The 121,896-nt window shown below is 38.9% G+C and overlaps 3 protein-coding genes and 1 long non-coding RNA gene across 5 annotated transcripts; 1 reads left to right on the top strand and 3 right to left on the bottom strand.

The window, feature by feature from the left end:
* Positions 1–15,797: 15,797 nt before the first annotated feature.
* Positions 15,798–59,465, bottom strand: BTAF1 (B-TFIID TATA-box binding protein associated factor 1). Its single transcript, XM_066323804.1, has 38 exons — positions 59,241–59,465; positions 50,209–50,332; positions 49,073–49,187; positions 46,508–46,654; positions 44,553–44,716; positions 44,128–44,264; positions 43,366–43,477; positions 41,679–41,747; positions 39,245–39,334; positions 37,192–37,287; positions 36,780–36,956; positions 36,119–36,259; positions 35,884–36,008; positions 35,116–35,236; positions 34,935–35,039; positions 34,566–34,715; positions 33,842–33,984; positions 33,502–33,676; positions 32,832–33,035; positions 31,511–31,937; positions 30,274–30,464; positions 29,200–29,353; positions 29,000–29,109; positions 26,922–27,123; positions 26,389–26,537; positions 23,826–23,978; positions 23,219–23,340; positions 22,842–23,009; positions 22,586–22,663; positions 22,347–22,476; positions 21,545–21,686; positions 21,246–21,376; positions 20,697–20,822; positions 19,795–19,947; positions 19,010–19,221; positions 18,695–18,854; positions 17,952–18,122; positions 15,798–17,712 (listed from the first exon to the last, which is right to left on the bottom strand). The coding sequence occupies exons 1-38, from the start codon at positions 59,252–59,254 to the stop codon at positions 17,566–17,568; spliced, it is 5,535 nt and encodes a 1,844-aa protein (XP_066179901.1). The 5' UTR covers positions 59,255–59,465; the 3' UTR covers positions 15,798–17,565.
* A 7,003-nt stretch (positions 59,466–66,468) lies between these two features.
* Positions 66,469–67,410, top strand: LOC136364149 (uncharacterized). The gene is made up of 2 exons (XR_010744105.1): positions 66,469–66,592; positions 67,224–67,410. It is a non-coding gene; the product is annotated as an uncharacterized lncRNA (long non-coding RNA).
* Positions 67,411–69,973: 2,563 nt separating this feature from the next.
* Positions 69,974–92,411, bottom strand: LOC136364474 (uncharacterized). The gene is made up of 14 exons (XM_066324447.1): positions 92,335–92,411; positions 90,873–91,149; positions 89,080–89,331; positions 88,184–88,260; positions 82,527–82,602; positions 79,051–79,182; positions 78,088–78,211; positions 75,765–75,825; positions 75,616–75,662; positions 75,103–75,178; positions 74,130–74,231; positions 72,638–73,555; positions 71,722–71,832; positions 69,974–70,562 (listed from the first exon to the last, which is right to left on the bottom strand). The coding sequence occupies exons 1-14, from the start codon at positions 92,409–92,411 to the stop codon at positions 70,250–70,252; spliced, it is 2,643 nt and encodes an 880-aa protein (XP_066180544.1). The 3' UTR covers positions 69,974–70,249.
* Positions 92,412–104,227: 11,816 nt separating this feature from the next.
* On the bottom strand, positions 104,228–113,859 carry CCNJ (cyclin J). Of its 2 annotated transcripts, none has more exons than XM_066323802.1 (5): positions 113,464–113,859; positions 111,487–111,697; positions 108,867–109,166; positions 108,616–108,775; positions 104,228–107,393 (listed from the first exon to the last, which is right to left on the bottom strand). In XM_066323802.1, the coding sequence occupies exons 1-5, from the start codon at positions 113,530–113,532 to the stop codon at positions 106,982–106,984; spliced, it is 1,152 nt and encodes a 383-aa protein (XP_066179899.1). In that variant the 5' UTR covers positions 113,533–113,859; the 3' UTR covers positions 104,228–106,981. The 2 variants fall into 2 exon arrangements, with proteins under 2 accessions (XP_066179899.1, XP_066179900.1); XM_066323803.1 differs by having other exon boundaries at positions 108,616–108,742.
* Between the last annotated feature and the right edge of the window lie 8,037 nt (positions 113,860–121,896).

Below are 121,896 nucleotides of genomic sequence, written 5' to 3'. Positions count from 1 at the left end.
GATATCCTCTGCATTTATAAGACTATTCTTACACAATATATTAGAAGAAACCCTTAAATTTTAGGGCAACACTACATGACATTCTCCTTTTACTCTTTTAAATACTACTCAAGCTTATGCTCTCCTAACCTAGTTTGAGTAGAATTTAGAACTATATTTATAGCTGGTCTTCCACTCTGGAAACTGCCTTCCCTTGCAGAAAGGATGTTCTCTAGTAATTAAGTTGTGTATTATAAGCTGCAGTATTGCCCCTGAGCAAAACAGTTTGGGCTAAGCCTGCCTGCTTTTGATCCCAATTTCCTAATTATTATGGATCACCCTCTTCACCTGTGTTTCTGTCAAGTGTGAAGAGTTCATGGGGATTGGTTGTATCAGTTATTTTCACAGGGGAATTAAGCTGCATTCAAAATGCTGCAGGAGGTAACACAGTCAGCAAGTCACAGTGGCCTTCTCTCAGACAGTCCTCTTAAATCATCCTCTGAAGGAGGGATGTAACAGAAATAGCATTAGCCAGAAGTGGACACTTCATATCAAATACTCAAGCTGAATCTTTGCCCAATTTCCACACCAATTCCAAATGTGCTATCAGATTAGAAGTTGCAGGGGGAGGGTGTTGTCATCCATTTTGTGACTCTTGCAGAAACAGGACTGTGAGAACTCACTGGCCCCAGGAAATGGAGTCAGCGGAGTCACTCAGCTGCAATATGCAAATTCTGAAAACTTGTTCTCTCAACTTCCTAAAGCTCAGGCTGTACAGCTGAGCCAGAGCCCATGTGACTGTGAGTCTGCCCAGCTCTTGCTAAAATGGGTTCTCTCTGGCTATCTCCAGCACACATACTGTTCCCACAGACTGAGCCTGTCATCACCAGCTGTACCACCTGCCTGGGCTCCTGGGGCCCTTCTGCAGCTCCTCCTATTACTGAGCCATTTACTTGTAATAGCCTCAGCCTGGCAGTGGGACAAGACAATCAGGGAAGATGCTGGTTCTCTCCAGATCTAAAGAACGTGATATCCCTTCTGAGGCTTTAGAAGGTGCTGATATCACCCCTCTGTCAGTTCCACCTCTCCCCAAGAGCACAGTCCCAGACATGCTGTAGACCCTTACACCTCTCCTCAGATCATCCTTGCTCTGTAGTATGAACAGAAACCCCAGGTGCAGAGCTGAGGAACCTCACTGGGCTTTCTGATGCAACCCACTGAGCTGCATGCTCCCATTTATTATTCTACAGTAGCCAGGAAAACGTGTCAGAAACTGAACCCCACTTCTTGCTGCTTTGCTTGGAGATATTTGGGGTGCACCTGGGAACAGCTGTAGATTCGCTGGTTGTAGTTCTGTCAGTACAGCTGTCAGAAGCCTCCAGCTACCTGTGGCTTTTCCAGCTGGAGGAAGAGCTGAAGATGAGGATGTAGTGGGGAGGGTGGTGTCCAAGGTGCTCATTTAGCCAGACCAACTCTGATGTGAAGTTACACACTTAGTTGTACATGGGAAAAAAAGCTTCCCAGGAAAATCTGCTTTTGCCATTCTCCCATTTTGACCTGGGCCAGCCTGGACAGTCTCTGGTCTTCAAGGGAGAGATGTGGTTAAAAAGGAAGAGAAAGGACTACACTGTAGGGCAGTACTGTCTTCCTATTATAGGCTCATTCTTCCACAGCCAAGGGGGAAATGGCTGATGGCCTGCAGACATTTCTTAGTACAAATGAATAAACAAAAAAAAAGGTATAAAAAAATCACTGCCCAGAGGAAAGAAGAAACTCCTTCACTTGTACAGGTTGTGGTACAATACAGTGAAGGATTGTATTCAAAGCAGCTACACATTTCTCTCCCAATCCTGGTGCAAAAGCAATTCCATTTCCAATATGCCTCCTGGCTCTTGTTCTGAACTTTGTGGAACAAGCACCCAGCTTCGTAAAAGTGTGTGTAACATTTTTGCCAGTTGTCTGGGTTACACTTTCAAGCAACCTAAATAAGGAGTCTCAGCTTCTGCAATCCACATTGCATGGCCTCTCATGAAAACCATCCCATTTATTCCCATCAAGGTATCTGTCCAATGCATAAATGACAGTCTCACAGGATGGAAGCTAAAGCAGATTTGCTGCCTGTGCTGACAGAGCAAAGCAGGCTACCAGTTTTCTACCAGGAGGGAGTAAAGCAGAAACATTGTTAAATTTGGAGGAAGACTCCTGAGAGCCAAGATTTGAACAGCTATAGAAGTCAGAAATTCCCCAGTCAGCAATGCACTTTTAAACACAAGCCTGACTGACTGGAATTACTTATGTGCTTGAAATTACATGGACACTGAAGTAATTGCCAAACTGGGGCCAACAGCTATATCTGACATGGTGAGCCAAAACATTTCCTACCCCAGTATGTATCAGTGTTCCTGCTCTTGAACCTGCACAAAGACCTGTGCCATTAATATGTAACTGAAGCCCTTCACTGAAAGGCTATGAAGGACTTATTGCTAAACATTAAACTAGACATTTGTCCACCTGGACAAAGATCATATCCATGTATGTGCAGCTCATCAAAGCCAGATGTAACCTGTAAAGACAAATGAGCTGGCCAGCAATCCTCTCAGATCTTTTGGACAGCTGTGTGTGTGCTTTCAAAATGTACTCTGATGACACCCAGGACAAGCAGAATCCAAATCCAGCCTCTGAATGAGGACACGGACCTCAGACTGAAGGAAGTTCCTCTGGTTTATCTGCTGAGCCCTTCATCTACATTTGCTCTGGCTGATGTAACGACACCTCATCAAAATGGTTTCTAAGAATATCATATGCATTGCTCAGTGCCTGCCACATAATTCAGAGCTGAGCACCACAGCACAGGGAATTAGCCCTTCATTTCCATTTGTGGCCCTCAGAAGAGAGAGTTGTTAATTCAGCAGTTCGTTTCAGAGAGAAACTAATATCTGCCCCCTTTCAAATCAGGTAGGCAGCTGAAAATTCAGGGTTGGCAGATCAAGCAAACAGACTGCAGGCAGAGATTGCACACAGAATCAGGATGTTCTCTGGCATGATCCTATTTATGAACAGTGAACATGAATTCCTTCTTCAGTCAGTAGAGGAGAAATACATGGAACAGTGACAATATCTGAGGTCAGAGCTGCAAATGCCTTTGAAGACTTGGTGTGGAAAAACCTTTAGTACTGTCTTAATCAAATTTCACTATAGGGCCAAATTGAAAAAATAGAATAGGATGTAATTAAAAATTTAAGTCCAAAACCATTCCTGAAAATTCCTACTGCATAACCTTGAAACTGTCTGAACTCTCTGGCTAAATTGCCTGAAGGTGCCTCTGCACAGACGCAGAACTGCCTGCCCTGGCAAAGCAGAGTAGGTCACTATATATTAGCTGCCTGAAGAGTACCAAAATCCAAAGAGCTAGTGTTTTTTGTAGACCTGCATTGCATATTTTCATTTCCTACCACCAAGCCTCCATCTTTTCTCACAACTTATAAAAAGAGCTTCAGTTGCAATGACATATTAAAGAAAGAAAAACAAAAACAAAAACAACCCAGATGACTGCAAGGACACACAGGTGTGAATTCCACACGACATTCCCACATGCTAAAGGATAAGATCTCGGGTGTGCTGCTGTCCACACCACTTCCTCTTAGCCAGTCCTGGTGAGGTTGCATTGCCAAGTATGAAAGCATTAACTGCCCTCGACAGTGGGCAGGCTCAGAATTCCCCAACCAGCCAACAGGCATCCAACAGCCTAGAAAGATGTACCTGACCTACTGGGTTTATGAGATATTATTAGCTACCCCTATATGCACTCTAGGTAAGTGAATTATGAGCCTGCCTTGAGGATCAGCAGGTCTGGTGACCTGGTGTTACTCATCAAAACCTTGCAGTTACCAGGAATGCTTGTTAGTGAACTAGAAGGCAAATTAGAATAGTCCACCATGATGATACCAACAGAGCATCTAAACCTGGACCACTCCCATGAAAGAAATACTTTTTCTGATTACAAAGGACATCCTGGCAGTCACAAATCTTCTGAGGGAAAACACACAGACCACAATTTTTATGTTGCATCTGTGGACTAATTAGGGACACTTCTATGTTTAAAGCACATTGTACAGGAGAAGAGTGAAGCAAACTGTATATATTCTATCCATACTTACATGATTACATCAGTCAGTTATTAAAATATTTTGGAGGGGGGACTTCCTTTGGCTTTTAAAACAAAGAAATTAAAGGCCAGAGTAATTGCAATAGTAACTGTCTTTGCCGGTGCTCTTCATTACAGCCTAGCACTTAGTGAGAAGGAATTTCTGACTGCACTTATTTCCCACACCTGTGCCACCAGGGCTGACTTAATCTAATTAGTGCATGTTCATTTGCTGTGTCTTTTGCTGCTAATCATGGTTGAGAAGTTCCCACTCCCTGGACAATCCTATGTCTCTGACAGAGTTCCAGCTATCTCAGCTCTTATCTATCGTATTACTACAGGATGCAATCTCACCTTACAAAAAACTCAAGCTGGAAAAAAGAATTAATAAAGTAGATCAGCTGGTGGAACTGACATGACAAGAACTTCTGGAGAAGAAAAGGTCATAAAATGTAGTCAGACCAAGCATCTCTTAAGCAACCTAATTTGCCCCTCTCACTGTGCCCTAAGACCAACTGTGCTTCAGAGGAAGAGCAGAATTTTATAGCAGGGTTTGTATGTTGCCTTGCTCTTTATGCTGACTGGACTCTCAGGTGCTGTTGTGATAAAAATAATAGGAAAAAAAAAGAATTAATGGAAAATTTATATAACTCTTCAAAGGAAAGCCTATTTTGATTTGATTTTTTTGTTTCACAGCCTAATATTACCACACTCAAGCCTGTGCCCTGCAAGGCACTCGGTGGTTAAATTTTGTAAGCAATCACAATTGTCTGCTTAGGACAAGAAGTTCTTTAATTTTTACTAAATCTCTTCTAGGTGCTAGTGAGACATGCAGGTATCAAGCTCATTTGATTTTCAGCCAAACACGACCTAACCACTTACATCCCAGCTCCTTCAGAGTCAGCCAAAACTCTGAAAGCATCTTGAACATTTAGAATGTTTGCAAAACTTTCCAGTCTCCTCCTTTCCAAGAGAATACTCATCAGCAGACAGGGTAGAGCAGTAAATATTCCTCTTTCTCAAGCCAGACTATAACTTTCTATTCAAAGTCAATGCAGTTAATTATCTTTGAAAGTATTTATGTTTCATCAGTGTCTAAAGGCCCCAAAGCAAAGCAGAGCTTTGTTGGGCCTGGCATTACATAAGGCAGAGAGAGTGAGACTCTGTCCTGAAGTGCTTTCAGTCTAAGTATGAAAACCAAAACGAGCACATAAAAGTAACAGAAGGACCAAAGAGAAATGACTTGTCTGAGATCTTACAGCCAGTCAGGAATGCACTGGTCTCACTTATAATACTCAATAAAGACAGTCATTTTTCCCAAAAGAAAAAACTAATTAATGTGATGATCTTTTTCTGCCTCCATCTCCATCGTAGAGAACACATATTGATATAATTTAATTTCTATACTTAACAAACACGAGGCTATAAGGAGCTTTAATTGCTGGTTCTTTCTTCCTGTGTAAAGAACTGAGGTTGAAAGTCTGACCCCTGTTTGAGAGGACTGTGCTGCCTAGAGAGGTTATGAACATTTCACATTTCACTGGCTCTCTATCCCCAGCACTGGGCATAGGTCACTGTTTCAAAGACATGGCTGTGATGTCCAACAAAGACTATGGCAGCATTCAAACAGAACTTGTACTCAGAAGAGCACAATACAAGGAGCTGCTTCTCAGCAATATCCCATTACCTGCACACCCAGTTCCAACTGATATTGAATTAGTCAAAACCTATTCAATGCACTTAGGTTAACTGTACAAACCCCTTTGGCTTGCAAATCAGATCAGCAGAAACTGGAAGAAAAGGTTTGCTCAGACATTAGGAACAACCCAGGCATCCAAGTTCAAAACAGTTCTGACTCAGTCTGGCTCAGTTTCTGTCAGGCAGGTTAAAATGCACTGTTTGTACCAAATAAAGTATGAATAACAGCTCTGCCTTTGTCTGCCTCTTGCATCTCACTGCTGCTGGAGCTGTAGGAGACAATGTCCCTCCACCCATGACACTCACAGAAAGTTCAGCTTCCTGCTTGTAGATTTTCTGCTGGGGCAAGGCTGGGCTCAGTGATGCAGGGGACTCTCCAGACAGCTCTGAGTCTCTTTATCTTACCAAGTCCTAGAGTCAATATGCTGAGACTGTTTCTACTTTTCGAGTTGTTCTGATCCAATCATTCTTTTTTAGAAATGATAACAAAGTGGTGTTCTCATTAACCCATTTGATTAATTACTCTAAAGGATTCAACCCTGCATTAACCTTTTTGCTCTGCTTTATTCTTGGAAGAAGAGGTAACAAGGCTGATTTCCTCATGCTCTAAGAGTGCATTATCATTCCTTTGGCCTACTAGCTGCGTGCTGTCATCTTTTTGAAACAACAGGCATATTCTTTACACTGAAAAGAAGATTAATAAAAAATTGTATGATGTGATGTAATTTGGGGAAAACAAAATCCCTTCTCTGGTTTTTGTGGTTGTTTTTTTTTATTTTTTTTTCTTCTGTATCCCCTAGAGGGTCAAGAGGATGTTTTTCAAGTATCTGTAGGTAAGTAGCAATTACATTACCAGGACTTTTTTTGCACTTTAGCCAAAGGAAGTTTTGCTTTAACATGCATAAAATGAACAGTCTGTGATGCAGAGACACAACCAGTGTCTCTCTTCCACAGGGAAGCACATAAAACCCAGACTAGACATGGAGCAGCCTGACATCCATACACATTTGCTCTCACATTTTTTACTCCCCATGATACTTCAGATTGTGTTGCATTGTAGAAAAGTTTCAGGGTGGAAGGAATCCCACACAAATTCACTCATATCCTAGTGGATTGTAGGCCTTTACCCTAACATCTCTGAACAATCACTCCAGTCCATAAAAATGGAAATAGGACTGGGACTGCCATTTCCCCCTGGTGTTCCAGCTGTGCTCTAAAAGAAAAGGACAGCAGCTGGTATTTGTGCTCCGTTATGCAACCAGGATGAGGAACATTATTCCTGAATCCAAATCCTTTGGTTCAGGCGTGACAAAAATACCAAACTGCTCAGAGAGGACGTTACAGGCATATGAGAAAGCTGCAACTAAATGCATTGAGACACCAAACCTGTAGTAGTGAGGGACCTCCGCTGGCATTTCCTCAGGTTACTCAGGGTCTGGACCTTTGGCCTGGTCTTGCCAAAGGGCAAGAAACAGACCTGGGAGTCTTGAATGTCCCTGCTCCTGAGCATGTGTTCTCACTACCACAGTTAATTGAGAAGTATCTTGAATTAGACCTAACTTAGTTACCCAATTCAACTCCCAATGAACTCAAGTTTTTTACTGTGGTTCCTTTCACTTCAAGAAGCTGTAGACTGCAGGTAGTGAGGTGCTCCTGCAGCACAGGGTGTGTCCCACTGCCTGTGACTGTTCCTGGGCTAGAGGAGGTTCCTGGAGTGCTGCTGCACCACTGCAGAGCCCTGCCCTCCACTCCCCAGCAGTACAGCAGGGTGGCTCTTGGACCATCTAACACTGCACAAAGCTGCATCAGCTGCACCTCACCACACCTCCTCCTGGGATGTAAAGCCTCAAACTTTCCAGATTCCAAAGTTTTGCTTTAACAGTATTCACCTACTTCATCTTTACACCACCACCACCACCCCCCCCACCCCAGCCCCCCCACTTATGTTTCAGAAACTCAGGTGGCAAGAACACGCCACTTACCAGTGCAGGATGTCTCCAGCAGTAACAAATAGATTACTTTGGAAAACATGATTGCTGGGTTGGGGTTTTCAACAAATCTCTGAAAACATAATCTCTTATAATTTGAGTCCTGACTATGCTACCACCTACTAACACACAGAAAGACTCACTGAAGTGGAACTGCTCTTTAGTCTCACCATGATTAACACCTGCCACAGGAGATGTAAATTCCCTAGCAGCTGTGAGCTAGGATTAGAACAAGGTTGAGTTTTTGGTGGGTTTGAGTTGTGTTTTTCCTTTCAATGATGAAGAAAATTAGAGCTTTAAGAGACATGGAAGGCAACTTTTTTTTTTTTTTCAGTTTTCTTTTTCTCTTTTCCTATTTCTCAAACAAAAGAGATATTTTTTTCCACTTTCAGAATTTGCTTTGGAAACTTTAAATGCTGATGGGGAAATTGGTTGCAATAATTTTTAGATCAACCTCCCTTCCTATACTTCAAGTCCCCTACCAAATTTATTCTATCTTACCTACCTAGGTACTTCCTAAAATACAATTTACATGAAACATTTTCTGCACATCTGCAGAGAACTGGCTGATTACACGGTCCCAACAGCTTTTTGCAATTTAGCAACTGACCTGGATTAAAGATCTTCTCTCTTGACATCATATTTCTCACCAGCCAATGGTAATTCCACAACAATTACCAGTCATCCATGGGAAGTGAAGAGATAGGACTCGGCATTGCCAACTCCCAAATATTTAGGGGAATGTTCCTTGCTCCTCTCACCCCCCTCTGTGAAGTAGAATCAACATGTTTATAAAAGAGCATTGAATTTCCAGCTGTAATTCTAGTTCTCATAAGGTCAGATAAAAGTTTGAAATAGTGATGCCTAACATTTTTGCTATTTTTTTAAATGCTTTACTTGAAAACTAATGTCTGAATCTGGTTGGGATATGTGGAAATAGCAAAATTTTATGTCTGCTGTAAAGAAAACTTGTATCTAGAATACAAAACATTATTCTAGTGGAAATCTTAAGGTATTGAGTTGTTGCAGACAGCTCTTGATGCTTTTCCATTACTTTAAATTCCTCTGAGTGCTGATATACAAAAGTTAATGATCTACAAAGCAAGAATGCATCTGAAGTCTCACAGTATGCAAGAGATCTACTTTTGTCTCTGTGTCCTTAGCTTAAAAAAATCCTAATTAGCAGCTTGTCCTATCTTTTAATGAGTCTGTAACATCCTTTAACTCTGCAGCCACATGCTGTTCAGATTGCCTTTCCTATTTTAATGTGAGTTAAATTAAGGTTTAACTTTTACTCATCTCCTAACTTTCTCAGCTGTGAATAATCCTTACAGCTCAGTGATTTGGCTGGCATTTGTTACCTGGGACATGCTGCTAAATTGCTGCTACCTGTCCTAACAAGGCCTCTAACTGAGACAGATGACAAACGTCTAAAAACAAAATGAAAGGGGAAAACAGCAACAAATTCTCCTCGTCTTAACTGCGCGGTGTGAAAAGGGGGGTTACCTCATCATCCTTTGTAATTTTCAGGGATTAATTAAAGGATAATGTTTGCTGCAGAGGAGTTTATGAGGCAATAAATAGCTTTTGCAGCTGATTAAGTGCCAAAGCAAAGCTGATAAAGGCATCTAATAATTGCAAAAGCCCTTTAGTGCCTTGAATACATCTCTGCCACAGATGAAAGTCTTACTCTGTGGCAGATCAGCATCAGGCTAACAAAAGAGAGAGAAGCGCTCCTCGCCTTTAGAGACGTGGATAACTAGAAGAATCCCCGCGGCGCACAGCTCGGCCGCACAGCGGGGCTGGCCCTCACCCGGCGGGGACCCAAATGCCGCGGCTGAAGCCGTGGGTTTTGCTGCGGTGCGGCGCTGCCCCTGCCGCGGCCTCGGCCGCCCTGCCCCGGGCTCTGAGCGCAGGGCTGGACTCTGGGGCTCACAGCAGCAAAGCCGGGACGGGGGAGAGAAGGGAAGATGGGGGATTTGGGGCCGGGCAGCGGCGATCAGCGGGAGCTCTGAGGGCGGGCCCGCGGGTCCCACGCCGGGCCTGCCCCGCGGCCACACGGCCCCTCCGCCCCCTTCCCCCGGAGCGCCATCAGCAGCCCGAGCGGCGGCGGCACACTCCTGATTCTGAGGCCTTTCCTTCTGTTATGCCGTTTGCAGAGTGAGGGCGTGAGGGCAGGGAAGGGTTAGGTTGGAAATTAGGACAAGGTTCTTCGCCAGGCTGTGTGTTGGGCACTGGAACAGCTCCCCGGGGAAGTGGTCACAGCACCAACCCTGACCGAGCTCAAAAGCTGTTCGGACAATGCTTTCAGGAACATGATGTGACTCCCGGAGTGTCCTGTGCAGGGCCAGGAGTTGATGAGCCTTGCGGGTCCCTTTCAGCTGAGGATATTCTGTGGTTTCATGACTCTACCAAGGCAGCGCTGCCTGCTGCATCCTCACGGCCGCTCTTGGGCCTCGGCTGCTGCGGAAGGTTTGTAGTTTCTTTGTTTCTGTGATAAATGTAATAGATCAATTCGTGTATATAATATCGTATCAAAGGTTTGGTCTATTAAAAAGCTACTCAAAGGCGTATCCGAGATTCCAAGGCCTATTGAGCAAGCTGTGAAACCACAACATTTGCAACAGAAATGACATAGCCGGACTGGAGGTGGTCCATTCATCAATGATGGGCCTCCACTTCACAGCTGCTCAACATCTGATATTAATCTTGATAGGGGATCCGGAGGATGATCAAATCAACACCCCAAAGGAGAAATCCGGGAAGACTATCAAATCATCTTTTCATACTTACTCAAAACCCCACTTGAAAATAAAGAGATACACGAATATTTGGACTTTCAATGGACTTAGCCTCAGGATAAATAAACTGTATAAAAACCATACGCCGAGACCCAGTGTGTGTGGTTGAGGTTGGATGGTACCGTTGTTACTGTCACTCTGCCCACCCAGCATTTGATCGATGTTGTCCAATTTTATTGTGGCTTTTTAATTGGATCTTGGAAAATTGCTAAATAAATTCTGTTATTTTGAATTGGCTTCTGTTAATTTATAACAGTTTCTGCGCAGGTGCAAGAAGCTGTGGGGTGTCTGTAGCCATCTGCCACTGAAACTTCTCTGAACTTTGAGTCTGGCTGGTTTGTTTTCTCATTTGGGGTGGCACAGCAGGCTCCTCTGGTGGTGGTTGGAGCTACTTTTCCTGCTTAAGTGGGAAGGGGACGAAGCAGCACACGCCAGGCTCCCAGGGGTAAGGCATTCTAATCTCTTCCACAGCAGTATTGTGGCGGCTTTGCCAGCTGTGACCACATCTACATCGGAGGCAAAAATACTGCACAGTGGGGAAACTGGGAGAAATAAACCAAACAGAGCCAGGGAAAATAGGCTGATGGCAAGTGCATCCCATGTCCCTTCCTCCTCCTTTGCTTTCCCTGCCCGTTCACAGCCCATATAAACTGCCATGAGTTTTGGTGTTTTTTCACTCTCCTTGCTTTGTTTGCTGCCTTGCTCTTCAGCTGATAAATAATAGGCACAGCCAAAGAGTGATGCAACTTCTAACTGTGAGAACACAGAGTTCTGCATTTTATAAACAATAATTAACTACTGCTGACTGTGCTGGCCGTGAGAAGCCTGAAATGCTGATCACATCTTGCCGCTCTCACCAGGGCAGCAAAGAAAGCAGAAGTACCAACTTTGAATTCTGCCACGTTGCCCTTTCCAACTTCCAAATGAACTGATAATTTAACTGATATGATGCCTAAGTGGATGAGCTTTAAATTTGTCATAAATGAAGACAGACACTGGGGAGCTGGCACTTACTGCTGGTTTTGTTATTCTGCATGGTTCCTTCCTCTGCCATCTCTTGAAAATACGTTCTCCTGAATATGAGCATGGGCTGAATTTTGACTTTATGCCCAGCAGTGAGCTTTGCTTATGTTTATATAGGTATCTAAATGTGTCCAAATGAACATGAAATAGCACCTGAGTACCCGAAGTTTAGTTGACAAAATTGTTGTGGTTTGTGAGTGATGATACTTGCAAAAGAGAATGAACAGTTGCAAGTGTCCCAGAAGTGTTTTATAATTGGACTGTGTGGAGGCAAGGGCAGCATGGAGAAATAGATCAGAATACAGTGCAGCATTTTCCTAAAGGCACACTTGTTTTGGTAATGCAAAGGCAAAAGTCAGTTTTGCTGTTAAGTGAGGCAGCTCTGATTCAGGAGAAAGGCAGGAATTGGAATGCGTCATTTTCTGGGAGTTGATGTATTTTTAATGTCTTCCTTCTCTGGCTATAGCAGAGATCATGACAAATTCAACTGACTTTTTTCAAGCTCTGTTTCTTGCAAAAGCAGATTTTAACATCTGCGTTAGCTCTTCCCTTGGCTTACCATTACAGATTTCTGCTTGAAGGCTTTATTTCTCAGATGCTGGGCTGTGATTGATAATTAAATCTCTGTAAGTGCAGCATGAGTCACAAGAAACAGGGTCAGAATACATAAATGTGTATCTGGAGAGCACCGTATTTACTCAGAGAGAGCTAACATTGAAACAGCAGCAAAAAGCACACGAGTTAACCACATGATCCGCTTGGGCTGCTACACTGAGCAGTATTCCCATTTTCTCAATGGAGTATCTAAGCACCCAGCCTGCATAAACTGTGAAATGTAATTACCCTGATGTATGGGAAATCTCTGGCAGGCACAGCCTTGGCACAGAGAGCACAGCATAGCCCTGCAAAGGCCCCTGGAACTGCAGTGTATTGGAGACATGGCCAGCATGTTCTGATAGCTCAGCTATTTCTGAGCCTCTCACTGAACTGCAGAGTAGTTCACTTTGCTGCATCCCTGGAACAGCCATTTGGCAGGATGCAGTGTATCCTTCCTTTCTCCCCATTCCTGAGCTTTTGCACCTGAGGCTGAACTTATAGGTTTGAAGTTTCTGCTCTCTGGATCATCTTCCTTCCCTCATCTGAAAAAGAAAATTGAGCAGTAAACATTTTCCTTTAGCTTGTAGAATTCCTCTTACAACTTAGCAAATCCTGGTCTGAATTTTACTTTAAAAGAAAATACTGAACGTCATCATCTGTAAGAGTTTGTGATTGTTGATTACTTCATAAATTGTCAGACACCCAACTCCAAGTTAGCTATCCACATAGGACTTTTTAAAGGTTTGATAGCCTTAAGGAAGGATAGCCTAACAAATTTCCTAAACCTACATGTGCTGGTTTGTGCAGATGCAAGGCTGGTGGGTACAACCTGAGATGTAAAGTTGCAAGCTTGGATCCCAGTGTCTACAAGGACAACTTTCCCTCTTCTTCTTGCCTATCTACTGCAGCATATGCACAGTGCAAGCATAGTGTATTTAGCTGTTGTTCAATAAAAAAAGATACATAGAAGCTTGGCACAGACCTTCTACTCTTTATGTTAAATTAAAGGTACCTGTTAGAAGAAAATTAAGATTTTGTTGTTATTGCATAAAGCTTATGAATGGAAAGGACGTGACATTATGAGTACCGTGCTTGTTCCAACCAACAGAGCTCATCTCAGGGCTCATACCAGCAGGGCTCTCCCTGTGCACTCACAGAGCAGATGAAGAGCATCTCCTTTCGAGTGACATCCAAGATGACACTGACAGAATTGTCAGTGTGAAGTTAGAGCTCTGTTACCCTGCTGCTATATGGTCCTCCCAGGAGGGGAGTGACATTCCTGTACCAGAGAGGGTAGTGCTGCCAGTCCCACACCAAAAGAAGCTTTCCTTTGCTGGGCAGAATCCCTGAGTCTGGTCTGGCTACCAGAGAATCAACTAAATCCTGATTCCTTAACAGGGAGTTTGCCCTAAAAAACAGACAGCGGAACTGAACAGATACTTCCAAATCTGCTGTAGAGGAGAATACTGGAGGACTAGTGAAGCTACTAGGAGCCAACTGAAAGGGTTTCTGACACAAATTCAAAGGTCATGTCTTTTTATAGACCACTGAAAGAATTTACATGTATTATCACCTCTATAAAATCCTTATATTCAGAGAATTGTCCTTGGAAGCAATTCACTTAAATGTGATTTAAAAAATAATTTTTACTCTAAAGCATCTCTCTGCGTGTTTTAAAGAAAGAAGTCCATCATCTAAGCTTTTGATTACAAAGCAACTTAGCACAAGTCAGTTACTGCGGTGATCATTAAAATCTTTAAAGCTTGCCCTATGCCAAAGCTCTATTAACACTGCACACCAAGATAAATTTAACACTACATTATTTACCATTTGTAAGCAAGCTAATAAAAGCTTTGGTATGTGAATATGTTTTCATCTTAGAAGTTTTCCACAGTTCCTAACATGGCTTAAAAGTTGCTGTACTTCTGCTTGAACTAAGGCTTAATTAGACATGTGTGCTCTTGACCATACAACCTGCAGAACCACCAGACAGGAGGAAAGTTGGGGATACCACTAATGGTAAATGTAGGCATTTGTCTTTGAATCTGGTAATCTTAAAGGTAAAATATAAGATTTTTAAAGATAATGGACTAAAATAAAAGACTCTACTTGAATTAAGTTTAGTTAAATTTAATCACTATGTATACCTTGGATGTGTAATTTTGCTTTCAGCAAGCTTGGAAAAAAACCAACTTCCAAAAGCATTAGGGAGAATTCTAGAAATCTGCAATTTGCAGAAAGCAAGTAGCTTCCTACCTAAGTGAATTCCAAAGACAACATGTATGGAGAAAGACAGACTTGTTACAACAAATTCTTAGTTAAACTAAGTACAACAGGCACAGCAGAAGGTGTGTTCAAGCAGAACTGGTGCATGTTTGCAGAAGGTAGTTCTCCATTTAGTTTTAAGCAGAATTTCAAGCAGTCCTTAAGTTTGGTTGAAAAGCAGCCTTATGTGTACAGTTGTTTCCAAGTGATTCCTTTCAGCCCAGAATGTGGTCACCAGTCAGAGGCACATTAGCAAGCTCTGAGTCAAGGAACTACATTAATTTAGAGGTCTGGCTTTGGTGACTATTAAGTGGTTTTTGTATGCTATTAAATGATGAGAGAGACTAGTTTAATTCAGTACAAATCACACACAATGCATCAAGCCTTGAGTATGAGGCAATGGAGCAGGGTCCCCAGAGAAGTTATGGATGCCCAATCCCTGGAAGTGTTCAAGGCCAGGTTCGACAGATCTTGGAGCACTGTGGTATAGTGGAAGGTGTCCCTGCCCATGGAAGGGCTTTGGAACTGGATGATTTTTAGGGTCACTGCCAACCCAAAGGAAACCATGCATGGTTCTATTCAGTTCATGCTTCTTTGTGCCGCCACCTGCAGTCAATCAAGGCTTAGGCTGTATCCTCGTTAGGAAGTAACAACCTGTACTAGGGGCAGAGCTGGAGAGCAAAATGGTTGGTGCTGAGAATCTGACATATTTGAAGGTTTCATTTCAACCTAGAAATAAAGAAACTTTCCTATTCCTGCCCAGACCCTGGTCTGGGTCCAGCTGAATACCCATAAAAGAAATCAAATGCAGTTAGATCAAATGCATTCTAAGAGCTATTTCTTGCTGGAGTTTTGCTGTAAGCGAATCCAGTTTGTGCACTGAGGACACTGCACAAACAAGCCAGATCTCGGCAAATGCTCTGCTAGTTTGAAAAGCATAGAAAGGCTCTTTGTTAGATATTAAGGTAATGAAACCAAATTTTTTATATAGCTGGTGCAGTGCTCCTGTCAGGTTATGCTTGAAAGCATTAATTCACAGAACATTTGAAATCAGTCAGTACATATAGTAATCTTGAAATAATTATTCTAGGTTCTGCCTTCCCCTGTTTTTCAGGTGCAGGAGTCTTCTTGACGTGATATCCAAGAGAGCCATCGCTAAAATTATTATGGTTGCATAGCAACCTCAATGTGATAAATAACTGGCTTAAAACAGTCCTATGCTGCCTATTTCTTTCACAACAGGACCCAAACAGTTTTTTTAGTATTGCACCTAATAAAACTCTTGAAGAAAAACATATGCAATTTTTACCACTAAAGAAGTTTCTTTATTCAAATATCTCATTATTTCTAGGCACTATCACCAAATTACTGCACCAAGTTATCTTCAAGTACGCATTATTCCAGCACTGTAACTTCTCTGCAAACACCACCAAGCCCCATCTTGTCTCCTCTGCTTGGATCATCAGCTGAAAGCACAACAGAAATACTCTGATGGTGGAAATCAACAACTGTAATACTCATAATCCAGCTGTAATTTCCAAAAGCGTAAGGTTTCTTATGCAGCCAGATAAGTATTCCCTACAGAAACAAAACTAAACACAGACAAACTCAACATACAACTTATACATTCCCAGTTTGTTTTATTTTCATGGAATGCTAATTTAGGTACAATCTGGCAGTTCATAACTACTGAAATGTGACATTAATTTGTCTCCAATGCTGTAGAACTGTCTTGATTTATATAGTTTTAAAACAATCTTATTTTACAATAGTTGAGGTCTCTGGTGGTTTTTAAGCTCTGATGCTTAAGCACACAGCAAGCTACAAACCTTAGGTTTTATATTTATACATATATTCTAAGTATTCAGACAACTGCTGTAAGTTATCTATAATTTAATATTTATAAAAAGTGCATATACTGGTACATATGCACATCTAGAAACACTTTTACTACTGCCTCCCTTTTTTTATAAAAAGCTGCATAACATACAGCCATATTATTCTCACTCACTGCTATTAAAGTCTCTTACTATCTTTGTTACACAATTTTAACTATTCAATTACCTCAAACTGAATGTAGGTATTCCTATGTATATTTTCTCCTAAAGAAAAAAAGTCCTCCCTATTCCTTTAAGAAGCTTTAATCATGCATCAGTTCAGTACACAGTCACTTTTAGCATGGATTTTAGAATCCTAGACAGTGTAAAATCTACTTCTGGAAAACGTCTGTCTGTATATTTAATTTCTTCTTTTAGTTACAAAAAATATATAGGATTGAAACATATGGAATACATGCATCTCTCAAAGTGGCTATATTCTAGCCTTATAGATAAATTAAAAAAGTACACCCCTGCTAACAGGATGCAAACATGGCCTCAAATAGGCCATTACCTGTATTTAATAGAGCTCATTACATTAAAAAGTTCAAGTCAGCTGTTCTCACAAGATGATGTCAAAAGACTGAAGAGCGTGATGTATTTATAGTCAATATACAAAGGTGGGTGCACAGACCTAGTGCCCACTTCATTATTCAATACTTTCAAGGCTTCTAGGCTTTGCCTCTGGTGATATAAGTCCTGAAATAATCTGAATGAAAGCTTAAGTTGAAAATTGCTTTTTTAGTACACCATAAAAGCAAGTTGTGTTTTAAAGAAAATTGTACACTGAACAACCTGAAGTACTCACTGAAACAACTGTACAAAACTATTACAGATATAGAAAGAAATAATGGTGGACTTAAATGCAAACACAAGTAACATTTGTTAACGAATGAAAAACCTGCTTTGTTTTCTTTTACCAAGTAAGAATTTGCAGCTGTTCAGAACAAGTAGAATTAAAATCACCTCACAATGTTTACATTTAAAGTTTTTATACAGTGCAAACGTTTAAGACAGAATAACTTCCCAGTGAAACAGCTGACACTGCTTCGTGCCAGTCTTTCGAAGATTCTTCTTTCGGTAAGTCTATTTACACATTAAGCTAAAGGTTCACTCTATATGCTTTGAAGTTTGCTGAATATCAGCAGAAAAATACGTGAACTAGCAGCAGTTGTATTACAAATATGTGATGGTTACTTTAATGAATGCATAAAGTTTTCAAGACTGTATTCAGTGTCATACTGCTCTTGATCCCATAGTTCTCCAAGGTTTTCGAGTACTGATTTCATTGATGCTTTCCCAGAAGAGGTAGAGGTATCTGCTTTTTCAGTTTTGCCATCCTTCACAAAAGAAAAAAATTCCTGTTAATATACAGAACAATATTTTCAAGAATCTAACATATTCTTTAAGTCTGATAATTCCTCTGGGGAAATATCTCTTCCTCCTGTTGTTCAGAGAGCTGTCTACTCTTCATCCGTCCAACTTAAGCGTTTGTGTAATTAAATTTTACATTTCAAAGCAAAGCTTTTCTCTAAGCTGATTCTATTTTTGGTGGGTATATGTAAAAATATTTCTTTACCTTGTCAAGAGTGAACAGATCAAGAAGCTGCTCTGTTCCCATGCTTTGCAGGCTTGCATTTTCCTGGCTGATCACTGTATTTGCAATATTCATTTTGAACTTTTGAAGGCCCATGATCTTCTCTTCCAGAGTTCCCCTGGTTATCAGGCGATACACATTAACAACACGTTTCTGAAAGAAAAGAAGCACACTTAGCTAGAAAGTATCATCTTAGGTATAATATGATATAAAAACAAAGCATAATCTTTTAGTGTATATCATGGACAGTCTAGAAGCAGTTTGGCTTGGAGCTACCCTTCAGTAACTGTACTCAGTTTGACAGACATCAGATGGAAAGCATGAGACTATGCTGCTATACAGTACAGGCATCTTCAGATGCCTCTACTCTGGAAGAATTCACTGGTTTTTACAGCTCTTGGGGAAGACTACCAACAGTCACTCCTGCCCTGTCCAAGCACCAGAGAAGGACAATCCTGTGGACTGTCCCCTCATCATCCCTTACTCCCCCAAAGGGTGATTGTTCTCTGGCCTTCCCCCAGGAGCTCTGGGAGTACAGAAGAGAAGATTTATGAAGTTGGGGGTGGAATAGGGAGGTACACAATTCAGCAGCTGGCTTATTTGCAAGAAACGAATTGAAGCTTGGTAGAAACCTAGAGATGTCACTTTATTATACATTACAAACTCTCTCAAGCAAGTTTAGCAGAGAAAAGCCACTCCTTTATGGGAATTGAAGAGATTTTCACCTGCCCAATGCGATGTGCCCGATCCATGGCTTGCAGGTCTCTCATAGGGTTCCAGTCGTGTTCCACAAATACAACTGTGTCAGCCCCTGTCAAGTTCAGTCCCAGCCCACCAACATGAGTGGTGAGCAAAAGAACATCTATAGATGGGTCATTATTAAACCTGCATACAAAAAGAAGTATGATAAGTCTCATTTAAATCAAGAATTTATGAACTTCCTCTGCTTTGAGGAGGACAAAACCCCCAGTTTTGTACCATATAAATAATACAGTTCATTAAAGTTGGCCTCATACTGGTTATGAGGGGATAAGGCATACCGGGAAACAATGGAATGTCTCTGCCCAGCAGGAATGCTGCCATCGAGTCGTAAGTAAGTAACTGAAGGTAACTGAGGTCTGAGAAGGTCGTGCTCCACTATATCCAACATACTCTTCAGCTGACAGAAGATAAGCACTCTGTGCTGGGCCACAACAGCTTCTGTACCACTTTCTGAAGATCCACCATTCCCCAAACCACAGTCTAGCAGCAGCTTTAAGTAAAAGAATATTAAAGTGTGTCATTAAAATGGCTGTAGATCTCATGTAAGCATTGACATTCGTTGATTATCAAAAGTAGGAATGAGAGAAAACTACAGAAGGAAGTATCTAAATGACAGTCACTTAAATGACAAGAAGGCAAAGTTTGGCTTCCCTGTCAAACTATGAAAAGCTTGAGACATTAAAAAAAACCCACCAGATTTTCTTCACTTAAGTTCTATTGTAAGTGAAGCTATGCAATGCAAACTAACTTTATCAAGAAAGTAGTCTCCTGTGTAATAAAAATGAAAAAAATTCTGCAACAAGAGAGACGAAAATGTAACAGAAAGTTTTCCATTTGCCAACAAGTTACATAAACATTGTCGCCATGAAGATTGTGTTCTCCCTCCCTCTTGAATTATCAAGGAAAATTTGGCATATCCCTGAAACACCCTTGCCTTTTTTTTTTTCCACTGGCTACTTAATTTTTATTAAGAAGAGTTTCCATATTGATGAAATCTTAAACATAACATCCTCAACTGTAACAGCAGTATTTGGGGAATTTAAGACAACACATGTCCACTTACTTGTTTTAAAGCAGACAGTTTAGGTGCATGTTGGATATCCCGAAGGGATGAATTCTGAGCTGCAAGCTGCTCTGTAATTCTCTTGTATTCTGGATGTTGGGTTGTGAGCACTAAAGCTGGATGGTTGCAGAGCTTCCGTAAGTACTGCAGTGCCTTTCATTATTTAAGAAATGAAATTCAGAGAAATAATTAGCAAGAACACAGTTACAGAAAAAGGATTAACAGAACTGATTATAAGTACAGGGGTCACTTGGCCACATTCCACAATCTGGACTTTATGGTGTGTTTTTATCAAAGTTGCACATTTAAAACCTTAATTTCAAATTGTATCCCAACACTGTTATACTCATTGTGATCTTAGGACCTTCTTTCAGGAAAAATGCAAGAATTACCATTTCCCACACTTTCATCTGAGTCTGCAGTAGAGGAAATGGGTTTGGGAGCAGTTTGAGAATAATTGTTTCAAATTCACCAAGAGTTAATCTGCAATTCTGTAAGATTGTGAACCTTCATAAATTCGTATCTACCCTAAGGAAACATATTGTCCATGTTTTAGAATCTTAATGTTAAAGTGTAACAGCTGATGCAATCAGAATTACTTTCCTCATTCTTAGGTTTTGCTTTCTCAGTGCTCAGTTTTTACAAGATCCACAGAACAGTTCTACACCAACTGAGCAGATCACATTAAGAATATGAGGCAGCATTATGCTTCATAAGACACAAAGCTGTAATTTAAACATAACATCTATACATCACATTCCAGCCATAAATACTCTACTTAGATCATATGACCACAAATGTCTAAGTTTACTATCTGGATTTTCATTTTTTTCTAAACCTATAAATACAGTCACCAAAAAACGTACGTACTAGGTAATTAAAATTACTGAATAAAACTGTACCTGAAATACATGACCTGTAGATTTAAGCTTTGGTTTTTCAGTTTCTTCACTCAGTGAAATTGAAGAAACAGTTTCATCAATATCACATTTGGCACGAGACTTGGCAAAATCTTCATAAAGCTGAACCTGTAGACCAGACAAGAGAATGAGAGTGTTTTTTCCTGGCAGAAGAGAGACAGTCCTATTCAGAGTTCAGTTTCAAGTTAAAATTCTGAATCATACATCAAGAAAGCTATTTCATATGTAACACAAGATAAACATTAACAACAGAATTCTCTTGCCATTTGTTTTCTTTCCACTTGGAAATTATTATTGAAAAACAATCTGCAGATCCCTACACGTTCCTGAAAAATAGCCAAAATTAAGCTCAAGAAATGCTCTATTACTGCAGGACCAGAATTGGTGAGTTGAACACATATTACAACATTATTTTAGTACATCCAGAGAAATGTCTCAGCTGGAATCAGACAGACACAGGAATATAGAATTCATGCCTTGGTGGTCTTAACTGTGCTGAAAAATAAACTTTCAGCCACTTTTTAAGCATACCTGTAGAGGGCTGAGAATACAGTAATAATCTTGAATAATTTTGGGTGGGAGATCTTGCAGCACATCCTCTTTCATTCTCCTCAGCAGGAACGGCAGGACTTGGCGGTGCAGAGCTTCCATTGCGAGTACCCCTAGTGAGGGCAACAGCACCAGTGTTTTAGAAGAAAAACATTTTCTTCAAAACATTCAGCTCCCCTTCAATCTCTGATGTTAGAACTAACCAAACTTTTTCTTTTCAATAGCAGTTCTCATTTAAAAGGCTAAAACAAAACCCCAAAGATTAAACATTTGATCCTCACCAGCCTCTTGCTCTCGACTGGAGCTTCGGGCATCTCTGCTTGCCAGGATTGGTTTGCCGTAACGAGCTGCAAACTGGCGTTCAGTGCCCAAGAATCCTGGCATTAGGAAGTCAAACAATGACCACAACTCCAAGACATTGTTCTGAACACAAAAGAAACATTCGATAGATTATTTACAGAAATAAGTTGTTGCAAGTTATCAGAAAAAAACTTCCATACATATTTAAAACCCTCCAAACTTCACACTACAACCCAGTCCCAAGCTTCTGCAGCTTGGTGGCTCTTTCGTCCGAGTTACAGAAATACCTCTACATGCACTTGAATGCACAAATGGACTTCCCACTGTGTCCAGTGCCTTAAGCCACACCCAGAGTTCTTATGGTTAACAAAACCCAGGACACACCAGGGGTCTTGGTCCTGAGTGAGGCAGATACTGCACATGCAAGTCATTAGGACAAAGCTCAAAATCTGGAGATCTCAGAATTGAGCTTCCTGCTAATTTTACTTGAGGCATAGGTAAATAGTCTCTTCCCTGCCTGACACCTAAAGAGGAAGTGGTAGAAAAAGTCTTGCTACCAACTTTTGAACCCCATTAATGCCACAAAACCTATATTCACTCCCCTATACACAGGTATACCAGGAAAGGGAAAAGATGTCATTTTTGAGCATTTACAAGTGAAATGCTGTTTTGCAATACATACTTTGAACAAGATGGTTGTTAAAAGGTACAATAAAACTGAGTCCAAGATAGACCTATCCTGTTTGTTTTCTACTATTCATCCAGAATAGAAAAATCAGTTACCTGGATTGGTGTCCCAGAAAGAATTACTCTGTAATTAGCAGTCAGCTGTTTCACTGCTTTTGACAGCTTTGTTTTTCCATTTTTTATTACATGTCCTTCATCAAGAATGCAGTAATTAAACTTAATATTTCTAGAAAAGAAGAACACAGACTTAGGTAGCATTTAAAATTCTAAGCTATTAGAATTCTAATTTAAAATTCTAAGCTATTAAAAACCTCAGAAAATAAGCCAATTCTTACCTGAAGAAGTCAATGTCATTTCTTACAACATCATATGAAGCCACTATGAGATTGTGTCTTTTCACCTGGTGTTGCAATCTTAAGGAAACAAAATGAGGAGTTAATTAAAGTGTTCCTTACACGTTTTTATTTCAGCCTTTAGATACCATCACAAGTGCTCCCATGCCCACAAACTACTCTACTAGTAGTAAACTGAAAAATTCAATGTGGGATATTTTACTCTAAACCAGTTATAAATGCAGTATGGGTTGGTTACCTTGCTCTCTCAGTAGGAGGTCCTGTATAGTGCAACGGATTAAGATACTCTTTTGAACAAAATTTGCCCACTTCATCCACCCAGTGTCCTGTGAGAGTAGGAGGACACACCACCAAGGAAGGAAGAGGAACACTGTCCACCAGTTTTGTTCTTGCATATTCCTGAGCCCTTTAAGAGTATAAAATAAAGTTTAAAAAAGATTGTTTTTCACAGAAGAGTTGAGGTGGGAAGGGGCCTGTGGAGGCCACCTGGGTCCAAACCCCCCCATCCGAGCACAACCACCTACAGTCACAGTTGCCCAGGACTATGCCCAAATTCATTACCACACAAGACTGACCGTCAAAGTCTAAGACAGAATGTTATTTGCTTAAGCTTACCTGAGGCAATGATCACCTGCAAGAATGCAAATGGATTGTAAAGTTTTTCCTAAGCCCATGTCATCACAAAGAATTCCATGAAGTTTGTATTTATTGAGAAATGCAAGCCAGTTTACTCCATCCTGAAATTAGAAAAGGAGAGTGCCATAAGGAAAAGCTGGCTTTTTGCTAGTTGAGTTTCAGTTCAAACATCCATATTTTCAATGATCCAGCACTGCTAAACTAGGTGCTAGTTTCCCACCACAGGTGCATCTACAACAACTCATTCACTAGAAGTGGGGGAAATAAAGGGAAAACCAAACCCAAATGGTACAGTGAGGCTTGGCTTTGCAGTGGTGGGCTGCCAGTCAGTGTTAGCAAGGCACAGCCCACTGGCCATTCCCATACAAAAAAAGCAAAATCCCGAAAGGGGAAAAAATATCATTAGAACAGTAAAAGAAGCATGCATTATTTCATCTGTTCTTCCTTATCCAGACTCTAAGATACACACTGCGCAACTGAAACCAAAACACTCAAAAATCCACAAGAGAAGTGCCAGTACCTACACCTACTATTCCATGAAATCATCTCAGACTGGAACTTTTAAAATAAAAGGACAAGCTGTTACCTGCTGGTATTTTCTGAGCTCCGCTTTGATTGGTACTGGAATTTCATAGTTTTCCAGTTTTTTCCCATCCAGTAGTTGTTCCAGAAAGTGACGTTCTTTAGCCTTCATTCTGATTAATTCTTCAGACATGTTTGGTGGGTCTGGTATACCAGCCTAGGGCAACATTTTTAGAGCAGTCATGTGAGGACTACAGGACTTAAAATGCCACACAGAGGAGAAGAAGAAATTAAACCTCATGCTCACTCAGACATTTCAAACATACAGTGAAAATCTGCAATCTTCTCAACTGTATGAATCTAAACTCAGGACTTAAATACTATATTTAGTTACACTTGTTTGATTACTTGCAGGTCAACATATGCAGTGTTGTAAGATGCAAGAGACAAATCCTGCCCCAAATGGACATGTTGAAAAGACTGATAGAAAATTCTGGTCATGCTGCTGAGATTCTACAAAGACTGAGCTACTCTACCTCTAATCAGAGAGCTTATCTGGCTGGCTAGAGAATCCTATGACACCTGCTTCTCTCGAGCCACAAGCTACCATCCAAAGTTTGATGGATTTTTCTCCTACACAGTAGAATTAAATCTTAAGTGACACCGAAATCCACAGGACAAATTCAAGCAGTTGGGAACTGCTGGGAGAAAAGAAAAAAAACCCCTGAACCTCTGCTTGTAACAGCAGACCTTTACTTCCTAAGTACTCCCCATACAGGCCAGAAGCCCAAAGAAGGCATTTGGGATCCAAATATGCTCATTCTTGCTTGCTAATAACACACAGTAGCAGCAGAGGCACTGCTATTTTCCCACCATCACATCTGTCCCCATTTTTCTGGGCCTGCTCCATCTTTAGTCAGCTTTGCTTCAAAACCCAACTTAATAATCACTTACAGAGGGCTCTTGGCTAAAAAAACCAAACCCATGATCCAATAATTCAACGCTGTATGTGGTTAGTAAGGAAGGGGGACGTTAGTAGTGCCCCATATGATATTTAAGTACATAGAAAGACAGCAGCCTCCTTGTTCAATGCTCTGCCTACCTCTCCCTTTTAGACGAACTCATCTGCAGTATGAACACTAGGCCAGGTAATTTGGTTCAAGTAGGTTGTAAACTTGCAGCAGGATTGCTTATCAATACAAGTTTGATTAAGTTGAACCATTCATCTTACAATCCTTCTCTCAGTCATACTTTCATTTCTTTATAGTTGCAGGAATAATCAATTTGAGCATAAAGATGCAGGAAACAGACCATAGTTAAGCAGCCCCAACTCACGCAATACTGTTTATTTATTAAACAAAATACTGTTCCATGACAATACAAGTATTTTCTCCCATTATTAATCTGCTTCACTCTATCCTTACATATTTAATATATAAATATATATTTATATATATTAAATATATATTACATATTTAATATATAAATATATAAATAACTGATACCGAACTTTCTTAACCAGAAAGGGAAATTTTAAGCCACTTCTTCCATAACTATGGAAAAGAAACATGATGTGATCATGCATATGCATGCAATTAATAAAACAAGTACAGTATATTTTTTTAAGAGATTCTCACTAAATTTTATTAAAATGTCTTTAACCCCCTCAAGCCCTAAGCTATGAGTATTCCACAGGACTGTGTTTAAGATGTGTACGAAGAAGGGCCCTGGTGCAAATGGCACTGCAATGAACGTGCCAGAAATTAAGTTCTTTGCCCACTTTCAACTTGTGCAACATCTCAGCCTAAGTACACAAAGTAAGTGCTCCTGTTAAAGCAGATTGCTAGTTATCAAATTCTAAGGTTCTATTACACTGAATTGAAAAGTGAAATAATAAAAACCCATTAAGCTGACAATTCTTTTTCATTTTTGCTGTGGAAATTCTAAACTGTCTTCTATTACCATCTGGTGGTCACATTAAGTTACTTAGAAGCACTGTAGTCCTCGATGCACAACATTAGAAGTTGTCTGAGGCATGCAAATTGTAGCAGGAGTGAAAGACTGAAGCAGATCTCTAGACACTAGTTAGACATTACTGCATCATAATACACAATATTTTGTCTAAATATGTAGGGTGGTGCTTTTTGATTTTAACTAGTAATAAGTGATCCTATTTATCTCCACACTATTTCTATGCTGCTATTTTTGATTTTTCTTTTAAACCAGTATTGCTTTTGTACATTTCTCTTGACAACATACTCAGCAACATCCATACCTAAGGAGAGTGCACATAGAACTCCTAAAACTTTAAAATCCAAACTAAGAAAAGCAGCATTACCCACAAAATTAATAAATCTGCCATTTAATTTTGTGTATACAGCTGAAATGAGCTTCTTGTAAAGAGAAATTTTATTTTAACATTAAATGAGAAAATTGCTAACACAGGGTCCAATTTTGCTCATTTTACTTATAAAGGGTGCACCTTTCATTATCTGCTATGGACTTGACACCTATAAAACCAGTTACTTATTCAGTATTTCATATGCCAGAAGCCTGGACTGTGCAGCTGGTGAAAGAGAGGATCCAGGACAGTTCACATACTGCATATACTTTCAGCTTGAGCTTACCTCAAGAGGCATCAGTCTAATCAGCGTGGCAAAGCACTGAGTAGCCATAAAGCGTACACTGTTTGTCTGATCACTCATTCTACCCAGAACTGGAACCACTAGAAGAACAATGTATGGAACAATACCAACATCCAGCTGCTCCATTACACCTGGAGTGTCTATTAAGGAAATAGTTTTTAACAGTTCAGGTTTGTCTGACAGGTATATACCCAGGAGATTTCACTCGGTATCATTAATTGTTACACTCGGGTGAATGAGATTTCTACTGACAAAACAATGAAGAAGCAGGGAAATCTGAGCTACCCAATTACATTTGGCCAGCAAAATGTGGGGTTTGAGAGACTGAATTACTTCCACCAAAACGTCAAAGGACAACAGAAATGAAAGCTTCCCCTGTTTCTTTCCACAGGAGAAAAAACAGCTTAGTATTTTATTTCATTCCTCCTCTCATTTTTTTTCAGGCAACCATTTTTGTTCACCCAAATGAAACAACAGTAAAGTGTCTACATTTTTGAATACACACGCAAGGATACATGCCAGTGCTTCAATTGCACCTTCTTGTTTGGTGTTGTCATCTATTGCTCCCAGCCAGGGTAGGACTTTCTCTAGAAAGATATTCATTGTTTCCATGGTTGCTATTTTGCTCATAACACCCACACACCGGGATGCCATGTGTCTCACAGCAGTGCTGGGATGTTGAAGGCACATGTAAAGATGAGGCAAATGCTGTATTAACTGAATAAAAGAAAAAGGTGTGGGGAGTAAAGATTAATACAAAATATAAACAAATTGGTGATTTTTTTGGAACCACAGAGTCTTTTAAATGCTTAAAATAGCTCCTTTCCAAGATACAATTGCTTAGAACTAAGAAATTATTTCAGAAGAAAAAGGCAATTTAAACTTTGAATGCATGTTACTCTCAAATACAGATAAAATTCAGAGCAACAAAATATTTAGCATTTCAGTCAAAATCAAAATTAATGAAGCCCTTAGTTAGCAAGGAAGTGTTTCACACTGAAAATTCAGTACCCAGAACTTCTTATTAAAAAAAAAAAAAAGTTATTTCTTAAACACAGTTACAAAGACTTAAGAACTCCTTCCAGCTAGCAAATTGTCCTAGACTCTTTTCCTTTGTGTTTAGCAGATTAATTACTTATGTTGGGTATCTCAATAATTCTGTGTGACAAGGAGGACATCTAGAAGGAAATCTCCATCTCCCCAGCAGGGTAATGCACCTGTGTCTTTGGTATATGTATGTGTCTTTTTAATCAGTGCAGATACGCTTTTTGTACGGGATACCTAAACAGACAGTCAGGCTTTTCCTAGTGTGGAAGTCCCTAACTACTAGCTTGATGAAACAAGTTCAGCCTCTGAGAATTTCTACAATGTTTTTTAAACTGCATACAGTATTAGCAATACCAAAACCAATCTACACAATAACTACATATCACATTTATGTGTATATATATAAAATGCACATATTAGAAGTCTTTCCATGGCATATGCTAAATGCACTCAAAATCACTTCAGTATTTTATTAAAATAAACAAAAAAATGCCACATGATTCTTCTCCATCTGCTCAGAATTCTGTAGCCCTTCATTACAGCCATCCTTTCCAGACTTCTGGCCTACTTACTCCTTGCATGGAGCCTTCTCATATATTTCTGTCATCCTGTTGCCCTTCTCTGCGTCTCTTCCAAAACTACTAATTCTGAAATAGAGTACTGCAGACAGGCTAGTACTGAAAATTTTGTTAGATGCAGACATAAGGATGACTTTTTTGTTCTGTTTCTTCCTTAACTTTTTAAACCAGTACTTTACTGATACTTTCACAGAATTATCCTAACTCCAGGATTCTCTCCCAAGTTCAGAGAAAGAAACCATTTTTTAAATGATCAAATCTAGTCTAGTTGTGGGTAAACTGAGGTCTCCATAATTCTTGCATTCCCTGCACAGGCAGCCTTTCTGACAACCTTCAGTCTGGTACAGAGTAGCCAGGCACTAAATTGACTTTAGTACTACCATTTTGCCCCTGCTCTGGCCACACGAACTGCATGTCAGTTTGTGCATTATAAGTCAAATCATTTCAGTCAGCCACACAATGCTGCATAACCACATTTTTATCTGTACTTTCATAACAAACAGGAGGCATCATGTTACCACTTTGTTCCTCAGGTTTAGGAAATACAGAATTAGAATAAAGCATAGCAGAAATACCGATTCCAGTGTAACACAACAGTATAAATATAATCATAACTCAAACACTGGACACCATGTTGTTTGGAATCTCATCCAAAAAAGGCAAAGGCTAAATTTTTGGTAGCTGTTTGCTTTTATGGTTTGTTTTACAACCTCCATAAACGACAGAATTTAACATCCTATAGAATACAGGGGGAAAAGCAGCTTTAAAACAGAACATCTTGACTGCTGGTGGGTATGCCTTCAGTTCATCAAGACTAGGACAGAGGACTTAGCGAACAGACAGGCTAATGAGTGACTAAAACACCATTTGAGCAAAATCAGAAAAACATCTAAGCAAAAAAAATAGACTTAAACCACTAGCAATAAAGAAGAAACTGAACTGTTTCATGCAAACTGTTTCATGATTACCAGAGGATGTAGCTGAGTATCCATTGAAGCTGCTGTTGTTTCAAAAACCTGCAAGGAATTCACCAGCTCCTGGGCTGGAGCATCTCCTTTTTCCAGTAACGACTTTCGGTCTGGTAAAAACATTGAAAGTGCTCAGTTTAAGACTGACATACTGGCTCCAGCCTGCCACCCATCCCAGATTAAATCAGAAGTATAATTACCAAAATTATTTATGTGAATGTTGTTCCTTAACGAACCAACCATAGCATCCCAGAGATGTGGCAATCCTGTTGCCATTTCAGCGCCAAAATGTTTAGCTATAGTAGATAAGGCAAATTCAGCTCCTCTTCTCTGTACAACATAAGGTTTCTGAGCCTAGAATTAAACAATTCAACAAAAGAGCAAGGTTAGATATAATAAGTAACAATTATTTTCAAGGATGACCTCTCATTACACGGGCATTGAATTTTGATTGTGTTTATACATACCTACAACACATTCACCGACAGGTTTTTCCCAAGTTAATTACTTTATTCTTTATGCATATGAAAAAAATAAATATTTTATAGTCAATTATTTAAAGCCTATAAATTTGAGATTTGGCCTTTGCTGATACTGGTCTATTTCAACAAGATGTTTCCAAGTGGTTCTGGTTCCAGACCCTCAAATATTGCCAATACAGTGACACCAAGAACAGTACTATACTACAAAACTTACAATACTTGATTTGTTATTTACCCTCCTCTCTTGTTCCCACCCTCTTTGGCAAAGCAAAATTAATAAACACTAAGAATTAAGAACAAAATTTACAACTCTTAGGACTTTAGGAGTTCACAGCAGTCCTGCCTAAAATCTTATTGAAACATGTGGAAGCTGGAAATTAGTCAAAGGGAAGAGTTTAGGACATCACGTGTGGAAGTCACACAAACATGCTACTTTCACAGTCATATATCAATTGCTGGTTTTAATGCTTCAGAGGCATACAGCAGGAATTGAGATGGACCAACACTAATACAGGCAGGACACAGTTTGTGTCCTCTTGTGTTTGTTCCACACTATGTGGAAATCCATCTGCGTAAACTTATATTGATATTCATATTCTATAGTAATTATAACATTTCAGGAGTTATTGATGTTCTTAATGACGAACATTTAAAACACCAAACATAAGCTCTGTTTTGTGATGCAAAACCCCTGCCATCCAATACAATACAATGGTATCAACTCCAGTGAATTCAAAGTAATGGAAAGGAGGGGTGGATGTCAAGTTGCAAATTCAAGCTTTTGAAATGTACCTCATCGAGTTCTGTAGGAATGCTTCCACTGCTGCCTGTGGGGAGATCTGCAATAGGGGCTTTTGGAGCCTTTGGAGTAGGACCTCGCCGACTTGTGATGGCAAAAGCAGCTTTCTGATGTCTGTACAGTGTAATTATTCCCCTGTGCTTCGTAACTGTGTGCTGCATACCATCTTTATCAGAGTTGGGCCCTAAAAGAAAAGGGAGAACAGCTGACAACAATTTAAGCTGCAGTTTAAGACACAGGGGGAAGTGAGAGCTACCTACAAGTCATCTGCTGATTCTGCTTTAAAAAAACCCATAATTTTTTCCGCCCTTGAGGACGATGACTCTTCAGCACAGAGAAAAGTTACTGTGCTAGGAGCACATTACTTACTTGGAATGAAAAGTTAAGTGTGCACACTGCCAGAAATTGTAATCCAGCAAGAAGCACAGGTAACACATCGATTAAACATAAAACATTCACACAATTTTATTTCATAAAAAGCACATTAGGTTCTAAAGTCTCAACCAATTTATGTTCTGTGTCCTTTAAAAGAGTTCAATACTTCTGTCACAATACAGTGAAAGATGTCATTAGTATCTTTGGATTTGTTGATATTTCTATGTATACTAAAGAGCATTATTTTCAATCAGATATGAATGTTATTCTACTCTGAGATAAACGAGGACACATTCATTAAGAAAGAGTAAAACACAATAGTCAAACCTTAAAGCAGATTAGAATCTTTGAGGCTATTAAGATCTTAATTGGGTTAATCTGGGCTGTTCATTCAAAACATACATTTTCAATAATGGACAGCCATTTAAAGAATCCATGACCACTGCATGCATGGGATGATTTTATTAATTTTGAACACTGTCCTCAGCTTTTTATCTTATGATTAGCCTATGGAATATAACACAAGTCACACATCTTTAACAGGCTACTTTAATTTTTGTTTTTACTCAATAACATCTGTAAGTGAAATGTGATCATAACTGGATAGTAACCGAACAAGACTCAATATCTGGAAATTGGAATTGAAGTATTTTATAGATACATATATAGCTATAAACAAATACACAGCTTGTGCTGTGCACATAGTTTAAGATAGCTAAATGAAATCATTACTAATAAATACTCCGATGCTGGCATTTTAAAAATCAATGAAAACAAGTCTCATTCAAATACTCATTTCAACAGTTCAGAAATAAGCACAGACATTAAGAATCCTGGCAGTCTTAGGGATGATACCTTTTGAGTTTTCATGGCTACCCTGAGGCTGTGCAGGACATGCTGCCAGTGGGGTAAGATGTGGATCCACACACAGAGAATTGCAGAGATTTTTTATAATCTTTGAGTTGGGACAAGGAGATCTTGTTGTACACTGCTGAAGTAACTTTGCTATACATGAAGCCACGTAGTTTTGTACTAGTGTATTCTCTTCTTTTTTGATAGCTTCCATTAAGGGTTTTATAACAGGATTTAGTTTTTCTGGAAGTTGCTGCAAGTTCACAACTGCACACGCTGCAAAGGTATGGACTCGCATATGCAACACTTGCCATTCTTGATTTGTTTCTGTAACAGTCATTTGAACTTGTTGCCTTTTACTGTCCAACTGTTGCAGAACTTTAGGATTCAAAGTAAAGGATGATGTCACCTCATTGAAAACAGAAGTAACCTAAGAGAAAGGAAAAAACAATTACAAATCTGTTTCACTGAGTATAAAAGAGGATATCCTCAAGGCACAACTTGAGTCACTTGACCACATATCACTATCCCTATTTTCCCAGTAAATAATAGGAAATGCTCCAAAATGTAGTTTCTGGGGATCCTGAACTGCAAAGAGATCAGAGAAAATCAGGTATACCATAGACATTTAAAGTCTAGATTCCCAAAGCTACAAGAGCAGTTTATGTACTCCTGCAAATTTAGATTGTCCCATATCTGTCAGTTCTACCCAGATATTCTTGAAATAAGTAAGCATGTGACAGATTAGCAAAGCAGAATGTGAATACAAGAATCCAGGAAGGATGTGCAAGCTCCTGTGCATGAACAAGTTGTTTCTCAGCTGATTTTCTTTTGAGGAAAGAGACTGGGATAAAAATCTAAGAAAAAGGCACAACAAAGTAGTTTCAGAATCTTCCATACCCTTTCCCACTCACAACTGGTTGACTATTGTTGCTTAAATCTTTCACTGGAAAAAGATTAAAAGCAGATTAAAAGGTCAGGGGCAACGGGCGGAGGTCTAGAATTGACATAGTCTATTTACAAGTCTTCTGACAATGGTTTTGAAGCCCGCTTTGTTTTTCTGTGTGTACATTTCAATAGTGAATCCACACCCAGGATGAGAACACTCCGTTTTATTCTCCCATTAAGTATGTACCTTGCACTTGATTTTTGTCAGACTGTAAACACACCTCAGGGGAAACCGTAAGAATGTGTAAAGATTCTTTTTCATGAGATATGCAAAGGTCACCACGTTATTTCTGCAAGTTACTGTCTATGTAGTAATTATCCAGAAGGTATTTCAAGACAACAGATTTGGAGGAAAGGCAGGCATGCCTCTACTTACCAGCTCATTAGCTTGATCTATTGTAAATACACTGCAGTTTACTCTGTTTCCAATGTCAATGTGTGCATCAGCTAGCAATGAGATGAGTTGTTTACATTCATTTTGCATTCGTGTAAAAGGAACAGCAATTTCATCATAATAGAGATGTTCAGAAAGGACACCAAGTAAACGAGGTTGAACACAAATAGCCACAGTTGTACACTCCTGTAATAGAAAAACACAATTTGCATTTCTGAATAATCACAATTCCTTTTGTTCAGTCTTGGGTAGCTCAATCTAGCGACAAAAACCCAGTTTCCAGAAGGACTATCAACATTTATAATCCAGAATATAAAGGATTAGGAACAAAAAGTCAGCCACTAGAAATGACAGAGAGTAGAGAAAAGACAGTCACCTTAAAAGGAACCACTGACCTTAGATAGAAGGCATCTTGAGAATAGATTTGAGGAAAAAATGTGAGCATATTTACTGATTCATAGTTCTGACAGCTGGCATTTATCTACTGAGTCCTGTATTCCTCCACTTGTCTAATGATCAAGATTTTGGTATTTAGATGTATAAACACAATTTTAGCTTAGCTTGAAATAAGATTTCAGGAGGTAAGTATCACACAACAAGCAGTGGATTGAGATAGTAAGTAAAACTTATTTTTGCTGCAGAAACAACCTACCTTTTGCAAGGCTGCCCACTCACAGATTACTAACGCAACACTAATCCTCTGCAAGGCAGATTTAGAATTCAAGTGGAAGAGCAGTAGCTGAGCTAATGATTCAGCTGGCTTGATTTCTTGAGTAACAGTATTTACACCTGGGTCACAAATGCAGCAACAAAGTGCTCCCAGCAACCTGACAAAACAAACAAGAACAGTCACTTCAATGTTATAATTACTCTGCAATCAATGATTTAAAATGAAGATGCCAAAATAGTAGTTAGATTTTGGCAAAACCACTACATATTATAAAAAAATACATTGCTTTTAAGTATTTTTTTCATATTTCCTGTAAACTGACTTTGCTGCCATCATCCGAGCACGCATGACAACGTAATCCCTGGTTGCTGGATCTTCTGCAATGCTGTCTGCCCCAGCAATGTACTCCTGAATCACTTCCTTATTCTGGGTTTGACCTTGACGCAGTTTAGCACCTGCTTTTTCCTATGGAATAAGGGAAAGGTTGAAAGCGTGTTTGCAATGAAGAGATGAATTCATATTCCATAACAATACAAATAACCACCACACCACGAAAAAGTTGGACTAAAAACACTTCTTAGGTAACAGATTTCTTAAAGTAGTAATCTTGTAAATCATCTCTACATTAACAGCATTCTGTAGTCCAATAAAATGCATTCAACATTCCTTCACTATAATATTATGGTTAATACTTGACATACAGCTGATAAACACAGAGGAAAAAGGAAATCTCTCTCCGCGTGTTCACACAAATAACACAGTGCTTTTGGATTTAACTCAGTCCCGCAAACAGATAGCTTTAGAGCCATGTATATAAAGACTTCATCAAGTACCCATGTGGAGAACACAGCAGAACTTTAACTTTCATGAATAACCTGACAAGAACCCTTTTGCTCTACACAGACTTGAGGCCTGTAAGACAGTTTACATTTAGAACTGTAGAAAGGCACCACTACCCCCTCCTACATCCTTAGACTGTGTTTGACATACAGCTAAACAATTTCCTACTTTCCTCAGAACAGTCAGTGAGGCCACATTTCACTTACTTTGGACCTGGTTTTTACTTCTAGTAACATGTTTAAGTCGATGGGCAAATGAGATGGCTGCATCATTAAGCAGAGCCAGGCTCCCATCCATGGACAAGCAGCTGCAACAACATACTGTACAGATGCCTTGTTTAACAGTTCCAGCCACACCTTGGGAAAGAACCACAGTAGAAAACATGACAAATTTGTACATAAGATCATACACATGCTGAGAAACTGCAGGAACACTCATTTGCTCTACATTAAAGCATCACACAGGGCAATAGCAAAGTATTTAACATGAGCACACTTCATCTGCACAAAAGTACAGAGGATTTAAAAGAACAGGATACACAAGCACTATATCTAGGTGGTAAGTCATGCAAATACCTTGTGAATAAGATCCAGAATTTCTTGGTTGCTTTCTAAGATACAAAACTGAAATATGTGCCTCAACATGTCTTGCAGAATTGGAGTCAGCCATGTTGAAGAACTCTGAAACAAGGATATCATATGACCATGATCATATTCCAATATGCATCACAGTAAGACACTAATAACTAATTCTTACCTGGTCTTGGGTAGACAACAGTGTGAATAACGTTTCCAGTGCTGCTTTTCGCACAGACGATATTGTGTGATGCAAGAATGGCCACACACGTGGGACCAAAACTGTCAGGGATTGCTGAATACTACAGGACAGGAAGATGTAGAGGCAGGTGTCAGGGATAAAAACACACATCGAGCTAAGCTGAATTTGTTTAGTCTTTTAAACCAAAAGAAAGCTTTATGAAAGGAAAGTATTGCATATACTTGGAGATTTTAGGTGAAGGATCAAGTTACTACAGCTTATATGTTTAAAATAGTTTGAGTTGATATCTTTTTTCAGGAAAATACTGGTTTGGGTTTTTTTAACTGGAATAGAGAACTAGTCCATTTAAGCATGTATTTTTCCCAGATGTTTTACCATGTTTTCTTCCCAGATTATACTTTAGGCTTTGTTCAACTGTTTAGAAAAAAGGAGGGGCTGTTTCTGTTCTGAAGTTGCTATTAGGCAGTTATGACTTTACAAATAATTAAAAACAAGCTTGCATCTTTTTAGCATGAACTGGCATATCAGCTGATGCAAGTAGTGCACACTGAATTAAAGACAACATTAGTAACAAAACTTCATTCTTTACTCTGGATTTGGGCAACCACCAGCCACCAGCTTCAGCAGTGCCAATAATACAGGATGAGCAAAATCAAATGTGTACATCATCTACCTTTAGTGAAGATACTGTGAGTTTACCGCACATATTATGAAAAATTTAACATACTTAGATGCAGTTCCTGTTACCTGCATTTGCGGACCTGAGGGTAAGTCAGAAGAGATGAAAGAAGGATCATGATACTGTTTGTGGATGCTGTCAAGTCATCCAACTCCAGAAGTGCATCCCACAAGGTATTAAGAATAAAAGGCACCTACACAAATAAGCAGAGGTGGTTTATTATTAAAAAAACAAAACCAGTGATGCCTCTAAGCATTATTTTCTTCACTTAGACCAAAAGTGAACTTAAAACAGTTCAGTCACCTTCTGAGATTGAAGCTGGACCAAGCTTTCTACTACTGGTACTAAAGATGCTGCAGCAACAGCTCTGACATCATCATCCAGATCTTGCAGACCATCAATTATTGCAGGCAACACTTTAGGCAATAAAGTGTTGATCATGTCCTGCCAAAAAGAGCAAAAGCATTTTTAAACAAAAAAAAACCTTAAAAAGGTACAACCAACCAAGATGTAGCCCGTGTGTGTGAATGAACCGGATAGCTTCAAAGGGATGGTACAGGTCCAAGATGGTAATCCAAATATTTTAAGTTACCATTCATGAAATTAAATATAGGTTATAAATTTAATGAACTGTAACACAGCTTAGTTTTGGTACAAACAAAGCTCAGTGTCTGCAGAATACCACCTAAATACTTCTTGTAACGCTCTGCTCTGTTACCTCACATACTAGAGTATCACCAGGACCAGGCAGGCATACCCTCTATTTTTAATGTTTTCTGCAAGAACAGCTTGCACTATATACTTGCAGCATGGATATAAAAGTGCAGTCACACATCTCAACCCACAGGACTGCAGTGCAAGCAAGTTTGCTTTATCACACCCATCTACTGTTCAGCCACATCCTCTACCTTGAGCAGAGATTTCTGATCCAAAGTTCTCTACGATTTGTCACAAGGGTTATTACCTGACGCACTGCCAAAGCATACTTTATTCCTAGGAGACCACCATGTCTCACTTCCCACTGTTCCTGTGTAAGCAGCTTCAGGAGAACATCCACCGTTTTATGAACACCAGTTTCATTCATGTGTTTCAGTACTACTCCCAAAGTCTGAGCACAAGTCTCACGCACTGGTGCCACTACCTAGGAAAAAGTAAATGATAGAATAGGTACTTCTGTAGGAAATTTGACTTAAGAGTCAAATGACCAAACTGCTACACAAACAAGGTGAAGCCTATGTATCAGTTACATTTAATAAGCATCTGTGAGGAGTTATAACAGGCATATGCAGTAGCACTACACAAGGCACAGCCAAGTTGCTGCAGTGTTATCTCCTGCAGAAACCCGATCTGTTCATGCAAAGGTAACTTAAACTTACTTCATCTGAAACAAAGTCTCCAAATCTGTCTAGTGCAAACACACAAAGAAGTCTAATAACCAAGTCTTCTAGCCACTCCTGATGCTGCTGAATCATCTGTAAGAAAATTTGAACACCTTGACTATGTTTTGTGATATTCTTACTTTAGCTAAAATTGGTAAAAGACATGACAACAAACATTCACACTGATTCAATATAATTCTCCTGCAGATACAGTCCAAGCCAAGTAGTCAGCACTAATTCAACTCTCCTGGATTACTATAAACATCATAACCTGGTTGTTTTCTTCTCTAAAAACACAGTACCTTTATCAAAAGGCTAGTGTCCTGCTTGCAGCTGGGACAGAGTTGGGTTTTTTTCTCAGTGGCTGGTACAGTGCTGTGTTCTGGAGTCAGTATAAGAATAATGGTGATACTACACCAATGTTCTGGTTGCTGCTACATCATGCTAACCTTAAGCCAAAGACTTCAGATGTCTCATGCTTTGCCAGTGAGGAGGTACACAAAAAGTAGAGAGGAAGCATGGCTGGGATACGTGACAAAGGGACATTCCACACCAGAAGGGGCTGAGTGGTGGTTGGGGCCAGGCTGAGCTTTGGTCAGAGGGTGGTATGCAATTACATCATGCAGTCCTTGGTTGTCTTGGGTTTTAATTCTCTCTCTCCTTTTCATTACTGTTACTACAATTAGTACTGTTGTTACAATGTTTTACTTTGTTTCAATTTTGAAACTGCTGTTTTCTCAACCTATTAACTTTACTTCTTTCCTGATAGGCCCTGAACCCTCCCCATACCACTAGAGAGGGGAGTGAGAAAGAGGCTGTGTGATGCTTTGTTGCCTGCTGAAGCTAAAACACAACAGCTTGATAGCATCTTGTAAGGTGGACAATTTATTCCTACACAGCACACAGAGTAAAGTAATTCAGAAAAATCTATACTGACTAACAGCAACACATCCTAGGCAATTAATATGCTGAAAGCATATTTACAAGTAAACAAGCTCTAAAGCAGTACCTCGCTGTGGGAGACCCAGTGAAAGGAACTTTCTTTTCAGTTTCATCTCCTCCAGATTTATCCAAGCTCATCTTGAAGCTGTGGCCTCTGCTAGATACCAGTAACTCTAGTTTTTTTCTCAGGGCATAAGACCCATTAAAAACAACTGCTCAGGCATCATCCTTCTCATCTCCACTATGTGCCTACTAGGTCACCACTTCCCTTGAGAACTACCCTTTTAATGAACAACACTTAAAGCATATCCTGGATTTCATATTCCCACACATGCCAAAGAATCATACCCAGCATAGGGCACACACAGCAGGCTTTGAAGCTAGCTAGAGTACACATTTTTTCAATAAATAGTTAAGAAATGGTTTAAAGCATTTTATCATTACAGATTGTGTTATTACTACCCAGCCATATCCATGGAACAAATACTACTCCACAGGGAAGCAAGGAAAGAGAAGTTTTTCCTTTTTCTATTTACAAAGTATGCTGAGGTACACTGATGTATCTCTCATTCTTCAACTCTGTAAGCCACAGGCTCTTCCTGCTGCTCCTACAGCAGGGGAGTCAGTAGGAATCTGGATTAAATTCGCTATTAGTAAACAAGTTATTACTCTCAGGATATTTTTAAAATATTGTTCTCCTTTTAAAAAGACTATTTTAATTCCTTTTCTCATTATAAAGAGAGCAGGTCGATAGAGTCCTCTTATTATTTAAGCAAGTAGAGTTAGATGGTCAGAGACACAACAAGAGCATTTTGTTTCAGCACAGGCTTACCAGGACTTGAGAACAGCATATTCTAACACAGAAGGTAATGGTTTAAAAACTTTATACACAACCAACATATTAATGGCTAATTATACAGTAGTATTGGGTTCTGCATAGGCCTTCTAAAACCAATATTTTGTCAGTGATGCGGTGATGTCATCCAGGTGACTGAGCAGAAAAGTCTTTATACTCCCCCACATCACACACTTGTTGCAGTGTTTTAAGAAGTCTCTTTTCTAAACTTCATTTAAATAAAATATTAAGTCTACATAACCGCAAACTTACCTCCTCTAAAGAGCTATCTCCCATTTTACCACCACTTTTACCATGAGCTTTAAGTATCTCTCTCAGTCCAGTACCTGCACCATGTCGAACCTAAGAAAGTGAAATAAAAAGTCACTTTTAAAATACTAAGGAACAGAAGACAAAACCCATGTTGGAAAATGGAAATAATACTACTGTATTCTTAACAGAGATATTTCAAGAGCTGCAGAATTAGCACTACTTAGACTTGTGGGTATTATTAGATCAAATCGCATATTAAAATAATCACCTGTCCAAAAATCAACCTCCTTTTTCCCAAGTATTTGCCAGCTTATGAACAGAAGCAATTAAGAACTGCTTCTATTCATTAATATGTTATAATACTTGCAGAAATGCAGCTAACATTCATTTACTTTCACTTTACTATGCTATATAGCACTAGTTGTCAAAGAGAAGTTTGAAGATATTACTGTTTTTATTACGTTTATGAACTAAAGCAAATCAATATTATTATAGTATCATGCACTTCAAATTTAAAATTTTTCTACAACTCTCTATTTCTGGAACAGAGTCTGGATAATCACTGAATATTCTGGAGTCAGCAAAACAAATTTCTGGGAATTACTATTCTGTGTAACTTACAAAACTGCCTTGCTTGACTGGATTTTAGAAACAAGTGAACAAGTGATATGGGAATGCAAATTATAGGCACGTGCATGTTCTCACCAAACATGAACAGTTGAACACACTAAGGAAGAGTTTTGAAAATAACAAAAGACCAGTAGAAAGATGTGCTTAAGACACACCTGTTTCTGGTATTTTTGATACCTAACTCGACTAGTAAATGGCTTCTCAAGGAAAGCTCACTCAACAGATATGCAAAGTTGCAAAAGCAGAGTTTTGAACCAGGTTCTCATTGAGAGGCCTTTACATAAGTTAGTAGGGAATTAACTCTCTTGTTGCTAGCAGAAAAGTGTTGCATTTCATTTCATGGCAGTAACAACTAGAACTGAGTACTTGGTAGCTCCTCCTTCACAGGAATATATTCTATGAAATGCAAACATACATGTCCCCTGTGTACAGCTCAGTGGTTGCTCGTTACAGCTATAAGCAAGCCAATAAAAACCAGCCAGAGTCCAGTCTTAAAATCCTAATTGTTCATACACAACAATTTATTTGGTCTAAGACAGCTGATGAGCTAGGTTTCACTAATCAAAAGGAGACTTTGCTAGATAATGTCTCAGTTTCTGCAAAGACAAAGCAGCAAGACACATACGTATATGGGAAACACCAGTAGTAGGATTCATCCTGCCTGACTTCAGCTGCCTGTAAGCAGGGCAAGCAGGTATGAAGTAGGTGACCCAGGTGACCTCTTGACATTGCAAGATACTGCCAGAGTGCCACTTTAAACATACATTTTGAGACAGGTTAAGCTGTTTTTCACCCAGAACATACTGTAATAATGATTCTGTATTGATCTACTTCCCTTATTAAGATGTACTCAGAAAGCTGTAAGAATGTCTACATACTAGAAGACAAAGGGATCTGGCCTTCAACTGCAAACAGTCTGCTTTTAATTAAAGAAAGGCATTTTAGCTCAGATGCAGTGATGTGCCACACAAATATAATTATTCTTTTTCTGGGACAAAAATAATTATGCTGACTTCTCTGAGTTTTCAAGTTAGAGAGCAAGCTGCCTCTGCCCATACTAAGACTGTGCTACAGATACACATAAGGGTGTCAGAGTTGCTGTTAATATTTAACCCTTCAAAAGACCAACTTAAGAAAACTGTTGTCAACTAATTTATTTATTTTCACCTTCTGCACAAGGAAGTTAGGTCTTCATATTTCAAAAATACTTCATATTTTTTACCTAAAATTTCTACCAAAGTTTGTGAAAAATTGTATAGGGACTGAATAAAAAAGTGAGTAGAACCATTTTTCATCTTGAAAATAAGTGGTCCAAGCAACCAAACATACAGCTTTTGTAGTTACCAAAGGATTGATTCCTCTTCATTTTTAACTAGCTTTGCATTAGACAAACATGCCACTGTTGTCAGCAACATATTCACATACTAATCCTCAAAATCTTGATGAATCCAAGTTTGCTTTAATTGCTTAATCTTTTTAACCATAGATTGATGTGATTTTATTTTGCTTGAATTTCAATACTCCCACAGTTCTCAGTTCTATAATGACTGCTTTTCATATCTTTCCCACTCTCCACAAGTATAGATTACCCATCTGTTTTCCATTCCCCTTTAAACGAGTCTTAAAAAACATTTAAGTTGGCTAAAAACAAATTTGTCTTGCCTACGTAATCTGTATGCACAAGTGATTTAAGTTTTGATATCGGGCAAAATTCTCTTAAGTTCTACACATACAGTGTTTGCATTTCTGTTGAAGCCCTTTTTAGAACCTTATAGTTCCACCTTAAATAGTGCATGTGTCTTACCTCCCATGAAGGGTTAAACAGATCATTGCACACCTCTTCACAAAAGCTCTCCAGAGGCCATTCATTTGCCTAAATCCATAAAAAAAAATTTTTAAGTATCAGATTTAAGAAAAAAAGGAATCATGAACACATCTTATATAGTAGTCTTTGCACACTTAAATGGCACAAAAAACCCTCCAAAAGCTTAAGTACTTTTCTTCATTACTGGACAGAATTGAAAAAACAATCTTCCCCAGCCAGAAACTTCGCTGATTAGCACTGGATCTTTTAAGTTTATGAAGTTTCTGTTAACAGTGTAACCTCTTCTCTCTGGGAATTAATTTTGATGTCCTGGAATTCACCTTTCCTTTAGAAACCATGCTAAGGAAGAAAATGAAGCAAAGTTTCTTATTCTGCCCAGTGATCCTTTAAATTTATGAACTTTGCCTTTAAAGCACATAATAGACAAGTCTCAGTTTGAAAACACACTACATAACAAAACTGGGTCAATGAATCCAGCAATAAATAGCACCCTTTTCTAAACACATTCCACTTTTTGAAAACCAAAGCATATCCACTATCCCAAATTTCCTACATGAAAACTGACATGGCTGTGGAAAGGAATTTTTACTACCACTAGTAAGTTCACATCACATACACAGAGCAACTGAAAGACCGCTAGCAACCAGCAGCTATTTAGCCTGTAGTTATAATTAATATTTCAGATTCATTTTCCAATCATTTTTATGCAAATAAAAAATTAAGTACTGAACTTGTAGAGGAATGGCTAGCTAAGAGAGGTCATGTAAACACTGTGCAGCTGGACAGCATCAAGATACATAATCAGCCCTTATTTTTATTGTCGGGGGCACAGTGTCCATGGGTGTAACTTCTAGACAATTTCAAAATGTATAGCAGGAGCCATAAGAATGCAGAGGTGAAGGTTAGTTAACGCTTTTTTCATGTAACCAATAGTGAGCTTGCTTTAGGACTACGCATGAGCCTTATTAGGTGTGCTATAAATTGTGTAAACTCTTCTAAATAAACCGAGTCTTGCTGATCAGTCGTATCGATTGCGGCATTTCTCCCGCCAACCACGACATGAACTATGTCTGGAAAACGATTTTTGTAGAATACAGACTTATCTAGACAAAGTCTTCTTAAATAAACTTCTATGCACCATTTATATTCTGGTTTACCATTTCTTAAGTTTTAGCTTTTCAGTCTATTAAAGCTAATGAAGTTTTTTTTCCAAGACTAAGGCAATTATTTTAATCTTCAACTATTAAAGATAGAACTTAATTCTAAATTAAGCCTAATTAAAGTACAGCAAAGATTAAATAAAGATTAAATAAGCATTTAGATCAAATTATTTGTGGCTCACTGTAATCCTACCATGTAAGTGTTTAGCACAGTTTTCCAGTTTAATACCCAGGTCTGATACCTGTAGCCACCTACTCGTGTTAATTTGGGTCACAAACTGCTACCAAAGGATTAAATGTGTTTTCCTCCTCAATGCTGTAACACAGTTAGACCCTCACTTGCTTCATTATGTATAAAAGTAAGCTGGCCATTAAATTCTTCGTTCCATTTCCCTGAATGCTAAAATGACTACAGAATTTGGTCATATGAAGGAATTTTGTTTCAAATTACTCTGCTAAAAAACTGAACAATCATTCCTGCTAACAGCAGACCAATACCATCATACCTCTTCCTGAGCATTTTCTACCAACGCTTTTGAGTCTGTGGCAGGCTGATTGATGACAACACTTGCAACTTTTCTTCTTTTTTCTTCTGGTTCCACATCAGTGCTATCATTGCTGAGAAGGAGCAAGTATATGTTTATGAACTGGAAATATGCTTCAAGAGAAGTAATCAAATCTACAATTGAGGTCTTCAGATACAATAAAGTATGGCAAGAATACAAAACAGATTTTATACTGTGAAATATGCAAGATAGGTAAATTTACATGTAAAACCAAAAAATGCAGTGAGGAGACAGCAGAATGCTGTTCCAAATTCACAATCTGTCTCAGATTTTTCCAAGAACCCCAGCAACTCCTAAATAAGATCAAGAATTTTGTTCACCACTTATTATGAACACAGTAGATACAATAATATGCCACTATAAACTATGCTGAAGAACACAGCACGTATCAGAAAACTGTATCCTAAATTTTTAGTTGTCCATCTTCTTAAAATCCCATTTTCATGCATTATCCTCAAGCCATACTTAATAACAGGAACAAACCACACCAGCTGTAGCACCCCATTATGTCAAGATGCCTCTGAAGCTGGGTCCTCAACAAAGCTCTCCTGGGAACAAGCACTGCATGCAAACTTTCCACCATCAGCACAATTAGCACATAAGAGATTTAAGATGCACAGACTGCAGGAAGTTTCTCAACAGATAAATCAAATCACAATCCCAGCTTAACTGAAATAAAAGGAAATCAGTTCACTATTATACCTCTTCTCATTAGCTTCCACTGCATCTCTGGATCTTTGCTTTGCAAATAGCTTAGCCATTCTTTTGGCTTTATTCTTTTGTCTACTGCTCATACCAGCTCGAAATTCTGAGTCAATTAACTCAGCAGCCTGAAGAGTCTGAAAGAAAAGTTATTCATTGTCAATTCTTCTTATGATGGAAGTCCTGAAAAATTCTCAAACCCACAATGCTCTCAAACTTCCCCAACCCTCCATTTCAAACATTTCAGCAGCTTGACATCAATACTAACAAGCAACCATGGGATGTAAGAACTCAGGAGGCCAAAGCATACTACATTACATACCAAGCATCTTATTTAAAATACAAATATTATAACCACAGAATCTCAAATAATGCAAACCCACTGTATTATTCCTTGCAGTCAAATAGCCCAAGGTTTTACCTACAGGTTGTTTGTTTACTAGTAAAACTGAAGAAGGAGAATAGTCCAAATCTTCATCATTGAACAGATCCTCAGTATTCATTCCAATTGCAGCACCCATATCTAAGCCAAGTTTCTTTTGCAGCAGTTTCCTCTGTCGTGCTATCCTCTCTTTAGGATCAATTTCACCTTAAAAACGGGGTTTTAAAAGATGTGTCAGATTTCCAACCAGGTATTTCACTGACGACTTGCTCAATGTACATAACGAAGCTGAAATTTACAGGACTAAATTGCATTTGGCTAATACAATCTTCTAAAACAAATCACACAAACTCAGGAAGACCTTTTTTGCTACTGTACCTACACAAGTACTTCAACAGTGATCAAGCAAGGTTCATTTTGGAAATTAGCAGATGCCACCTTAAGAATGTGGGAAGTTTCAACACTATGGAATACCTAGACTTTTGGGAGCATCTACACTTACATAAAAATATAGAAAACTTTAGCACCTAAGTAGCACCAAACAACCCAATACTTGTAGCTAGTAGGGCTGTCAGACTTCACTCTTTTCATACACAATACAGAAACCAGTCAGGAGTAGTTGGTTTGTTGGTGTTGTGGTGGGTTTGGTTTTGGTTTTTTTTCAATTATCAGCACAAACTTTTAAGTAGATGACCAACACAGGCATGATTTTGGGGTGTAGACCATGTTACGTACTAACTAGTAGTTAATATTATCTATACCAGTAAGTTTTTTTTAAAAACTGCCATTGAACTGACAAGCAAATACAAGCAACTTCCATTCTTTATAAAATATCTTCCCTTTCTAACATCATCTTTGGAATAACTGTCAAAGACTGCTAATTCTAAAGATTATTTAAGTCACATTATGTCCATTCATATTGTCTACTTACTTGAAAAGGGAAGCTGCTATAAAACACAGAAGAGAAAGCACACTGTACATTTTCCCACAAGTTAAAAAAAGCAGCAACTAAAGCTTTTTGTTTCATTTTCTTATTTTTTGATACTTTATTTACTTATTTTCATTCTTGGAGTTTTTTATGTCAAATCATGTGATTTGACACTGGGATAAATATCAGGCTTCTATGAACTGAAGTGTTGGGTTTCATTAGACGAGGTGAAACTTGTACACCACTTTATAAATCAAGCTTAAAAAATGGCAAGCAATAAATTAGCAACCAGGCTGAAGAAACAGGACACTGCTCAAGTTTCAGCAGTCACAGGTTCTGCTTGCTGAGCTACTGATCTTCTGTGTATCCTGCACAGAACCCATCACACATAAGTAGCCAAGGAATCAGAGCTGCACAGTCAGATTCTTATCAATAGCATCACTTAATTTGGTGCAGAAACTGGTAGATAGCCTGGAATTCAGAGCAGGGAAGTACAGTAATAGCAAAAATACAGCTTAAATTAAAGTAAATCAGTGCCATTACATTGACAAACCAACTCTCAACGAAAAAAATTACAGAAAAATATTAGACAAGTCAGTTGAAACAAAAAACATTACACAGGCACTGGTATTTGATCTTCCAACTTTGGCAGTCTTATCACAGTATTTTTCATACTATCTTTCTATACCTGAAACCTTCAAGCTCTTAAATAAGCCACATCCTACCTCTGTATGTGGCAGCACTGTTTAGGTGAAGAACAAGCAGTGATAGTGCCTGCGCCTTTTAAAAAAGTCTACAGAAATCTTTGATGCTTTTTCAGGTTTCCACCCCTTCTTCCCCACTGTTCACACAGTAATACTGTTATGGCAAAACCCCAAACAAACAGTTACAGTCTCCCTAAAAAACTGTGTTACTTGAAGAAGAAAATACAAACCACTTATGTTGGGGAATATTTTCTGTCATTATTTCCTGACATTCTGAGAATCCATGGATGGCTAGATTCATAACACTGCCACAACAAACCTTTTCAAATCACTAAGTTTTCCTGTCTGTAAGTAAAATATAGATACCTGATTTATCATCTTGGACTTCAAATTCTGCACCAGCAGAGCCAAGAAGAGATGCACCATGTTTTAACAACCGACATATATCAAATCTGTCAAAGCGCAACCGATCTGTTGAAGGTGAATCTTCATTAGGACTTTCTGAGCCTGGTTCTAGGTAGGAAATAAAAATAATATTAAGGACAATGTGATGAAATTTTTTGTTCAAAATTCTGGAAGAAGATTAAGGAAAAGCAAGAAATAATATCTCCAAAGAATCATCAGACATGCAGCATTTTGATTCACAAAGTATAAAGGCTCCATTTTCACACAGACAGACTGAAATAGGTCGCTAAATGTACCTGAATAGATTAAAAAAATACATAATGTTTTCCCTTTGATTAATTTAGCTTTTAAAAATCTTGGACACTGACCTACCACCAGGCCTTCTCTGTAATACAGGGCCAGCTTACAGTTTTGAACTGCCTATTGTTCACAAATAGTATCACAAGTAGCACACCAACACTGCTGTGTGTCCCCACCAGCCAAGCACCCAAAGTAGGGAAGCTGGAGTGGTCTAAACTGGTGTGGGTGTAAGGGCTGCTGACACCCAGCTGTAAGCTCTTCTCAAACAGCACCTTTTTCTCAAACAAGCAATTATCTTTTTAATTTCATTAACAATCTGATAGGCAGATGTGCAAGAACTGGACAAGGCATTTAAAAGGGTGCTGTACTCTAAGATTAACAGGTTACCCAATTTCCATGTACAAAAGGTATGCTAAAAGTAAACCTTGAACTAGCCAAGTGAAATGAACTTCTCTCCTTGGTAAGATAGGGTATACAATAGCAGAGTCCCCACCTGTGGTAGAAGGGGCTGAAACTAGGTGATCTTTAAGGTTCCTCCCAATCCAAACTATTCTATGATTCTATAACTAAATTAAGTATATGGATAAATATGATTTTCTGGGAAAGATAATTACTCTGGAAAAAAAATCACCTTTCAATAACCTGATTATCAATGTGCTTAAAGAGTTGAACAAATGGATGGAGGGCATCCAGTGAACATAACACATTTAAAAGCTTTTGGCAAGGATTCACATGAAAGAATAAACCAAAAGAACCAGGTTAGCACGGAGCTGGGGAGAACATCCTTTTACAAACTGAAAGGTAGAAAAGTTAGTTCTGGAGACCTTTGGGGATCCGTGTTGGTATCAATTCTTTAATTAATGGAAAAGACATTCACCAATGCATTCCTCTCCAAGCATGCAGGTGACACTGAACTCTTTTAGGTAGCCCAAAGTCACAATGGCAACAAGGAATCCAAGGAGGACTCTCAGAACAGACTAATGGACAAGTAAGTACAGAAGGTACTTACTTGAATATGAATAACCTAACAAATAACCTAATGAAATGAATAATCTAAACCTTGCCTACACAACACTGCATTCAGTAAAAATCTTGGAGGCATTTCTGACAGTTTTCTGTATTCATCTGTTTACTGAGCAGTGAAAGCCAGAGCAGACAACAAAGTACTGGGTCTCACCAGGAAGGACACTGATGACAGGACAAAGCACATCATTTTGACACTATGTGTACACTTCAGCACTCTAGAGATGTAGGTAGACTGTGGAGTTCTGTGCATCTCAAGGAGGACACAAGAGAAAGCACAGAGAAAAACAAAGTTATTTAAAAGACAAAGCAGCTATCTTGTGAGGAAAGACTGAAGAGACTGCAAATCCTCAATATGAAGAGCAGTTGTTGGAGAGCAAATATGACCGTTTAGAAAAATACAGACAATAGACAAGGAAAATGCAGAACTTGCTTGTCAAATTCAAAGCCAACAGAACTGGGAGGCACCAAATGAAACAAACATGAGATCATCTCAAACAGATGTAAGTTTCATTGTTGATGTTTTAGGGGATGTGTGTACATGTCTGTTTTTAACAAGTCAGTAAATTTCTAGAACCTGTGCCACAAAACTGTGAACATAGACAGTACCAAAAATCACTTAGTCAAAAATCACTCAGTCCATAACTCAACAATTAAGGAAACTAACATCCCTAACATGATGACTTCAGATCAAAAGAAACAGAACAGACTTGAGCAAGCTGCCATTGCACCTCCCTCAGAAAGGTGCTTGGATTAAGGTAAAAGTGAAGAAAAGAGTTTCTGCAAACTACCACGACAAAGTTGACTGGATAAACATTTTACTAGTTATTCCTTTTCTTTATAAAAGCTTTATGTGGGTACAAAGCACAAGCACAGGAACTCTGGAACAAATAAAGGTCAGGTACAACTGAGCAGGAACATCTAAAGCCAAAGAGGTTTACTTACAGTCCTACTTCACAGAATCATAGAATAGTCTGAGTTGGAAGTGACCCAGAAGGATCATCAAGTGCAGCTCTTAAGTGAGTGGCCCATACAGGGACTGAACCAATAACCGTGGCATTATCAGCACTCTGCTTCAAACAACTTACATGCAAATAAAGGTCTACACTCAAAGAGCCAAATGACACAGATGCCTTGAAAAGTCTCACAGCACAGACAGTTTGCAGAAGACAAACAATGAGTTATACACAATTTAAGGAGTACCTTGTTTTGATCTAGGAGTTGGATTCCACTCAGGTACATTTTTCACGATAGCTTCGACAGCCTGGCCAGCCGCAATACGAGTATCCCAATTCGTACTTCTTAAATACACTAACACCTTGAAGGAGAGATTAACAGGTAAATAAGTATTTGCTTAAAAAGTAGTTCCAAAAACATCCATCAGCTGTTATGCTCCATTTAAACACAATTACTTTAATGCTATGGATTAATACAACACTCAAAATAAAAAGCAAAGGACAAGGAAACAAACCAAGAAATGCCTTCTCTATATGGCTCACTGCTTAGCATAACACTTGCCAGAGCCAGACCTTAAGACTTTATAAGATATATTTAGTCCAATCAATTTAAACTGAAGCTTAATTTCCTCCAGGTACTGAACGAGGCTTGAGACACATTTTTATTTTTTTGGTTGGTTGGTTTGTTGCTGGCTTTTTTTCTACAAGGAAGTGTTCAAAATTAATTAACAGACCTCAAAACCTTGAAGTAATTTAATCCAAGAAGAGATACAACATGGGTCACTTGAAGCAATATATGATCTTCTAAACTAATTTATCACTATGTCACATCTGGAAAAACTATTTCTTTCTCTGAAAGCAGTTTTATATTCATGACTCCTTGGCCACTCTGTTGATATCATCAATTGTGGGGAGAGCACCTGATCAGTAAGAACAGAACTGAGGTCACTGAGCCATCTCCACCTGTCAGATACAGACTATTTTTGGTGGTTTTACTAGACTTGGTCAGATTGAAGTCTCAAACTAACGGAAAGCTCTTCCCAATTTCCAGCCCTTTTAAAGATATTTTTGTGCTTTATCACACAAATAATCTTTAAAGGCAAGAGCAGAAATCTTTATAAGGTAGTAGAGGTTCTTTACAGAAGAAAGTCTGAACTTCCAACAAATGCTGAATACCAATACTGAATGCTAAGTGAAACTTATGTAATCATTTCAGAAGCTGACAGAACAGCACCTTTCACAGAAGCAGCCCCTAATTTTCTTCATTCTCTTACTTTTGAAAAACACAAGACCACAATGCATTTTCCTCTTCCCACAGAAGCACACTCCATTAAACTAGTTTTATTCTTACCATTAAAGTACTAGGGAAAAAATTATGCTTACTTTAGATAAGAGATTATTCAGTTCATGAGGATGCAGTTTCACTACTTCTCCAAGTTGCTGTGCAGCTGCTTTTCTTGTAACTGGTGTTGTACCGGTGTCCAGTAAAATAAAGAGACGATCAAGCCTAAATATGATTGACAAAAACCGAAAAGTTATGCTATTCATAGTTCAGTTGCCCATTTCTATTAATATTCCCCCACATTTTTGTAGTTTATATAACTCAAAGAGATGTCTGCCTGAAGACTGTCAGTTAGCAGGGTGAATAATGTACTATTTTTCTAATAGTAAGCATAGCTGTTCTGAAAGCACAGTTAATTTGGTAACGACAAAAAAAGTAATTGTAAGAAATGCTATTTAAGACTCTACAGCTACAAGAAAAAAAATAATCATTCCTGTCTTTGTTCTGTGACAGAACATTTTCAAACTTAAAGCATAAATATGTTGTAAGTGATCATCAAATTCTATTTTATAGAAAAAGCAGAGGGCTCAGCTGCTCCTATTGTGCATTACCACTGCTATTGAAAACACAGCCTGTTATCTATAACACCAAACTCTGCTTCTCCAGGATAACAAATTTTTACTTTTCACACCTTTTCCCTCTAATTACTTGGAATACATGAAACCAAACCTCTTGTTGTATTTACAGTTTGGAAATCATCTGATGCTTCTGCCCTTCCCACAAAATACAGAGATTTAACCAGCAGATCTGTTTCCACAGTAACTCCATTTTTAGTAAAAGACTCCAATCATCTATTTGTAGAACAATTCATTTTTCTTGTTTAGTTACTGAATGAGAAATAAAGTCTGTCTCTATGTATATATTCACATAACTATCTAGATACTCAAACCTATGACTGAAGTTACAAGTGTACATTATTCCCTCCACTATCAGTGGGAATCAGTTGATCAGAGCTCCCTAATGAGTGCCAAGTTTATGTATTAGTTATTGGGCAGTATGAGGTTATTACTAAATATGAATCTAGAACCTGTTCACACAGAGCAATCAAAATTGTTCCTTCCAGCCTTATAATAAAAATACTCCAAGAACTGCAACAGTACAAACCCAGACCTTACTCAGGGGCAAAGCTCACCTAGAACTGCATGGCAGAATAAAGATACAGGTATCCTGAACAACCTGTCTTCATAAACACATATCCTTGGTTTGAGCACACACAGGAAAGCACAAATGCCTTGCCCCTGTTAGTCTGTTGCTACTAATTACATTTCATGTAAATTGCCTTTGACATTAGTTCCAATAATTTAAAAAGAAATAAAAAACCAACATCAAAACCTCTTTCCAACATCACTGGATTTTGTGTTTTCTTTGGCATGCTTAAACTGCACTCAATCCTGACTATACCTTAGTATGTCACAACACGAGAGGAACCGCAGTGCAGGACCAAGGGAATACCAAATCCCAAATACTCTCATAACTGGAGGTATTAGGTTAATTATTCACTAGATTAAAAAACTTCTAGCTCAAAGTATTTAAAATAATTTTAACTTTTCAGACACAGTTCTTCTGCCACCCTAGAAATAATGGTCTTCCTACTACTGATAAGTGAGTTTGTTTCAATTTCTGTAGATAATACTAGAGTGTCAATTGCTATGATTTACCAGTTAGTAAATTGTTTTAAAGTCACAAAAATTAAACCTCAGATCTATCTAATCCAGCAGTTTTGTGTGATTAGACAGTCAAGGAGAAAAAAAGCTTTACAGACTCAACACTTCTGAATCCCTGATAGCGGACTAGTCATGAGAAACATACCAGGTATCTCATCAGTTGCCAGTATTTTTCCTTCAGTACTTTTGACAGTAATAACCCAACCTGATTTGCAGCACTCACTATTATGCAATACAAAACATGGTGGCTTTCAGAAGAATCACTGCTCCAAATTGCTTGCTCTGACCGCTTTCACTCTTCAGCTCTCTGTGAAGCTTCAGTGTTCCATACTCAAGTTTGCCATCTAGTACCACACACTCCTTTAACTATCAAATTATCTTTTTTCATCTCAAAGTCAAGCCCAATGTGTAACTTTGACCACTTCCTCAGCTAGAGCTCTTCATGTGTCAAAACAGGAGGAAACCACTAAGTCAGCCTACCCGCAAAAACTCAACTTGAATTCCAGACTTAGTTAAAACATTACATCTTCACTCCTAAAACCCACAACTCTCTAAAGCTGTGTTACCTACAAAACACAGTTTGTTCTGTTCGGTTTTTTTAACCTACAGTGTGCTTGGTTTGGAATTTGTTATTTTAAATTGTAAGCTGCTTAGTTTACACACAAATGCAAACAAAACAACAAAAAAAACCCTTACACTTGTCTGACATCACTACAGGAAGGTTTCAGCTTTCAGCTCCAGCAAAATACATGGAAACATGATTAGCAAATACAGCCAACAACATCTGACTAACAGTAGTCCTAGTCACACTAATCATTCTCTTTTCCTCCTGCAGGAGGATGTAAAATTCCCAAACTGATAATACTTTGGAGCTATAAAGGTTTTCACATTAAGTGTCGGCGTTGCTGCAGCAGAGTATGGCAGAGCCTGAATTCTGCATGAATTGGAAAGGTAGCACTGAAAAAGTTGTCTATGATCAGCAGTGCTAGTTGATTTGTTTTTTAAATTAAAGCTTTCAGTCTGAGTTTCATTAAGATTTATAAAAACCCCACTAAAAATTTCAAACAAATTAGTTTTGAGTACCTGCAGTTTAAAAAGAAGTTTCCTAAATTCTGATAAGGTTTTCATTTTCAGAATAAACTAGCAGTCACTAAACAAGTTATTAAAGCCAAAGAGAACTAGGTTTTCTAGTGGCATGTGGTTCTCTGCCTCTCATGCGAGACAGTGCTATAGGCAGGACACCAAGCGCCTCACATCATTCCCAGAAGTGTGAAACAATGTGGCAGAGTGAGATGCACTACAATGCAGATACAATTTTTAATTATTTTATTAAATACTTCAACTCTGTCAAAAAAAAAATTCTAAGCCTATAGCAGACACAAGCAAACAACAGAAATACAAGGAATACGTCACAGAAGAAAAATACTAAAACCAGAAAGGTTTATAAATTATGTAAAATAATTGTAAATTATTATGAAAATTTAAATAACAATGCATGCTAAAAACTAAATACATCTCTAAAACTACTTCTTCCACACTTAACTGCTGCATCAGAACCACAAAATACAAAGTTCTTCACTTTTAATTCATAAACAATGGTTTAGATCATTCTGTCATCTTCCAATCCCATGTCAACTACATCTCACCAACAGGACAGCAAGCATACACGACTTCGATGTGAACTCATGCAGTATGAGCTCAGCACAAAGAGGTAAATCATTTCTTCCTCTCACCTCAGAAATCTGAGTCCCTGTCGAACTGCATCAGAAAGACACAACTGAGAGCAACAATTCAAAGTTTTTACAATCAGCACTCCACTCAACTATTTTTTCTTCTAAGAAACGCCTTTTACACTGACACAAAATCCATTAGAAATGTTTCTGACACAGGCATCAATGCAGGTGCTTAAGAACAGTAGCATCCAGTAGCATTTGAGATGCTTCACCTACAGAGGAGCCAGCACAACTAAGTGGTGGCAATCTCCAGGTACCACAGTGATTCCATCTTCTGGTCACCAGCTTTGCACACTCGGCATTAAACCAAGTTAGACATGACCCTCACCCAGGCACAGGAGGCAAATGCTGCAGCAAATTACCTGTCCTGTTCTTCATAATCTGCAGTGCTTCGCTGCTGCCCCCAAACAGAGGGCTGATCTCCATTTGAAAGGACAGTTGTCATACTATCTAAAGAGAACTTTATGGCACTCCTGTGAAAACAGGAGGACCTGGATTTGAAAGCCTTTCAGCTCCAGAGGCATTAGAAAGCTGGTGGCTGGATAATTAATGTCAAGATACAGGTGTAAGCACCAGTCTCTTCAAATGTTTACAAAAGAACACATGTGCAGCTGCGCTGTGTAAAGATCCCAAGTGTGCCAGTGTAAGTGTTCCCACTGCGCTGGGTCCCCACAGGACTTCAGATGATGAAACTTCCAATTTGTTGCTTCCAGTGAATGGAGGCTTAAAAGGCACAGTGAACTGATCACTGCTGCCCATAAAACGGTCTGTTTGGACTTTACATCTCTGTGCCCCAACATGTTAAACTGTCCCATGAGCAATCTCTACTAGTAAATAGTAAAGGCCATCTGGTATGAACACCTTCTAACTACCTTAGCATATTCTTCAACCCATTAAAATTGTGACTGCACAAAAAATCCTTAATGGCACAGTCCTTGGAACACTAATGTCAAGCTCTGCCTAGAGCTCTTTGAAAAGCTGCTAGCTAGCACCCATCAGAAGGCAAGGGAATCCTCTTAGGAGTTGATATTTTCAACATCCAGAAAACTTCCTCCCAGGCACTATTTCTTAATACAGAAATAGCCCAGACACCTTGAAAGCATCCCTAAATTAAACTTTAGACTTGACAAGGGTGAAATTCAACCCTAAGTTCTAATGGAGTCTGAGCTTTTCTTGTTGACCTGACAGTCCTCTGCTGTCACTTCATCATTTGGTCAAATCCCAGCTTGGTCAGCTCTAAACACTCAGTCACATGAATGGTTAAGTAATCAAATAAGCAACTTTCAAATACACAATCAGCCAGTAAGAGAAAAAAACCCACTCAACAGAATTCAGAACAAAACCCAGAAGTGCATTGATACACAAAGAATGGATTGTGATTTTACTTCTCCTAGGTGTGTAAACAGTTATGAAGGTGGGACTGTGGACAAGGAAGAAATCTAGTTTCCTACACAGCAGCTGAAGGAGTATCTGGAATGAAACAACAGCTCCATGACTACACCAGGTCACAGTATTATACACTGCATAAGGAAGCCAACCAAATGCTAAAATTAGTATAATTAATTCCATATGGATTGCCTATTTAACCTGTGATCTACAACTTGATGCTGTACAAGTTTTACTTGTAAACTATTACATATGTATCTACAGCTAACAATGCACCCCAAAAGGTGACCAATTACATTACAAAACCTGTGAGAAAGAATTACAAGTTGAAGCAGCTGTCAGGATAGACTAATACAACACATGTATTGGTAAGTAACAAAGTGAGCACCTTGGTGACTAATCAAATTCCATCTGCTGGAGCAGCTTGGCACTCAATCAGCATGCAATCCCGACTTTCAATTTTCACTTCAGTCCATTAGAAAAGCGTGGCTGAGAAACTGAGGACTCTACCTCGTTTGGGCAGCAGTGCAAGTGCTGGCTCTGCTTCCTCCCTTCCCATGACTCTATCCGCCCTCTCACAAAGAGCAGCACAGAGGACAGTCAGTCCGCTGTTCTGGTCTTCAAGATAATCTCCACCAACAACAAGGGAAAAGTTACATTATTCTTCCCCCCCTGTTGAGTCTGAACTCCCATAAGCATCTTGGTTATAGAACATCTATTCTTATGCTTTGGGCATAGGCCTTTAAACAGTAATGAACACATACTTGCTCAGGTTAACTCCTGCTTTTTATGCAAGAGCAGCCGTGAAGTAATAGTTTCCACAGAAGCTAAAAGCTGAATTCTTTATAGAGAAAGTCTGTGATAACATAAAAAAAATTCTAAAAGATACATATAGTGCACATAAGAGATTTTTGATGCAGTATTCATTTTGAAATATTATATAAGTATTGATGCCAGGCAGTGCAGCCACTTGGGAAGTCAGAGCCCTACAATTCAAAAGCTGAGATCAAGACATGAGGCATGCTTAGTTCACAGGAACTGTAGTATCACAGCCTTTTGACATTCTTCATTTTAAAATAAAAACTAGGTTCCTAACCTTCATATTACCAGTCATACACAAATTCAAGCCAACAAGCCCACTGAAAACTCTAGAAAACAGTATTAATCTTACGCAAATCAAATCAAGAATGGGTTGCAAGAGCAGCAAATTACGCCTTCTATATTTCTGTAAGGAACTGTCTTGAACATACCCTGAAGAGGTTGCCTTTAAGATATTTCAGGGAGAACTTAAAGGATAGACCAACTAAACTGAAATTGTTTACTCTTAATGCATCTTACCAGCTTCCTAGTTTTGTTTACATTTTAAAAGTACATTGATTCTCCTTCATACTGCAAAGGCACTCAAAAACAGGACAAAGGCATTAACACCTTAGTATAGAATAACACAAAGTGCCTTTGAACACATTAACACATTTGATCTCAGAAGATCACCAGTGAGCTACTCCAATTGTTCACTCGGATCATGCACTTTGTAGGAATGAAGCTGAAGCAAAAACTTTTCACTTCCCTTTTTCCTTCTCAGTTCCACTATCAAAACCATTGGTATTTTTTATTAGCTATGCAAGCATTATACTACTTCATTTATACTGCTAAGATTGGTGACAGAAGCTAGGGCCTACCAAATCAGTTTGCAGATTCACAGAAGGAATATTACCCAACTATGCCTACTTCTGGAGGATGGCATTCATTAGTCTCTTTAGCATAAAACTACCAGAGAGATTAATATATATACAGTGCAAATATTTTCCAACACCTTTTGCTGTGAGGTAACTACTGTTTTGCTTTATGTCTGTTTTCTAGACCATCAACGCAGAAATGTCTTATAGAAGGTTTTCAATCCATGTAACATAAAATTCAAGATTAAATATCAGACTTTTTATTAATAGGTTACAACTAGCTCCAATTACTTTTAAGATGACCTAGCTAATAACAAAGCTGCAAATTCTGAATCTAATTTGGAGGTATTTCAAAGCATTCCCTATGTTTGTTTGGATCTCCCTGAACAGATTAGGATTTTGAGAAAGGTTTTCAACTGGCCAAAGAACAGAAACTAAACTTTGCTGAGAAAACCCCCACCTGATAATTTACTGAGAATGTAAAACTACTCCAACCCTCACTTTCAAAAAGTTATTGTTAAAAGAATTGTTCCCATATAGAACTACCCCTAATGAAATTATTGTTAACATTTATGCTTGGTATGCACTCCACAAGGACTGTGGGCTTTGGAGAAAGATTAATTGAAGTCAGCTTCTTCCTCACTCTCCGAACTTGTAAGAGGCATTCAACAACGAAATATTATGCTAGTCCATAAAAAAGTAACCATAACTAGAGGAAAAGTGGAATTAGAACAAAAGCTGAACTAAGCCTTTACAAAAAATAGTTATGTGGTTATATACTCAACTACACCATTACTTGTAATATGTCTGAAAGAAAAGGACCTTTGAAGTTCAGTGTTGTGAAGTAAAAGGTGAAGAAAGGTATCTTTATTTATAAAAGCAGCACTGACACTGTATCAATGTTCCTATGGTCCAGCAGCAGAAAGGAAACTCCATTTATCAGGAGCTACCGTCTAACTTCAAAGGGACATAGACAGGCTTTGCTCTATTAAAGATAAGCACAACGCCAGACTTATACATTATCACTTCTTACAATTATAGAAACACTGTTGTTCACTAGGAATAGCGAAGATGTTACAGCACTCCAGAATGTGTATTCTTTTACCTAAGTTACAAGTGAAGCTGAAACAATTCTGCACCATCTCACCAGCATTACAGCACCGAAGTTCTATACCTTGTGTTCAGTTGTGTAACATTTGGATACTAAAACTATAATCCCAAACAGTATATAACACTATTATTAACACATCAACTTATAATGCTTCACATTGAATCTTAGAATGAGCCATTATCTAGTTTTCCTTTCAGTTCACAAAAGGTGTTAACTACATCTTTGTACTGCCACTTTCCACTAAAGCAACCTTGGCAACTGAAAGAGAAACCAGCCTTTAGAGCAGACACAGCCTCAGCATACAGCTGAAAAGCTCTATCTTGATATTCCAGTTAGCCCCCATATCACATGTACATTAGCAAAGTTGGTTAAGCAGACTGACCAGACCAAATGTAATTAGACGACTCCTCGACTTTACATGATGACTTATTTTAATGTACAAAGTAATCCTGTTACAGCAATCCTTACAACTTCCATGTTCTTCTGGACAGATTTGGGAGATGAGAAAAAGCCACAACAAACATATAACAAGTTGATAAAAAATAAGAGTGGACTAAAACAAAGGGCTACTTTGTAGAAACTACCAAGCTTAAAATAAAACACCTGCTACTAGAATTCTTAAAAGGTGCACTGTTCCCATTAATTTTGATGAAGAATGGATTTCCACTATAAATTTGCACACATTTACTTCGCTCTATAGAATTGTAAACTTATTTACACACAGCTACTGCAACAGAATTTACTTTTGTGACAGCACTTTGAAGTGGAGATACTACCAACACGTGACTTGGAGCTAATCTATCACAAGCTTAATTTGGATTTATGGTTTCCTTTCAAGTATCCTGTTAGGAAGCTTAACCTGCCCATTTCACACACCCCCCCTCCCCCCCCCCAAAAAAAAAAAAAAAAGCGCAGAAATTTGTGCTCAGCACTTTTTATAAAACAGCTGTGTAAGACACACCTCTGTATCTGTGAATGCTTTAAACGCTGGCACACCCCAGAGCACATGTGTGCAAGCAGATACTGCCCAACATTTTGAGGCAGAGCCAGAATACACTGATCACTTTTCTCCATGAAAACCCGTTTTATTTTCATTACTTTACAAATAAGAGCTCTGAAACGCAAAAAAGGTTTATCGCCAGTTTTGGGGACTCAATACCATAATTTCCTATTCCCTAGCAGTTTAACCACCCTAGCAAAGACAAGCCAACAAAACGAAGGTGTGGAATTCAAGAAGCCCGAGACGCCCCAGGCAGAGCCCCTGCGGCCCGAGGGAGGGAGGGGGCACGGGAGTCACCGCAGGTCAGGAAGCAAAGCCAGAACACCCCAGACCCCAGCGGGGCGGCCGCGGCGAGCTTTCCGCAGGCTCCCGAAGTAAAAGGAGATGGAAAGCGGGCACCCCTCCTCCCCGCCCCCCCCCGCACCCAGGCCACACGGAGAGCCGGGAGCGCCGGGTCGCCGCTGTCGGCCCTACTTCCCCCATTCTTCCCAGCTCCTACCGACCTGGAGACGGCCATGGCCGCCCGGAGCCGGGCCTAGCTGACGGCGGGCGGCGGGACGGGGGGGGGCCGGGGTGCCGCCCGGGCGGAGGGCGCTGGGCCTCGCTCGGGCCTGGGGCGCCGCACCCGGCCTCGGCCCCACCGGCGATCCGCGGGCAGCGGCTGAGCGCGGCAGAGGCCGGCGGCGGTCGGAGTGTCGCTCCCCCAGGCGAGGCGGCGGTGGCGTGGGTGGGAGTGGCGAAGGACCCTCGAAGCGCGGGTTAAAGCCTCGATTCCCCCATCACCGGGGCGAAGCCCAATGCCTGGTTTTATATGAGCAGCCATCTTGTATTTATTCCCTTCCTCCATGAGAGCCGCTTCCTGATTGGCAAGAGCGCCCAGCCGCAGCCAATGGCGGGAGTGCTTCTAAGAGCAAGGAGGGCGGGAGCGCGCAGCGCCCGCACTGAGCAGGATCGGCCATGGAGCCCACCGCGCCGGCTGGGGGGCGCCGGCCTCTGCCGGGTGTTCCATCTGCAAGGGATGGTGGGGGTGAACTCAAAGGAGAGCACCCCAATCTCGCACCCCGAGGGGAGAAGAGGAATACAGGAATGCGGAGTAAACGCTTTTTGTTCAATGTCCACTGGATGGTGGCCCTTCTGCCGCGCCAGCACGGCGGGAGAGGGCGGTCGGTATTCGCCGAACCAACGCCGCCCCCCCCCTCTTGCCGATATCCGCCGCTCATCGGCCATGCCCGGTGCTGCGGCGCGAAGCTGCGGCCCGTGGGACTACAATTCCCGGCATGCCCCACGCAGGTCGCCGGGCCCTGTCGGGCGGCCCCGCGGGGTGGTCCCGCCGTCCTTGCGGCCCGGGCGGCTCTGGAGCCCCCGCAGTGAGGAGTGCCAGTAACACAGCGGGGTGGTACCGCAGGGGGGTTATGGCACCCCAGCTACGCCAGGCAGCGGCGAGACGGCTGGTCCCACCCGGTCACGGCTCCTCCGTGAGGGGCCACATTCTTTCCCGCTCTCTGCCGTCGCCTCGGCTGGGACAGCGGCTCGTCCTCCCAGCCCGGCGGGCCCCGGGCGATGCTGAAAGATCCCTGCAATCCAGCCCGGCAATGCCCCTTGTTCCGGGTAGGCACACCAGGCTCCCAAGTGCTCGCTATCAGCCTCCATCAGATCCAGATTAAGAAATTAACCTTCGACTAATCATTTAAATTAATGGTCCCAGACTGGTACATAAAGTTAGCTGACGTAAATAACCTTTCACGTGATAAGTTGGAAACAAAAGAATAGATTTTTCTTTCCTGTGATGGCATAAACTTGGATAAACACATGAATTTGCATAACGCTGTATGATAAAGTTTTCCTCTGAAGCCCAGTGTGCTGTGAGTGTTTCATAGCCAGCCCTTCTAGAGGGAGTTCTGCTCTCCCCAGCCTTTCTGGTTGGTCTCCTTTCCCCGGAGAGTCAACCCTTCGTGTATGGGTCACTCATAATGTCCCCACGAGCACATCTTCCAAACACTCTAACGCTGCGTTAGCACTATCTTTTGACAGTTCTATAAAGACACTGGGATATAATGCTTCAATCTATCCTTATCCATGCAGCTCCAGCCTATACTTCAGCCTTTCATAAAGTACTGCCATGATGCCGCTTTCCAGCCTGTCTCTTCTCCTGTCCTTTGGTGGGAGCACTGTGGCAACTGGAAACTGGCATTAAAGTGGCCCCGAACACCAGCAGTGTGAGTCAGCTTGAGGCCTTTGAGCACAGAGTGTGGCCAGAGCAAACCACAGACCTGTTTTTTCAGTGGTAGGGGTGGGTTTTGTCACAGTGCTACACTCAAGGACCCAGGTAATGCCTTTTGCCTCTCATGTCTCTGATGCAGTAACTACCTTTAAATAGCTCAATATACCTTCTCTAGCTGAATACACACCAAAAGTACAGCAGGTTTAGCTGGAGGCCAAAAGCCTCTTACCAGAGTACTCAAAAAACTCCCCCCACCTTCCTTTCTGCTGTCCCGTGCCCTCGTGTTGCAGGTGCACCTGCCTGGTCCCTGACCATGATCCCAGGCACACGCCTGCTCCTGTCCTCTGTGTGTACATGTTTGACCTAGCTGTGTATGGGGAGGGAAGCAGGGAATTGGGGTAGGGAGCAGCAAGGAGCAGACTGAGGGCGGAGATACTTTTCTTGTATGTTTGATGCTGTTGACATGGATGTATAGCAAACATCCCTGATTGTATTTCCGTGTTTGTTTAGCCAGGAATCAGCAGTCATCCTGTCCTGCTGTGGGCATTATTGAAATGATCCTCAGGTGATATTTCCAATTCTAACATCCTGTTTCCTCTTAGGATCCTTAAAAACAGTTTTAGTTGCAGTCAAGGCAGAAGGCACATTAAACATGTAATAAAATTGGTTTTGAACAGCTCCTGCCTGACAAAAATAAGTGCAGGGAAAATACTGGTGGTGGGTCATATGCACTGAGTACTTGCTAAAATTATGATAAACTGCACTTCCAGCAAAACAATCCACAAAAGACAGAAAGAACGATCTGTTATAGCAGGCATTCTGGACTCAAACACAATTCATTCAAGTATCAAAACATATATATTTGTATTTTGATATGACATTTATGGAAAGCATATCATTACTTAACTATTCACTTGTGTATCTTCTGCTCAATCCTTTCCTTACACCCTATGAAAACTAATTCCTTGTCCATGCATCTGTTTAGCTACTCTATAAGTCACACCAACTTTGTTTGCCTTTTTTTTTTTTTTAACCTATTTTTCAAGGAGTACCTATATATCTTCTTCCTTCTTCTTCTGTTAAAAGAATCCCCCCTGAAAATCAGCTGTATGCTAGTATAGCCTTTCCAACCTGCTCCTAAATTAAATAAAACTCAGTAATTTCACTCCTTTGGTATGTTTTAATCAGTACTTCCTGCATTCATCCCAACTGCTTTTATTTTGATTTCTTTCTCCTGCCAACTGTGTTCACCTGTGAACTCTTTTTGCTTGGGCTGCAGACTCACAGCAACAGCAGCTCAGGTACGTGTCCTGTTGGCTGCCAGAGCCCAGGCAAAAAATGGTGCAGCCTCCAAGTGCTCCAGCTGTGCAAATACCAGATGACAGAGGCACTGTTTATCAGGTAGAATCCCTCCCGATTAGACCTGACATAACATAATCTTTTACATGTTCTGGACTTTTAGAAGACTAACTTTCAGTTAGTTTTATGTGTCCTGAAGATTTGTAGATTTGTGTTGCTCAGGATTACACCAGCCTCTCTGTAGTGGTAGGTATGACATTTGCTGCCTTTGAGGCTGATAAAGATTATTTTCATAATAGCTTGCTCGTATTTTAGCATCTATGTTATTTGATTTCCAAATTCCCTTGGAAATCTTGTCTGAAGACAAGCTAGTCCTAGAAGCTTGCCCCTGCTTAGCAGTTTGCTTAGACAGTTTCTCTGCTGGTGTCTTAATCACTATCATTATTTTGATAATCTGGAGAAAAATTTCTCTGAGATAGATTTATGCAGTATGAACTTATGCAGGTAAACCATGCAGTTTCTTTGCAACATGTATTTCTTAATAATTCTTTCTGTTCTGAGGTCTGCAAACTAACTAGATATCTTGTAGACTATTTCTAACATTTAAACTTTAAAATTCTTATTTGTTTTTATATATTTAACTGTTCCTTCTTCAAGTATTATTTTATATTCCTTGTTTTTATTTGACATTTTATCTCTGTCGGTTAGGCCTCTCTTAACTAGGGTTTTTAAAATCAGAGTTTTGCTTGCTTAAGGATTTTTTTTTCTTGAATAATGTCATTTCTTGCTAACTGTCTCTTACTATGCCGCTAGATTTTTATTTAAAGGTGTATTTATTTTTAATCATCTTGACTAGTTTCCATGCCAACTCTCGTGGCTTTTAATTGTCTTATTTTTACTCCAAGGAAGTTTTTTAGTAGCTGCAAAACCTTGTCAAAAGCCTCTTGATAAAAAAGTCAACTTGATCATGGCCTTCCTTTTAAGTTCTTCACAATAAGTGCTGGTGGCTGGAGGCTGGATGCTGACTGAGAGCTCTCATAGTTTAAAAACACCCCAGAGATACCAATGAAGTGCTGGATTCTGAGAGACAAACCCGGGCAAAGCATTGCCACCCACAACATGCAGCAGCAACACTTCAGAAAAATGTCTGACGGGCTTCAATTTCCCAACATCAAACGGGATTGCAATAACCACTAGGTAGTGAAAATCACCAACATCTGGAAGATTCCCAATGTCACCAGGGCTGTGTAATTATCTCATTAGATTCCATTACCTCTGAACATATTTAACATTGATACAATTTTCCTGAATGAGAGGCTCATGATATGACAAATAGAGAGGGAAAACTTGTGATTCTCTTCTTGTGATTTTCTGCTCTCAGGGATTTTATTTCATGAGAGGGCATAGACTTGTTCAGAAGTGTTGCTTCTTGCCCATCTCCATGTTAAATAGATATTCTGTACAACTCATCAATCTTGTACAAGGTTTTACAAGCACCTTGGTTTTGTTAGCTGTGGACTCTAATTTCTTCAGCATTTAGTTCCATGATTCTGAACTTTGCATTTTCTAACTCAGTTCTATTTTCCACCCTATCTTCTAACACATGAAGACATAAATTACTGATATCCTTTGGAAACCTTTTATGTAGAAAACCTGTAAATCTCTTAGTTTTGTCTAGCAGTTATTCATGCTATCCTAAGTTAAATAAATATTTTAGAGTTTGGGGAGTTTATTGTTCCTGTGGCATTTTTAGAAAATGGTATTATCTATCCATTTCATACAGTCAGACTTTTTTTTTCAAACAAACTGTTGTTTACATTTAAAGCCTCTCTCTTTTGACCTTTCTGTGCAAGGAACTACACCAATTTCTATGTCAAGAAAGTAACTAAAGTAAATTTGCATTCAGTAAATAGACTTAATACTGAAGTACTAAGGGATTAACAGTAATAACTTCCATGGACTATTGCATCTTTATACCTGCTCTCTCACTGATATTTAGGATAGCAGAGATCTCCATTTATACACAGAAAAAAATTGTATATATATATATATGTTTATAATGCATATATACCTACATTTATACATAGATATACATACATATATAAAAATGAACTTAGCATTTCATATCCAGAAAGAAAACTGAAGGGGAGAAAAGCTCATGTCAAGTATATAATTGGGCTTGTCGGGATCAAGGTAACAGACACAAATGAGCCAATCAGAATCAAAGAGAAAGGAAAATAACGAGGTCAGACTCTTCCTATAAGGCTGCAGGTCTTTTTATATAAGTCTGTGGAAAAATGCAACATGAAAATAATATCAGAAAAACAACTAGAGACCTTTTATTTGGTTTTCTATTATCTAAAGTTGTGATGTTTTAAGGGCTTTTTTCTTTATTTAAGTAGTCTGATTGTTCTTTATTTTTTCATGACCTAATGCAAGAGGGACATTAGCCTATGCAGTTACAAAAAAAAAAAAAAAAGAAAAAAAAAAAAAAGCGCATATAATTCCAGTGTGCACAAACTGAATACAAAGAGCATAAATAGAAAAGCACCTCTGTCATCAGGGACATAAGGATTCAGAAACACACTATAATGCTGAGTAAACAAGGCCAGAGGTTTCACATCTAGTCCAGCTCTTTCCAAAAGCTGTTGCTTTTCAAAGATAAAAAAGAAAGCTAATCTGTGGCCATCATCACAAGTTCTGCAGCAGTTAATGAGTTTAAATTCGATTTAAAAACAAGTCTGGTGCATGTACCCTCTGCTCTCTATGTATTTTAACTCATATATTTAAATGATAGAAAGCAATAACTGTTTTTCTTTTACTTTAATTTGCAAATATAATTTCTCAGAATATATTTTAGGCCTATGAAAGATTTCCAGCATGTAGTATGAATATCAGAGTTCACCATTTGCTGTATACCAGAGTTGCTATTGAATATCTACAAACACGACGTTGATACCAGGATGTGATAGTCCCATTTTTCATCTGAAGTGTGCAGACAAGGATCAATCAACTCTAGCATTTGGATATACCAGTTTATACTTCTTTTAAAATTTACTTTGTGCATCTCAAAGATGGACTGGGATTAACAGATATGAGCAATAGTTTGAATTCTGTTTTTTTTCTCCTAAAAGAGTTAATTTCATTTTATGGAGTTTTGTTTGGTAGTATAACTCTTGAAAATAAAAATTTCTTTCTGTTTATGTTAGAAGAGGCCCTTTGAAGAACTACATGGGGAACATCCTCATCTGTAACAACTTTATCAGGTTTATCTGTGTTGAGGAGTTCTTTCATCTTCCTTTGTGGAACATTTAGTCCTGAATGTTCCTCATAAAGGAATAAATGTCTCCTGCTTTGAGTATGACTGTATTGACTTGCTTGCTTTACTTAGAGAGTTACTTCAGATTTATTTGTTACACTTTAACTAATTTATAACTGTAAGTTTTGTGTGATGAGTACAGAAATAGCAACATTATAGTGTGTTTTGATGCTGTCCTTAAAGTGTGAGATAAGACAGGTATGTACCTGTAATAGACAAACTGAATTTTATTCTTGGATTCCTCAAATGATGGGATTCCTGATACCCAGTAAAAACTGAGCTTGTTTTCAATGTGGAATAGGTTTGTGGAGCAGTTTCTTACTTGACTGTCTGAAATTCTCATTGGATTCTACAGGGAATATCCTCAGGATATTATACTACACATAGACTAGATTTAAAGCTTAGAGAGAAGGCTTAATTACTTTTAAGATCCCACACCACTTCTCTGTAGGATTAGAGGGCTGAGTGCTCCTGTGTTTTTCTGATAAATGTTATTTACATCAGTTCACACAGAGCCACAGGCACAGCTTAGAAGACCCAGATAAGAAGTTGTCAGGAACTCCTCCTTCAGCATGTGCCCTCTTTTTATACCCAGTAATCTTCCACCAGCTTTTTAAACATGCACCTTTTGCACATTTCTTCCCTCACACTGGTGACTCCCTCTGACACTTGAATTTTCATTGTGCCTCCACAATTTTTCTTTTTTAAAACATTTATTTTTAAAAAGGAATTTCTTTTTTAAACATTTTCTTTCTAAAACCTTTCTTTTAAAAACATTTCTTTTTCTGTCTTTCCCCTGCAACCCCTGTATTGTCTTCTCATCTCAGGAGGACAAAGAACCAAGTTGCTTCCTCACCTGGTTTCTTTTTGTCATCTGTTTTTCTGGCTCCCCATGAGAGGAAGAAAGGGAGTTGCTGGTTTGGTAATTGCTGTCCACTGGAACCAATAAGGCACAGTCTGGTGACAACTGGAGCAAGTAAGTGTCAGCCTGGAGAGGAAACAAGCTCTAGTGGTTGGTGAGAGCATAGAAGCTATTTGCTTTTTGTGTTTGCACACACATTTTAAATAAACTACTCCTCACAGCAGCCAAGGATTCATATGCTGAACTCCAGATAGGGAAAACCTTCCTTCTTTTCTCAGCACTGAGCAGGTTCTTAGGCCACAAATGACCTTTGGGTGGCTGCATTTCTGGATGCTTCACATAAAACATTTTAAGAAAGAATTGATCTTCTTTGAGAAGATGCTGCTCAAGTCACCGAACTGCTGGTCCTGGCACGCTGGTTGTAGTAGTGGACCCCAAATCTGAGGGGTAACACATCACTGATCATTTTTGCACAGGCAAAGAGAAAGCCTGCAGCTTGCTAGCAGTTACTTCAGAGGCAAATTAACAGGGAAGGATCCAAATTACACTAGTGTCTCCTTGTAGGTCATTTACCTTTTGACTCAGCTGAACAAAAAAAGTTAGATGCAAACCTTTCTAGTCCTTTCACAGAGAACTAAATGCTGTACATTGCAGATTTTTACATATAACTTTAGTTGTATCCTTGTGTTCTGGTTTTCTGTTGGAGCTGACCTCTCCTTTTCCCAAGTCATTCTTGGGAATCAGCCTTCTGCACAGAGCTTATGCAAACTTTTACTGTTTCCCAGGAATCCCCTGAACATCTCCTAACTCAGGATGATCACAGCTCAGGGCAAGCTGGCATGAAGAGTTCACCATCTGATAAAAACCCAACAAAAACATGACTTCAGAACAGCAACAGAAAAGAAGTTTTCTGAGAGCTGAGTTCAACAGTTATATATTACAACTTCATTAAATAATTTTGTGCTCAGTCTGGATTTTCTGTATTGTGTTTTTCTTAAAAATTTCACACTCAGGACAGTGGGAAGCCAATGCTATTTGGCTTTTTATGATCTGTGACACAACAACAGCTAGTTCTAGGTTTGCTAAGAACATACACAAAAGAGACTGGCAAAATTTTATGACCTTTTTGTACAACTGTGAAATAAATAAAGTGTTGGGTTTTATTTATGAGTCCTGCTGTAATACAATATTCCCTTAAAAAACAAGAAATAGTTAATTTCATTCTCCACCATGTGAATTTAATTAGCAATTAAATAGTACAGATGTGAATATACAGTGATGAATCAACTGTGGAATTAAAGATGAATGTCAGCTGGAGTTCATAATGTACTATGTGGGCTTAGTTCTGCCTAATTCCATTAGGAACAATAGGGTGGAAAGCCTTATCCTAAATTACAAACAAACAAACAAAACTATATCTATTTCCATATAGTTCTCTCAAAACCACTTGTGCAAACATCATGTCTAACAATATTCCCTGAAGAGAGACATTGAACATAGGTAGGAAAGTGACATTTATTTTGTCAGGTAATAGGAATTGCACCACCTGGTTGTTTGGATCTGAACCCTCAAAGAGTCCTGCAGGAACTCACAGAGAGCTGCTGCTGGTCCTAATTTATGCCACATTTCTGCTTCACTGAGCTTTCCAGTGCACCAGCCTTCAGCTCCCCAGTCTGAAGTAGCAAAGGATTGACAGTAGGGTCACTTCAATCCTAAGTAACAAACCTCAAAACAAAATACAAAGGGCAAATCTTTGCTGCTCTTTATTTACTTTATGAATACTGCATACACAGTATGAAAAAACCTCCAACAAATGCCTGTACTATCAGGCTGTAATTATTGGATCCCCACTGGAGAATACCAGGAAGGGTGGGTTTCTGTTAATCTTTTAAAGGATCTAGCACTATAGTAGTCCATGTTGCAGATCTTTCTTGCTTCCAAATAAAGAAGTCAGATAAAGATTCTCATCTTACAACTCAATTAAGGGGGAAAAAAAAAAAAAAAAAAGGCAAGTGAAGGAACAAATGCCTTTTCTTAACATTTAGTGTTCAGTTCCACATCTAGTTTATATAGACAGAGCTTCATTCCTGAGACCACATGAATGAAGCTCACCATCAGATTTGATGGCAAATACAATTTAATGGGAAATACAAAGCTGCTGTGAAAATGAGAAAACTATTTACTTTGTACAATGAACAACGCCAAAGTTGTTCTACCAGTTGCACAGGAATGAAGCATTTGCAGTATGAATTTATATCCATGGAGTCCTTTGACTAGGGGAACTGTTTGCATGTGTTACAAAACAACAGGAGTTACAAGATATTCCAATCTAGTTCTTATTTAGTGCAGAACCACGAATACAGAAATCTAGGTTTTGTGCTGCCACTAAAAAGCAAAAGCAAAAACAAAAACCAACCAAACAAAAAACAAGACAAAAAAAAAAAACTTTCTGGGTTTTGGCTACCAAATGCTTTTTTTCCCCAGTTTTCTACTGTATACCTACACTCTCTTGCTCTCTTGTTTGATGCTTTAAAGCTTTGCTTTTAAGGCAGTGTCTTAACTGTACGACTAAAGTAGCTTGCATTCAATTGTTTATTTTAATATAATGGTCTACTTTTATCCTTACTTATTGTGATGCCTTTTAAAGTATTACTTCACTAAAATGTAGTAAGAATGAAAAATGTAGGTATTTTAATTTACTTAAATATTATAATAATACTGTTTTCCATCCTATTAAATGATTTCTTTATCCACAGTAGGAGCTGTTGGTGCTTCTCTGCAGCTGCTGGCACAAATTCAGTTACTGTTTGTTGCTGTATGTTTGTGAGAGCCACAGGCAGTTCAGGAGACTGTTCAAAACATGACTCCTAAAACTTGACTCCTTCAGCTCACCTGAAGAAGTCAGTCTTCTCTTCTGACTGCATTGCTCTGCTGTAAAAGAAGAAACTAGTAAAAAACACAACTGTGGAGTAGGACAGATATGACTGACAAGGGAGGAGGTGTAAGTGCATAGGCACCAGTGCCCTCGGCCAGTGGAGACAGCTAAGGTGACATACATGACCTACCTTCCTTAGGACCCGTTGCTGAGAAACTGTGAAATTTACCTGCACTGGGCTATTCTGAAGCATAGATAACCTAAGGGATCAGGAAAAAAATACACAATCAGGATGAGATATTCCAATTACTGAAAAGCAGGTTTGACATTTAGAAAATTCAAACTCCACTTGCTAACATGTTCTTAGCAATCCAGGAAAAATTCTGCTATGAAAAAGCATCCAACTAGGTCAGGTCAGTGGATGGTGCAGATAACATGGAAGTAAATTGTGAGGCTGCAGTGATTGTTAGCAATAATTCAAATGTCTGTTTTCAAATTAAAGTATGAACTGGACATAACTTGGCTCCATTAATTTCTAACTATTTTCCCTATAATTTCAATGCTAGTCTACCTGATAGTGCAGTGTTATATTATGCATCTGTAAACTACATATTCTTTAAAGAACTGTAAAACAAAAACCAAACACAACCACTCAGAAAGTTGCTTAAGGGGTTGTTTGTTACAGGATTGCAATTTCACTAAAGGAAGAACTGCTTTAATTCCATGTGTACAGAGACACTGTCTCCAACGACACTCAACAAACACAGCCTAATAAATTTAAAGAACCAAACATCAGTAGAAGCTAATCTTACAATAGAGACCTGTTCATTACTACTGAAATTTTCATTGAACTAATTTGCTTTAAAAAAATTGGTCCACATACAAAATAAAATGGGTAAAAGCAATTCTAAGTGGAGCAAACATTGTCCTTTTTATTCAGTTCCAGGTGTAGTGGTCTCTTGGTGGTATATCGTAATGTGATCTTTCTTCCTCTTCAGGTCCACAATCTAGTGGCAGACCATAATTGTAATCAACTGTTACAACTGGTAATCTTTTACTTTGATCCATGCTTCTGGTAGTTTCACCGCGTAGAGGCTTTCTTTCGTAGTCTATTAAACTATCTTCTTGGTGTATGGATGAAGATGGGTGCATTGTTCGTGAAGAGTATGGTGCAAATCTGTTTTTTCCTCTAGTAAATTCCTCTGAGAGATGCACTCTCCTATTGTCTTCAGGACAATGTGCTCGATTACTGCAAGAACAAATAACAACAGTGAAATTCTTAGAAATAAACCAGCTGATGGTTAGAAATAAACCAGCTGATGGTTAGAATTCTTAGAAATAAACTGATTTATTGCTGATGGCCACCACTAGTAATTAACTGTGCCTAACACTGAAAGAACAAGTCAAACTCTCATTCTTGTTTTTACCCCCTGAAATTAAAATCCTCTCTATGGACATTGCAAATTTGTATTAATTTTCCAATTCTAGTGATTAAAATTACAGCTCTTTCCAGTAAGTAATTCTACTAGAGGAAGCTTTTTTTCAAGCGCTGTTTACTGAGGATATCTTCACCTAGGGGACGTTTTCTTCCCAACTCTGTGTTTGTGTTTTATGTACAATATGTAACAATAGCTCTCTAGTATGTAGTCTCAACAGGCAATAACATTCTTAGGAAAATATTTTAATTATTCATTCTTCTGCAATAGAAGACTCTCCTGTAAAATATATATGGAACGATCTAAAAATGTATATAGTATATATATATGTTTCAATTCTCTTTACTCTCAAATATCTTTCTTACTTAGTAAAGGAAGTGGTAGATAAAGCCAAGTCAAAACAATCTTTAAAATTTTAAAATCTTTTCTCTTACTGAGCCATAGATTTGCTTAGACTGGAATCTCTAGAAGGATCTCTGGAAGTACCCAGGATCACCTCACACTAAGTCTCATTAGATGAGTTTGTACAGGGGCTATGTCCATTCTTAAAGGATGTGGGACAGTGGCTCTGGGCAACCCAGTTCAGTGTTTGACCATCCTGCACAGTAAACTCCTTAGCTCATTGTACATGGTGTTTAAGAATTAAATACAGCATCTGTGTTTTGGTTTTTTTGCTTACTGATACTTGATTTTCATACTATGTAGTTCATTAAATTGATCTGTGCTTGCCACTTCGGTGATTATGTCAGGGATTCATGCAATAATCACACTCAAAACTCAGTACCAATGGACCATGAATTAGTCACGTTATTTGCTCAGTGCTCAGATTCAATGGGTTAAACTGCATTTAAGCAAAAATATTAACGAAGATTTTTAGTCTGTGCAGTGATTTGTATTTTTTAGCTGAGGAACATGGGGAGCAATACTACAAAGGTAAGTCAGAAAATAATGTATGATATGGGTGATACTCACCCATAATTTCTGTTAAAGTCATCATTATCAGACCCGTAATCTCTGTGAAGTGAAGGAGATGAGGAGAAATGAGGTTCTGGTACGTTTTCATGGGACGAAAAGGACTGACTTCTGCAAATAACCAAAAGAATTGCATGTTAAGAAGACTGTCAACAGTTGTAAGATTTGGGAAAAAAATACACATCAAATGAAATAAAATATTTCTTCTTTTAATAAAGATTACTTAAAATTTTAATAAAAACTGTAATAACGATTAATTTAATACATCAAAATCATATGCTTCACTGTAAACAACATCCTCTGTTTTAGCTGTAGAATGGAACAAATTAAATCAAACTTAACTAGTTCAATACATCTGAAGTACATTCTGCAATATTAAAAGTACTTTGAAATATGTCAAAACCCAATAGGTTTACTAGTAAGTGATGTATGTATTCGTGAGAATAAAATGCAAGTTCTGAAGTAGATTTTTAACAAATTATTAACTCATGGAATAAACAAAGGCAAATCAGAACTTCCTTGTAGCTGTGTCTGGCTGAGGGCAAAAAAAAAAAAAATTCCTATCCTTTTCTGTCCAGGGGGCTTCTTTTTAAGTGTAAGTTTCTGTACATAACAAAGTGATACAAGAGTTTTGTTTCAAGCTGACTAAAAGGTAAAAGAAATACAAATTTTAAAGAAGCACAACCTTCTAATTAAGAAAACACTGTCTTTTGAAGCTGCAACATTCCAGTTACATCAAACCCTTCTGTAAATCCAAACAAGCAAAGTTAATGAACTGATCATTTATACATTAAAAGGATGATTGATTCTAAAGTAATTTATTTTTAAAAATACTTAATTTGAAATTTAAGTTTAAACTGCTGAGGTTTACACTTTTATTCTCTAATTCTGTTCTTACAGCTGAAGGATGCTTTACCTGTCTGAACACCATTCACGTGGCAAGTCACTGTGACCTGGATGATCATGAAAAGATCTTAGCCTTTGTCCATGCCCTTTATTACCATAATCAAAATCTTTTGATTGAGTCTGTTCCTGTAAGCCATCATAAGGCTGAGGGTCATGAAAAGGTCTGCACCTTTGTCCAGGACCTTTATTATCATAATCTTTCAGTTGCATCTCTGTTTTTAAGTCATTACGAGGCTGGTGATCATTGAAAGGTCTCAACCTCTGCCCATGACCCCTCTTAACAAATTCAAAATCCTCCAATTGCATCTGTGTCTTCAAGTCATCATGTGACTCGTAGTCATGGAAGGATCTCAGTCTTTGACCACGACTTCTACTGGCAGAATCCAATTCTTTTAATGGCATTTGAGTCTGAAATTCATCACGAGATTGGTGGTCGTGGAACAGTTTTCGCCTCTGGCCATGGACCCTGCCACCGAAATTAAAATCCTTTGACTGCCTGTCTTCCTGCAAATCATTAGGAGATGGATGGTCAGGAAAAGATCTCTGTCTTTGTTCCCGGCCTCTGTTGAAGTCAAAAGACTGTCTGTCTGCTTGCAAATCATCATGAAACTGGTGTCCATGAAAAGATCTCAAACTCTGTCCATGTCCCTTGTTACTGAAGTCTACGTCCTTCAGCTGCGTGTCTTCTTGATAATCATCATAAAACTGGTGATCAGTGAAGGCTCTTTGTCTTTGTTCTGGTCCCCTATTGTAGTCCCAGTTTCTCATCTGCACTGATGCTCTTAATTCACCCTGAGTTTGATGGTCATGAAATGGTCTTCGTCTTTGTCCAGGCCCCTTATTAACGAAGTCAAAATCTCGCAACTGCATCTGTCCTTGCAAATCATTGTGAGAGTGGTCATCATAAATTCTTAATCTTTTCCCAGATCTGTTAAGAAGTATTGAATATCATACTTAGAAGTGCTACATGTGATTAATGAAAACAATTCCTTTTTAACCAAGAATTTACATGAGACACATTTGCAAATATGAAGGTATCAAAATTACTAATATTGCAAACTGTGTAATGTAAGATTAAGATTATAAAACCTGTAAGATTATAAAACCTTCAGTGTTTCACAGCAGAAGTTGTGAAAAACATTCAATTGTAATTCTATAATACTTGTTAAACAGGGAAAACCAGTGATTCAAAAATAACTGCAGATTACTGTAGAATAATGAAGAAGGACAAGCAAAGTAAAACTCAATTTTCCTAAGTGAACTAATTACTTACAGACTTCTAACAGCATACATTCCCTTTCTTTCCCTTATCTTGTTAGTGTTTTGTCAAATCCTGTAAATGCATTTTTCATAAGTAGGCTATATTAATAAAATCTCTCTTGGGTATCTATGGTATTTTCAATAAGAAGCAATTATTTTCCTTTGTGGGGTTGTTTTTTGTTTTCTTTTTTTGGTTGGCTGTTTTTTTGTTTTGTTTTCAAATCTGTTTTTCAGCCTATTACCCCTGAAAATCTTCATTTGGGAACCGCTCTACAGATCCTTCCATTGCATGTGGTGGTGGGATAATATCTTCATCTGCATCCCATACATCCATTCCAAGGTTACTAAGAAGGAAAAAAAATCCCACATAAGCTTCCTTTTTTAAAGCATACTACTGACAGAGAAAAAACACACTTCCATAAAATTCTTCAGTTCTGAATGACAGAAATTTTATGTTAACTAAAACTTACAGAAAACCTAGAAAATATTAACCTTGTACATTTATTTTAAAAATCTAACATGAGTCAAACTTAATCCTACACAGACTATGAAAACAATGATAGAAGTAGAACAAAGGACCTTCAATTAATCTAAAAAGAAACATATCACTCAGGTATTAATTTTAAAATCAATTTACTGCTACGAGGCATCATTGGCACAAATACTTTAGGAAGACAAAGGTAGGCTGCTCTTAGAGGAGAACATGACACGCATAACACTCTTAAACATCAGAAATACAACTACTACGAACGGAGGGGACGATGACAATGTTCCACTTCAACGTATTTTTTTATTCTTAAAACTGTTCTACTATTTTGTTTTTTAGTATCTTGTTCTACAGTGCCAACAACAGCGGGCAGATCACAGAACTTACACAGATATCTTTGCAGTGGCTCCTTTCAGCTTCTGAGAGAACACAGACTCAGAACACTTGTCATGTTATGATAAAAGCACAACAATGTTCAGTAGTAGTTGTCAGATTAAAAACGATCTTTTGAACCATATACATTCAAAAGAAGAACAAAGTATGCTCCACTTCATGATATTCGTCTGAGAACACACAAACAACTACACATATATTTTACATCTGTGTGTAGTTTCATACTAAAGGTTTAAGAAGGAATTAATTTTGGCTAAGGACTGGACGTGAACTTTTTAAAATGCCAGGAGACATACTGGAAAATCCTAAGCATACGACTAAACACTTTTGTTTACCTTCGCATCGGCTGCGTCCTGAGATCTGTGAGATACACAAGGCCATCCATGCGATGACCTCTGGCATCGCCAAAAGCTAAAGAAAAAGAAATACAGTCTAATGAAATGTGGTCAAACTGAGCCATGGAAATGTGAAAGGCAAGTGTTTGTTCCCCATGAAATGCTGAATTTGAAACAATTCTAACTTGGTTAGAATTTCAGCAAGATGGCATCATTGCAGCATTTAAAAAAAAACAACCTGGAAACTAATAGTGGTAGCAAACTATGACTGAAAACTCTTCCAAGTTAAAAAAAAAAAATTAAGCATCTAAAACATACTCTTCTATGCTGTCAATTTGCTATTGCTCAAGTCCTGTCTGGAATAGAATCAACAGTCATATATATATAATCTTCTATATAAGTCAGTACATGAAATTACTGCAAAGATACTAAAATAGAATTGTAGTATTTGTGAGTTTTTAGTAATTGTAAAGTACAACCTGACACGTGCCTTAGTTCAAACTATATACCTACCCTGAATTGCTGCCTCTGGATCCCAGCCTTCAACGTCTATAAGATACCTGAAGAAAAATATGACAACGTTATTGTCCCAAAGGGAATACAGAGTAATATAAAGATGATACTTTTTGTGAAGAATGATTTCTCCTTTCATACAGCCTTACCTACATATAAGGTAGCCAGTTCTATTAATTCCATTAGTACAGTGCACGCCAATGAGTTTCTCTATCAAAAAAGGAAAGAGTCATTAAAAAAAAAAAAAAATCTCTGCTTTTCTAGAAAAGTGATGATAAATAATGCTTGCTATTTACAAATTCTACTGTCATGCCCGTAAAACAAGAGACACATCCAGACAGGACTCATGTCCTCTCCACGCTGAAGCTCTAACAGCTTTTAGCTCACTACTTCCAAACTTGGAATGGCTGAGATTGACTCTGCAGAATGTAGACAAAAGGAGGAGTGAAGGCAGGTAAAGCACTTAGCATCAGCCACTGCAGTAACAGGAGAAAAAGAGTAAAATATTGGTTTGAAAGCAAATCTCAACCAGCAAATGTAGAACTGAGGAACTTACACGTAATGCACCTGGAAGTATGAAATGCTTAGGAGTATAAAATACATGGTGAAAAAAAGGACCAGAAATCTTTTCTTTTAAAAAAGATTATGCTAACTGGCCAAAGGCTAAAAAGCAGAGTAACTTAATATTGCTAGGGTGTTTCCAATGAGAGACTTCCAACAGTAATAGGAAAACTCTAATATGATCATACAAGGCACTGATAAAACCCCATGCAGACTATTTATATTCAGATTGAAATGTAATGAAAAACACACAAGTTCAATATATATAGAAAGGGCTAGTATGATGGTCATAAAAGGAAGCTTGTCTTTGTAATGTCAAATCTGAGATACAGATTTGGGGGACAGAGAATAATGATACATAAATGGCAAAGCTGGTGTAAAAATAAATGTATAACTGATGAAGAATTTTAGGAGAAGAATTCTAGATTTTGGAAGAAAAAATTATCATCAGAAGAAGAACAAGGTTTTTGCAGAGGCAGTACTGACAGGTGGTCTTTGAAACAGGACAGTGATAAACCTTTAAATGTCACAAAATATAACTGAGACAAAATATAAGTGTCTGCCACAGATTACAATAGTCAAATTGCCACATAAGTTTATTACAAATTGATGTCCTAACAACTCAAACACAAAAAACACCCCATCTTCTCAAAAAAGTATTTGTAAAAACAATATTTTAGGGATTATCTAAAACAGAGGCCAAATTATGAGGAGTAAAGTTCTCCCAAGTCAGAAGTTACATGAGCTCTGCCAAAATGCCCTTAGGAGCTGTAACTGCAGGTCAACACCCAGTAACAAATCAATAATTGATTCTCTCAAGATCAGATTCAGATACACAGTGTTCTTTGTCACACAAAAAAGCACTAGATCCAAATCAAAAGAAAACTAATTATCACCAGGTAATTTCCTTAAGCCCAAAAAAGAGCAAAGGAAGAATGTACAAACTAACTTCCTGAGCAAGAACAAAGGCTTTTTCTTGTATTTTTTCATCTTCCCTGTAGTTTTAATTCAGGCTCTCATACCTGAAATTTAGGTCAGAACTTTTCCACAAAACAGTTGATCACCCACAGCAAGACCCTGGTTATGTTCTGCAGTAAAAACGGAATGCACTTGGGCAGTTAACATCAGTTAATATCTCCACTTTCAAAGAGAATGACAAAAGAGCCATAGTAAATACCATGAAAAGGCCTAAAAGAATGGTCCACCATTATTGGATAAACAAACAGGTAAAATCTGCCTACAAAGAATCACTACCAAAAGTAGTGAGAAATTTAAAGCTACAAACACACTGTGGCAAAACACAGACTAATTTACTTTCACAAAAAAGCACCTTATCCAATCTGAGCAAGAACTGTCCTGTTGCACAGACATGAAAAAGCAGCACAACCACACTGTTGAAACACTGACACTGGGTCAGTAATCAGATTTTTCAAGAATGTTCAGATCTGAGGGCAATAATGGCCTCATAAGTAAAAAAACCTACATCAGACTAAATGGACAGAAGCTGCTCACACATATCAGTGCCCAGTGCCATCAGAGCCCCACTGCTATTTAAAACATCCATCAAGGGCTGGCAATACAACACTAAACTGATGGTAAATAATTTGGGTCAGACAGAGGAAGGCCTTGCTGCAGTTACTTTGACACATAACACAAGTGTAACACTATTAGAAAGGGCATTTCAGTTACCAGTCATTTTTGAAAAAGATATGTTTTGATTGAAAAAAAAGATATGTAGTGGTTTGCATAATGGATCTTATTATGATAATAAAGTGGAAAGTGCTGTGGAAAGCCTGAGATACCTGGTGTCATAAATTTTATTAAATATTGAAATTAGTAAATGACACAGTTAGGACTGAAATAAAATTTTGGTGAGTTTTTCTTTTTACAGCATAGGATGCTGATATTTACCATTTCCTGCATTTTCCCAAAGGAATTTTCTGACCCACTTTTTGAACTGTAGGATAGTAGCATTATCGGGGACTTCAAGTCCAACAGTATAAAGTTTCTTATACTGCACACTTTTAGGTAAATCCTAACAACAAAAGAAAAAAGCAATGGTAAAAATTACTTTAGTCTTGCAATAATTAGAAACCTTAAGCAATATCTAACATAATGACAATGTAAACCAGTTGTTCAAATCCTGAATAGAAACTGAAAACAATCTTGACACAATTGCACAGAGATACACTTTCAGGAACTACTAAAGGTGGTCTTTAATTTCTGTATTAAAGACCACCTCAGACAAGGAACAGTTCCTACAGAAGATTTATTTATCCCTGCTAATAAGGCTGCTCATTAACTAAGGGAGCAGATTCTTGGCATTCCATTCTAACCCATTTTACAATTATTAGCAGTATTTGTCCCTCCTACCAACAGTCATGTACATAGTCATAAATTCACTCCCTCAATGCCTAGAGGGCATGTGCATTTGAAGATCTGCATTCAACAGGAGGCTGATTGATCACAATTGTTTGAACCATACAGGTAAAAACTTTTAAATTGATAAAGTGGTTTAAAAATGTACACCTTCTTAGGGGATTCCACTCAGTAAAAAGGGATCAGTAAAAAGAACCACCTAGGAATAAATGAGAGTATCTTCAGGACAAAGGGTGTAACTCTTCTGCACTTTCTGTGCAGTGTCTGGCACTGAAGTTTTCATCCATTACTGACTTACCATAATACTAACAAGCCATAAATGCAACTAGTTGGGAGAATGAGCTATCTCCTGTGTAATAAAACATTTATTTTCTATTGGAGACATAAAATTAGTCTAAATGGCTTGTCTATTCCAATTCAAGGTAAGCAAATGTGCAAACACTTGAAAACAAAAGCTGCAGTAACTATTTTACATTTTTATTAGACTTTTGTTACCTTAACTTCATAGTATCGTGTGGTATATGTTAAATCAATAATTAATCCAAGCTCCACATTTAAGGCTTTCATTGCAGCAATTAAGTTTTTTGGTGTAAATTTCTGGGTCGGGGTAAGCCTCTGGTTAATAGCCTAGAAAGAAAACAGAAAAGAACTATTTTCTTTTTATGTTCTAATAACAAGAGATTTGTAATACTCAGCTGTTGTAATCAGAAGTAGGAAACATCAATATTTAAAAGTGTTTAATTATCAAAACCACATCCATACAGGTAAGAGGAACCAAAAAGAAAGCAAAAATTTATCTATTCCTTTTTAGATGAAAATGCAAGATAATGTGAGCATTTCTGCTTGTACAATGTTAACAGTCATTATTAAAACTAGCTCTAATTTGATAAACACAAAAGTTCTGAAAAATGCAGCATGTATATATTGATTTTTATGTAACTAAACACACTAAGAAGCAAAACACTACAATCTACTTTCCCTAAACAAATTTTGTCCTCTACCATAACTCAAAACTGAAAGTGTATTTCACATAAAACAGAAGAAATTGTGATACCAGAGTTCATTTCTAAAGGTTTAACTTTCTTCCTACAGATGTTGTGCAGACATTTTTATTCCTGCTTCATCTCTTGTCAGAGTGTACTTACATGTCATTTAGCACTTGGGAATATTAAATAAGACTAAATATCGTGACTAAGAAAGCTGTGTGTTGGTGGATAATGAATAATTAATTTCATTTGACAAACAGTGAGAAACATGTTTACTCACCCTATTGTAGCTGTATTTTTTGAAATGTGTTCTTCACTTTAGGTATGAAAATGCCTCATATACTCAAGACTGGATTTTCTCTGAACAGTGCACTTGTCCATTGTGAGAGCCTTTTGACACAGGCTCAGCCAGAACCAATAAAGAGTGGCAAAAGATGCAGCAGCCTCACCAACCTGTCAGTTCCTTCACCAACAAGAAATTCAAGCAGACTGGACTCAGAACTACTGGAATGGAAGGCAGCCACAGACCACATACTTCTTAGAACCACAGATGCTATACAGAAACTAGCCATTCCCTGTTTTGACTGTACAGATTCTAATGTAAAACACCAGCAAAGCACTTCTCTCGAGTCTGGAAACAGAGACAGGAAACTGAAGTAAAGAATAAACAGCAGGGCAGTGAGATCAAAGCTGGTATGTGATTAAGAAGCTTGAGCTGAAAGGAGGAGGATAGAAAGGGTGTAATAAGGTATTCAGTCCTATGTATTTCAGACACCAGAGCACTGCTGAAAAAAGTGGCGGTTGTAGAAGTTTAAACAAAATGAACATGAGTCACTTATGAGTTCTCTTAGTAGAATCTGAAACTGAACTTAACAACTTTGAGGTGACAGGTGAATTTGCAAAAGGTCTATGGTAGAACATTAAAGAATTTTTATTATATGACATGACACAAATTGAGGAGCAATGTAATTTACAAAATTAAGTTATCTCCAAACATATTGATCCAGTAGACAGTTAAATGTGTTATGAAACACTATGTTTTGAAAGACTCACTGGAATTTTCTGAAAAACTCCTGCTGAGTATTCAGTAGGTTAGGTGTTTAATAGGGCTTTGAGAATGTGAGAAATCTGAACCAATTCTAAAATCCTCCTAATAGCATGGGAAAGAACTTGCCCTATTCTTACTACCCTACAATGTTACTGTTAGCATTATAATGGTGATCTGAAAGGCAGGACAGAAAATTCTTTCAAGTAAACTCGTGATCTTTTTAGTAAACACATGACTAACAGCACATCTTCTAAGACAACAACCCTGTATCTTCAAATACTGAAAATGTGTTGTCTCCCTTTGGGCAAAATCACCAATCATCAATTTCCTAATACATAGCAAAGAAGCTAACTACTTCATATTAATGATGTCTGTTCCACCAATTTAATAAATAACAGGACTTTCAACAAACTATAACCAATCAGGTCTTCAGCATTTTCAGACAGATTTACTGACCACCTCTGCAAAGACATCACAGCCTAGCCAGTTACACATTTTACGTATATTCTGCCACAAACTCCATGACCTTCAAGCATATGATCTCTGGCAGACTTGTAATTTCTCTGTCTTGCATAGTTGGAACTGAACAAACTGAAGGGACAGAAATGTTATACATTTTGCATCCTTGGGCACCAGACTTTATGTCTGGCCAAGACAGCTTTCTCAGAACAGAGATCTAAGCCCCAGCCGATGTGGAGTGGTCCTTGTGACAAGAGCAAAGAAGCCAATATAACTCTACTGGATTTTATATTCACAGCTTGGTTTGTTGACTGGCAGTCTTGCTGGAAAATCACACAACTGCTGTACCATCCATCCACATCTTGGAGTACATGATGTGTTAAGTATGAGATCCTTGGTGTCCAAGGAACCAAACCATCATCCTGAAGTTGTAAAACCAGCTGCAGGAAGCAAATCCTGCGTTTCATCTCCTAATAAACCTGAACTGAATGCTGACTGAAAACATAATGGGTAGTAATCCACTCAAAGAGCCACAATTTTTGTGTATGAATCCTAGAAAGCCATCTGTAGAGAAAAGCTTAGACATAACATTTCCCTTTAGCTGCTACAATTATGTCAGGCCACTGTAATTTCTTTAAAAGTGCTTAGAAACTTTTATTTCCTCTGTATCTAAAGCAAGGACTTGTAAAAGTTAATTTATACAGCACTTATCTTATTTGTCCTTCTGTATAAATTAACACTAATTTGCCCTATGCCTCCAAAAAGGCATAGACACTAAGGAACTGAACAGTCTCAATGAGACAACCTCCACATATTTTAGAATCAAAGAATTTAAAAATTTAATATCTTATTTAATAGTGTGTTTATTAGCTTAGGATGGCACTTCACTTAGTAAGACTCTAAAGAAAATACCAATAAAAGTACTTTTTAATTTATTAATTAGTAAAATAGAAGAACTCTATGAAGACTTCTTTTTTAGCTATTCTACCAGATCACTGAAGATTTTTGCTCTTTTTGCTTATGAAATTGCCAATATGGATCTGTGATTTTAAAAGCTCTGCAGTGGCTGGTATCCTTCAGTGAGTGCTTAATTTCCATAAAATTATACTTTGGCTTACATTGCCTAGATTGTTACTCATATCATAAGCTCTTCTGTATGATTTTCTTAAAACAGCCATGAAAAGATATTAAATAAGATTATGTATTTAGGCCACTTAATAGTGAACAAATTAATTATGCTGATTGATTTAGAAGCTTAGTTACTTTTAAAAGATAAATAAAAAGAGTAACATCAGATATAAAGAAAAATGAGAAAAAAAATAGAATGTTATTTTAAAAGCCAGATGGCTGAAAGGTCTAAATCCGAATAAATTATTCAAAAAAAAACTTCCTTGAAATTTGCATGTATAGTCATGCTATTCTTCACTACTTTTGCAGTTTATCTAAAACAGCCAACTTGCAGTTACTTTTATACATACCCCTTTTAAAGGTACTTTGAATGCAATAAATCTCGTTCCTGGTATAGGCTGTCCAACTGGTGTCAAACTCCGCCATCTATAACGAAAGAAGTATTAATTTTTAAATATTTTCAAGTTGCATTATCAACAGAAGATACCCACAGAACAAAGTACATAAAAACTGCTGTTATCATACAGTACAATTAGGTCCCCAAATCTGCAATTATTCCATGAAGCAGTTTCAAAGTATCACCAGAGCATTTGAAAAGAGTCCTTTTCCTTTCTTCCTTCTTCAACTTCCAAGAAATTCCTCTCCTCAAAATGGCAGGATAATGTTTACCAAGTACCACCAATATAAAGCAAAGCAGGTGTGTGCGGTTCAACAGGTTAATGTATTATTGTAGTTGGTGGACATTTTTCACCTGACTGAATCAAACCCCTTACAAAAAGCTGCCACAGGAAGACATCAATCATTTAATTGACAATGGAGTGCAAAGTTTACTTTCATTAACAATACAAATCATCTGTATTTTCCAAAAATGTTTCCTTTGTAATATGCTTCTTTTTCAAAGAAACACTCTTGAATGAACTTTCTCTCACAATTTTGAAAAATACAGAGGATATTCCATCACACCAAAACCTACCACAAATCACCAATAGGAAGACTTGTCACAACACTCAAAACACTTGTAATTCCAAAGCCGCAAAGAACTGGTATGCACAAGTTCTACATTGTACTGAAAAAGCTTTCAATATATAATATTGAAGTGATTTTAAATTTTAAAGATGGATGAAAAGCATTATCTGAAGAGGAAAACAAGTTAATGAGCAGATCAACTTTACCTTCAAAGAGTACCTTCAAACTTACTGAATTGAGAACTATTATTTTTTCTTCTACCGCAAGTGCAAATTATCTCCATAACCTAACAAGGTACAGCTGGATGACTTAAAATCTACACAGGCCTTTTGCATTTTTCACAAATACTTCAACTATTAAAATATAAAACATTTCTACTAGATTCTTTACCATTGGTGTCTACTCCTTTGCAATTTTCTGAATTAATGCTTAAATTAATCTCTCCCTTTGAAGGGACCATCCATCAGCTTCCAGATGCCTTTCTGATGTTCGTTCAACTACACCATTTAATAAAATAAACTGAATACTTAATTTTAAAATATTCTAACCACTGAGTACTTTGTTTTATTCACAATTCCTGTATCAGAGCATAAAAAAATCTAGAAGCTGGCTGGAAAAATTCTCCATTAAATATCTATAATTATGTTTGTCATAGTATATAAATAACAACATCATCATTCAGAGATGCTTGGAAGTAACAAAGGAAACACAAAGCAGGGTGACCAAAGTGTATTTGATACTAAGCAATCAGGTAACAATCTCCTACAGCCACGTCGTTAGCACTAACTTCTCTCTGTAACCTTCATCATGAGGCCAAGAACAGATGAAGGCTCACAATGCAGACATACAGGTGCTTAGTTTAATGGACAACAAATGAAGCAACAATGGAGTAATAACAACTCATCATTAGGAAGGCTGTTGCAAACAGCTGGTCTGTAGAAGACAGATAAAAGGTGAGAAAGTGTAAGGGCAAACTAGAGATGAGATCACTAAGAGCTGTTTCAAATAAAATCTTCTACTAAAATCTAATCTTTTTGCAGGTTAAGTCTTCCTAAGCGACTCTTCAAGTTTGTAAACTCTGGAGTCTGGTAGCTTTATGCTTGCTGTAAAATATGAAAATAAAAATCTGAGACTATGTTCCATTTACTTCTATTTAAGATATTTAAACTGTACGTGAATCAATTAGGATCAGAAATTCAATGCCGTTTTAACCTTTCTCTTGGAAATCTATGAGTGGAAATAAACCATAATTATCAGAGATGGGAGTGTTTAGAAGTCAAAAAGAAAGTATCAATTTTTTTTACTTTATTTAATTAACACTGTGAAAAAGGCTTTGTCAAAATTCTGAACTTTTTTCATATTAGGGGATTTACAGACCAATACCCCATGATTACCCAGTTTGTTGTCAGACCTTAATAAACTTGGAGTTTTATTCTCTTGTATTTAAGGCCATTTAAGTCCTCCCAGAAAAAAAAATATGCATAATCAGCAAGAAATTCAAAAGCTGCTGACAAGTCTATGGTAGAAAACGAGTAGAAGGCACTTTTCATCAACAAAGGAACATGGTTGGGAATTAAAAGTGGCGTGGACTAAAGAAAGTCAAACTCTTAGAGAAAAAGTAGAGATAAAGGCAGAAATTATCAAAGACGAGCCACAGGTAGTGACATAAACAGGAATTACAGGAGCAAAGACTTAACTCAGTGTTTTAGCAAGTATGAATGAGACTTGTGACACATGATCTTATCCTGCCTGAACAGGAGTGGATGGAAGAAAGGCAAGACTCAGAGGTGTTATCACAAGACTTGGCACCATCATCATCCCTGTACCAGTGACTAAGAGCTAACAGAGGCTTGGATGAAAAAAAAAAAGCTGGACACGAAGAAAATTATTATGGATTACATCCAGTTGCTATTTTATCTGCTTTGGTTTTAAAGTTTTGATAGAGCCAGATGTGGAATACTTTTTTTTGTAATTTTTTTAACATTAAAAATAAATAATTGTTAAGGTCATATGGGAGTTTTAATTTCCAGTAAAATTTTCTGGTTTAGAACTGATTCATAATAAGATTTACTTTAACAACTACTGAAATACTGTCATCTCTACCAAGATAATTTAGAAAATACTACTTGGAACCTCTTTTTCCTTTTTTTGGCTACTGATACTGCATGATACACCTACATACTGATTTTCCAAGTGACTTCCGTCCCTCTATAGACACCAGATTCAAAATTAGTAATAGGAAATACTTTTACAAATAAAATATCATACTTCTCTCCCGCTCACTGTTGAGCATACACAATCCATTATGCCACTGTATTTAATATTCCTGTCTAAATGAAAATGTTGATGCTTTAAGTCTGGACAGGAAAAATTCAGTTAAAGAAGCATGTTTACAGTGCCTAGGAAAAATAATTCAGCTTTGCTCTTCTAACAAAAGGATCCCACTCAGTATTTTTTAAACTATTGAAGAGAAACATGCCAGAAGGTGACATTTCTGCAGATGTTCTTCAGAACTGAATTGGGGTTTATGTAATTATACCCACAGCAGGATTTTGAATGCTGAAGCACAAATGGGTATAAATCCGTAAAAACATCAGTCTTTTACGACTTGTTATGCAGCTTGGACTGTCTAGTTCCCCACTAAAACATCATAGTGTGCAACTACTGAAGGATAAAACCACTCCAGACACTGTGAAGAAACAGAACTTGACTTCACGTGTAAACTGCAGTGCAAGGAGTCACTTGAACCCCTCTTTTACACTGATGTCTCATTTTGCTACAAAATTACTTCACCAGCACTACTTGGTAGGTTTGAGACTGCAAGCGACACTACACCATAGCTCCACTCCAAGCCATTACTGGTAAAGAAGGAATGTACTTTTCTTTTTCATAGAATGGCTTGGGTTGGAATTGGCCTTAAACACTATCTAGTTCCAACTCTTCTGCTACAGGAAGGGACACCTTCCAGTAGACCAGGTTGCTCAAAACCCCATCCAAACAGCCTTGAAAACACTCACAGGGAAGGGCATCCAGAACTTCTCTTGGCAACCCATTCCTGTACATCACCATCCTTACAGTGAAAAATGTCTTCCTTACATCTGATGTAAACCTCTTCAACTTTAAAGTCATTACCCCTTGTCCTAAAAAAAGTTTCACCACTTCTTCACCTACTACCTTAACTGAAACCTCCAATTTATTGTATCGCTTCAATTAGCATAATGAAATTTGGATTGAAAATGTTAAGAATTGAGGAACTAACAGGAAGACAATCTTAAAAGATGCCACTATGTAGTGTTGCTTTCCTTATCTCTTGCAGTACCATTAAACCAAAAGAGTTACTGTTAGAGTACTGCTCTTACAACGCGATGATTGAGGTTGTACTTCCACAGTCTGCACTGTCTGGACTTGTCTTTATACTCCAGGGTACCACAATCTCACTTCTGCCAACATTATTTCTGGGGCCAGTAAACTGCATGTGCAGGATCACCTAGACTGAAATAATTTTCCTTAAGTCCCTTCCAGGGTTCACTTCCATGTCTTCCTGGCTTACTGAATTACTGACAGTGAAGAACAACATGCTGTGCCAGCACAAGGGTGACATCCATATCCTGCTGCATGAGACTGGGGCTTCAACTTCTTAACTGCCAAACCCTGTTACTGTGGCTGTCTAGCTTCATTTCTAAGCAGTATAAAAACTATCTGAAGAAGCTGAAAGCACTTCAGTATCAGGCATTTTGTCAGAAGGTAATACTAACTTTATAACCAAATACTTGATAGTAGCTGTTTCTCTCTCCGAAAGGTATTAGTTTCCAACTGTACAAGTCTAAAGTACAGTCCACTGATTCTTCCATACTTAAGAAATCCATGTAACCTGAAAGCTTCTCTAGTTCAAATGCAAGGGGGGGGAAAAGAACGGAGAAATGAGCACCTGATTCTGAAAGTTTTAGCAACAATTTCCGAAGATGAATAAAACAAAGACAATTGTTTTCAGATTTCTGAATCACTGCTTAAAAAACTAACCCACTTTAGTTCACTTTCATCCAACACGTAACTGAAATTTCATCAAAATTTTCAGAGAAAGACATGCTTAAATAGTTTTTCTTGAAATTTATTCTTATTTTGATCCCTGAGTTTGTCAGCCACAGAAAAAAACTTCAGCTTCTTAATTTTTTTAATTCTGTTCATTTTTTCTTTCTATTTACTGCTTTTAGACCAACAAATATTACAGGAACATGTGTTATTTGTATCTTATTGCTCCTCCAAAGAATGCTCTTAACAAACCTACTTCACACTCCTCCTGAAACCAGCACAATGTAATTCTCTGCTGAAATAATGTAAAAACTGCAAGTTCTTGCCCCATTACAGTGTGCCTTTGTATCTCAGCATCCCCTCCTATCCAAAAAGTTTGTATTGATGTTATCAAGAACACATGGGTTAAAACTCTTAACCTGGACTACTTCTTTCGTGCTTTATTACAGCTGAAGAATAGAACTATATCTGTTTCAAGTGACATCATTCTGTGGTCCATATATGCACTCTCAATCAAGTAATCAGAAAGCCTGTATGGTGCATTTGGGTTGAGATTATTTTTGCTGATACACCGTTTCTGTTGTCCTCTTGTTAGAAACAAAAACACAGGATGTTTCTGGATTTGAATTCACAAAACTATTCCTTGATCTTACGCATGCAACCACCTGCTCCCATCTTATGAACTCTTCTGCCATTCCTAGCAGCAAACATGTGAGCAGTCAGGAGTATGGACTACTCTCCCATTTCCCCAGTAAACATACGCTTGGGGGTAAAAAGATCAGGAAGAAGGAACTGTGTGTGGCCGATGTAGGAGAAGTGTTCACAGACAGGCTGGAGCATTATACTCACCTGGGGGATGAATGGCTGGGCTGTTCCTGTCCTGGAGAAGATACCTACCTTACCTGTCTCTAGGTGGTGAAGATGCTTGAGGCAAGAAAGCGCCTGGAGCAGTCAGTGCCCCTCTCTGTGGGATGCCCGCTCCTGCCTCTTGCTTAATGTGAGGGATACTTACCCATCAGGGATAGTATTCTTCTTTACCATGCTGAAAGCAGGAGCAGGCAGAGCAGGAGGCAGCGGTGAAAGTGGGCACTGCAGCAAAGGAGAGAGAACCGCGCGGTTAACACGGTGCTATTCTCTTTCTCCATCAGTGGGCCTTTGCACAGGGCTGAGTCTCAAACCAAAGCAGCCAGCTGGGGCTTGAAGCCGTCCTGAGCAAGTTCTGCACCTTGCAAGCTAGCCTATTCCTCCACTGCTACAGCATGACAAGAGGGAAAGACAACTCACCTCTCCTCTCCAGGTGATCACAAGAGAGAGGAGAGGCGGCAGGTTTCTCTCTAATTCTGGCAGCAGCGCTGCAGGCACGAAGATCTTCCTGGCAGTCCTTTCTGTCCCACTCCTGCGGCTCGGAGCCGTCTATTCCGCCCTTGCGCTCCCAGTTAGAACCCGTTTCAACGAGAAGAACCTCCAGGCAACTGCAAGAGGCGAGGCCGGCACCTCAGCAATGGAAGGACCACCACCTGCTCCCCCCTAACCTAGACGGGTCCGACCCCGGCGGACGCCGGACGGCCGCCGCGCTCGGGGGGGCCCTGGCGGGGGTTCGAAGGGAGCGGCCCCCATGCCCCCGCTCCACGGATGACGCTGATGAGGCTGCCCCTCACAGCCGCATGTCCCCGGGGCAGCAGCGGCTGCGGGGCCGGCCCATTGCTCGACAGCGGCTGAGCCCGGGGTAGGGACAAACAGACCGAGGCGGGGGGAGGTCGCGGCCCGGCTGCGGGGGGCGGGCAGGCGGCTGTCGAGGGAGGCGGGCGGGCTGTGAGGGGAAGGGCGCGGGCTGCAGACGGTGACAGGGAAGAGCCCGTGCGGCGGCGGGGCGGGGCGGGGAGGAGCGGGGCTGCGGGCGGCCCGTACCCGGACAGAATTTCCCTGGCGGAGGAAGGAAAGGCTGGTGCGACACAGAACCTTCCCGAAAGGGCCGCGACTGCGCCTGCGCGGCGGCGGCGGCGGCGGGCGGGGCGGGGAGCGGGGCGCGGGGAGCGCGGCCAATGGGGCGAGGGGCGGCGGCGGCTCCGCGCGTGCGCGGGGCGGGGCCCCGGGAACGCCGCATCCTCGGGAGCGCTGCCGTGGAGTTATTCTCCGGCGAGATGCTTCGAAATACGGCCGCTCCGGTAGTCAAGGATGTGCGAATGATGTAGACTTAAAAACCAGCTAATCACCTCTCTTGCTTAAGCCAGTTAATTTTTGTTTTTAAAGTTCTTGAAATATATTATACGCTGCACACTGCTCTGAGTTGGTGTCAGTGAGTGGCAGCCAGGATGGTTGTCAGTACTACAAACACATTCTGAAAAGCTAAACCGTGATTTACAGTGAAACAGCTGTTGCAATGTTGGTCGTCACAATTTGCTTGTTAATACTTTTTTATTCATACTTGATACGGTGTCACCATGGCTCACAGAGCAAGTACATTAAATATTCTAAGCATATATTTTTTGATTGTTTTTCTTTGCTCTGTGTTACCTTTTTTCTTCAAAGACTTCCATCAGTCTTGTCCTTCACTAAGTGCTTTGGAGCAGCATTTTTGAGGTGCCTCATTTATGGAACTTAAAAATCTCCTTTTCATATGCTGCTTGTGATGCATTCCATATTGGATGAGTCCAATTGCTGCTCAGTACAAACTGATATGTCATACCTCTTCATTTTTGCATATATCTTGTAGTATCATTTTACTTTTTTTATATTTACTGCATAATTACTAAACATCAGCACTTATATTTTTAATTGAATCCATCACTGAAGTTCATTTTAAACTGAGACTTTGGGATGTCAGTAGAAATTGAAAAGGATAGAAGACAACATCTTGTTAATAACAATGTTGATGTAGATCAGTAATAGCTCTTTTTTTCTGAATGTGTGGATTTGCATTACCAAATGCTGAGAGATGAGTCCTTTTTCAAAAGGGAAGACTTGCATCAAGTGATTTGGCTTGGACTTTTTACAAATAAATATTTATGCATTTTTGAGGGATGCTTGTTGGCAGATTGATTATATGGATAGATTGAAGGAAGACGAAGTAATCACAGGTGAGCTGTGCTGTTAACCAACGATCTTGGAAAGGTGACCTTGACTTTCAGAAAAAAGTTACAACAGTTCTCTGAAAAACATCTGTGTTCTCTTTTCAGCAGTACAGTGAGACACTACCCAATATTTCTGATCCAATAAGTGTTAAATATTGAATGTGGTCGGTTCTTTACAGCATTCCACCGAAGCCTTCACTTTACTCTGATTTTTGAAAGAACGCAATAACAGCCAGAAGCGACGTAGATTAAAAGAGAGTGATTATTTTCACGTCCATTGTGTGACCGCGGTCTGGCCTGGGCACCGCCAGGGGGCGCCCGTGCCGCGGCTCCGCGCTGGGAGCGGCCGCGGCCGTGGGGAGAGGGACGGAGCGGGCCTCAGACGGCCCGGACACGGGCCTTGGGGCTGCTTAACACACCATGTTCACCCTCACACGGCATAGACACCGCGCCTTGGGGCTGCTTAAAACACCGCGTTCACCCTCACACGGCTCAGACACCGGGCCTTGGGGCTGCTTAACACACCGCGTTCACCCTCACACGGCTCAGACACCGGGCCTTGGGGCTGCGTAACACACCGTGTTCACCCTCACACGGCCCGGACACGGGCCTTGGGGCTGCTTAACACACCGTGTTCACCCTCACACGGCCCGGACACGGGCCTTGCCGCTCCTTAAAACACCCCGTGTTCCCCTCGCACGGCACAAATTTGGGGCCTTGGGGCTCCTTAAAACACCCCGTGTTCCCCTCGCACGGCACAAATTTGGGGCCTTGGGGCTCCTTAAAACACCCCGTGTTCCCCTCGCACGGCACAAATTTGGGGCCTTGGGGCTCCTTAAAACACCCCGTGTTCCCCTCGCACGGCACAAACACGGGGCCTTGCCGCTCCTCAAAGCCTGCACTCACCCTATGAAAACGTGACAGCAGTTGGGCAAGCAGTTAGCGTGTGGGGAAAAAATAATTATATGGGGTTTATATCCCACTGGAAGCTTGTCCTGATTTGTTTTCTTGCTGGAGACACTGAGGATGTTGGTAAGTGGCAAATAGAAAGACTTGTAAATCAGAACCTGCAGGAAGGTGGTACAATAAAAATACTTATTTACATATTTCCTGCTATTGTGCAGCAAAACTTAACAAGTCTGTTAGGATTGTATTAACTTAGTTTTTACATGCTTATATTGAATAGTTCCATGGAACTTGGTGGCATTTCCCACAGTTTAAGGTACAGCTTTCTGAATTTAGTTTTCTCATTCTCCCAGCAGCAGCAGTACTATAACTCCAGGTGATGTGTGAGGTCTTACTGCTGAGGAGGGATGCTCCCAAACCTCTGTAAATACCTTCACTCCCCTAAATGAGCAACCTGTGCTGCTGTCTCAGCCATCCCGATCACCTCAGCCTCAACTTTGCACCTACTTGAACAATGTTGGTACAACGCTATGCAAAATACAGACTGCCTAATTTTGAAAGAGTACTTAGAGAATGGATCATTTACTTGCTCTGCAGATGCATTTTATTATCTTTATTTGAGATTGAATAGTGACTAGACAGACCTATAACCTGACCCATTACCTTTTTTATGTTTTGCAGCTTCTCTGCTGTTTACGCTGTGTCATAAGACAAATGGAACTGCTATTAACTGGAAAATCTGGTCTGGCATACATGATGTGCATTTAGAGTGACAGTTCTCTACCTTGCTTTATACTTAATGGTACCACTTTGAATGGAGCATCTGGTAGAACAAGTCTTAGGACATGTAAGTATTTATTTTACTGAGATCAGTAAGGAAACTTACATATATATTTAGGTATATTATTAAACATATTATGAGAAGAAAAAAAGTATACAAATTGTTGCTCACTTGTATTGTGTTAGTAGCTGAAGGAAGTCTGTGGAACTTACTAGGACAACCTGATGTCCTGGCCCTGCTGGACCTGCCTGTGACCCCACTGAACTTTCTCTAAGTGTATATTCACAACCTCTCTTCACAATCCCCCTGTTCCTGGAGCAAGTCCAGGATGACAGTGCCTGCTACAGCAACTGTGCTTTTTTTACCCAGGTCAGGTCAGGCACATTTACCTGCCAGGTATCCTACCTGAAAGCTGGGACCAGTACCAAATTCAGTCTTCTGCAATTTCCCATTGACTGACTTCCTTTCTGCTCATTCTTCATTTATCCTATGGTGATCTGTTTCCTTTTCCTGACTACATCTCTTCCTCTTGTTTCTTCTCTAGCTCCTGTGGATTGCAGATCACATGCTGGAACACAAAGTGGAAATGCTACAGGTATTTTATAAAAATATTTTAAAATCGTAAGCATGGCTTCAGCATATCAGTATCTTCCTTAGTTTCTAAAGTGCTATTTGATAAATATCAGATATTCATCAGATATTTAGCATTTGGGTACCAAATCGATCTTAATCCTAAAATACAGTTATCTAATTTACTCACGCTGTGAATATCTCTGCTTTGCATTGTCCTGATGTAATAAGGTTCAGAGAAATACTATTGCTTGTAGGAGGGTTGACATCAATCCTCAAGAATTGAAAACATAGGAGATTGGATCAATGACTGACAAAATATTATTAGTTCAGCTGATATAAATCTTACTTTAAGAATCACTTAAATTACAAACCTAGTTGATAAATTTAATTAAATATCTTTTAAGACTAGTAATGTATTAGTATCAGATAATACTTAAGGGAGAATTATCATCTAGAATATCCGTAATCATACGTTAAATGTATGAAAATTTGGATAAAAATTAGACCTTAATATAACTGTCACCAGATGGATACATTATTATCACACAGAAGCACTTTTTGTAAATCAGTATTAAGTCTGAATCATATAATCACAGAGTCATAGATTGGTTTGGGTTTGAAGGGATCTTAAAGATCATGTGATTCCAAAGCCCCTGCCAGGGCCAGGGACAGCTTCCACCAGATCAGGTTATTCAGAGCCCCATCCAACCTGGCCTTGAGCACTTCCAGGATCAGGGAATCCACAACTCATTATTTTTGATAGTCTGAAATTTGAGTATTTTCCTTCCCACTTATCTGAAAATGATCTAAAATAGTTGCTGAGAAAAATCTGCTGCTGGATGGAGGTACTCATACATAATGGTGCAGATCTCTTCATGACTCAGTTATGAAAATTTGCATTTGTAGCCATTAAAAAGTCATTGGTACTTAAAAAATGAGGGGTATGTCTACAAAATATAACTGTTCTTCATAGTAATTTGAAAATAATTTAGATGTCAAATGACTAATCCCTGAATAAAAGTGGCTACTACTTTTATAGGTACCTTTTTCTGCTCTTTTGTACTGAAATGGCTGAAATTAACTGATGTCGTGTTACTGGGACAGCCACAGGGAAGGTTGTGAGGTGCTAAGACGGTTTTAAAATTACACTAGTCAAGATGGGCCAGTTTAGATTTTTTTACAGTTTGTAAAATGATTTGAAGTAAAAGTAGTGTGCTTTGTACTAAAATTGCCCAAGTCCGTGACTGTACCCTTTCTGTAGTAAGTTCTGTTACAGCTATAGTAAGTGACAGCTCAAAACAAAAAAAAACAAACAGATAAAGTCTGGGCTGGTTCTGAACCATGTCCTTATCCTGAAAGGAGACACCAAGGAATATGATATTTTCTCACAAAAGAGAGTCCTCTTTGAACTCTGATCTGACAGGCTGTCAATATTGACCTCTGACTGTTTTATCAAGTATTTGTTTGTGAAGTATGTTTTCTGAAGGTTTTAGAGAATTAATTTTTTCTGCTCCATTAACTCTAAATTCAAGAAAGCATCCTCCTTCAGAAATTGACAAGCTCATCAACAATCCAGATGTTAAAATGCAGGTGAGTTGCTATGGCTGCGTGGTAGCAAAGTGTACATTTTGTTTGAAAGCCATGTAGTTTCTATGGTCCATTAAAATCAAGTGGAAGCTTCACTTTATTTGGAGGGGCAGAGAGGGTGACTTTTCAAATATATTAAAATATATATATATATATCCACACACAATCTAATTGACTGGCTTTTTCTATTCTGTCAAAAATTTTTGATTTAGATGTACCTTTCTTTCTAGACAAAAAAGAAACTAGATGCTTTGATATCAGGCAAACTCATGCATGCTTTATCACAGGCACCTGATGAGGAAGTGTTTTCCTGTAGCACCTGTTTCACAGCTGATAAATTCTGCTTGATGCAGGTGGTAATGAATTGTATATTTTTAAGTTTTATCAGCATTCTCATCTGTTAGAAATTCATGTTCAGATCTGTGGGAACTGTTTGTAAGTTGGTTTAAGGTTTCTTAGTGCTTCCTAGTTGATTTTTTCAAATAGCTTTGATGTTAAACCATATAACCTGATTAATCTGTCAGAATTTGAAATGTGTTCTAAAAATTGCCTACATTATAAGAAATTTATGTTGCAATAAACATTTGTTCCTTTAAATGTTCTGCAATTAATGCTAGATGGCTTTATTTTAATGTGCCAAAAATAACAATGCAGAAATAGCTACTAGAATTTGAAGGCTCAGTCATAGATAAACTTATCAAATGCTCTAAAGCAATGAGTTTGATCCCAAATATCCTCAGTATTAATGTATGAGGGTATTCATATATGATGGAATTGATTATGGTAATGTGTAGCAGATTTTGATAGTCCATCTTTACAAGTTTTTTAGAAGAAAATACCTACTGTCCCTACTGTATCAGGAGACAGGGTAATTGTAGATACCCTTAATATTTTTCATGCAAGTTCTTTGGCTTCAAGATTGCAAAAAACAGGGACTGAGTTAAGGCTCATTGTGTTTTAAAAAAGTTTAATAGATAAAAGCAAAGCATGGGAACAAACCGAAGTAGTTATCATGGTTATTTAAAGCCCCAGAGCAGAACTGTTGCCTGAGATTAGATCTCATACCAGAATAGCCAAGTGGAGGAAGCTGTATCTTCTGCTGCAGTTGCACAGAGGTCACTCCTGTGCTTAGGATAGATGTCCTGTCCTCTCCAGGACACACAGATGTCCTGTGAAGGCTCAGTAACTCTGGGATGTTCTGAATGGAGCGGGTTTATTGCATGAGCTCAGATTAACCCTGAAGAGCTCAGGCTGCAGTTTTGGTGTGTGAGGGCTGTGCTGGATTTATGTGTGTCCTGTGCAGCTCACCTGCTTGTGCTCCATGTGTCAGATGCATCTTGTGACTAACAGGTAATTATCAGTAATATCTGTTAATCCAGTGAAAAGAGAAACAAAACAAATGAAATTGTTCTGTAAGAAACATCTTTAATTTGCAATACTACTTCTTAGAAAAGGACATCTTAAAATGTTTTGTAATTCATAATATTTGCATTATGAATATTATAATATTTTGGCATAACAAAAATATTTTTGTAATGCAAAAATATTTACGTACAATTTAAAGTAAAAGTAAACACTTTTTTCTAGTTTTCAAAAATTCACTTCAGTAAAAAAGGTATGAATTTGTTTACAACTAAAAGACATTGCAGTTAGACCTGATAAATAATTTTGGCTCAGATAAGCCATGTACTAGCATATGCTTATGCTACTGGTACTAGTTAGAAAGATATATCAGAATTCTTGAAGAAATTTGTGTAAAGTGTGTAAAGGACTTTACACAATTAAGAATTAAGAAAATTAAGAATTAAGAAAAAAGTTATTTTGAAACTGAGGCAATTTGTAAAACCCTCCAGCCTTGCCCTTACATTCTTTCACAGTATGCAGGATCCAGGGAGAAAACCATTCCAAAATACTTTTGAACAGCTGCAAGAAGAATTTAACTTTGTTACTGAAGAAGATACTAAAAAGTGCAAATGCTTCCAGCTGTTGCAGTAGTAAAACTTCTGTTTATAGGGAGATACAACATACAGTATTTCAGGAATTTGGTATTTCAGGCAGTCTTTGTTTTAAACTTATATTTGATAAGTTGTGTTACATTCAATCTCTGACTTTTTTTGTATTTTCTGAATCTATCTTTCCTGTTCTTTTATATGTTTATGTAACAGAGAATTTTGTTCATTATCAATGTAAGTGCCAAGTTAGATCTATCTATACTTTCAACACATTTGGATTAACTGTAATTAGAAGCATATTAGATGTATTAGTTAATAGTTCAAATTATGTGATAAAAATCCAATAAGAATTTTATTATAGGTATTGGATACAAATATTGGATATAAATTTTACTTATAGATATTGGATACATATCTAGATTATATGGTCCTTTGAACAAAATTAACAATTTTTCCTCTCAATTTAAGTGTTCGCAAAGTGAAGCTCTGGTAAAAACTTTAAAAACCAACATTTTGATTAGATACTGCATCTAGCATGCTGATTTTTGGAGACTGCCTTTACATTCTTGATCAATGAGATTGCTTATTCCATGAAACTTTGTGAACCCTCACACTGAGCTGCCACAATTTATCATGAGATGGCGTTCTGGGGTGGAGCAAGAGTCAGCAAAGGCAGTGGCACTACAGCAGTATGGACATTATTCCTTTTAAATGTTTCTTGTTTGGGAAAAATTCTGGGTTCTCTAAAGTGTGAACTCTTCAGCTACATTTAGAAATTTTCAAAGGAACCTGGCATACTGTGAAATACTTTTGCAGTTGAAATTCTGGAATTTTTTTTTCAAAAAGCTGACTGGTGTGAACTTGTGTGTTTTCCTTCATTAAAAAGTCTTATAGCTCCTCTTTCAGTTAGTTGTTTCAAAAATTTGGTATTGTGAGGAAATATCTATCACACCCTTAAAAGAGTTGTCCTAATACTTAGATATCAGAATGCTTTGTTTCTGTCCTGTACTTCCAGTTTAAATTTATCAAGGGTCAGCTTCCTGGACTCTCTTGTGGTGTGCCCATATCTCCTAGTTCAGGATCCCCTACTAGATATGTTCTTCTTGTGCAGAGGCTGATAGGCTGTTGGTGTTTAGGGAGTTAAATTGGCTGTCTTCACTCTGTCTCTAGAATGCAAGTTTTCTTGTAAATGGTTCTTGCGACTCTTTCTGAAGCTTTCTCATTCATTGAACTAATAAATTAGGGATTTTTTTTGGCAATAAATATTTTCATAGTGCTCTGTCTTTATGGCAAGATTAGCTATGAAACTAATGGGTTTTAAACTCTCTCATGCAAAGAATAGGTATATTCTGCGAGTTGTTAGTTTTTGAGGTCCATTTTTATGGAAATTTTTTATAGTTTCCCGCCAATGTTTATGCTTTTCTTGACAGTTGCAGATGAGGCCAGAAAAAATGGTGTGGGTTCCCAGGTCATACAGAAAACATAAATGGAAATAAAAACTGTGATGGTTGATATACACAACTGACACATAGACTGATAGTTTGAGGTATCTGTTTTTCAATTCTCAAACCCTTTGTAGCATGGTGACCTTGAAAAAAATCCCTTCCTGGTTAATTATGCAGTTGTTATCTTTATAGCCATTATAAAATTATTTTATACGTTTCTCATAAACATATATGTCCACATGAATGATGCCCTTTTTTGAAAAATTGAAAAATTTTGAAAAATTGTAGGTAAAAAATTCTAAAAATTCCAAAGGAATTTATAATTGAATGAGCAGATGTCATAAGCAGCTAAATCACCTATTCATCTATAGAATATCTTGTGAGTAAACTGCCAGGTAAAAAGGGAGTTGGAAGGTATCAGTAGGTGGCAGGAAAACACTAGTATTGTAGCTTTACCTGTGTAACCAGAACCTGACATCTCTGCCTTTATAATATTTTAAGGTTTCCATCTTTCCAGATGCTCTGATGTGAAGCAGACAGCTTCTCTTTCCATGAGAAGGTAAATTTGAGGGGTGGTGAAATTAGAAAGTGTTCACAACACTGAGAACCCTTCAACTGATACTGAAGTCGCTTTAGGATATTGAAACTATAATTTGAAATAGTTTACTTTGCTCTTCTGTGGATGTTTTTTGCTAGATGTCATTTTTGTATCAGTTTGAAAAGGTGAACTCCGAGCTTAGGACTCTTGAACTCTGAGCTTAGGATTCTTGAGTCTTTGATCTGCCCAGCATCATTTTGGATCCAGCAGTGCTTACTTCAAAGTACAGTAATATATGAAAATCATGTCTGACTTCTGGGAAATTTGGAAATTATGTGGCTGTATCAACTCTATGCTCCATCTTGAGCTAAGGAAACTGGCTAGATTCAAGCTAGCATATAAGAAACCAGTTCTGGTATCTATACCAGCAGCACTGTTGTTTCTTGTTGAGTCTGCCAACAAATAGTTTTAGCTTTGTGTTCACAGTTGTATCATCTTTGCTTTTGATAGGATGTATTTAAATTTCATATTCACTCATATGAGAAAGAATTGGCTTGGATCAGTTATCATTCTGTTCTCAGTTCCTCTGGAACAATTGAAAGTTATGAAAAATTAAATATAAAATATTTGCGTGGTATTTGCAAAACTCTGTAGGAGCTTTTGTTGTTGTAAAAATAAGGCGATAAGGTTTTCAGAGTGATGACATTCCACAGTGTCCAGTAGTGCATATTATAACAACAGCTCCAGTGGGTGTTATTGTTTGTGAGAACTCTTGGTGTCTCTGTATGTCTTGGAGCTGATATGAAGACAGTTCCCTACTTTCGCAGCATGATTCCAAAAAAGACTTTTCCCAAGACAGTTTTTAGGAAGCACTTTGTCCGATTTGTGACTGCAATGAAAGGTGCTGGCATGTTTCCCTCGTGGTGAGGAGAGCATGGAGGCCTCAAGGAAGTATTGAAATGAAGTTTGTCTGAGCAACACAAAGAATTCCAAGGGGAATAGAATGTTCAGTCACAATATTTGGATTCTATTCTATTCAAGCTCCAGACTCTGTGTTCAGCCATAGCTGATGACCATCTTGAGGATATACACAGTAGGAAGTTTGGAAGAAAAAAAATGAGTTAAGAGGTATTTAGAATATTGGTGTTTGCGATAAAATGTTTAATAGGATGTTTTAGGTCCTTTTATTGAAATAATTTCTAAATAACTTTTAACTTTTTCAATTTGAATAGGGCCATGGAAAGTGAATTACAGAATACTAGATGTCTTAACATGATAGACTAGAACCATAGAATCACATAGGTTGGTAGAGACTGCCAAGTCCACTTAATTTTACAAGTTCCTTTGATTGTAAATGTTTAAATGCATTATTCCAAGATTTCTATTTTACTTCTCTGAGACTAGAAGAGGGTTTCCCAAGATAACTTGTCACAGGACATGTCCTCCTGTGAAAAGTCTGCTACTGTTCTTTTTTTACAGGATTTAGCAAGTAGAATCCTTTGAGGAATATATAAATAATTAAAATTTCCTTTTATTTCAAGTGATGTACTATGAATCAAATTGATTTTATATCTTAAACATCATCTCTTACATTGTATTAAAATGATTTTATATAGTACAGACCTATGAGCAAAATACATTAATTGTAGTGGATTTCATGTGACTATACCACAAGTTTTTCTTGGATACACCTTGAATGAGACATTTATTTCCTGATGCCTTGGAGTACATAATATTATTTACCTACATAATTTTCCTCTGTAGTCAGGCTTTGAAGTTACAAATCAAAGTAATTTGTCTGTTCTAGTTTATAGGATACTAAAAAAAATTATTATTCAAAGGGCATGTATTTCTAAAATAAATACAAAGCACAATTTTCAAATAGAATAAATATTAACTTGTGGTTTAACAGTGGAGGAAAAAGAGTTTTAGTAGTGAACTGTATTAAAAGTGCTGAATGTGCCACAAGAACTATTGAATGTTGGTCCCTAAAAGTTATTTTAGCATCCAGTAAAAAGAGCCAAAGTTTTGAATTTCACAAATTCACCAAACATTCTGAATTGATCCATTCTGAATTGGAAGGAACCAACGATGATCATCAAGTCCCACTCTTTGACTGACAATACTGTAATTGGCAACTTGCTGGTTGTGGCTGTAGAAGCTGAACCAGTAAAATGTAATTTTTATCATTATTCCTGAAGATGTTTTTTAAAGAATTTATACTTTTGGAAATGTCTGTTTTAGAAGTAAGTCTTTAATTCAATAAATGTTTGCACATCTTTACTTCTGTGCCTAGGAAAAGCACTGCACATACAGCATGTGCAGTGTTCAGCAGAACTGAATATATACATCTATTATACCACAAAATTGTACTGAAAAGTAACTGTATCAAGTCTAGGAAAGTCCTCTGCTTTCTGCATTTAATCAGATTCACTGAGTGGAAGGTGCAAGAAATCCCATCATAGAACCTACTGACTAATTTGCATTAAGAGATATTTCTCCCTTACCTCCATTAGTATTTGGCTTAAATCCTGAATGATTTCATTAGCCATGTAAGGGCTTAATCTCTTGAAAATCCTGCTAAGCTCTTGCCCTCATTGAAAGCTGTGATAATTTGTTCTAGTTAATTTTGATTTAAATATATAGGCTTTCAGTTCTACTTAATGTTCCTTGCCTTTTTTTTTTTTTTTTTTTTTTTAATATATAATAGTGAGATGAATAAGAACACCATTTCCCCCCTCATCTTATTATTTTGCATCCTTCTGCTGTCTGGTCTTAGAATCTTCTTTTAAACAATACCCTTTTTTTCAATCTGTCAATGCAGTCACTGCAATTGTAAGTGAGGTAAAATGAAATACTTTCGGGAGTTGATGTCTTTAATACTGCTTTTTTTCAGCATACAGTAGTATTTGAGACAGCTGTGATTTTTGCTGTAACTATTCTTTGGGCATATGAAATACTTGAATTTATTCAGAGTTGTCCTGCACCTTTTCTTCCAAAGGACAGAGAACAACATGCAAAAGGTTGCAGAAGAAAGTACTGCTTTAAATCTGTTTTATATTACTGCAAGTATGTAAGGAAGCTAAATAGCATGGTTACTTTCTTTTCTAATGGAAGCACGCATAATTTCTGTTATCCACTTTGTGTTGATATAGCAGGAGAAATGGCATTTGTACTAACTCTAGAAAAATTATTTTGAAATCTCTTAATAGGGCTGTATTGCAAGGGGGTATGTTAGAAACAGTTTGATACTGTTTTATCCTCTCCAGAATACTGACTGCTTTGTGAATGGGGAGAATTTAGGAATGTGGAGATAGGATGGTTTCCTGTTAAAAAAAAAGCAAGGCATGTACTAACATCAAGTATAAACAGGAATATATAAACAGGGATGACTTATGAAAACAAACAAAACAGGAAATTTTTTCCAAGAGAAAGTGGCAGTGGAAGTGCTTCCAAGCTAGTTTTGTTCTCACAGTCTGGTTGATCGAGGAAGTGAAAAAAATTCTTGATGGTCTCTTGTAGGTGTAACGCTGCATGCTCGCTACCTTTCTAGCAGCTAGTTCTCTCAAGTCTTAGGATATTTAACAAGAAATTCCCAAGAGATACTTACAACAACCTCTGTGTTGTGGGAGGATCTCTTTAGAGCATATAACCTAAACCCAACTGTAGAAGTCTAAAAAGATCTTTTCTGCTAGTTAGAGAACCTGTTTCCCAGTAGGGCCTTATCCAGTTTTCCCATTTGTCATTCAGCAGTCTTTTGGATGTGTGGCCACATGCCCACTCCTTCATCTGTCAGTGCAGATAGTTTTCAAGGTATTCATAATCTCAGCTAGAAGGGAATGGAGTATCCAAGTCCTTGGAGATTGTCCTTATTGCACCACAGTGAGCAGGCACTAAGATAAGATATGAGCACTGAGATGGGATGCAAGGTCAGAGGCGTAGAACTGCTCTCCAAAATACTGGCACTTTCCCTGGAAACTCAGGCTCTGTTGTATTTCTGAAGAATTTCTCCACCTCTGGAGATCTGCAGTGGTGCTGCCTGGAGTGTCATCTATCCTCCTGCAAAATCTGTCCATCCAAGCATACAGCAGCACTAAGCAAAGCCTTGCTGCTGTTAGTGTTCTTAAAAGTAATAAAATAGAGAACTCTTCTCTAAGTAACATAGTTGATAGTGGTTGGAGAGGGTAAAACAGAATACCATTTGGCTCAATCTCCCATGACATCGTGTTAACAACAGGCAGATTGACAATCTGCCCTTCTCTTCTGCAGGGAGTCTCATTAATAAATCTGTCGGTCAAACTGAAGGGAGGGCAAGTGTTAAAAGTACCCAGGCTGGTGAGCTCGAGTTTCAAAATGTCCACAGTGTAACTGTTCATACAGTAATTTTCAATTACTTCTATTCAATTTTATGTTTTAATTTTCTAAAAGTTTCTAAGCTATGCTTTACATATATTCTTTGTTTTCTTAAATATGATAAGGATACTTGGATACCTGAAGGTGCATAGAGAAAGGTGTTTAAGGAGAAAATAATTATTCAGTTACATATTGTTTGGTTTGGGTTTTTTTTTCAATGTTCAGTAGCAAATGCTTTCCTTTGTCAGAATGTATGCCTTGTTTATTGAAGTCATAGAAGTTTCTTACATTTCATTTAATTCCATGAAAGAGCAAACAGTCTAATGTAAGCTTCACAATTGTACACAATTTGCCTTAAGTTCTAAAACATCACTGAGAGGGAGACTAAAAATAACAGTGTGTATTTTGTTATTGCTGCTTTACTTGGTGTTTTGAAAAATTGCTGTTGACAACCTTTTAATACAGGACAACCAACTGGGCACTCACAATCACTCAGATAAGGCCTTATCTACTCACAAGACTTTTGTTCCTGTGCACATTCAGAATGTGGAGTTAATAAATTATTAAAGGCAGATGATACATCACTTTCTGACTTATATATATTTTAACCACAATATTACAGTTGCAAGCAGTTTTTATTTCTGGTGATGTGTCAGTCACTAAAATGTTGACTTTAAAATTTACACTTTAAGCTAAATTTGCAGTGCTGGAACACCATAAATATCCTTACATATAAAGTAAATAATGAACCTGGGTCATGGGAAGCAGAGATAAGGCTTTTCTTGTTATGTACAAAAATCGTTTCAGACTTGCAATTTCAAATCTGAAGCTGAGACTTCTATTTAAGTGTTGAAAAGTATTTGGTGGTCCTTGTAGTTGTTCAGAGACTCATAAATGTCATGGGTAGTTCCTATTTTGTAATTACAGTGAAAAAAAATTAAAAACTTGAGATTTCAAGGCCAAAGTCTAGACAGACTTGACTTTTGCTGCCTTAAGAGTGAAGACAAAACTTTCCAGATCAAAGTATCCATGTAATATGCATGCTATCATTGTCTTAGAGCATTGCCCTTGTTCCTTACAGGGATGGAGTACAGCTTGCCCTCCCTCTGGCCCTAGAGCCTCCAAAAAATTTTCACTGTCAGTAGTTTATTCCTAAATAAATGGATGTGTGAAAGCTAAGAGGCCTCAATTTCATTTTCTAACTTCAGACAAATTAAATTTTAAGCAAGCTTATTAATTTTTGTGATTCAGGCAATAATCGCATCCTTGCTACAAATATGAAATGTGCACACTGTTAGGAATAAACAGAACTTCTTCTAGTAAGCAGCAGTTTTCAGAAATTCAAAACAATCAAAAATATTTGTGCTAGGATGCATCATGTGATTCTATACTGCCTGCAGCATAACTGAGCCTTCATAGCTATTGTAAATAACACAAGTGCTTGTAGCTCTTGACAAGAGGCTATTCCCACATGTCCTAAATGATTTCTAGTATTAGAAATCTGAGACTGCCAGTACTAATGGTTACTTTTTTGTAGGAGACAAAATGAATTCACCCGCTGGCTCTTGAACTACTCAACTTCTTTTGTTCTTTCTTCGTTACAGCTGTGTACTAGACTCATTGTTGAAGTGTACAATATTTAGCATATGCTGTGGCTGCAATTAGTTTTAAAGCCCCTTCCTGCATGATTTCCTTCCTCTTTTTTTTCAATTGTGAAGTCTGTGTGTCCTGAAGTTTATGATATGTCACAAAAAACAAGGGGGGAGGGAGAGAAGTCCTTACAGCTTCAGGGCAAGAAGTTGACATATTTTAAAAAAAGCATAATACAACACATAATACACACTGGAGCCTTCTTACTCAAAACTAGTTTTATTTTAAAAAATAAGTTGAATGCATAGCACTCACAAAGATTCCATTGTTTTGGACATTTTGCATTTAGAAGCACCATTCTTATTTATGCCATAAAAAACACATTTTGGTTCTAATAGTAAGAACAGTGTATTTTTAATGTACACTGATAAAGCCCTTTTAAATAATATAGGTTGAAACTGTTCAGTGTACATTTTCTCTGTCGTCATGATGCAGCTGTAGTGTCAGAAAAAAACTCAGACTAAGTAATAAATTAAAAACAAACAGTATGTAGTGGATCTTTTTACAGTTGACCTAATGTCTTAAAATAGTCAAATAAAAAATACCCTATTAAATGTAAATTCGTGGTATTAACTAACTGAATAAGCCCCCCACCCATTATAATTCCAGTGTTAAGTATTAGTTAAATTTTTATATATCAGATGCCTATGAGATAAATTTACTAATACCCCCAAAAAGAAGAGCCTATACTGCTGTGCCACAAAAAAAAGATGACAAGTTAGCTGATTAAAGATTTTACATAAAAAAATTGCTACAGGCATCTGCTGTTATTTCAAGTCATGGTCTATTACAAGACTGTACATTCATAGCATCAGAGGTAGTTAGAGCACTGAGGACTTGGATACAGCATTGCAACAAAACAAAACCAGCAGAAAGAAGTTCATTTCCCTCTAAAATGGGTAATAGTGCTGAGTAAAAAGCATGGCATCGTATGAGGTGGAAAGTTTCTACTTAACACTACTCTCAGACACGGGGAAATATTCATTAAGAGATGAAGAGAGGAGAGGGAAAAAAACCGAAACCAACTTGCATTTTAATCAGGAATTGACCACACTATGTCTATTTCAAAGTCAATTCTCTCAAGATGAAAGGGAGAAGGTCATCTTTTCCATTCACCCTCCTATTCTTCTTGACTTGCACATCTATGCTACAAAAGCCCATAACAAAAATTGGGATTTAAAAGACAAAACAAGAGAAACAGGATTTCTTCCTCAACAATAAATAGGTTTTTGTAGCATGTTACAATTCAGTCCCAGGAAGAAGGAACACAGCTGTCCTCCCTCCATTCTGAACATTATGGTGCTAAAGCCTTCATCTTCATATTGATAATGTAGTTTGATTGCCCCTGCTTTTAAAACAGTTCTGTAATATTCACAATAATTCAGTGTCATTTGATGGTACACAATTTTAAGTGCTGCCACTAAGACAGGGGAGAAGATGGTAAAAGAATAAATGAAATGACCAAAAAAAGCCTTAAGCGCAGATATTATAAAGATATTTTGAAGTAGTAGGAATCCCGTCATTCATACCACTTCCTCCCATACTCTACCACAGGAGAAAGTCTGATACCTTCTTGTATTTAAAAAACAAAACACCCCCAAAAATCCCCCAACAAACACACAAAGGACTCCAAAAACCATCTCCATTAATATCTCTACCATAATTTTCATCCAAGAGGTGGATGATGAAGCTTTCTACCCTCTACCACTCCACAGGAGATAATGTAATCCCATCAAGTTATATAATTAGCACCTTACTTGTGATGAAGCAGTTCATTCTGCAAAGTATTTTTGATCCACCCACTTGGAAGAGCAAATCTCTCTATCTTCTTCTGCAACTCCCAAATAGTAGAAGAAAAAGTTGCCCCTTTATTACCTGAGAATTTCCCTCCACTACAACCCTGACAGAACTGTATTTTTGTCAGCGTTTAACTGTACTTTTTCTGTAGGGATGATACTGTCAGTACAACTGGTTGGTTAATAATATTCATGTGTTTGTGTGTGTGTACACAGAGGAATCACAGCCATTGTAGTAGTTCTGGTACAGTACAAGTTCAGTTGAAACTTTCTCTCTTCTTCAATTATCACACTGCTGGGTACTAGTTCACATCTACATTCTGTGAACACTAACATATCCCTTTGGTACTCTGCATAGATGCCCTGAAGAAAAGCCACTCCACTTGCTATAGTCTCTTCCCTCTCTGCCTTCCTTCCCCGAGTTATACCCAATTAGTGTACAAACCAGCAGCACCAAGTAATGAGTAGAAAAGTCCCTGAGTTAGTATGAAAGAGCTACTTTAAACACAAAAAAGATAGGGAGGATAAAAGAGGCAAAAGCATACTGTCTTGTCCTGTAATGTACAAAACTTAAAAACAAGCCAAAATACCAGTTAATTCACATGTGTTAGCCTAAAGCAAATAACCAACACAAGTGGTGAAAAAGGGGCAATATGGAGTTAGCCACATGAGATTTGTTTCTTCCTGTGATCTCCATGTACCTGTAGAAGTCTGGCATTCAGTGGATACTTAAGTTTCAGTATAAATCAAGTGTTAATACTGTACGGTGGGATGACATTAATGTCTTCAAAATAATACTGCATATCTCCTTCATTAAAAGATAAGTCTGTAGTTAGTCCACAGCTGGTGTTTTTTTGAGTAGTATTTCATAGACACACACGAGAAGCAGAATATTCTAAGTGTCAGAGTAAGAACGTATTATCCCCAAGCATACAGATTCTTTTTTCAGAGGATGGTCTGTGTGCTAACTTCTTGCAGGCTGTTATTTGAGTTGTGGTACCAGTTGCGAATCCAGTTGCTTTTTTTTTTCTGGGAAGACACCTTTTTTATTCAATTTTTTGTCCTCAAACTTTTTTGAGGTTTGACAAAAAAATGAAACCATTTTGCACACAACTCTCCACCCCAAAAAAAAACAAGCACAAAACTATTTTGTACTTATCACCTCTCAAAGCAGGGAGTAATACAGGAATATCGTCCATTCACCTGATACGTCCGGTTGTAGGAGACACTTATACATGGCTTCACTTCCAGCGGCACAGCCAGCGACATGGCAGCACCACTCTGGACGTGGCCTCGAGCCTGAGCACTGGTGTGTAAGGCAGCAGGGCAAGTCTGGAGCGGGTAAGAGGCTGTGGGAGTGGATGATAAGATCTGCTGGCAGCTTTGCTGCTGTGATGCTGGGTGGTGGTACTGTAACGAAGACTGATGAGCCTGCAGATACTGTGGTACGTGCTGCTGAGCACTGGCCGGCTGGGCACTTGGAGCTGGGGGCTGAAACGCAGCGTGTTGGGCAGACTGAGTCTGTTGTCCTTTCTGCTTGTTTGCTTCCTTCACGTCGTTATCATGCGCACTAAAACAAATCGAAAAGACAAAATGCATCAAAATAGATGTTATTATCACTTAAACTCTTCTGAGTTACCATTTAAAAGCACTCTAAAACATGGTGCAAATATCTGACTAAAAAAATAGTTTTTAGCTATCATTTACAATCACCTAAGGTTTCAAAATTTGGTTCAGCATTTCACTTCATTGTATAGCAATAAAAATACAGATAAAAGCCAAGTGCAACACATGTAACAGAGCAAGATCTAGAATTACAGTGCAATAAAGTTTGCTACTGTATTTTAGTAGCCCAATAAATTGCCAGATTACCAGAACCTGAACTTGCTGCTTCTACCTCGTTTAAATTTAACAGAGCATAAGGTTTCTAAAGACAAGATACCAGAAAGGTTTGTTGTATCTACATGACAGTACTTAAAGATGGTATACATATTCATATTGGATCCTGGTCTGGAGAGCAAAACCACTTCTGCAACTGCACTTGCATGCTTTAGGTACTACTTCTTTCATTATACATGACTGAAGTAAACAGAGGCCATCAAGGATGATAATGTCACATTTCTAAGGCTGATGTGGTTCTTCCAGATACAGCTGTGCTTCTACTGATCACAACTATATTAGACTTGGCTAAGAGCAAATTTCTGTAGAGGGAAAGCAGATTGTGTAACATGCCTTCCCAGGAAGGCTCACTTGGCAATCTGGCATTTTTATCTCATGTCAGCTGTTATGCAAAACTGGATACAGCAAAAATAGATACAAACTCCAGGTCATTTCCTCCTGCCAAAGCTGGCCACTCAAACGGTCTGCACATTTGATCCATCATCTCTTTGGAGTATGCGTTGAACTTCCAAGGCATACAGTCTTCTCTATAAAAGCTCCTATGCCTTCGATACTCTTCACTATCTGCTCTCAGAACAGACTAGAGATATTGGGAACAAGCTATTGAAGATGCTCAAAGCATCCCAGATTTTCAGTGGAAATGTAAGGCAGAAGTTTGTTGAAAGAACAGGAAAGAGATTAGATCTGATAAAGATTTCTCTTTTGGAAAAAGCAAAACAGTTACTGCCTAACAATATGTATCTACCAAACTTATGTGTCCCCTAATACATAAGTATTTTCAGAACAGCGGAACAGAAATTTGTAAAGAAATGTAATTGCATTGCTGGCAGCAATTAAGCATAACAACAGATGCAGAAATGGGCTTTAAAAAAGGCACTGGTGTTTTAACTCACATTAGGAGTCGCTCAATACACGGCACCAGGAAGTCCCAGGAGTAGGCAGTTAGGTGATGCAGCCTCGTAGGCCATGTGGGTGAGAGACGCAAGATAATCCTTGAAGAAGCTACACATGCAGTAGCAACTAAAGAAGGGGCATAATTTAAAAATTCATGATCTAGAAAGGAGGAATGAGAAAAAAATTCATTTAAGTTTCACATTGTCTGTTGAGACAGCAAAGAAGTCACTATCTGAAATCTGTAACTCACCTTGCAATGATACTTCCAGAAAGTAATCAGCATATTTTGCCATATATAACTTAGTCTTCTCTAAGCAAACCATTGGCCAGCCATCATGAAGATCAGTCTCATGGACAGCAATAGAAAGATAATAGTCGATGAAATGAGCAGCAGTTGGGAGGCACAAATTCCACTGAAATGTTTCTAGCAACAATAATTCCATATGAAGCAAATTCTGTTTTGTTAGTACCAAATTCATGTTAGTCATACAACCCAAGCTGTTCAACTGTTCAAGTTTGGGAACACTGTCTTCCTTTTCTTCAAATTTACCTTCAGGTGAACAGAAAGAGGAGGGAAAAAAAAGGTTCAGCACAAATGAACTATAAAATGGATTGTAGCTAATGTCTTGTTGGTCATATTTCAATTCTACTATGTCAAACAAGTTTGAGACTTTCCTGTAGATGCAAAGCTCAAATGGACTATGTCATTAGAGACAAAAAGGGGTACGTACTATAATGGGCTAAATTTCAGCGGATAACGTCAAACACTGTGTAGGATGTTGTACAGTGCCATGTTTCCTGTTGGTTTTCCCATGCTGGCACACAGAAGCCAGCTTCCATGAGCAGACTATTACGACATCACTGACATGGCATGTGCAAGTTTTTGTCACCAAATTATTGTATAACATCTCCCCATCATCAATGAAATACCACTTTGATGTGACTTGGCAAACACACCACAAGAGCATTTGGCTTTAATCACCCTCCCGCCCTCGCACACTCTTTTTGCATCTAAAACTCATTAGAGCATAGCTAGAGCTCCAGCCAACCTGGCTGCTTTTAATGCCGGCCACGGTAGGTGCAGCTTTATTTTTGAGATCTGGCAAAGGAGTAGATTTTCATCAACTTGGATCTGAAAACCCCCTCTGCCACATACACTGTTGCAACCTTCCTTGGACTTTTAACTTGTCAGGTCTGTATGTTTTTAGCCTAAAGCAACATTGTGTATGTAGAAAACCCATTAATAAGAGAAACAAGTGTCACATTTCCATACAGTTTGCCATATGGTTGTGCTATTTCAATTTCATTGCAAATTCTTTCCATCTTACACTCTCTATTCAGTACTACATGATAGGTTGTAAATGCACATTCTTTGAGTTTTGCAAGACTGAACATACGTGAACGTTTACCTTTTTCAGTGGTGGAGGTACTTATATAGGACTTAATCCAATACTAGTGCCAGTCTGTTAGTTTTTGTTTCCCATACTCCAATAATTACAGAAATAAAAACTTCAGGAGTCACATAATTTCTCTTCTTACTTTCTTAACCTTATCAGATATATCACAGTGTCATAACTTATTACACCACTGATTAAACTGCTTGTTTAAGCCACAGGGGAAAAAGTTTAAAACAGCATTTTGCTTCTCTCTGAACCAACTCATACACTGCTTCTCAGAAGAGCAAGTACTCCAGGCTTTCAGATCTCTACTTGCAGCTTGCCATGAACTGTGGCAGAGGTTCATTTAAAACAAAAAAAATTCTCTTCAGAACATGAATTTAATTTGAAAATCCAGCATTAGTTCAAAGCCAATCCATTTTCCTAAATGGATTACAGTGGTTTCTGAGGCAACGTTTTCATACTCAGCACGACATCCTTTGCCAAGAGAAGATTACTGGCTGGTGGCACCTAGTCAAACTCTACCCTCAGAATCTGAAATAACCCTTTTCTGGTTTAACTGCTTTGCTGAATAGCTGTATTGGTGGACACGGGATGCAGTGAAAAGATGAAAACTGTCCAACACCACTGCACTCCAGTTTTGTAGTAAAGACGGCCTAGAGCCCTTTTTGGGGAAAATGAGAATAGATTCAGAGAAACAGATCAGCAGAAACTAAACCAACAGTTACTTCTGCTGCTAGGCCAGAATAAATTCACAATAAATTCAGTTTCTCTGAATTTATTAGTTTAAGAACAAGTGCCAGCAGGCTTCCCAGTAAATAGCACCCATATTTTTTCAGGGATATTGAAAAGAGGTCCACAAATGTTGAAAGATGGATACACGCCACAAGAATCTATAAGCAGCATTGTTCATAATGAGTGTTTGTAATTAATTCTGTCTTCAGAGTACTGTGTATTCACCAACGTATTTTACCTGTATTACATTTTATACATGACAATACAGGATTTATGTTAGCTTGAGCTTGCTGAAACACCATTGCCATTTACAAAATCTGGAGTATTCTAGAACTACACAGCACCATCAGCAAAATACAGTGCAGTCTACACATGGTTTATTTAATTTATTTCTTTATCAGATATGCAAATTTCTCATTTCCAGCACAAGACATACCTATTTTAAGATACCCCTAGAAAGACAGTCTTTCTGTTCCTACGTCACAGGTCTTAAAGTTCACATTAGAATAATTCGTTTACAAATATAAACATTAGTTTTTAATCACATTTTTTCCCTCCCTCAGTTTCATCAGGTGCCAACAAAAATCAAAACAAGCCTAAAGAAATGCTCTACCAATTAGGCCAAAGCGATATGCACTGCCCATCACTTATAACCACTTTGTTTCCCCCACCAAGACACGCCTTGCATTTGGCAGGAGAATTTATTAGTCTAGTTAAAGTCTGGTGCCACATACTTACTTGCTAAAAGTAAACAGGAAAGAGCAACCACATGCAGTTGCTGTGTGGATATGTCATAGCGGTCCATGAAGAGGTCCAGCAGATACACAGCCAGATGTCGTGCAGCAGGACAGAGTCTGAACCTGTTGCTCACAATGGCAATCAGGTCTGCAAAGTATCTTCTCAGGTGTAACTGGGGAGACTGGCCTTTGTAAGACGGTAGCTTCAGCTCCTAGATGGACAGCAGCAGGTAATTTTATTAAAACCATAATTTAGTTTGAAGTGGTATCAGAGTAATACAGCTGATATTTAAATATTTATAACAGAAGTTTCAAAGGATTTCTCCCTTCTTCCTCCTGTTCCCATCATTTCAGAATCCCTTTTCAGTGAACAAAATCTATTTGTTGTATTACAGAACAACGAAAAAAATACTTTGTTTCTGCACAACATTAACAACTTAAAATTTAACACCTTTCATTTGGGCAGAGTGACTTCAGCTTTTACCCTGTCTGTTGTATTACCTCTGCTGCAAAGACTGTACAGCAAGGGCATGTAATTATTCCTCAACTGCTTCAATGCAAAGTTCAATAGTTTAACTCAACTCCTCTCTTGCTACAGCTCAATCTGAGCAACCAGACTTTGTACTTAATTGTTTGCATGTTCTAGAGTTGCCAAATCTTCTGCTAATGCCTTCAGAAAAAGACCACTAACAGCCTACTGAAGCTTAGGAAGAGGAATAGGGTGTGTGTGAACCAACATTCGCCGGTTGTGTATGTTAAAACACTGACCCGATCTGATTGATGGCACACTGACACTGATTACAGTGTGCTCTACGGCAATTAGTTAAGCCCACACGGCCTCAGATTTGGGGGGAGGACCCCTCCAAACAAAGGTGCTAGAAACACCACATTTGAGAAAATCTGTGCTATGATCTATTTTGAATACAAAATTTGAACCGCTAGAAAAAAAAAAAAAAAAAAACCAAAAACAAAACAAAAAACAAATTAACCCTCCAGGCTACTGTCTAGTAGCCATACCTCTTCTTGTACACAGCAGAACAGCAGTGCTGTCCTTATTATGAATAAATTTATGAGATAGACTGTGCACCCACACGCTGTGTTCAAGTAGGATTTTAAGTACAACTAACATTTACAGCGAAAATTAACTTGATTCATTTAACTTAATGACATCACGTTGGAATGGAGTCACACAAATTTTTCAAAGTTCAAATGTAAATTCAAAGTTTTGAAACATGCTATTGAAGTGAAACAAAAGCCCACAAACAAACTTCCCACCCACTAAGCTTTGTAATTCACCTTTCACAGCACTAACTTAGCTTTAGCAAAGATAAGTTAGGTAGCAAATAAGTGATCCTGCCCTTTTCTTATTTCCCTCCATCACCGGAAAGGAGCAAAGCAGTCACGACTCCGGAAAAGTAAACCTCTCATCGGGTATCATCAGGCAACAAAAGCACGTTTTTTAGTAGGTTCACTCACTGTAAACTGATTTTCAACCCGGTTCTTTATGAAAATAGTCCCGAAGAACAACTCTGAGACAGTCGACGTAACTTCTAAGCAATTGCCTAAACCCTCTACTCTCTTTAATGCACCCAGCGTTTCTTTCACTGGGGTTTTGTTTGGTTGGTCGGGGGTTTTTTTGTTCCAATAACACTACAATGCTTTCTGCCGAGTTTAAACCTGGACCCGCGCCAACGCCTCAAGAGCAGCACCGGGCGCCCCGTGAGCCCTTCCCCTCTCCAGAGAGCAGCGGGAGCACAGTCCGGCCGCTCGGATCAGCTGTCACGGCCACGGACACCCAGCGCCCACGGAGGGAAGACAGGGCGAGTTCCGAGTTTACAAAAGCCAACTCCGCCGAGCCCCGGCGGCCGAGCGGGTCCGCCCCACACGCGCTCTCTGCCCGCTGCCCCCGCGGCGGCTCCGACGGCCGGAGCCTCACAAAGGCGCCGGGGCCGCCCCCAGCCCAGCTCCCCCCGGCTACCTTGTAGCGAAGCGCTTGGTGGATATCTGCAGCCAGCTGTCCTGTCCACCACTGCGCCTCCAGCTCCATCGGCGGGGCGGCGCGGCGCCCGGGCCCGGGCACCGGGGAGGAAGCGGCACTCGCTGAGGGCGGGACAGGCAGCGCCACCCTCGCCCCTTTCTGGCTTGCCCCCGGGTAACCGCGATCAGCTGCCGCGGGGCGCCCCCGGCCCCCCAGCCCAGCTGGCCGCCATGCGGGGCACAAGTGCGGCTCGTTAAGCCGCCCCCTCCCGCCGCGGGGCACGGCCGGGCGAGGGGGTCGCGGAGGTGGCGGCAGCCGCGGGCAAGGCGGCGGGGCGCGGCCCGGGACACCCGAGCACGGCGCGGCGGCCCCGGGGCTCCGCCGCCATCACGCGGCGCCGCGCGCCGCGCCCATTGTTAAAGGGCCGCGCGTGTACAAAGCCGGGCAGTACCCGCACGCGCCCCCCCACTCGCCAATCGCCGGCCACCTTACAGCCCGGGCCCCACGGCCGCCAATCGCCAGCCCCTTTACGGCGCGACCCGGCCGCCAATCAGCGCGCGCCGGGCGCGGGCCGGAGGCGGGGGGCTCTGGGCTCCAGGGAGGTGCGGGCGGGGTGGCCCGGCCGGCGTCCCTCAGCCGGGGTCGGCAGAGCCGGGCCAAGGGGGCTCTCCCGGCCGGAGCACAGCGATCTTTGGGCCCCCGTTTGCTCCAGATAACGCCTTTTTTTTTTTTTTTTTTTTTTTTTTTTTTTTTTTTTTTTAATTCCTTCCCTCATTTCGCCCGGCTCTTTCCCTGTTAGGTTCAGCTGTAAGGTTTCAGCACGTGGCGGTGGCAGCGCCTCGCTCAGCTCTCGCCCTGCAGGCGCATTGTCCCGGTAGCAGTGCGGGGCGCACACGCCTCCTCCGAGCTTTGAGGCTGCATATTGGATTGATTTGGTGCCCTGCTGGTTCAATCCCGGGAGAAGGTTTGCAGGAGCGTGCATCTTCCTTTCAATAGCCGGTGCCGCTCACCTGAGTGAAGGGCTCCGTGTGCCGGCGGCTGGTGACTGTGCGCTATCACTGCACCTGCTCTGCCTTCACAGAGCCTTTTCCTTGGTGCTTTCTACTGCCCGATAACCAACCCCCCGCTACGGACACCTTACGGAATAAAACTTATGCTTCATAGTCCTTTACATATTTGGATTTATAAATAGCAAAACAGCTAGTTAATGAGAATATAAAACCTGGTACAACAAGTGATGCAAAGTGATGGAGAAAAAGTGCTTTGAGTGCTATTTTTGTTGAGGGAGTATATTTAATTTTTTGTTTCTACCTTTGCTCAGACATGATTTTTTTCCCTTTTAATTAAGGAAATAGAAACCAACTTTTTGACATAACCAGTTTAATGACTCTGTAGTGGGAACTGTAAAAGCCTCTTCCTGTGTGTCTAATGGGTAATCCTATAGACTACAGTGGTCCCTTTCATCTGAGGAAGTGTGCTCATAGGTAGAAACTTTTGTTTTTGAGGACACATTTTTGGACAGTTTATGACAGATGTTGTTATAAAATGCTACATAGTTTTCTGAAAGAAAAAAAAAACAGGAAAGGGTGTTTTTTGGTGCATAATTGCAAAAATACTTAAACGTTTTAGGTTGGCTCTCTGAGATCTATGGATTCTTGACAAATCAGTATTTTCCTGGTCCAATGGCTTTTGGTCTCATTTCTCTGCATTATTTTATAGGCAAATGCATGCTCAAGCTAATTTTTATATTTGCATATATATTGTTTTTAAATTATCTCTGAAGAAAGGTAATACCAAACTGTACGTTTCAAGAATAAGTCTCAAAACCAGATTCTGAATGGAGACACTGTCTTTTATAACATCTTTATTGCCTTCAAAAATGTGTTGCCTGCATGAAGAGAAGGCTAATAAACACCAACATGCTAAAACCTGTTACAATGGACCCAAACAGGGAAGTGATGTCCCTGCTCTTATTGCTGTTAGCAATGCTGCCTCCCTGTAGAGCTTTTAAACACTGTGTGGATTAGTCTGGTGCTGAACAGTTAAGCAGAGAAAAAAATACTGATGCTTGCTGGCTTGTTTCTAAGATATGCCTGATTGACTTGGATAGGAAACACCATCTTTATAAGGCTATGTACTCTGAGAACTATTTTATTTATATATAATTGAAAAAAAAATTACATCACTGTTACTTGCCACTTCGAAGTGGTGTGAGCTGTGGAACTGCCTATTTCAGATTCTTGTTCCCATTACAATCTATGTTAATTGAGTTGTTGGTCTTGTGAACAATTATATCTGTCTGCTTTTCATGCAATGAAAACATAGGTTTGGAAAGAGCTTCATCATTCTGCCCACGGCCAGGATTTCTCCTGGCATGCATTTTTCTAATCTTGGAGACATTCAGAAAATCATCCCATTGAAAAAGCCAGAGCACTTAAGTACAGCCTGGCTATCTGCAGGGAACTCACATCCTATCAGCTGTTAACAATCAGCCATTGGAATAATCTCCTCAGGGAAGTGGTGGATTCCCCAACGTTGGACACTTTTAAGATTCGGTGGGATAGGGTGTTGGGACATCTTGCTTTTGCCAAGAAGGTTTGGATGAGATGATGCTGGAGCTCCCCTACCAACTTGGTATTCTATGACCTCAGTTTATGCCTTAGCCCCAGCTAGAAGATTTGAGAACAATCATGGAGTGCCCAACTGAGGCTGATTTTTTGCAGAGTTCAGAGTTTGCAAGATCACAGTTTTGAGATTTGAATGGGAGTGGGAGCAGCACAATTATAATGAGAATAGGTTAATACATCTTCTCTGCATGCCTCATAATCAATCTTAAGTGTACTAACCAGTGGAGTTTTTTTAGCCTGTCCAGATTTCATCTGCTTTTAAGGCTGTGTGCAGTGCTTTAAGTATTCCTGCCTTAGTCCCCTGTGTGTAAGTCAGGATAGAACAAAAAACAACTCAGTGAGTCCTTAGGATAGACAGAGGATATTAAACATGACTTTCAGTGCCAGTAGTTACATTTTCTTAGCAAGAAATTGAAAGCATGAAATATGTGTAGTATATAGAACGTGAGAAAACAGCAGAATTAAATGTTATGGAACCATTTTGAAATTGGTATCCTCTTTCTTTAAATGACCCTGGATCACCTAAGCAAATATGTATGTCTCAGGAGGGGAATAAAATTGGCTGTGAGAGCTCCTGTTTGTGCTTTGAAAAGGTGCCAAGTAGCAAGAAATACCGTTATTCTTGGAACTCACAAAAAAAATTATTATCCTGAACTACATCCAAAATAGGCTAGAATGTAACCTGTGAAATCAGGACTAAAATCCCTGTAACATTTTTGTGGAATCTTCTTAAGAGCATGCTGCAGAAGTCTTACAATTTATGGACCTGTAATTCACAGGTTATAGTCCTAACACGGTTTCAGACATGGTGGGTGAGCTGTCTTCTCTTTGTAGTTACTGGGAGGTTAGATCTGTATCTCAGGAGTTGATGCATGTATTTATGTGTTTAAGCTGCTTTTTCCTCCCCTAGTTTTCTTCTGATGGTTCTTCTTGGCCTGTGAAAAAAGAAATGTGAATTTTAAAATACAAATTAAGAACTTGGAAGTAATAGCCAAGTACAGCAAATGCTCTGATCCTGCAAACCACATTAGAACCCATTTACCCCTCCCAGTATAAAAGGATCTGTTTCTGGTGTACTGTTCTCAGTTTTAATGGTATATCGGCCACAAAGAACAAGTTTCTAAAGACTGACACTGTTCTACTTCTGTGCCTCTTGTCATAAGATACATCTTCGAAGTTTGGATTTATCTTGACTGGCAGAATGAGATGAATCAACACACAATCAGCACCTAGGATGGAAGCTAAATTCTGGGGTGACATAGCACTGGAGGAAACATTTAAATAATGGCTCAATTGCTATGTTAATTGTGGGTTTTGTTTATTGGTTCTTGCTTTTGTTTTGTTGCTCCTCAGTCATTCTCATCTGAATAAAGACATGGTAATTCCTTAAAAGGCATTTTTGAAGGACTTAGTTTTTGGAATTAGAATGTAAGGGAATCTGAGTTTTGTAGAAATGAGATTTTTTTTTTTAAAAAAAAGTCCAAACTTAGTTCCTGAGCTTCTTGGGGCTGAGAAAGTTAGCTTTGCTTTTGTTCTGTCCTTCTTGATCTTATTTTCAAACAAAGGCTGCATCTGATGACATTCATAGCTGTAATATTTCAAGGGCATTTAATTAAAGGGAATGAATCACCCTGAAGACAGGACTGTAATTGCTCACAGAGCTCTTTTGCAGCATGGTGGTAGATGAAATGTGCCACGTTGGTAAAAAGTCTTAACACTTTAGAAGGATTAATGAAAGAAGTCTCCTACAGAAAATACTCTGGGGTTGTATTTGTAAATCTTGTATTGAATGCTAAAGGTACGCTGTGGGTAGGATTTTCAAAGTTGTCTGGGGATTTGAATTCCCAGAATAGCTACTGAAATGTGATTAATAGATTTGATCTGAGCTGCTAAATATCCTTTGGAACTGTTGACTTCAGTTGTTAATATGGCTATTAACATAGAAAACATCTGAGAATGCTCAGGCCTGAGCAATACATGCTTTTCATGAACGATTTTAATGAACAATTTGGCTTTAAGTATTTTCCCATCTTCTGGAAAGCTATTATAAAAATGTGCACCCATGAATGTTTTATTTGGCATTAGGATAAATGTATATGCTTTTGATAATGTGTTGGATGAAGGAAACATTCGTGTAAGTGGAAGGGTGTTGGTGGATATAAATTGTACTGGGGATTGTTCTCTTCTGTAAATCGCACTCATGGTTGTCAGTAATTAAAAAGATGGGAGGAATTTTTTTGCATGTAAAGCAAATGTTCTTCCTGCTTGGAGGTCTTCAGCTCATTTGACTGGAATTTAGTAAAGGTTATTTGTCACGCAGTTAGCTCAGAGGTGGAGGGAGAGCAGTAAGGAATACTCAGTTGTTCCTGTCAAATGTATTGATTTACTTATATCCATAGAATTTAAGTAGGGCAAACTGGCCTATTCATTTTCATTTCAAATTTAGGTCCATCACAGAATTTTTTTTTTTAATATAATATCTAGGCCTGCCAAACTAGGAGCCAGCCCAGGCAGAGCACCACAAAGTTAATGCTTTTGTCTGCTAGGGGTGGCCCAGGAGGAGAATTGCCTGCAGATGTGGGACAGGGGCATTTATCTCTGTGGTGCTTCTTATTCAAGTACTTAACTAGTGGGGTTCCATTTCAGTAGCAGCACAAGTGGAAAACTTCACGCTTCCAGTTTCTTCCTAATGAACAGCCAATTGCTGCTAGTGAAAGTAAATAAAATTATTGTCGTTTTTTCAGAAGACTTGATAAACTAGTTTCATCTGTTGGGATTTACATGCACAGAGGTAGGGCAGAGATGTGAAGAGCACAGCACGTATTTTTAGCTTAGAGAAGGCTACTCCCAAGTCGTTCTGGAGCTGTATCTTCTCTGGACTGAACAAGGTTTGCCTTGATCTTGCCAGCTTCCCTTCAAAGGGCAAGTGCTCCAGTCTCTAACCGTCTTGGTGACCCTCTGATGGATTTGCTCCCCTTAGTCAATGTCTTTGTTGTACTGGGGGGAGGAGGGTGTCCCAAAACTGGATGCAGTATTCTAGATATGGTTCAACAAGTGATAAGTAAACGGTAAAAATCATTTCTTTTGCTTCTTTTGCTGTGGCTCTGTTAACACAGGCCAAATGTTTCAGCCTTCTTCAGTGCCAGAGCATATTGTTGACTCTTGTCCGTCTTGCTGCTGTAGGAACCTTCAGCTTTCCTGCAGCGCTGGCTGGTCTATGTTGTGCTCCCTCCAGGATGTTTGCCAGGGTCACAGCAGGGTTTACTCTGTGTCCACAAAGGAAACAAACAAAAACTGTGGCCAAATATGAAGAATAGTAATTTCAGCAGATTTGGGGCTGGAGTAAATCCTGCCAAATCTCACAGGGTTTACCTGTGTTGAAAGCATTGTGCTCCATTATTCAGAAGTACTACACCTTTATCAGTAGTGTTGTTAGGAATGAGCCTGTGGTTTGAGGCTGCAGTAAGTAGGAATAGTGATTCCCAACATGGTCACAGATGACAATGAGATTTGAGATCTCATTCTGCATCAGTGTCCAATGCATGTGGCCAATTCTGCTTCTGACAGCCAGAGCCCAGAGGCTCCTAATGTAATGTTAGCATCTTACTGTGCTGAAAGAATTTGAGATTTTTATGTTTGGGACACATTTTACTGTCAGGTGCATGGTCATGAGTCAAAGGAGATGGTTAACAATATAATATTTAGATAGTGTGGATTTACCTTTCTTGAGGTTTATTGACAAGCAGACCTTCACTTCTGCTTCCTAATATCCTCATGCTATTTAGTGTGTAATCACCTACTCACATCTAGTCAAGACATGTTTTAATAGACATGAGTCAGTACTCTATTTTCACTCATTGCATTGTGACTCATTACACCCACTGCATTATTAAAAAGGCAGAAACATACTTCCATTTGGATATTGCTAAAAGCACTGTGATAACTGGTTTGACAAGAATGTTAAATGATCAATCTATTTGAAAGGATCTCTGGATGGAAGGGTAAAATGAACCTAAAATATTTGGTTTCACAGCTTGTTGCTAGTGGTACCATCTGAAATTGTGACCCTCGTTTTGAATTAGAGTCTGGGACATTTGTTTGATGAACACATGCAGAAAAACAATGCTTTTAACAAGTAGTTAACAACCTGTGGGAGGCAGGGTTCAGTAGAAGATGTTTTTTCTGTTGAAATTAGTCAGCACTGACTGGTTCTCTGACAATAACAGGCAGTATTAAGATTGGCCTTCTCCTCTTAGAGCAGAATCTTTCCTCAACTGCTGTGTAAGAGATGGGAGGAACTGGTGAGGTATTGCTCATTTTGTGCTTTAATCAACCTCACAGTCAGGGGAAAAGTGCTGTCAAGAGTCAGTGTGCACCTGTGGGCTCTATTTAGTTGCTTTGCACATTGCTGTGGTCGTGTGCAACATTTCAAAGGAGCCCATGTATTCATTTTCCTGTCCCATTCAAAATGACTTCGAAGGACAATGTGTAAGAACCATCTCTTTTGTGCTGCTTGCACAATGGAGTCATGTTTGCTTAGCATTTTGAATGCAAAACACTGCATATGAAAAAATTATATAAATCTCAGACTGAAATTAGAGCTATCAATATGGTAAATAAACAATATCTGTGAAACACTCATACACTACCATATCTTAAATTTGTACAAGATTCTCTTTGGCAAGAAAACAAACTATCACTTCATGTTTCTCTTCTCACTAATGGCCTCGGTCTTGTGAAATGCCAGCTTGTGTTTTTTCATTAAGTTGTGGTCCAACAATTTCAAAACAGATGGTAAAAGTCAATCTTTGTGTTTGAATCATTACTTTGTGTAGTATGTGACTGTGATTAGAGTGGGTATTGCTTGTAAGAATTAAGCTGATTGATACTGCTGGGTGTTTGTTTTGTGGATGTTTGTTTTTGAGAGTAATTTGTAAATTACTCTTTGCTTGAAAATGTCCATAGAATTCTTTGGAGTTTGCCATTTGAAACTACATCTGCAGTTTGTAATTTACCATGTTATTTAGCTGTAAAAGCCAAGTGGTATTATTGCTGGTTCACTGTTGTTTTTTGTAAATAACTGTCAGAATTGAATTGAACTGGGTTCTGATCTTCCTTTAAAGGTTTCATGGACATAAGCAGTGCCTTTTAAAGTTCTCCTGAGCATGCATTAGTGTGATTACAGCTCAAAACTGGCTTTTTGTGTCTCCATGATGTTGTAGGGGAGCAAGAGCTCTGGACTGCAGAAGGTGAAGAGAAATGCACCTCATGTTGGTGTGAATATGTAACTGCAGATGATTGGGATGGGGAAATATGGTGGAATGGAGTTGGAGAAGAGCAGGAACAGATGATTAATAGGATTGATCACGAACTGGTAAATCCCTAGAGATTGATGTTCAAAGCAATGCTCAGACACTGATACTGTGCGTGGCTGGGGTCACCATGGGAAAGTTGGTGGTTCAAACAGCTTCAGGTATTCATTGCTAGATCAACATGTCTGTTAGATCACAGGAGCTAAATGTGGAGAAAAAAAGCATGTCAGATTAGACTGACTTTTCCAACCTTTAGGTTTTATTGCCTGATGATGTTTTTTTTAAGGTTTCAGATGAGCACTTCCATGGTGATGAAACTAAAGAACCCACCCACATTACTTATGAAAATCAGAGGTGTAATGCTGCAGACATGGAGTCACAGATGCTAGAACAAATTTGGGTAATGGTTTAACACAATATTAAGTTCAACTTTTGGATTTATAGAAGTAGTTTAAAAATGCGCTGCTGCAGTAACCCAAAACTTTCATCTGGCA

Source organism: Sylvia atricapilla, chromosome 8, assembly GCF_009819655.1.
Source record: "Sylvia atricapilla isolate bSylAtr1 chromosome 8, bSylAtr1.pri, whole genome shotgun sequence".
Taxonomy (NCBI): Eukaryota; Metazoa; Chordata; class Aves; order Passeriformes; family Sylviidae; genus Sylvia; species Sylvia atricapilla.
Note: the sequence above shows the minus strand (reverse complement) of the source record. Positions and strands in the feature narration are given on the sequence as shown.

Excerpts from the sequence above, each read along its gene's own strand:
- CCNJ (XM_066323802.1), bottom strand. The coding sequence starts at position 113,532 with ATGGAGCTGGAGGCGCAGTGGTGGACAGGACAGCTGGCTGCAGATATC. Across the intron at positions 109,167-111,486 it reads TTCCTGTTTACTTTTAGCAA|GTAAATTTGAAGAAAAGGAA; the intron begins GTAAGTATGTGG and ends GTTCACCTGAAG. Across the intron at positions 108,776-108,866 it reads TCTGGAAGTATCATTGCAAG|ATCATGAATTTTTAAATTAT; the intron begins GTGAGTTACAGA and ends CCTCCTTTCTAG.
- BTAF1 (XM_066323804.1), bottom strand. Across the intron at positions 39,335-41,678 it reads TGTTTAACCCTTCATGGGAG|GTTCGACATGGTGCAGGTAC; the intron begins GTAAGACACATG and ends TCACTTTCTTAG. Across the intron at positions 33,985-34,565 it reads AAGTAAAAACCAGGTCCAAA|GAAAAAGCAGGTGCTAAACT; the intron begins GTAAGTGAAATG and ends CTTATTCCATAG.
- LOC136364474 (XM_066324447.1), bottom strand. The coding sequence starts at position 92,411 with ATGAAGAATGAGCAGAAAGGAAGTCAGTCAATGGGAAATTGCAGAAGA. Across the intron at positions 82,603-88,183 it reads AAGAATACTATCCCTGATGG|ATGGCGGAGTTTGACACCAG; the intron begins GTAAGTATCCCT and ends CTTTCGTTATAG. Across the intron at positions 75,663-75,764 it reads ACTGGCTACCTTATATGTAG|GTATCTTATAGACGTTGAAG; the intron begins GTAAGGCTGTAT and ends ATTTTTCTTCAG.